Source organism: Equus quagga, chromosome 11 (assembly GCF_021613505.1).
Source record: "Equus quagga isolate Etosha38 chromosome 11, UCLA_HA_Equagga_1.0, whole genome shotgun sequence".
NCBI classification, from domain to species: Eukaryota; Metazoa; Chordata; class Mammalia; order Perissodactyla; family Equidae; genus Equus; species Equus quagga.
Genome location: NC_060277.1, coordinates 47,306,809 through 47,441,108, shown reverse-complemented (window position 1 = coordinate 47,441,108; position 134,300 = coordinate 47,306,809). Strand labels below are relative to the sequence as shown.

Sequence of the window (134,300 nt, the reverse complement as noted above, 5' to 3'; positions counted from 1 at the left end):
TCTTCACTGCCCATGGGTCCTGTCCCCATGCCTGCAGCCCTTCACTGACCCTGGGTCCTGTCCCCATGCTTGCAGCTCTTCACTGCCCATGGGTCCTGTCCCCATGCTATTCTCTGAATAAAAGAGCACTACAACCAGACCTTGAGAGTCCAAGAAATCTTTCAACTCCTCGGCTTGCCGAGCCCGCATCAGTGTCAGCCGGAGAACTTGGTCACCTACATCCATTAAGATGTTGACCCTGACTACGGTTCATTAGCAAGTATTGTCAGAACACCAAAGGGTACCTGGAACGGGGCCACATGCCTGACTGCACCTGCGCAGCTGGCTAAGATGAAGAACATTTTTTATTGGTTAAAAATAGTTTCCTTTATAAAATTGCCTCGGGATAAAAGTACAAAACTTGAAAAATTAATTAAAATGCATAAAACAGCAGTGATAATTAAGATAGCATCAAAACTTCCTAGACTAAGAGAAAAGCAAAAAGTGAGAAAAATAGAGTAAGAGAAAATATTGAAATTGTGAGTATGTTTTGTCACAGGTTTTCACTTCTTTTGTTAAGAAGATAGGGGATTTTGCCTTAGTTGTATTTTAACATCCGTTTACCTTTCAGTATTTATGGTGTTGATCAAGAAACCAAGATTGCATTCAGCATGATACTGACCTGTTCTCTGTCCACTGATTTCCTGAGCTTTTACTACCGCTAATAACAGCCCATATTCCTGGTTCCTTGTCAGGCAACCATAAGGCATTTAGAGGTGCAACCCAGTAGATACGGTGCAAAACCAAAGTGAAAGTTTGGGACTCTTAGTAGCCACATTTTGACAAGAGGTAATAGACTCCAAAGGTTTAAGGGACATACCACCTTGGCAGGAGTGAGTAAGAGAACCTTCACTGATCTGACGTCAGAACTGCGACAGGCTTCAGCCACTGCAGCTCTTTCTGGGAAGCTGTTCGCTTCTCTTTCTGCTTCTTTTCTGAACATCTGATTTAGCCACATTTGGTGTGTGGCATGGTACCTGCTAAAGAAATTCCAAATAAATTCCAGAGGAATCTGCTTGATGGTGTATGCTTTTATGTGTGTTTGTACATGTGTGCAAGGGCGCCTGCACATGTGTGCATGTAAGCTCACGTGTGTGCGTATTTTCACCGCTAACTCTCCTCGTCTGAACCACAGACAGCGCCAGGACGGTGAGATTTCCTGCCTGGCTAGTCCCTCCTGTGCTTCTAGACTCAAGCCGTGCTTTGCTGTATCCTGGATCACTCTTTCAGGAGTCACTTTAGAAGAACTGGCAAATTATAGGACTAACTTAAATTTATTTATTTATTTTTAAGATTTTATTTTTTTCCTTTTTCTCCCCAAAGCGCCCCCGTATATAGTTGTATATTCTTCGTTGTGGGTCCTTCTAGTTGTGGCATGTGGGACACTGCCTCAGCGTGGTTTGATGAGCAGTGCCATATCCGCGCCCAGGATTCGAACCAACGAAACACTGGGCTGCCTGCAGTGGAGCGCGCGAACTTAACCACTCGGCCACGGGGCCAGCCCCAAATTTATTTTAACTGGTATTTTCTCATGAAAGCAAATAAGAATGAACCTTTCCATTTTCTTTGGCTGTCAGTTGCAGTTTGAGGTGGAATGGAGTAACACAAATTAGCTTAATGGAAAAACAACGTCTGTATCTTTTAAAGCAGCTTTTCATTTAGAAGATGCCAAGTACAAACTTTAGTATATATATTTATTTTTTGCAAATGAATAAGATGCTTACACACAAGACAGCAGGAGACTTACAACATTTGTGAATTCCTCTATATCCTTGATATATTGTTACCGTTAACTTATAATCAAGGAGAAAAACATCTGGCAGGCTGGCAAATAGTTCTTTCTGAAGCCTAGTTTTATGTAGAGTGAAACTTTTTATGAGTATTTTTATGTTCCAGTGTTTCTGCAAAATAATAAAATTAATACAAATTGAATACAGCAGTTTTTTTCTAGGAGGAACATTTGTTGTGCATTTTTGTGTTACTACTTAACATTGGCATAATTGTACCTCCTGGGGATAAAGTGTTAACAGTAATGGTAAATGTCTACTTTTAGTAAAAGGAGTTCATTTACATTACACAAAAATCCTCATTTGGATGAAGCTTTTACATAAGGTAGTAGTTTCTGAATAATTTGGTTTCTTCGCTGGTGTTTAAGTGGCTCTCCATTTTATAATCCCCTAAGACTTTCAAAAGTGAGTTGAACTCACTGACACTTATTGTTTATAATATATATCATTAAGAAAAAATACACATTTCAGGAAAACACAACTGAGCTAGCCTGTTCTAGGAGGCTCGAACATTTAAATAGAATATATTTTGGGAAAAAATATTGTTTTTTCCTAGCTGAAAGCCATAGCAATTTACACCACTTATACGTTTTAAAACTTTTTTTCTATGTTCAAAAATACAAATAAACATTCTTCCTTTAAGAAATCAATATTTAAAAATGACCACTGTGTATCATTCTTCGCTATATTTAGAGTATATTTGTTTTCCTTTTTCTAAAAATTAATCTAGCATATATTTCCTTTTAAAATAACTGTTAAAGAAAATTGCCAAAGTTAAACTAGTTAGTCAGATAAACAATGTACTGAGTACCTATGAAGTCAGCGAGAAGCTTATTTATTTTACTTGTTCACCACTGCTTATTCTTAATACTTATTCATCTAATATGTCATTTTCCCAGACCATCATAACATTTTCCTATGTGGAAGAGGTTAAAAGTATCTATCATAATTCCAAAGATGAAAGAAACTTCCAAATAATGCATGGTTACATTTTTACCTTGAGGAGGCAAATGAATATTTGCTTAAATGTTCTATTTGAAGCTTTCATAAATTGCATGGAAACCATTTGATCCTCTTCAAAGAAAATGCATTTTCTTGTCAAATACATGCAATTAACAAAGCAGGAGACATAATGTTTCCATATCTCCCACCTACTAGCTCATATGGACAGATTCTCTTACATTTATTTTCATTTCAATGACAAAACGGCATGCATTTCAGTGTGAAGTTTGGAATGGGATAAGAGCTCAGAAACTGTGTACTACTGTAACTACTGTAACATTCCATTAATATTTTGAGATAGGACTTTGTGCAGTATCGCAAAGTCTTGGATTGTGTGAACAGGAACCCGAATTTAGAGGAGTCACTGAGTAGACTGATTAAGAACTGGGGCTATGTAATCTAACAGGACCAGGTTCAAATCTTGGTCTCTCTCATTTCCCATTTGGATGAATTTAGGCAAGTAGCTTCTGCAAGTCCCAATTTTCCTATTTAGAAAGTAGATCTTATAGTAGTAATTACCTCAAAGTGTCATGACAGTTAAATGAAATCGTTCATGTAAAATGCTTGGCACACAGAAGTGGACAATAAATGACACTGTTGTTGTATCAGTGTCTTCCCTTATCAACCCTAATATGCTCATATCATATGATTATATCATATCATATCATATGCTCATATGCTGATGATTTAGATCATATACTTACATTTCATCTATTTAGAAAATTATGCAACTTTTTCACTTATAGTAATTAAATATTTAAAAGAGTATTAATACCTTTACTTTATGCAATACATTTATTACATCATATTTTAAAAAATTGTGTTCAGCTTACCTTATTCCTACATAGTATAATAAGGAGGTAGGACTATATCATGATCCTCATTTTTCAGTTGGGAAACCAAAGCAAAGAAAAATGAAGTGAATTGACCAGAGTTACACAATCTACAGCAAAATAGGAAGTTAAGTATTTGTATTAAAATACCAAAGATTTAGAACTTTCATTTGAATAGGAGAAAGCAGATTTATATCATGAAGCAGTTGTATGTAATTGGTTCTATAAAGAAGACATTTCACCCGCTGATTTGGAGAGCACAGAGTTTTCCTTTGCAGTTGATTTTTATGCTAATAATAGTAGAAAAGTTTTTCATACACCTTAACTGAATTCAAATTTATCTCTAGAATGCTGGAAGAAAAAAACTTACTTTTGAGTAATGGAAAAGTCTTTCAAAATATCATGGCAAAGGAAAAAAATATTTTTTCATGACACAATGCCAAGTTAACGCTTAGCTTCGCTTCAACACATATTTGGTGTTTCTTGAGGGCTTTACTGCTGTAGTTGTCAAGCATTTTCTTATACATATATCACACTTTATATTTTGTATCAAATTCTATTCCCTGGCCATATATAATTGCTAGTTTGTTTTTCACAATTTTGTTACATACAGTTTCTCACTTTTGATTTCACCAAGATACACATTTGCTATTTCATTGAAATATCTCCTGCCAGACAAAGCTTTTTTGCTGTTAGTATCTGACAGATCAGAACAATCAATATGGTGGCCTAATTCCTTTGTCTATTATTCAAAGATCTTTTCACCTGATTAACCATCCTACATCCACAGACCTATGAGAAGGATTTCTCTAATTTTATTCCATCTTCATCTGAGACAGAGAGGTGAATGTCTGCTGATCTTGTCAAATCATTTTTAAGAGTTTAGTGATTTTTTCATAAGAGAATCATTAATCTAGCCAACTTGATTAGTCCATGTATGGCATAGCTCTATGTTTCCTATATTCACATGTGCCATTTCAGACTTCCAAGATATAGAAAGATCTCACAAAAGGACAACGTTTACAATATTTAAACAGTGTAATATCCATGAAATAAGCAATATACTCTTCTTGGTTCACCAAGCAGGCACTTCTTTGCCCTGTCTGAGTCCCCGGTGAACTGCAACTCATTAAACCCAGATACCTTTGGACACAGACCTCCTCTCTAACAAGGAAAGGGGTCACCACAAGGAGAAATGCAAAGCTGCCAGTCGGATTCACCTCTCACCAGATACCTACTTTAATGAGCATGTTCCTGCTTCTCAGGGCAATCCTCATGCTCTCGCTTTGCTCTCAGCAAGAACACCTGGGAGTCTTCAGCCTTGCCATGTGTGGAAAACAGCCCAAAAATAGGCCTGCGAAGACTTCCAAGATGGATTGCTAGACTTTGTGAGTCACCTCTGGAACCTAAATCTCTGTGCTTTGTGATTTTTGTTTGCATCATTAGGATGAGGAATTTCAGCAAAGCTAACCACAATTACTTGTAGCTAATCTTAGCAGATATAAAAGCAAGCGTTTTCTCTTTCAAATCCATACACACACACAAAGGGCAAATAAAACCCAGGATAACCCTTTCACAACCACCCTCCTCAACAAATACTCATCAACAAAAGCTTGTCAGTATAAATATGGTATTCCACTAAAAATAAGAAATATATTTCCCAGCTTGATGCAGTTTTGAACATTTACCTTTACATACAATGTTAGTTAGTAGAGAATAATTAGATCTGGGATATTAAGCATATGGATGTTACACTCGGTCTTCATAACAGGGAGATAGGTCAGACTCTGGAAGGACCCATGGGTAGGCTGGCATTCTCATGAGACTAAAGCATGAACCGAACTGGGCTCAATAGAATACATAGAACAAGTTATCATGCAAAGGCTATGCTTTACTAGTAAACTCCAGGACCCATGCCTGTGACCTTCCTCATGTGTTGTTATTAAAGAGACATCACTGTTAGGAGGGCTGTGTTTTGGTAGAGGTACCCATAGTGAAGTGGGAGACAGAACCTGGAAACAACCTAGAAACAGAAAAAGTATGATAAATATGATAAATATGGATTCAGTGATCATTGGAATCTAGGTTGCCTCCCATTTAAAGGAGAACCATATACATTGTTATGTAACTTTATGCCTCAAACTGATTCAAAGGTCACAATAGGCTGAAATGTTTGAGTATACATGTACTCTGGCAAGCAAGAAAAAAGGAAAAGAAAAAGAAAAAAGAAAATGGGAAGTATAGAGTAAGAAAGGAAGGGCAGAGAAATGAAGACTTGGAAATGGTGGTATTTGTACCATAGATTGTCTATCCCAGATCCAGGGGGTACACAAAGAAAAACAGGTCTGAATAAATTAAGCCATCACCTCTCAATTACTTATGGCAAAGGGATAGAGGGAGAACATGCTGAAGGAAATGAAGATAAGAATTAAAAAGCTAATTTCAGCTGGTAGTTTCAATTTGCCCTAACAATCTAAGCATATTTTTCAGAGCTTAAAGTGTTTGTGTCAGGTTCATGGAATTATGATCTTTAATGCCTCACATTCATGTCCAGATGATAAATGATGACCTACATTTCCAACACCCCATTAGCAGTGTTCTCAAATCACTTTAGTAGTGTTAGCCCTCACAAACTGTTAGAGTACCAAGCATTATTACCACCCTTATTTGTAGAAAAGAGAAAACTGAGACTTAAATAAATAAGTGAAATCAGTTGTCCAAAATTACATTGTATATGCTGGGGTTGAGTTAAAATACAGACCACCTGATTCTGCTCAATACACTATCTTATGTCCATCTTACTTTCTACTCAAAGTTATCGGTCCCCAAACTGGGCAATGCTGTAATTTAAGAAACTTCTAAAGAGTCTTTTAGACTAAATGTGACTCACGATACAAACACATGGGCAATTGTTTGGTTCTGTAAGTTCCAGAAGACAATGCAGGTTTGGTCAGAAATTTAATTACTTTAAGGCCAGACTGCCTAAATAATTACTGGAAGAGGAGGTGTTTTTATAGAAATTAACTTAGGAGGGAGTAGGATTCACACTCAGAAATAAGGTTTCTGACTGCTTTCAGGGGAGAACATTTTCTTGAAGTTTGAAAGGGAACAAGGAGCAGGGATTGGGTTTGTTCTCAGTTTTCCGAGGGGACCGGGAGGACGCTGGAATCTGGAACCACCAAGATGCTGGAGCTGGCCCACACATGCTTGTAAGACCCAATTGTTAAACTTCCAGGAATTGTGTGAGCCAGTTTTTAATTACAACTTTTAGTAAAAATTAAATTATATTAAAAAGAAACGTAGTAAATTACTTAATATTCATCACTTCCTAATTATTTTACTGTTATCTGTGCTCTTGAGGTTATTTGTGTCTCTTGTATCCATGTGGTGGGAATGCTGTGAATGGCATGCTTCTATGCACCCTCTCTAACTTCACTTTCAGTAGCTTCATGTTGCTAACCTGAAGTAGACAATGGTGAGAGTATTGCCACAATGGCAACTGGCAAGCAGCAGGGCTAATGATTTATTGTTTTGTTGACTGTCTAGACCAGGGTTCAGAAAACTAGGGCCTGCCCATCATCTGTTTTTATAAATAAAGCTTTATTGGAACACAGCCATGCCCATTCACTTATGTGTTGTCAGCGGTTACTTTCACAGTACAATGGCAGAGTTGAATAGTTTTGAAAAAGACAGTATAGCTCACAAAGTGTAAAATATTTACTCTCTGCACCGTTATAGAAAAAGTTGGTCCACCCTTCATCTAGACTTAAAAAAGTGATGAAGAAAATGCTAATAATGCAAATTAAACTTAAATGCATGTTGTTGTTTGTACCTGTTACATTGTGAATAGCACAAAAAACTGAGGAAGTATTCTTCCCATATTGGAAAACTATTATCTGATTCAGCAAGATAATCACTCACATTACTGATGAGTGAGTGAAATTTCAGCAAGAGTATGCTGAACCTAAAAGAGATTTTAGTTAAATGACTATAATCTGTATGGGAGCGAGAAGTAGTTTAATAGTAGACCACACATCAGACGTAACGACAGCAATTTTATTGGGAAAAGGGTTAGTTAGTGGATCACCTCATGCCCATTAAAATGGCAGCTATCAAAAAACCAGAAAATAATTGTTGGTGAGGACATGGAGAAGTTGACACTCTTTTGCACTGTTAATGGGAATTTAAAATGGTGCAGCCACTATGGAAAACAGTGTGGCAGTTCCTCAAAAAATTTAAACCAGAACTACCATATGATCCAGCAATTCAACTTCTGGATGTAAATACAAAAGAATTAAAAGCAGGATCATAAAGAGATATCTGCACACCCACGTTCATTACTAGCACTATTCACAATAGCCAAGAGGTGGAAGCAATTCAAATGTCCATCAACAGATGAATGGATAAACAAAATGTGGAATATACGTACAATGGGATATTATTTAGCTTTAAAAAGGAAGGAAATCTTGTCACATGCTACAGTACAGATGAATCTTGAGGACGTTATGCTACATGAAATAGTCACAAAATGACAAATAATGTATGATTCCACATATATGAAGTATCTAGAGTAGTCTAATTCATGGAAACAAAGTAGAATGATGGTTTACGATGGTTTACAGGAGCTGGGTTGGAGGGAGGATTGGGGAGTTGTTCAAAGGGTACAGAATTTCAGTTTTGCAAGATGAAAAAGTTCTGGAGATTGGTTGCACAGCAATATGACTATGCTTAACACTATTGATCTATACACTTAAAAATGGTTAAGATGATAAATTTTGTTATATGTATTTTTCCACAATTAAAAAAAAGTTGTGGATTGAGATACAACCTCATTAGTCATATCATGGTTGAATTGCAACCATAGGTTGGCTTCGGATATAAGAATTGAGCAAAAATCAACTAAAAGCATTCACTGAGAATCAATTGGTCATGTGGAATTTATAATAGAGTATGGTGTATTGTATTACTATTTGTAAACTTTGTGTTACATATTTTCCTTCATATAAGTAATGTATAGAATAAAATTACATATAATATATACACATACATTTTTCTACCCAGAGAGCTGGTTAACATTTACTACCATGCCACTGTAAGGACTGAGCTCAGCCCAGAACTGAGGTCCACTCTGGTGGAAGGACACTGGCCTGGCTTCAGGTGCCTGGGTTCTGTTTCTGACTCCTCGAGTAACCATAGAGACAACTCTGGGCAACTTGCTTAGGCTCTACAGTCTCAGTTTCCTCATCTGTTAAATGAGAGATGGATTATGTAATCTGGTTATTTTCTGCTGTAAAAGTCCATCTCCATTTTAGATTGTAAGCTCTGTGAAGATGAGGACTGCTTTACATCTGCGTTTCCAAAACCACTTAGCTTAGTTCTTTGCACACTCAAATAATGTCTACCAAATTAAGTTGTAAAGAATTTTTCTCAAAATGTTGATGGATTCCTAAAGATGATGATAGCTAATATTTCCTATATTACTATGCAACAGTTGCTTTATCGTTTAATCTTTTTAACTCTATGCAGTAGGTAGTTATTAACACCACTTATACAAACAAAGTAAATGAGACTCCTAAGATCTCACAGCTAGTAAATAGCACTCTTGGATTAGAATTTGAATCTGTCTCATTTCACAGAAGCCCTCTTAACCACTACTACACTGCTTCTTATCAAGAATTAAGGTCTCCCCCCAATTCTAATCATGGGGAAGCCCTCTGCAAGGCTAGAGAGTGAAATGATCTGTTCATTGCAACCCTAGAGGTGCTATCATCTATAATTTTAGTGATTTAGTCACAATCACCTGTAGTTCCTCTAAAAGGCAGCTTTCTGGGCCACAACCCAGACCTATTCAATCAGGATCTCTGGGGTGAGGTCAGGAAACCATGTTTTTATCTGAATTGTTATTACGATTTGGGGGTGTTGGACCACATTTGGGAGAAGCACTCGCCTAGAGCAGGAACTTTCAAACATTTTTAACCGCAACTCACTTAAGAAAACACTTTATATTGTGACTCAGCACTCACATAGATGTTCCCACAAAAATGTGAGCATCCTGATTTTTTAATGTGTAATTTTATTCTATAAATATTCAAAAACCAGTATGTGCAAGACCATTTAGCAAAATGCCACCATGGGGTTCATAGTTTTTGACTTTAAAAAACAACAATCAAAAGCTGCTGTACTTTATAAATTATGCAATAAGGGATTTTGATTAAGACTGAAAAATAGGAGTAAAACTACACTCAGAAGGCAAAATATTGCTTGACATTTTTTTAAAATTTTGTTCTTTTCTCCCTCCAGCTTTATTGAAGTATAATTGACAAATAAAATTCCATATATTTAAAGTGTACAACATGATGATTTGATATACATATATTTTGTCAAATAGTTACCATAATCAGATTAATAAACACATCCATCACTTCACAGTTACCTTTTTTTGTGGGGAGAATGCTTAAGATCTACTGTCTTAGAAATTTCAAGTATGCAATACAGTATTATTAACTATAGTTACTATGCTGTACATTAGATCCTCAGAACTTATTCATCTTATCAAAGAAGGCTTGTACCCTTTGACCAGGATCTGCCCATTTCCCCAACTCCCCTAACCCCTGGCAAGCACCATTCTACTCTGTTCCTATGAGTTTGACTTGTTTTTCTTTATTTCACATAGAAGTGATATCATACAGTATTTATCTTTGTCTAGCTTATTTCACTTAGCATAATAAAATGTCCTCTAGGTTCATCCATGTTGTTGCAAATGGTAGGATTTCCTTCTTTCTCATTGCTGAATAAGATTTCAATATATATATATATATCATGTCTTCTTAATCCATTCATCTGTTGGTGGACATTTATATTGTTTCCATATCTTGGCTATTGTGAATAATGCTGCAATGAACATGAGAGTGCAGATATCTCTCTGAGATGTTGATTTTGTTTCCTTCAGATATAAATTCAGAAGTAAGACTGCTGGATCTTATGGTAGTTCTATTTTTAATTTTTTGAGGAAACTCCATACTGTTTACCATATTGGCTGCACCAATTTACATGCCCATCAACAGTGTACAGGGTTCCTTTTTCCCTACCTCCTTGCCAACATTTGTTCTCTCTTATCTTTTTGATAAAAGCTATCCTAATGAGTGTGAGGTGATAGTTCATTGTAGTTTTGATTTACGTTTCCCTGAGAATTAGTGATGTTGAGTACCTTTTCATGTACCTGTTGGGCATTTATATGTCTTCTTTGTAAAAATGTGTATTCAGGTCCTTTGCCCATTTTTCAATCAGATTGTCTTTTTGCTATTGAGTTGTAGGAGTTCCCTTTATATTTTGGATATTAATCCCTTATCAGATATATGGTTTATAAATATTTTTTCCCATTCCATAGGTTGCCTTTTCATTTTCTTGATGGTATCCTTTGCCATGAAAAAGCTTTTTAGTCTGATGTCCCACTTATTTGTTTTTGCTATTACTGCATGAGCTTTTGATGTCATGTACAAAAAATCATTTGGAAGACCAATGTCATGGAGATTTTTCCCTTTTGTTTTCTTCTAGAAGTTTTACTGTTTCAGGTCTTACATTTAAGTATTCCATTTTGAATTAATTTCTGTGAGTGGGAGCCGGTTTCATTCTTTTTCAATGCTATGTATTGAAGAGACTATCCTTTCTCCCTTTTGTGTTCTTGGCACTCTTGTCAAAGATTAGTTAACCATTTATGCATGTGTTTATTTCTGGACTCTCTGTCCCATTTCATTGATTTATCTGTCAGTTTTTATGCCAGTGCTATACTGTTTTGATTACTTTAGTTTTGTAATATAGTTTGAAATTCGGAAATGTGATGCCTCTAGCTTTGTTTCTCTTTCTTCAGATTGCTTTGGCAGTACAGGTCTTTTGTGGCTCCATACGAATTTTAAGATTGTTTTTTCTATATGTGTAAAAAATGCCAAAGAAATTTTGATACAGATTACATTGAATCTATAGAAGGCTTTGGGTAGTATGGACATTTTAACAACATTAATTCTTCCAATCCATGAACATGGGATATCCTTTCATTTATTTGTGTCTTCCTCAATTTCTTTTATCAACGTCTTATAGTTTTCAGTGTATAAGTCATTCACCTCCTTGGTTAAATTTATTCCTAAGTGTTTTATTGTTTTTGATGCTATGGTAAATAGGATTATTTTCCTAATTTCTTTTTCTGATATTTTGTTGTTAGTGTATAGAAACACAATTGATTTCTGTGTATTGATTTTGTGTCTTGCAACTTTACCGAACTGATTACTTAGTTCTAACAGTTTTTTGGTAGGGTCTTTGAGGTTTTCTATGTTTAAGATTATGTCATTTGCAAACAGAGATAAATTTTACTTCTTCCTTTCTGATTTGGATACATTTTATTTCTTTTTCCTGCCTAATTTCTCTGGCTATGACTTCAAGTAATATGTTGAATAGAAGTGGTGAGAGTGGGCATTCTTGGCTTGTTTTCATCATTGAGTATGATGTTAGCTGTGGGCTTGTTATATATGGCCTTTATTATGTTGAGGTATGTCTGTCTCTTCTATGCCTAATTCATTGAGAGTTTTCATAATGAAAAGTGTTGAATTTTGTCAAATGCTTTTTCTGCATCTATTGAGATGATCATATGCTTTTATCCTTCATTCTGTTAATGTGGTGTATCACACTTATTGATTTGCATACGGTGAACCATCCTTGCATCTTAGGGATAAATCCCATTTGATCATAATGTATAATCCTTTTAATGTGCTGTTGAATTCTGTTTGCTAGTATTTTCTTGAGGATTTTTGTATCTATAGTCATGAAAGCTGTTGGCCTGGAATTTTCTTTCCTTGGCTTTGGTATCAGGGTAATACAGGCCTCATAAAATGAGTTTAGAAGTGTTCCCTCCTATTCAGTTTTTTGGAAAAGTTGAGAAGTATTGGTGTTAATTCTTTAAATGTTTGGTAGAGTTCACCAGTGAAGTCATCAGTCCTGGGCTTTTCCTTGTTTAGAGATCTTTGATTACTGATTTGCATGGAATATCTTTTTCCATCTCTCCATTTTCAGTCTATATGTGTTCTTAAAGCTGAAATGAATCTCTTGTCTCTTATAGGCAACATATAGTTGCACCTTCTTTTTGTTATCCTTTCAGCCACTCTATATCTTTTGATTGGAGAATTTAATCCGTTTACATTTAAAGTAATTATTGACAAGTAAGGACTTGCTAATGCCGTCTTATTTGTTTTCCAGCTGTTTTGCAGTTCCTCTCTTCTCTTGCTGTCTTCCTTTGTGAATTGATGATTTTCCTTTGATTCCCTACTCTTTATCTTCTGTGTATCTACTAGAGATGTTTGCTTTTTGGTTACCATGAAGCTTATATAAGACATCTTATAGTTGTAACAGTCTCTTTTAAGTTGATAGCAACTTGACTTAGATTGCATACAAAAACTCTACCCTTTTACTCCTCTGCCACATTTTATGTTTTTGATGTCACAATTTACTTCTTTTTACATTGTGCATCCACTACAAATTACTGTAACTAGTTATTTTTAATACTTTTGCGTAACCTTTATACTAGATTTAAGTGATTTACCCATCACCATAATATAGTAGTAGAGTATTCTGAATTTGACTTTATACTTACCTTTACCAGTGTGTTTTCTATTTTAATATATTTTATGTCAGTAATTAACATCCCTTCATTTCAGCTTGAAGAACTCCTTTCAGCATCTTGTAAGGCAAGTCTAGTGGTGGTGAACTCTCTCAGCTTTACTTTGTCTGGCAAAGTCATTATCTCTCCATTTCTGAAGGACAGCTTTGCTGAGTAAAGTATTCTTGGTTAACATTTTTTTTTTTTCTTTCAGCACTTTGAACATATCATCCTATTCTTTCCTGACCTGCAGGATTTCTGCTGAGAAATCTGCTCATAGCCTGATGGGGGTTCTTTTCTATGTGAGTAATTTATTTTTCTTTTGCTGCTTTTAAAATTCTCTATTTTTCTTTTATTTTAGGCAGTTTTATTATAATGTGTCTGGGAGAACATTCTTTTGTATTGAATCTATTTGGGGACCTATGAACTTCATAAATTTGGATGTCCAAATCTCTCCCCAGATTTGGGAAGTTCTCATCCATTATTTAAAGGAATAAGCTTTCTTCCTTTTTCTCCCTCTCTTCTCCTTCTGAGACTCCCGCAATGACTAAATTGTTTCTTTTGGTGTATTCCATAATTCACATAGGCTTTCTTAATTCTTTTTTCATTCTTTCATCCTTGGTCTCCTACTACTGCATAACTTCAAATGTGCTGTCTTCAAGTTCACAGATTCTTTCTTCTGCTTGGTTAAGACTGATGTTGATGCTCTGTATTGCATTTTTTATTTCATTCATTGTCTCCTTCAGCTCCAGAATTTCTGCTTGGCTCTTTTTATGATTTCTGTCTCTCTATTAAACTTCTCATTTTGATCATATATTGTTTTTCTGGTTTCATTGAATTGTCTTTTTGTGTTTTCTTTTAGTTTACTGAGCTTCCTTAAAACAACTATTTTGAATTCTTTATTGGGAAAATTCAGGTCTCCATTTCTTTGGAATTGGTTACTAGAAAATTATTGTATTCCTTTGGTGATGTCATGCTTCCTTGAATTTTCATATTTCTTGAATTCTGGCATTGCTGTCTTCCAATTTGAAGCAGCAGTCTCATCCTCCAGTGTTTGCCGACTGGCTTCAGGAGAGAAACACCTTCTGTCAGTCTTGCTAGAGATTCTGAGGCTTTCTCAGACCTTTTCTATGGGTATTCCTGCTCCACACTTCTTGTTCCCTCTTAAATTCTTAAGATTGTATGTCTTCTCTTGACCCTGCAAAGCCAGGTTTGTTGTTGACAACCTCCCGTTTGCTTTCCCTGGGGCAGTGCTGAATCCTCACGTTTTTTTGCCTTCTCCCAATATCACAGTGTCAGACTGGCTTTCTGTACATGCTCACCTGCAGAGCATATCATCAGCAGAGGCTCACACATGCCACCTTTGGAAGTGCGCTCAAGGAGCTGGCCATGAAGTGAGGGTATGTGTGAGTGAGATGCATAGAATGTTGGGGGTAAAGTGAAACTGTTCTTACCCTCTTCAATTTGTCCAATCTTGGGTTGTTTTTTTCTTCAACAGTGTGCTGGAACTTCTCTGCTAGACTCCTGGACTTGGTAATCTCATGGACAATGGCAATCTTGTCCCTGGGTGATTGTCAGAATCAGTGTTCTTTGAGAGGAAGACGGTAGAAAACTCAATTCTGCCATCCTGGTGATGTAACTCCTCTGCTATTTTTCTACTCAAATCTATTCCACTCTATTTTATCTGTAAAAAATACTGGGCAAGATCCACAAACTGATTTCATGTCCCCTTAATTGTCACAAACTGCAGTTTATAAAATATTGATTAAGAAGGTTTACACTTGGACCACATGCCTTCTTTTTCCTTATTGGAGTTTCCATATCAGTAAGGCAAAAAGTCAGCTGTCATTCTCACATACCTACTTAGCTTTCTTGATTATTCCAGGCAAAACTGAATTTCCTCCTTCTCCTCCTTTGCCCCAGAGTAAAGGGATAAAGCCTCTTTAATATTTTTGAAAGTGCCATTTAACTAGTGATTTTTGTCTGTCCCACCATACCACCAGTTATTAACCATGGCAGCCACAGCCTCCCGTTAGCAAGCCCCTTCCTTCCAGCTCTTGCTGCAGGGCCCTGGTTTGTCTGCTCATGGTGCTTGTCCTACCTGGCACAGCACAGGGGTCATTCAGCGTTGGCCTAGGGTTTGCTCCACCATTCCAGGGTTTGCTGCCACCCTTGTTATACGTATGAAAACTTTCCAAGTATAAGCTTGTGACATTTTGTGTTCTTAAGGATTATCTATCAAGGGGAATTTCCAAATGATTTCTTGTAGGATTTAGCTAAGAAGATAAATTTATTTTCCTAAAGCTTCTGGGAAAATCTCAGATACCTTCATTTTACCAAGTCCTTTACATTTCATTTAGGAATTAAGATATGTAAGCTCTTTTCAGGGCTATTTTTATGGGATAAGTATGTAAGCCAAAATGGGAAATATGGTTTGATTATGGGGAGCTACATTTTGGGATGATCAGGCACAAACTCCTAATTTATTTTATGTTAGCAAAGGAAGTCTATCTTTTTTTCTTCTTCTTCTCCCTCTTTTATCCCCTTCTATTAATTTCTTCATTCATTTCAGTCACCTACTTAACATGCCTTTATTGAGAGCCTACCATGTACCAGGTACTGGGGTGCAAAGGCAATAGGAAAGTGTCCTGATTGATACTTAGTGGGGGCTGCAATCTAATGGTGGGGGAAAGACTCTAGTTAATCAGAAATTATAATGTTGTAATAACAGAGGTATCTAAATCAGAGTGGAGTAGTCAGATAAGGCTGTTCTGGGGAGGTGATATCTGAGCTAACTCTAAAAGGGTGAATAAAAGGATAAAGAAGCCAAAGAAGGGGAAAATAAGGAATTTGTCTTAGTTTGGGTTTCCCTGAAAACAAAGTCTGCTATAAGGACTCATGTGCAGGTAGTCAATTTGCAGCATGATCCTAGGAAGTTAGAGTGAAAGAATGTAAGGCAGAGCAAGAGAAAGTCAATAAAGGTTTTATTTCTGAGCTCATTACAACTGCGGACAACTGGGCTTTATTCCATTGAGAACCTTTGCAGGAACATGTAAAATGTACTGCAGAATTTTCTCTCCCAAGGACAAGTGGTAGGGCATCTCTCCATCGACTCCTCTCCTCACTGGAATGTGGCATGTGTATATGTGTGTGCGTGCTCGTGCATGGAAGGAACATGGAAAATGGACTGCCTTATCTTCTAATGGGTGAACACCTTTATTCTTTTGTTTTTTCTCCCCAAAGCCCCAGTACATAGTTGTATATTTTAGTTGTAAGTCCTTGTACTTCTTCTATGTGAGCTACTGCGGCAGCATGGCTACTGATAGATGAGTGGTGTGGTTCTGCTCCCAGGGCCCAAGCCTGGGCCACTGAAGCGGAGTGTGCCAAACTTTAACCACTAGGCCATCAGGGCTGGCTCTGAACACCCTTATTCTTTGCAGCCAGTGACAAATGAGGTGGAGTTGAGGGATTCTAAATATCTTGTACCATTTTCCAAATGTTTTTTATTTCAGTGAGAATTGAAGCCTGCCTAAATTTTTGTTATCTACCTCAACATCCCTTACAATTTGGATAGGTTCTTTCTGGTCTCATGTAGGTAATACATTCAATTTCAGTTTTTAGTGTTGCGAATGTTCATTTATTTCTAACTGCTGTGTTTTAGCAGAAAGATAAAATGGCCTCAACAAGGATTGTTCTCCTGATGGCATTGTGAACTATGGTATGACAGTGGCACGGTAGTTTACCATACTATAGTTTAATGCCAGGAGAAGTGCTACATCATCTTCAATAGGAATATTGGTGGAAATCAACTTTTGCTTGACAAAAAGATTTTTAGGACTGCTTCTTATGCTATTATTCCTAGTTTTTATGAGTGTGAGAAACTAATCAGAAGAATTATATTAATTTATTCATGATCAGTAAGCAATAGAGACCAAATTAGAGTTAAAAAGAACACTATATACTAATACAAGAAGAAAATGTGGATAGGAAAATGATTTAATAATTTAAAAGCAAAATATAAAATTTAGGAATAAAATTTATCAATAAAATATGATTGTCTCCTAATTTCCTCTCAAATTACATAATCAGATTAGAATACCTTTCTTTATAATAAAGTAATTTGTAATAGAAACTAGTCTCTTTGATATGTAAAATGAATTTTAAGATAAGAGAGATAAAATCATTGCTGGAAATATTATTCAAATGTTAACTTGTTCTTTATTCTTTATATGTTCCTGATTTTTATTTTCCAAATGGCTAATTTACTGTATTTTCCTCAAACATTAAAATTTGTCATTTTTGTTCTTTCCAAGTTGGAAGACAGAGATTGCTTTTTTAGTAGATTCAACTTGTTACTTCAAAATGAAAAAGGGTTTAGGTGCAAACAGCTGCTTCAAAATAGAGGTTTATGGGATTTAAGAGTTCTTTTAACAGCACTAACAGGAAAAAATACTATAAATAATAACTAAAAAATATATAGAAATAACCCACCACTAGTATGTATTTAAAAGTCCATATCCAGTTTTTTCTTTTCTTGGACCTTTTGAGTAAGCCCATTTTTTTCTTTTTTATAGATACCATGGTCTCAAATAATTAAAAAATATTTTCAGAGGTAAAAACCTTTGACTTTATTTGAGCATCTATGTCTTATGGAATTAGGTTTTCAGGCTGTAGGTGGTCAGAAAGAATCATTTACAAAGTTCAGTGACCTCTTTATCAACAAGGCTCCTATAAATATGTACATCATGACACTGTAAAGAATAGATAGGCAAGTAATGTCACGTCTATTCTAAAAGTGGAGCCAATGAATTACAGATTATAATTAGAATGAGAGACTAAATGATATTTAGGGCCATTTGCAGGACTTACTTCCGGAAATACATGCCTGCCAAATGATTATGCTCATATGTTTAGCATCTGTTTGAATCCAAGGATCCAATCATTTTTCATACCCAATCTTCAGGGCCACCTCCCCGTAAGCCACAGTTAGCGAACTATTAACTGTTGATGTTTCCATGATCACTAACAATCTGTTCCTTATTATATAATGTTTTCAAACTTGAAATTATGGGAATATTAGAACTTTAAACTGAAAGGGAACTTCTAAAATTGCTTGTATGTACAGAGTGCTTTTCCATTTCAAAACTAGTTAGGTTTGTAGAGTGATGATAAATGTTTGGTAATCAGATCTCCTGGGGGAAAAAAATCCCTGATTTAAGGCATTTGACAATTTCTATGGTGTAAATATTCCCACCATGGCCAATTTCAAGCTTAGAACATGATGACTTCACTGAACGTGGTGTTATTTATATAATAGTTCCACCACACAGGTACAATCCACCTAAGTAAACTCAAGGGCATAGATAACAGTAAAATACATACAAAGTGACGAGTTTTGAATATTTATTGTCTTTGTTTTTTAATATAGTTTATTTAATTGTAAATTTATGTAATTTAATTTTTATTCTTGGCCATGATTGAAAACAAGCTTGCAAAATTTCTAAAAATTTAACAAGTGGATCTCATGAGCTGGTATGAGCCAGCTCCAGTACACCACTGGGCTAGAAAGGTGTTCTTATTGCTGATTTACAGATGAGGAAACTGGGGCTCAAAAGAGGGCAAGAAAATGAACATGTATTGATCACCTACGTGAGGTTATGCATGGTGTTGGACACTTAATAAATCATAACTCCTATAACCCTCAAAGCAACTCAGTAGGCAAGAAGTATTACTCCAGTTTTACAGACGCAAAAACAGAATTTTCAAAATGTCACAATGCTATTAGGTGACAAAATCAGAATTAGAGCTTGGGTTCTCTGACTCTCAGGATTCTCACTTTTGTTTATACCAATCTTTCTTGCCCCCTGGGTTTCCATGTAAACCATGGAAGAACACCAAAGGCTATCAGATCAGACACTGCGAGATACAGCGAGGAACTGTGTGCCTTTTAAAACACAATTTTTTAGTGGTGAATGTGGCTACAGATTTCAAAAATAACAATATAAAAGGGGTAATTATGACTGTCTGCATTGATCTGATTTCAGAAATAAAGATACTGGTTTCAAATTTTTAGTATCTAAAAACCTCAGGTAAAAATAAGACTAAAGAAGAATAGAAAGAAATGCATCGTACAGTAGTTACAATATTGAACAGTATAATGTAATGATGGGTAGAGAGTGTAACACTACAGAAATTATAAATAGTTACATTTTGAGAACTCAGTACTGTGAGGGCTGATGGCTCAATAGAAATGAGACAGAAGAGACAGATGTTCAATAAAACAGTGTCGAGGGGTCAGCCCAGTGGCACAGTGATTAAGTTTGCACGTTCCGCTTTAGCAGCCTGGGGTTCTCCCGTTTGGATCCCGGGTGTGGACCCATGCATGGCTTCTCAAGCCATGCTATGGCAGGTTTCCCACATATAAAGTAGAGGAAGATGGGCACGGATGTTAGCCCAGGGCCCATCTTCCTCAGCAAAAAGAGGAGGATTGGTGGCAGATGTTAGCTCAAGGCTAATCTTCCTGAAAAAAAACAAAAACAAAACAATGTCTAAGTTGAATCATTTACTCAGAATCAATAACTTACTAACTTTTTTATTGTATGTTCCTTTTAGTCAGACATCAACAACAACAAAAAGAAATCAGCATAAAACAAACTAACCTCCGTCACCACTGATAGATTCTTTGCAGTTGCTTTGAGGATTAATGTAATGTTATATCATCACAGAATATTACTCAAAAGTCCTAAAGCAAATGCAGTAAGAAAATAAAGGTATTAAATAACAATAAAGGGTTCTAATTATAATCAAGGTACTTTGTGAGAACAATGAAAATGGATTTAGGAGCGAAAGATCCACCTTTTTAGAAAGTCTCATTGAAAGCACACCATTGATTCCAATTAACTTTTTTAAATGTTTTGAAGCAATATAAAGTTTGTGAGAAATTTCTGCATAAATATTATGGTATTCACAAATAAATGTTGGAATGCTTTATATTTTTAAAAAAGATCAGGTACTGTGTATTTCACTTAGCATGAGTAAGATCAAAAAGTCCACAAGCACTAAGCTCCCAGTCTGTTTGGGCAATGCCCACTTCAGGGCTGAAAAGTACCTTAAACTCTGAATGTTAAAGGTGTTTGGTAATGTAAATTACTGCACTTTTGTGATCTCCTGTCTTCTCTCTAAGTTATTGAACTTCCATCATAATTAAATTTTCTCCTTTCAAAATTATATCACCAAAAGAGACAAATGGAACAAAGATGAATTTAAACAGAGATTTTCTTGTTTTCTGCCTGTGCCTTTCATGGCAGCCATGGGGAGAGGAGTGGCTTTTGGGGTGATCCACAGAGTCGCTTCTAACCAGGCAGCTCCTTGCTTTCCCCCAGGGCATCAGCAGCACTTTCACACATTGCTACCAGCATGAACAGTTCCAGGAGCTGGAAAGACTAAGCCTTATCACTTGTCTCCCCTCTCTGCCTGCTGGCTTCACGCCTGACAAACAATGATAAGTGAGAGTGACAAATGGCCATTACCTGCTATCCCGAAGATCTCCCATAAGGGCAAAGCCTGAATATGGAGGTGAACATGCCTCCATTTCACTCCAACTTGGAGAGAACAGAGGCCAATAAAACTGACATTATTGAATTAATTAAATTATTTACAGGTAAATAAACTAGGAAAAGAAGCCACTCATACCCCAAAGATTGTGAAAACATGAGAACATGGAGTTAGATTTTATCTTGATGGGTTTCTAGTATCTGTATACTTGGCATTTTTGTTTCACTAATAATTTGTGCAGTCATATCTAATACGTAAACAACTTAGATTCTTGCTCTAACGGTGGTCTAATTGTTCCATACAGTGGAATTCTTTATAAGGCAGACTCACTGTGTATCTTATCCAAGGCCAGTTATTATTGGAAGTATAGGAAAACCCAATTAGAACACTTTAACGTTTAGCGTTGTCCTGCACTGTGAATCTCCAGCAACGCATGGATGAGATATATGTCGCAGGGTTCATACCGTTGCACCTCAGTGTTACCATGACTTCTCTGTCTTTTTGGTCCAAGATTTAGGAATCTAAGCCAGGAGAGCCAAGGTCTAAGTTATTGTTTGGTGACTGAGCCAAAAGACATCAAAGAAACTTCCTCCCACGATTCCTTCCCTTACTCCATTATCTGTCCTCTGCATTATTCTTTACACTATTTAAATGTAATAGAGACCGGGGGAAATTTATCTCTCTCTTTTTAAGCACTTCTCATATATTTGTCTGAATGCAGAGGCATTACAGTGATAGGTGCTTCCAAAGAACCTAAAGATAAAAGGAGGCATCTAAATCAATGTCCACAACACCAGACTATTATTAATTGATATGAGACTGAGAAGCACATCATAGTTTCGAATATTTTTCTTAGGGTTAAAAAAAAATGGAAGGAAGAACTCTTGTGTTTTAGCAAATGAGAAGACACAGCAGCAAATTGTTTTGGGAAGGAGACTAGCATATGAGAATGTGGTAAGGGGGCCAAGACCAGGACCTCAAACCAGACCGCACGGAGTCAAGCCGCCACTCGACTTCTGCCTCTTGTGTCTGTGTCACTGTTGGTGAGTTACTTAACCCTCTTTGCCTCAGTTTCCTCAACTTCATAATGGGGATAATAGTACTCAATGGTTGAGCCTTATTAAGATTAAATGAATTGATACAAGTAAGTATTTTATTAAGTAAGCAATTAATAGCTATTAGCTATTATTATATAATATACCATGTCTAAAATACCTCTTTTTCACTAATTATATAGAATAAAAGAATATATAGTTTTTCCTGGATGATTGTAACATCACATAGTTGTGATTATTAGTGACATATTTGTTTATCAGGTGTTACGTATAATACTATGTTAGACATCTTGGAACTGGCAGACTTTTATTAATTGTATTTGTTAACTGGTTCTTGGAGATGAACTTGTCAATATTTAGTTTATTCCAGCTCAGTAAAAAAGCACAGTTGTGCGTATTGAAACATGTGAAATATACTTTCTTCTTGAAAAACTTCTATGCGGAAATGTTTTATCTGGAAGAATTTCTAGTGTAAATTGTTTAGGACTTTTTTTATGCGCCACTGGACCAAAATTTGAGAGTAATACATTTAGATTCCAGCAAAAACAAAAAAGCCACTTATTAAACTGCTTAATAAGATCTAATGATAATAACATTGTTTTCTGATTTTACACAAAAGCAACATCTCTGAGAAAGATAATTACTATCTGAACTACAATTTCACATTTTCTAGCCACAAGGTAGGCATGTGATCCATTTTAAAAAATAAATGAAAACACATACTACAAAGACATTTAATTTTATCCCCGATTCCAGAATACAATATTTATGTACTATAATTTACATTTTAAAATGCCAATTTTAATTTAAAATACAATAAGAGATGAACATACAATTTATGAAAAACAAACAATTTATAAAATAGCATTAGATCCCTTTTTAAAACCCCATGTTAGACTTCAAGCTTCATGAGAGCAGAGACCATCTCTCTTGTTCGCAGAGCTCTGCCAGGTGCCCTGAACAATGCCAGGCACATGGCATGTGCACAGTAAGTACATTTGTCTTCACACCAAAGTATAAAGTAAAAGAAAATAAGTCAGGAAGGACTAATGAGAATAATACATTTGAGATATATTTTCGCTCTCTTTTCTCATCCCTTTTTGTGGGAATATGAATTTTTGAGAAAGTACTGAATGCATCTAATTTAGATAGAACTGGCATTCTCTTGATTATCGAATGTTAGAGTTTTCAAAGTTTTTAGCCCACATGAAGGGGTGTAAGTTAGGGAGTAACATTCATAAACATACAAGGCAAATAGAAATTTTTTGGCTCAAAGATATTTTGCTGAGGAAGATTCACCCTGAACTAACGTCCATTGCCAATCTTCCTCTTTTTTTGCTTGAGGAAGATTCACCCTGAGCTAACACCTGTGTCAGCCTTCCTCTGTTTGTTTGTGTGTGGGACACTGCCACAGCATGGCTGGTGAGTGGAGTAGGTCCTCGCCCAGAATCCCAACCCACAAACCCGGGCCAGTGAAGCGGAGCACGCAGAACTTTAACCAGTCGGCCACAGGGCCAGGCCCTCAAAGATTTTTTTAAAAAGATTTTTAAGACTATTTGTATCTCAGATTTAAGATGATTTATTAGTCATTCGAATTATTTTAAGATTTTGGCTTGTTTCTTTTTGCTTTAGGAAAACTCAGCATAATAACAATAGCTGTAACAATAACAATGTGCCTACCATTTACTGAGTGATTGCAAGGGGCCAGGCACTGTCTTGAGCACTTTACATACACTGTGAGAGGCGAGCTGTCGGAGCCATCATGCGCTGGGCATGAAAGTTATCTCCACTTTATAGATGAGGAAACAGGCAGAGAGAAATTAAGTAACTTGCTCAAGTACACACAGCAGGCAAGTTTCAAAGCCAAGTTGTGAGCCCAGGCAAGTCTAACTTCAACTCTCATTATCTGATGAAATCAAAGCCTTTATAAACTTTATAAATCATATCATATAAATTATATATGAGTTACATACATGGTATAGGATTAGCACTCCGATTCAATTAAAGATTATTCAAGGACCACTTAAAAACAGTTTTTCCTTGAGGAAGCAGAATCACAAATAATAAAGTTGCTAAAAATTGGAAAGAAATTTTTTGAGTTTTTAGTAACTTTATTTTCTAAAAATTCATTTTACAAATATATTTTTTTCTATATCTTCACTTCGTTAAAAATGAGTAGAAACAGACAAAAGCTTGTCTTGATACAGGTTTAGAGTCAGCCGAATTCAGCTTTTAAAGAGAGAAAGTCAACCAGGAGAAGTCCTGCACTTGGCCACTGCAAAGCACTGGCCCTGTGGCAGCCAGTGGATGATGGATGATCTTCTCGAGTCTTTTCCTAGAGATGGAGTCAGTGAAGACAGCTGCTGAGAGAGACAAGTGAAGATTATAGGCCACTCAGTATAGACCATATACTGATGCTCCCCTGAGTAAGGCATTTCCTTGGTAGTCATTTGCCAGAGATTGATGGCAAAAGTATAGATGTCAGCTTTGGGCATTCTGTTCTCTTCTTTCAGGAGCTCTGGGGCTCAGTGGGTGTATGTGCCATCTAGCTGGTAAGGAGGAGTCTGGAAGCACAGCAGATCTTCCAGCTTCTCAGAGCCACCAAAGTCACCAATTTTGCAGGCATCTTGCTCATTGGTCAAATGTTTGCCAGCTTCAGGTCCAAGTGCACAATGCCTTGTGAGTGAAGGAAAAGCAGGCCATTCACAACATCTAGGAGTACTTCAGACACTTTTCCAAATGTAATTGCTTTCTGCCACAGCAGTGAGGCCCCTCCTCCTCCTCAGGGCAGCTGGAAGCACTGTATATGACCTGGTATAAAGTGAATTGCCACCAAGCTCCATGATTATGGTGCCTAAACTAGTAAAGCCTGCAGGCATGTGTGTGTTGACAGCCACAACCTGCATGATGTTGTCATGGCAGAACCTTGCTGTGTTACACTCAGCCCAGAAACTCTACTAGGAAGCTAGCCAGTTTGTTTTTAAACATTTTTTAAAATATATATTTATAGGAAGAAGAGTCCAGGAAGCAGATTGAGAAAGACTGGTTAGAGAGGTGAGAGGAGAAACAAGCGAGAATGTTACTCTAGAACCAGGAGAGAGCACTTGAAGAGGTGAGATTGGCCAGGAGCAGTAAATACTTCAGGGAGGTCACGAAAGAGAATGAAAAACTAGCCTTTAAATTTAGCACCATGGAAGTCATTGAAATGATCTGAGCAAGAGTAATTTTAATAATGTAGTTGAAGTAGCAGCAAATTACAAAAGGTTGAGAGATGCAAAGGAGGACGTGGAGACAGGAAGCATAAACAACTCTTATGGGAAGGGCAATGGAGAAGGGAAGAAGTGAGGATAGGACCAAGGTAGGCTCTTTATTAAGATGGGAGAAAAGTAAACATTTTTAAATGGTGCTGAAGGAAGGATCCAGTTGAGAGGAAGTTGATGATGCAGGAAAAAGAAGAGATAATTGAGAGTGTAAAGACTGAGTAATTGAGAGCAGAAAGGATCTAAAGAACAGATGGAAGGACCAGCCTTAGGTAGAAGTTTCTCCCTCTAGGATATGAGGAAAAGGTGGTGCAGTACGGATAAGTATATCCCTGTTGAGAGAGGAGGGTGAGAAAGATCTTTCCTGATAGCACCTTTTTTTCCCCCTGTGAACCATGAGGAAATATCTGCTGAGGCAGAAGAGGTTAGGGGTGGAATATGATGTCTGGCAAGACTGATGGATATCAGGGACAGCTACTGAAGGGAATGGGAGAGATGGCTAACCAAAGGGTGGCTCAGTGGTTCAGGGAGCTCAGCTGAGGTGAGAGGCAGTGTATTTTTAGCATGGTATTCTGCATTATTCTTCAGGAGTCTGGGCACAGGAGCATAGAGGGCAAATGTTAGGTTGAGAAAGAACTTCGGTTAGCAGGGCTGGGGCAGAAGGAATTGATTCTAACAAGAAGTTTGTTGAAATGGTGTGCCATAAAATCTAGGCTGGACCAGAAGGAATTTGGACAGGGAGGTGGCCAGGGCTGAGGTGGGGAAGTGGACGATGACCTGGAAAAAAATAGAAATGGTCAGAGCATTAGAAACTTCAATGAGTTGAATGATAAAATGTATCAGGAGCAATGGAGTGAGATTTTTGCAGGAACGAGGGCTGTGGTCAGCGCGGGCTATTTAAGCTGTTTCAGGTGACGGTGGCTCAGGGTGTGACCCAGGGAATGGGGTGACTGCAGAGGATCACAGGGAAAGGCTGCTGGAGATAAGAAGCTCAGAGTTGGGATGTCTCAGGACTATTTAGAGCTGTAACTTAAGAAACTAAAATTCCTTTTCAAATGAATTTTTCATTTATCCAGAGCCTTGAGGGTTTGTTTCTTCCCACAGCTCAGCTAAAGTGGTGGGGGAATTGCTTTGGTGAATATCTCCTGATAGTTAACGTTGACCTGATGGGGATTATTTAGTCAGCAATGCTGCTATGCAGAAATGTTCATGGTTGTCCTCAGTAGGGCAGACTAACTGGTGAAACAGATAAATCCAAAAATGTATTACAGCCCAACCAAGAGAGAAGACATGACAGACTATGCTTCACTGCAAGAACCAGGCAGATATTTGATTAGAGCTTTTTTTTTTTTTGCTCTTAAAAACAAGATGGAATTAAATAAAGTATGGATAAATTATACTTAGATGCTTTCTCTTGCCTTTTTTTTTTTTTTTAAATTTCAGTTCTGGCAAGGCATCTCCAAAAGATGTTCATACTTAGAAATGCAGGATCACTGAATGGTGTGCTAAATCACACACCAAAGGCAGAGATGAGGGCATTTGGCTAAGGTCAGATAAAAGAGGATGATGGGCTTAAGGAGAGGAGGGAAGAGAACTCTTATTTATTAAATGAAACAAGCATGGCTTCTGGCCTCAAGATCAACAACATCAAAGTGGAACACATTGTCTTCCTCTCAGAACAAACTCTTCCTCTTTCTGACTTCCTTACTTCTGTTAATGGATGTTTGAATCCTGTAATCTGCTGGATTTAAACACTGGAAGTAATTTCCTTTTATGCTTCTCACACTCTCATAAGTCCTGCACATATCTCATAAGTCATCAAGGCCTCTTAATTAATCCTTCATCACATCTCCAGCAGCCTGAAGAATGACCTGTCAGGCTCATGACACTCCGCTGCTGACAGTTAAAATGGGAAGAGAGAACAGGGCCATTCTGTGTTAGCAGTTCTACCTAATGGGTGGCCACGTGGGTTTCTTTGGAGATTGCTGGCATTGCCCTGGGAATGTAGGTTATGAGACTCTACTCTTGGAGAGATCTGCTCCCTTCCAACCCTGGGACAAGGTTCTGTTAAATGCAATGCAACTACATGCCATTTTAAAAAGAAAAGCAGTGCTACAGGGCTTTGTTTTATAGACTAAAAGCTTGCAGGAAGTGTAAGGGTCTTAGCTCCTAAAAAGTATTTGACACACAAACATGCGCATTCATGTACACAAAATCTTGTTGAAAATTCCTATTTAAAAATGAATAGCTTTAATTCTGCTATATAGTCAAAATACAGCACCAAAGAGGTACTCCTTAATTAGCAATTAACCATCTTTTACGCAGAGATGTTCGTGGCTGTCCTCAATGGAGTAGGCTAACTGGTGAAACATATAAACCCCAAAATGTATAGTGGGACCAACAAGAAAGAAGTTTACTTCTTGCTCTTGTAAAGTCCTAAATGGGTTTTCCTTGTTGATAGCGAGCTCTTTTTCAAGCAGTATTTCAGGAACCCAGGTTCTTTCTGTCTGTAGCTCTACCATTTTCAACATGTGGCTTCAAAGGTCTGCTTCAAGCCAGTGAAAGGAAAATGAATGTGAAGGATTGACTGCATATCCAAGACTTTTCCAGGCCTGGAAGTGGCACATAGGACTTTCACTCCCATCCCAATGGCCAGAACTTAGTCATATGGAAAATGTACTCTGTGTCCAGGAAGATGAGATATGAGGTTGACGAGCAATTAGCAGATTTTTCCACAATGGTATAGCAACTCGATCCGCGTGGGGAATTTACAGGAAGAACAACTGTTCTCCCGTACCCAGCATGGTGATATAGGTACGCAAGAGACTATTGACAGAGGAATAGGTCAGACCTTTAAATGAATAGGAAGTCAGTGGTCACATTTAAGGGGAAATATCTCCACTGGATATTCTAATAAAGTCTCCTCATTGTTTAAAAGACATCAAAGGGAAGTTTTCTTAAATAAACACAATTCAGTAATACAAAGTTGGCAAATTGACAGGTTGCGATGTGAGCCGTAGCAGTTTGAAGAACAAGGCAGGAAGCCCAGTCTAAAGAGGCAAAGCCCAGGCAAAAAGCTAAGAATGCCAGAGCAATGCCAGTGTGAGAAATCAGATAAGTGAGCAGAAATCAAGAAGCCATAGAAATCTTGGAGCAGAGTAAAATTGGAGGCACAAGTAACCCAGGTGCGAGCCCTGACCCCACCATTTACTAGCTGACACAGGAGAAGACGCTTAACCTCTCTGAGTTTGTTTTTCCATTTGTAAATTTGGGGTAATAATACCTATTTCACAATAATTGATTGGAGAATCAAAAGAAATGATGTGTGTGAAAACTCATGTAGACTGGCAAAAGGAGAAAGAGGGCTAATTTCACATCTATTTTCATAAGCTTAGGGTTTTGAAGAGTGCTGTTTAGGAAAGAGAGGATTTGGAATCCATTTTATGCTTAAGTACATCCCTAGGCATGAATCAGAAGAAGGTTGAGAAGAACCAGCTAGTGTAAAGGGCTATCCTTTGGACGTGGGAAACTGCAGATTCAGTATCCTTTACAAAAGTCCTGCCTTCCTGCATGCCTGTCTTCCTCCCTTACTCCCTTTCTGTCTGCTTTTCTTTCCTTCCTCCCTAGATCCTCCCTCCCTCCATTCCTTCCTTCCTTCTCCTTTCCCCCCCTTCCTCCCTTCCTTCCTTCCCTCTTCTATTTTTCTTACTTTTTACCCCCGCTCCGTCTAGTTTCTTTGTTAGATGAGCCTGGACATTGGAGAGGGTGTAACTAATTTCATGTAACATAAGGGTTCTAAACGGGACTTGGCTAAGTTTGGGTTTGAAGGTTAAAATCAATAACAGAAACAGAAAGGATGTATTACTCACAGATACGTTATTTAGTGCAATTCTTTGGGGAAAACGTCATAGTACATTCCCTTAAGATGATAATTCCCTTTGACCTACATTAATTCTTCAGAGTATCCATATTAAATAATCAGAAATATAAAGGTCTTATGAACAAAGATGTTCATGATAGTTTTACTTATATCAGTAAAAAATTTGAAATCGGCTAATTGCTCAACATTAGACAAATGGTAAATTAAACTACATTATATTCATACAAGAAAACATATAATTGTTAAAAATTGTGTTCATGAAGTGTTTCAGTAATATGAAATATCATGATAAAATATCAAATGAAATAAGTAGACTACAAAGTGATGACAACCACGTCAAAACGGCAGCCAGGAGAAGCCTAGAAGGAAATCCACCATGATGGCAATGGTTGTTGTCCAAGGATGAGTGACTACAAGTGCCGTTTTTCTTCTCTCTACTTTTCTGTATTGTCTATATTTTTATAATTCACCTGTATTAGCTTTATATTTGAAAATATAAAGTCAATTTTAGTTTCTAGGAAACTGAATTTGAAGATAAAGTTGTTGATGCTAACCTCCCTCATTTTAGCCTGGTGCTATTGAACAAAAGCTGGTATAATTAACAGTAAAACAAGTTCACTTTGTCTCTCATAATGTAAATAACACCTTTCAGAAGTGACTAGAAATATCTATCTATCTATCTATAGGTACCTCATATGAAAATATAATACTGGTTTTAGTGTTAGTAATTTCCTCTTTCATAAGTCATAGTTTTGCTTTACAAGATTTAATTGGTAAGAATAAAATGTAAATTGTTGGTGCAAAATTTTCAGTCTCTGTCGTTATGACAGCACAATTTCTATAGCCTGACTTATAGCATTTGCTTGTATCACAAGGACTGGGTTAGAATCAGTCAGAGTGAGAGTGAGCTTTTCTTTGAGATGATTTGATGAATCTTCTTAACTCTTGCCACTGATGCCCAGGGAACCTGTGCATTTTTTGGTAATGGCGACTAAGGTAATGGAAATATTTGAATAATCACTTAAAGACATTGACAAACATTGTCAAACATCATGACACCTCAGACATTCTGGAGAGTGGCCGGGCCTGTTGCAACCCACAGTGGGAGATGAAAGAAACTTAATGTAGCCTTATTCAAATATCCACTTAATTAGAAAATATTGATTTAGAGTGATGCTCTCAGAAATCCCGGATTTAAATGCATTGAGTAGTCACTGCTAGCTGTGAAGAGATGAACAGATTATCAGGCAAGCAGATCATCAAAAGTTGGTCTGGAAAGTCTCAAAAAGGACTCTGGAAGAATCATATGGTGTTATAAGATATTGCTAAAGGGATAGGAAAAGGTGGCCAAAGAAGATCAAAATATTATTTTATCAACCAAAAATAAAATTTTATAAACCATAAGAAGTGGATATGGAGAGTTCCTATCTTAATATTTACAGCTTTATTTGGATTCATTGAAAGGCGTACCACCTCCTACAACTTGGTAAAATTGCATTCAATATTAAAATTACAGTACAGTAAACCATAAAGTTTACCCATGAGACTGAAAGTGACAGATTAGAATGGGTAAGGAAAATGTACCACGGCTGACAGGGAAAAAAATATGACCTGAATCTGAATTTCCTGCCCATGCAAATGAAAGTACACTCTGAGTCTAGGAAGCCTCATGGTCTATTTATGATAATAGGAATTCGTAGGTGTCTGGCTTCAGGTGAACCTTGCTGATATCTGGCATCAATATTAGTACAGGCACAAAGCTGTATTTTATTCCCTTGCAGAGCTTTCATGATGAAATTGAAAATATTGATTTGTGATCACCACAGTATAGATCAATCTAAACACATGGATTTTGTGCTTTGTTTTATTTAAAGGGCCTGGACAGGAGATTTCTCTTTTGCTTTATGTTCAAAACTTCAAGTCAGTGCTTCTCAAACTTCAATGTACACAAGAATCTCTTGGGGTTTTTATTAAAATGCAGATTCAGGAATAAGCAAAATTAATCTTTCCCGAAGGAAGTCAGAATAGTGGTTATCTTTGCAGGGTTAATGACTGGGAGGGGCATGTGGAAACTTTCTGGGATATGTAAATGCAAGACTTGTGTGAAATGTACTGAACACTACACTCAGGCATTGTATGCTTTACTAAATGTGTGTTATTCTGCTGTTATCATTCTAAAAAATGAAAATTTACAATGAAGGTTCTTGGGTCATGATGCAGATAAAAGTGCCTTAAGAACTGGACCCATTGTAATAAGTCTGGGCCCATTGTTGGCTGAAATGAACTTGTCGACCAAATATCGGACATGAGTAACGGAAAAAGACAGACACGATTTAACTTTGCTTCTCACCATTTTGAGCACCCCACCCCACACCTATTTTTATAGCAAGCAAAATCTCAGCTAGCACTTTCTACAGTAATTCAGAAATTATAATTTCCTAAAGGCATCCAAATTAGTCAAATCTTGAAGGTTTTGTCTTTGTACAGCTACCAGAACAATGATTGAGTTATAATTCTTAGAATTGCATAGTTACTGTACTTGGGAACTGGCTTTTTAAGACGGCCTTTTCTCTCTTGTCCACCTACCTTTTCAAGGCCAGCTGCAAAACAGAGACAGCTCTTACTCACATTCTGACTGAAAGAATCTACTGGTTCAGACTTAACCTCAGCAGAAGGGAAGTATTTTCCCACCAACTATTATTTCACTCAACCCTCTCATGTGGTTCATGGAACCCTTCAGGAGGCCCGATCACTCCAGGATTCAATTTCCTGCAGACAAGAGCTTATGTTCCGTCCCCAGAGGATATAGTTTGGGTAATTCTTGCTGGCAACACTCTCCTCAAGTCTGTCACACATCTGATTACCCATCTGCAGAACAAACTTCCGGAGGAAAGCCCCTGAAAGTATTGCAAGTGACAAATGGATCATTCTCCTAAGCTAAATGGAAAAATGATCAATCCTCCCCCTCAGCTGCCGAGTTATACACAATGGCAATCATGTAATGTGTTGGGTCTACTTTGATGAATTCGACTTGTTAACTCACCAGAGCCCCCCAGCAATGAACAGGGAAGGTAAAGGAGAGAGAGTGACCCCAGGACTAACTTTTTATTTCCCTCAATTACGAACTCTTTTGCTTTCAGATGTTGGACAGTTGCTAATTTCTTCCAGTCTTTAACGTGGTTTGGCTCCCAGTCGTAAAACAAAAAAGAAAAGATGTCAGTTGAGATAAGATCCCTCTGCACACAATGAGAAAACACATTTTTGAGCAAACTACAACCAGACTTCGGATGCCCGAAAAATAGCACAGACTGAACTGAGTCACGAAGGCTTCAGTTTTCAGTTGTTTAGCCAAGCTCATGTTTGTCTAATAGCTTGCTTATTCCCTGCCAAAGCAGAAACATCAAAGTAACAAGAAGACACCAGAAATTAGCACTGCTTTAAATGAGACACTGTCTTTAATTTGCTCCTTTACTCAACAAACGTTTGTGGGATGCTGACCATTTGCCAGATTGTTCCAAGCACTGGGGATACAACAATGAGCAACAGACGCTCCCCCCTAAATGTTTTATGATTCATAATAATAAAATTATAGTAATGATGAGATGGGTGAGATAATTCATAAAACAAAAGACAGGTCTGAGGAAAAAAGTCATAGAAAACATACTAACAAATTTCAGAGAATCAATACAGAATAAATAGAGCAAATGATTTCCGATTTTTCTGAGACTTACTCTTCAGAATACTCACTTATGTAATTTTCATTCCGAAAAATTTGTAAAGAATTACCAGTTTGGTAAGTAGTCCTCAACACATTCGCAAGGGATTGAAATTGTTTATTGATAATGTGTACTTGTTATTGATTCGTATTCTGAGTGTTAGGATGTTGGCTTTTTTTTTTTGCTGAGGAAGATTCACCCTGAGCCAACATCTATACCAGTCTTCCTCCACTTTATATGTGGATTGCCACCACAGCATGGCTGGTAAGGAACGTAGGTCTGCACCCAGGATCCACACCCACAAACTCAGGCCACCAAAGCAGAGTGCACCAAACTTAGCCACTGTGCCACAGGGCTGGCCCCCTGTGTTGACTTTTTAACAGATGATTTGACATATAATATTTTTTTCCTTTTATAAACTTTTCAATTTATGTTAGTAACATACATATGGCTAAAAAAATCAAATAGCCTCAAAATCCTTATAATGACGAAATAGTAATCTTAGGTCCCATGCCCTTCTTCTCTCCTGGTTCAGGTGCCTAGGGACAACTATTGTACTTGTAACTCTTATTTGCTTCTTCTGGTAGTTATTCCCAAATCTCTAAGTAATATGCTATTTGGCTGCTCCTTGATCTATCAATTTTAGATTCATCTACTAACTTCCTTATTATGTCAGATGACGGTATGGTTCTCTTACACACACATGCACATCTCTCCCACTACTATCCTCCCCAAACAATCATATCAAAGCTTTTAAATTAAATTGATAATGTATGTATACTTACTGGAAGGCTAAGAAGTATACTTTGATTACATTCCCTTTTTTTCTTGAATACATTATGTTATTTTTTAATTTTATTGAAGTCACACTGGCTTATAATAGTAAATAAATGTCAGGTGTACTTCATTATATTTCAACTTCTGTATAGTGTGCATCATGTTCACCACCAAAATTCTGCACCCCTATGTTCACTGCAGTGTTATGCACAATAGCCAAGACTTGGAAACACCTAAATGACCATCAATGGATGAAGGGATAAAGAAGATGTGGTGTGTATATATATACACACGCATATATATATATATATATATATGCGTGTGTATATGTATGCAATAAAATACTACCCAGCCATAAAAAAAGATGAAATCGTGCCATTTGCAACAACATGGATGGAACTTGAGGGTGTCATGCTAAGCTAAATAAGTCAGATGGAGAAAGACAATTACTGTGCGGTTTCACTCATACATTTACTTTCTCATACAGCTTTCTCTCTTGAGTCTCTATTGTTTTCCTCTCTCCTGCAGATTTGCCTATTTTCGTGTGTTCAGATTTTCAAGTGAGGCATTATATCATGTGTGTCATCCCTATATTTTGTTGCCAGAGCCCCCTTTCCTCCTGCTCTAAATTGGACTAGTTATGTGTTGGCCTACTGCACAGCTGTATTCATGGAAGTTCACTTTTTGGATTTGCTTTTTCTTCCATTCTTTTTCTTTTTCTTAGTTTGTGTCCTGTTTTCTTGCACATCCTCCAATAACTTCCTAAGAAAGAGTATGTGGGAGTTAAGTTTTGAGTCCTTGCATGACTGTGTTAAAAAAAATTCTACGTAAGTGGCTGAGTAGAGGATTTTAAGATAAAAAATAAGTTTCTCTCAAAAACTGGAGCATCTGGTAATGCTGTTGGGAAGTTCACTGCCATTTGGACTTTCACTGCTTTGAAAGTGATCTGTTCTTTCTCTCTAGAGATGTTTGGGTTATCTCTTCATTCTAGAATTTATGAAATTTACGGTTATGTTTGCTTATTGAAAGAGCTGAAAAATCAGTGGGCCCTTGAAATCTGGACACTCATGTTGTCTTTGTCTCTGGGGAATTTTTGTCTATTTACAATGATTATTTCTTCTTCTCTGAGCCTCCTAGATTGATCTTTTAGTTTTTCTTTCTTATTCTGTCTCTTTTTCATTTTGTTCTACATTATGGGAGATTTTCTTGACATTATCTCTCAAGTTGTCTGTTGAATTTAATAGTTTGCCAATCTCATTCTTAATTCCAAAGAATTCTTTCTTGTTTGCAGCTATTCCTTTTTTATGTGTCCTGATTTTGTTTTAGGGATGCAATATATTCTCTCGTATCTCAAAGGATGCTAATTGGAGTGTTTTTTCTTTCTTTCTTTTTTAAAACGTCTTTTTTATTCTATGAACTGTCTCTATTTTCTCCTAGGTCTTTTTATTTCTATCTTTTCCCCCTTTGTTTGCTTATTTTTCCCAATGTTCACACTGGAAGCTTTTCTCAAATGTCTAAGTTTTGGTTGATTCTTCATTCCACTGAAACCTGATTTGGCTTGTTGATAACCAGGCATTGCTTTAGGTGGATCAAACAGAGATCCTTTAAATGATCCATTAAAGACGCTAGAATGTTTTGTCTCTGGAGCCATTCAGGTCCCCCAAATAAAAGACATTCAGTCTTCTGCTTGGGAGTTCAATTCCCCATTGCAGCTGATCTCCATTTCAGAACGATTTGTCCAATTGTTCCAAACACATACTTCCAATTGACTGCATTATTTCCAGTCCTAGGCATCAATTCTACTGTTCCATTCTTACTCCCACTCCACTCGTGAGCTGCTCCCAAGTTCTAGGAGGCAAGTCTGCTCCTTCCTAGTCATTTTCTTCTACATTCCATCAGGTTTCAGCTTGCTCTGCCCTGTTTCATCAGCAAACATTACTCCTCCTTTTGTTCTCCAGAAACCCATTGAAATCCCTGGTTCATGAGTGATGGTGACTCCATCATTCTCTTTATTAGTATAGCTTTCTAGAGACTTTTTCTTTACTACATTTTAATATACTCTCTGGAGAGAGAGGACACAACTGTGGTGGTCTTCTCACCATCTTTAATGGTAAATTAGTGTAATATTTTCAATGATAACTATCATACTATTTTAAGGAGTCCATTTTTAAATTTTTTCCCATATTTTAGCTAAAGGGTTTCTTTTATATGGCTAGACAATGGAAATATCATGGACTTTAAAGTCAAACAGACCAGTCAAACAGAATCTTGGTTTTGCTACATATTAGTCATATAACATTGAAAAGTCACTGAATCACTTTAAGTTTCAGCCTTATAATAAGAATAATAGTATTTATCTTGAAGACCTCTTGCAAGAATTAAATGAAATAAGGCGTATAAAGCACATAGATCATCAGTGCCTGGCATATAGTAGAAACTCACTGTCCTTGTTATGCTTGTGTGTGAGTTGTCTGTTACTGTGAGCACATTACTTGAACTCAAATCTCCAATAATCAGATTCCTCAGCTTAGATGCCGCTTTTTCAGGGAAGCCTCTCTGACTCAAGATTGGGATAGAGGTGCCTTCTTTGCATTCTTGCATCACTCTGTTCATTACCTATTAGAACTCCTGTCACACAGTAGTGGAATTGCTTATTTAATTGTCTGTCTTCCCTATTAGGCTGGAAACTCCATGAGAATGGGGACCTGGTGTGTACTGTTCACCTGTATCTCCAACATCTAGCACTATGGTTGGCACAGAGTTGGTGCTCAAGAAATACTTGTTCAATGAATGAATAATACCATTCCACTTTTAGAAAGCTGACTATATTAGAAGATTTTTTAAAGATGTAAAATGCATTCTGTGCCTGAAATTTTTTTGGTAAGGATGCAAGATTACTTTTATTTTGGTACTATTTAGAAAGGTAGTAGAACATTCATTAAACAACCAATATGCAGAAAGTTAGAGCAACACAAATATTGGATAACAAACCAGGACCATGTACAAAAATCAAATACCGTTAAAACAATCAACCGCTTCTCCCTGCGCCCCTCTCTCCACCGTGGTGGAGCACTGAAGCCTTGTAGCTAAAGGAAATGCAACAACTCACTCAGAAATTGGTATTGGTTTTAATCTTGTTACTGCTTCAAAGTCAAGCTTCTATTTAATTGCTCTGAAATCTAAATAATTCCTCAGTAAAAAACAAAACAAAACGAAAAGAAAACCAGTCTTTGGATGGTTTCAATTTGGTGGGGATGCCAGAGCCTATAAAAAGATCCAACAAATGTGTTTCCATTTCTCTTCTTGGAATGCTTTCTTCCTTAACCTCACCACTTGGATAAAGCTGCCATCACCAACTAAAGAGCTCTATCCTTAGCAAAAGTGATCTATTAGGAATATAACCTGCCTGTTTAATTTATCTGTTGGATTGTCCTGGACACTCCCTTCTCTCCCAGGAGTACTTAGGAGAAATGGTGTCTCTTTGCTGTTCCTGTCTCTGAAGAAGGATGAAGATTCTGCTGGCCCTGAGTTAACTCCTAAACTACCCAGAAGATGTAAAATCTTGGATGATCAAGCTATTTCAACCTATTAATAATCACGGAGCTGATGAATGTGGTTATAACAAGACTAGAGACCAGACTTTATGCATTCTACCACTGTGTTTAGTAGAATAACTAAGATGGGACTCAGTTGATGCTATTGTTACTACCTTTGTTATTTTAAACTGAAAATAATCTTAGTGATCATCATTCTAAACATTTCCTTTTACAGATGAAGAAACTGAGGCCCAAAGAATTTAAGACTTATCCAAAGTCAATTTCAAATCCATACAATAATGAGAACCAACAAAAAATCTCACCAGATAGAAATCCTGACTTCTTATAAACAGATAAAACTTAATTGTATTTGGGAATATTATCTTTGAATATACATGATTCAAGTACTCAAAACTTAATGCATTAGTTCAGACCACAGTGAAAATATCTGTTATCAACTGGTTTATATATTCTTATGGGAATTCGCTGCACAGAAATTCTTACCTAGGTTTGTAGTTTAAGATGTATTTTTCAGATAGAGAGACTATCAAGAGTAAAGAGTTATAGCCAAACAGCTTTTTTTCAGAGGCTGTCTCTACTCCTGTTGTCTCTGTGCTTCAAGACACAGAGGCAACAGTAGTACACAGAGCAAGTCCACTTCTAGACTGATAAGAGGGAAGAGGGTGAGATGTTGTGAATTATGTTTTTCTTATAGCTGCAGCCTTCATAGCCTGGAGAGATATTTTGGATAGAAAATGACCTAGTGACTCCCACTAATCAATCATATGACTTGTCAGGTCATTGAAGCACAATTTGTAATAATTTACCAATAGAGCCATTATTTGCAGTTCTATTAGGAGCTAAGAGATGGTTTGGGGTTAAATTTAGATTTCTTTGGCTCATTAGAATCATTTCTATGTTACCAGTATAGTGAGACTGAATATCATCTGCTTATGTGATTTGTACCTTTGTTGGATTTTTAATCAAAGGCCTATCCATGATCAAAATTTTTATGCAGTCATAGCTTTTGGAAAGTAGTAATTCTTACTTAACCTAATGAGTGACTCTCTTCATAAGAAAGCTAAACATTGTGTGCAAGGCCGTTAGTTTGTGATGAGCTATTGCAGAATATTATCCCAAAGGTGGCAGAAAATCCATCACTTCATAAGTCCACCAATTTGTGCAGTGATGAGGCTCTTGAGATGGACCTGCGTGGTCATTTTTCAGTGGGATTGATGTGCTAATGCTGAGCAGTAACGTCTCCTACTGTGTAGAATCTTATTATCTTAGAGATGATCTTTTTGCTTTTAAAGAAAGCTGAACCTAGTTAAAATCCTCATGAAATTTCCACTTCTGAAGGTCCATAAATAATTCCTATGTCCCTGTTATTTGTTTTTTTCTAAGTGAATGTACAAAAACATTTCATCTTGCCCTAGATGATTTACAATTTATAAATGATGTTCAGCTCCAACATTCTTAATTCCTAACTACATATTCTGAATGGATAGTTTCAGTGAGGATACTATTGGTTGCAAATAACAGAAGCTGATAACAGAAGTTTAAAAAATTTGAGCAATTTACTCATGTAGGAACAGAAAAGTCCAGAGGTAGTGTAGGCTTCAGGCACAGTCCAGCCAGGACTCTGGGCCTATTTTTTGCAGTTTGCTAAGATCTTCCCTGCTCCATGTTGGTGTCAAAATTAGGCTGGCTTCCTCCATGTTTTTAACATGGCTGCTAATACCAGTGTCTTTCATGCTTCCTCATTCATATTAACCATGGGTTGTAGGGTGAAAGGGCAGGGAAACTGAAGAAGTAAGAATCTTCTATCCATAATCAAATAAGAGGTGTAAGCTTTGGTTTAATTGGACCATCATTTATAAATCACACTGGTCAAGGGCATCATTCTCTGATTGGATAAAGCTCTCAGAGTCCATCTTTGCAGGGGTGGGTGGGAAGATCAATTACATCTAAACTTATCTTAGCCACAAAATGGGTGAAAGATAAAATGGACATTGTTGAGACAACCTCAATTTTCTCTACATTGACCAAGTAGGAAATGAATTAATTGTATATAATTTGCATTTTAAAACCTGAGAGCTGTAAGGATGAAATTATCAGATAATATGATGGTTACCAACATTTATTCTGCTATACTACATTGAGAACAGACATTGTCATTCATCATCCCACATGCCTGGGTAGGTTTATATGAAATTATCTTTTTTTTTGCTCCAACTCTATCTCTTTTTTCACTACAGAGAGAATGTTGAAATAATGAGAGAAAAACTAGACTGTGTTCCATTTTACTATCATTATAATTTTATTGGCTCAAATTCAACTTATTAGAGTATAACAGTGAGCCATGAAATGTGGTTGAGAACCTCTAGATTTTAGATAGAGTAGCACCTGCCAGCTTATGTGGTATGAATAACTGCTCTATTAGACGTGGTCTATACCAAAAGAGAAATATAAAGTTCTTCAAAAAAAAATAAAAAGCTTTGTTAGTGTGTTAGTCAGGTTTCTCTAGAGAGACAGAACCGATAGGACATATATAACTAGAAAGAGATTTATTATAGGATGTTGGTTCACATGATCATGGAAGCTGAGAAATCCTACAATCTGTCATCTACAAGCTGGAGACCCAGGAAAGACAATGCTGTAGGTGCTAGTCTGAGGCTGGAGGCCTGATATCCAGCAATGGTGGAGGCAGGAGAAGATCAGTGTCCCAGCTCAGTCAGGCAGAGTGATTTCAATCTTCTTCTGCCTTTTTGCTCTATTCTGGCCCTCAGTGGATTGGAGGATGCCCGCCTATACTGGGGAGGGCCATCTGCTTTACTCAGTCCACCAGTTCAAATGCTAATCTCTTCCAGAGACATTCTCATAGACACACCCAGAAATAATGTTTAACCAGATATCTGGACATCCCTTGGCCCAGTCAAGTTGACAAAAAACCACCACAGCTAGGCATAACATAGTGTAATGAAAAGAACACAGGATTTGAGCCAGCATTCTCCATCAAAGACACTGGCAAGGACTCAGCAAGTCACTTCACTTCTCTGAGATCTAGAGGCATGAAAATACCTAACCTACCTACTGTGTAAGAAGTTGTTGAAAGCTTAAAAGAGATAATTTATATGAATACATTTTGTAAATTGTGAAGTGCCGTATAGATTTTAGTATTAATTGGAAGTTAAATGCTGTTATTAGAGAGTGAAAGCTCCTCTACATAGATTGTAAGCTCCTGAGGGTAGGTACTGTTTCTTTATCTATGTTTCTTCACTGTGTTTGTCTACCAGTAACTGTTGAATAAATAAAAGATGACATGAAAAGAAGGACAATAAGGTTGGTTATGGTAATTAGGAAAAATATCTTTGGTATTGGAGAAAATAAGTTAAGCTGAAGAAAGAAATTATGATACTGGGTAAAAGTTAGGAAAATTTGAGTTCCTGAGTTGAAGCTAATAATCTATCATCAAAATATCCACACATCCATCATGCCAGTGGGCTATCTACTGTTTCACTAAGAGTCTGTAGCTAGGATTGTTAGAAGATTTTGCCCCTTTGGGAAATCATCTCTAAGTTTTAAAGGACATCCCAGGGAAATGGGATTAGCTTTAAAGCTGACTTTGCTGGAAGGCATCTATACCATTTAGCAAAAATATACCTGTACTTCTACATTCTGTATGTGGCTAGGGAATCTACACAATTGATGAAGTTCTTATAAATCTCAAAAAAAGGAAATAAAAATCTTTGCTACTTCAAGCATGCATTGTAGTCCTATAAAAATCAATGATACTCTTCACAGGAAACATGGAGCTTTAGGCACATGTGTCTTCACTCTAAAACTTCTTTCTATAACTGAATGCAATTAGTTTGTCACATGTCCCCAATTTATTGCCGTTTACTAACACTCAAAATTTTGCTAGGATGTGCAGAGAATGCACATTAGATATAATTCCTGCCAAGTCGGGTGCAGGGCAAATTTTCCCCACAAAACTCCCAGTAAAGTATCTTCTATGAACTGCAATAGACAACCCACAAATTCCAGCTACAAATCCTGCAAACTGTACCACTGGGAAGCAGCACTTTAACTGATGGTCTGGTATTTCCAAAAGATAATGTCACCATGACATTTTCAGTCTTTTAATATCCTTTTATTGAGTCCCTTTTGTATCATCCTAGAGCTGGAGCCACTTGAGCTAGAAGAGCTGAGATGCATCTTTGTTGATTGCCATGTTCTGTTTTGCATAGCCAGCTGGGCTGTCAAAATATAACCTCCCAAGTTCTTAGCAGGAGGCATCTGACTTTAGCTTTCCCCACTACTAGAATAAAGATGCCACTTGTGAAGTAAGAAAATGTTCCTTCTGCTAAGGCTCTGTTTTCAGTAAAGGAATCTCTACCTACTGGGAATCTTCCTGGGTTGAGCCGCCATGCTCATTCTACGTCACTCTCGAACCAACATAGGTCAGCAATGCCCCTCAAGTCTACAGACTCAGATGGGTGTTCTTGGCCAAGATGCTGTGTATGTGTGTGCATGTGTATTGGCAAGTTTGTGTAAAATATACATATACAATATATGAGCTAATCTAACCAGTTTATCATATAAAAACTTTGTTCAAAACTGAAAATCATCTATGTCCAGCAAAGAACATCATTAACAAAAGATAAAATTTTAATTGATCATTTTCCTCCATACATCATTACAGCAGCTATTCCCATGGCTGGTGACCCATAATCTCAAGATCACGATCATCTCTTTGTCATAGCTCTCTCAATTATTCGTTTTCTTCTCTTTCAATAGAGAGAGAGAGAGAGAGACAGAGAGAGACAGAGAGAGAGAGAGATTGCATTAGTCAGGGTTCTCCAGAGAAACAGAACCAAAGATATATACTATATACATATATAGGCAGTGACTAATTTTTTTGATTTCTTCTTTGCCAAAAAGTATTCTTCCCAATATCTAAAGTAATCACTATCATGAAAAATTTGAAAAAGACAGAAAAGTATAAGGTCAAATTTCAAAGATACACAAAAGTGAAAAGGAGAGTATAATGAACCTCCATGTCCCGTCACCCAGGTTCCTTAGCAGCACCCCTTGGCCAATCATAGGAAAGAGATTTATTTTAAAGAACTGGCTCACGTGATTATGGAGGCTGGTAAGTCAAATCTGCAGTCTAGACCAGCAGGCTCAAGACCCAGGACAGCTGATGGTGCAGATGAAGTCTGAAGGCAGTCTGCTGGAGAGTTCCCTCTTGCTCCGGGAGGGCAATCTTTTTGTTCTGTTCAGACCTTCAACTGATTGGATGAGGCCCACCTATATTATGGAGGGCAATCTGTTTACTCAGAGTTCATCAATTTGAATATTAATTTCATCCAAAAGCACCCTCTTAAGTTGACACCTAAAATTAACCATCACAGATTTATTCAGACCTGTATCTATTTCTTTTTTTGGGAGGGGAGGGGAGGAAGACTGGCCCTGAGCTACACTTGTGCCAATCCTCCTCTATTTTTTGTATGTGGGAAACTGCCACAGCATGGCTTGATGAGCAGTGTGTAGATCCACACTTGGGATCTGAATCCTTGAACCCTGGGCAACCAAAGTGGAGCATGGGAACTTAACCACTATGCCACCTGGCTGGCCCCCTGTATCTACTTCTATATTTATCTATGTTTCTATGTATAGATATACAGATATATATTTTGCTTTCCATTTTTCTCTCTTGCTCTGATCAAACAGACCTGAATCCACATCACAGCCCCAACAATTATGTGTGACTTGTGGCACGTTATTGAACCTCCATAAGGTTCGATCTCTCATTTATACAATGGAGATATCACACTTATTCCTTAGGTTCATTTTAAGGGTAAATAAGGTCCTATGTATAAAGCACCTGGTACCATGTCTGCCATACAGTAATTGCTCAACAAATGGACACTGTTATCCATTCATTCAAACAAACATTTATGGATCCTGATTCTTTCCACTTCTTCACCTCTAATGCTACCACCCCAGTTAGCTCACTCTGCTGTATCTGGTCTGGATTAGTTCAGTAGCTTCCTAAATTATCTCCTCACTTAACCCTGGGGGTGGTCAGGGAAACCCTGACTGATAGATTGGTATTTGAGTGAAGCATAGATATATGTGGAAAAAGTATTGGTGGGAGGTGAAAGGGGCAGAGAGCACAAGAGAAACCTCAAACAAGAAGAGTGTTCAGGACGGAAATCCAGTTCCCTGAGTTTTGAGAAATGCTATCCCTTTTATTCTGCTCAACAATGTGAAAGCGTTCTTGTTAAGAATTTTTGACACAATGAAAGTGAAATATGGTATTTCCTCTTCCTTGATGCCTGCCTAAAGCGGAACGTGAATTGACCTACGGAAGGAAAGTGCAACAGCCGCAGGCAGAGCACCGACCAGCCCGCACGCTGAGCTCTACGCTGCTCTTACCATCAAAATCAAATGTTGACTTTTTAGATAGTAAAGACTAATTTTGCGAGTGAATCAATATTAAAGCAGGTGGGACACCAGGATGAGGTCTCTTTCGTCAAGCACTCACATTTTGCGGCTTAGTCTAACTAGTATTTGATCCTTCCTGCGCAGACCTTTGGACTCGTTAATAAACGAAACAGGCGCACCAAGGCTTAGTAACTCCAAATCTAACATTTCAACATCTTGATGTAGAAAGACAACAGGGGCAAGTCAAATGGAGACCTTTAACTCTAATCCACAAAACCAAGAAAGCTAGCACAATGCCTGCCTCTGAGTTGTAAACGAAAATGTATCCATAACTTGCATATTTGCCTGCACAAAACCAACCAGTTTAGGTACATTTTTCAGTAATGTGTCTATTTTTTCCTAAATAATCTGTTAGTTTGGATCTTCCATTGACTTCAATTCTGACAAAACACAAAAATCAGATTTTTGTTCCTTTGGCAGGATATAAACAAGCTGCTTTGTATGGCAATTAGCTGTTCTGTTTTTCCTCCCTTTCTTGACCTCCCTTGAAGGATTTGAAGTTTAAGCTATCTTTGCCCTTATGAAAAAGAGAACTGGCTTTGATTGATTAAAGCTCTGAGCTTGATGGTAAGAAGGATTTTTTTCTAGAGGACTTAAAAGAAAATGGATTTGTATCTATAGACAAAATATTTATTAAAAGCAGACAGGGAAGAGAAGGGTTTCTCTCAGGCAAGAAAATATTCCCTTGGGTGGGTAGGAGAGGGGTGTAAGAGTGGAGAGCTGCAACACCCTGGAGTATAAGAAACTTCTAGGTAGAAGGCCTCATGGGTAACATTGCTGGGACTTCACCCCAATTATGGCATGAAGTAACAAAGGACACGATGAGGGGCAGTGTTCAAATGCTCACAAGTGGGGAGGGAGGGAGTCAACATCCTTAGCACCGATTCATTCTTGCAAGCATGGCCTGGCAATCACGGGCAATCGTTTTGGGGAGCATGGACAATCTGTGCCCAGGGACCTTGTTTGCTCTTCCTTTCGTTGGTATGTCTTCACCCAGCACCTTTACAGAGGCCATCTGCCAGAACTGAGGCTTGTCTGTGCCCCTAGATTCTATGAGACCTTGCTCCGAGGGGGCAGCTTCCCTCTTAACATCTCATGGCACCCACACAACAACAAGAGAGTTTGGATGGAGCAACTCCAGACCCTATGAGCTAGGACAGAGATTAATGATGCCTCCTGTATACGACCTATTTAGGAACTTACTTTGGTCCCATGTAAATAAGCATAAATTGTTTAATAAACCTTACTGGGCAGCACTCTTCAAAAACTAGAAACTTCTTTACTACACTCCCCACACAGGAAACATTTTAATAATTATTCTTACTGAATCCCTAAATATAATGTTGCAATATTTAATACCCAGAGTCTTGAAAAGAATGAATCACTTACTTCGCCTTTAGAAATCTTTTTTTATAGGACACATAACTTCTGCCTTCAACCCCGCTAAGTTCTCTCTGTTCAATTAGCAAGAAACCCCAGTTGTGGGAAGTGGATTTCCTGCACTGGTAAAGATTATAAATCAGTGTCACAATTTTGATGATTTCCAAGAGAGATGACAAAGGGAAACTGCATCAAGATACAGGAGAGGAGGGAGCTGCTGGCTGCCTGAGTTTATGTCAGCCATATTCCCTCACAGCCCTGACAGTTTCCTCTTCGACCAGTTCCTAATGGAAAGGCAATGCTGGGTCCTCCTCTTCACTAACACGTTACCCAGAGACAGTTACACCCACCCAATCCTCTAACTCAGGGAGAGATAATTTGGCAGATTCTGTCCCATGTTTTCATCTCCTCTGGGAATACAGTACATTTCCTGCTCCTTTGGAAATGCCGTATAATTAGTATTCTCAAAAGAGTTAGCGAGTATTTATACTTAGGCTCTCCATGTTTCCATTGCCCACCTATTCCATCCCCTGTATACATACACACATATAACCATCACTCTTTCATAAAAACCATGCAAAAGTTAGGATCTTTTCATTTCCTGATAAGTTCAGAGTAAATAGTCCCATAAAGCTTTTCTTCATTCAAATTATTTGAGTCTTGCAAATATGTAAAAAGCAAATAAACAAAAAACCTGCACTGTGTCTGCAGTAGGCTTGCTGTGCTTTAGAGTTTAATACAAATAATGCAGATATTATAAATTTCCTTCAAATCTTGAGGTATGTTTTTCCAAATATTCTAAGGCCTGCCGCCGCCACTTTTCCATTTTCTGTAAAGAGCATGATGCAGTTTTCCACCCCTGCCACTATGACTGGCTGGCACATAAAACCTACAAATAGCTGTAAGCAATTGACTATAAAGACACTTTCCTCCCCCAATTTATTGATCCCACGGCAATCTGGCTGCATCTACTCTTACTTCTCCTCGGAAATTACTCTTGCTAAGCTTACTCATGACCTTGCAGTCAACCCAATGAACATATTTTGATCCATACTTTCCTTAGCATCTGCCTTAAACTCTTCTTCTTCTTCTCATTTGACACATTCTCCCTAACAGGCTTATTGTTTCTTAATTCATATTTCTAGTTCCAACAGCCTCCTAAATATCTCTACTTGGTGGTCTCACAGGTGTCTCCAACTCAACATGGCCTAACCATGTTTGGATATTTTTCTTTCCTTATAAACCTGCTCTTCTTGAATTTCCTGCCTTGGTAACTGGTACTGTTCACAAGTCCCTTGGTGGGATGAGAATGGCTGCAAGAGGGGAGAAGGGTCCCACAGGGCCATGCATGAGCCTGGAAGACAAGTTTATCAAAGCCAAGGTAGACACCTAAATCAGGGCTGTGTGCACAGCTAATAGCCAAATGGGAATGTGGACCACAGAGAGGTTGACTGGATGCCAGAACCAAGGGGACCCAAAGCCAGGAGTCTAAGTACCAGAGAGAATGAAAGCAAGACAGGAAACCTGAGAAAACTGCTTGAAAAAGACACAGTGGACTGAGACAGGCCAATATGTACCAGACATTGTGGTACACATTTTGCAGTAGCTACATAGTGGTACACAGTGTGCAGGTAGGGAAAGGACAGTCAGTGCTTTACAAAATTCTTTCGCACTTTTATTTCTTTTGAGCAACGACTCTGTTACAGAGGTGAGGAATTGAGTAATGTGCCCCACGTCAGAGTTGGAAAGTGGGGGAGCCTAGTCTTATACCTAAGCCACTGACTTCAAGTCCTAAGTCATGTCTGCACCTGCACTCCATCCAAGTTAGGGCAGTCCAGATGAAGGTGGCAACAACGGTAACCCTAAAATGACGTTGAAGTTTCAACTGCAGTTGTACCTCCTGTTGTAATGTTCTTATTTTCCACTCTCTCCTGCCTCTACCTGTGACCCTGAGGCCAAGAGAAGACAAAGATTTTTCTTCGGTAGGCTCTTGCTATTTCCCAATAACACTTATTTGCATGAAAAGCAACCAAAAAGGGATAGAAAGGAGAGCAGACATACTACTTGTCGAGCTGAGACTGATTCATTTTGCCCCGAACTCACCACTTTTGTGACTAAAGTTTTTTTAAAATCCCTCATTGGAAACAACAAGTGTTAAGCACCAAAGTCAATCATCACAGAAAAAGAGACAGAATTTTCTTTTGCCTTTCAACATGAGCCTTAAAAATGATCAACTTTATTATGAGGTGCATTTCTTGGCAATTCATTTTAGAACATGATGGGCTGTGACTCTAGTATACAGTATTTGCAAAGTGGGAGTTTAACACAATGAAGCAAAAATAAACGTTGAATGAAGTACTAGTTTCAAAAGTCAGATTACAAATTGTGTACAAATTCATTACCAATATTTTCCCTGATGGACGCTTAGGAAGGCAAACATTCACTGTTCTACTGCGTTTCATAAATTACAATGATTTATGGTTTGCCATGTGCTTATAAAGTGATCTTTAGAAGAACTGGCCATTATGCTGCCTAGATCGTTTAAAATTGCAGGAGTGTGGAATGAGTCTATGTAATGAATAATTCTGGCCGGATTTTTTTTTCCTATTTTTGGAAGAAAATTGGGCTGCCAAACAAACATTTAAAGTTAAATTATATTTCTCCCATATGCAAAATACACTTTAAAATTATTTTTGCTTTTCTTTTTCAAAAGCGTAAACATTACAGAACCAGCGGAAAGTAGAAACAAATGTTTAGCACCAAAATGAATCACATACAATAATGCCACATCGTAATGTAACACTTGTTATCATTTTGTGTGTATTCCCTTCCAGTGTTTTTTCATATGCATATATTTTACATGGTGATAATGTACAATTCTGCTGAGTAGATATGTCATAGCTTGCTAAACTATTCTCTTGTTTCGCTTGCTTCTGATTTTCCATTATAAACATTAGGTTTTAAAAATGCTTGATGGATATAGAATATGATTGTCATTGTTTTCCCAAGGGAGGAAAGGTGTCACTCTTATAAATCCTAAACAAATATAAGCCAAAATTCACTTATGGACTGTTTTTGATGCACACATTGATCTCCTCTGGCCTCCAATGCAGTTAAATACACATTTCCACCCCTGAGTGTCATTAAGCCTGAGATGGCTCTGCTCCAAAAGACCTGGGATCCTTTGTGTTAAGTGTTGTGCACAAAAAATGACTAACACCTGCAACTGCAATATAATACATCCACCTCTGTCCCTCTAATCGCTTGATAAAAGGACAGATCATATTTCTAAACCCAAATATTTATCTCAGCGTATCTTAGTGGTGATGAGCCTGGGTTTTGAAGTCCAGCTGACCTAGGTTCAAGCTCTGATTCTGCTCCTCACTGCTGTGGACAGGGCAGCTGTCTCATTCGATTCCAGGAACACATTCACATTAGAGTCTTGATGAATGGTGCCCCTGTAGCGGGGCAGTACAGTGCCACTTACCAAGACCTCAGTGGGAATGCAGGCATGGAGCTGGACAAGGTAGCTGCCCAGGCTTTGGGTAAGTTGCTCCATCTCTGAGGCTCAGCTTCCAAATCTGTAAAACAGGGGAGTGATAACAGTACCTAACTTATTGAACTGTTGTGCAAATTACAGGGGAGAATATTGTAGTAAAGTATTTAGCACAGTGCCAGAATATAGTAAGACCTCAATACACCTATTATACTTTTTCCAAAAATGTACACTTTTCAAAAGAAGGACTTAGAAAGAGTAAGTTCTTTTGCATGCTTCCCATCACATGGTTGGTTTCTGTTCTCGGTTACTATATCAGTCTACTCAAATGGAAGAACAGCATGAAAAGAAGAGAATAGAATAACCATCTGCTCATACTCTCCATCCCTCAGCCTGAAGGCTGATCTAATTTTAACTTAAACCAGAATCACAAATTATCCCGGAACTAAACTGCTTGTAATCCACAGGCTCTTGAGAATCAGCTGTGGGAATCTCTTTTAGCTTAGATGGAATTCAGTGAGGCCACAAGCTACAGCAGGAACTCCTTAGCTACAGAAACTGGAGGAGAAGAGAGCCAGGGATTGGGTAGAGGTGGAAGACATGCAAGGATGATCAAGTTCAGAATGCTGAGAGAGGAGTGTGAAAGGTAGCCATATTCAGGAAAGGTCAGAGAAATAGAGGGTGAGCACAGTCATGAGTCCGTAGAAAAATCACTCATAAATCTAATAAACACTATTGAGTGCCATTCTGTGCTGATTCTTAGGAATTAAAGAAGGGAATGAACATATTCGATACCATCACTTATTCTCATGAGGCTTATCTACTTTTGTTTGTATCTTGGGCATGGGAGGGAGGTAGATTGAGTCAGAGCAAAGAGCATCACTAGAACAGACATAGAACTAAGGTTCCAGTCCAATCAAAGATCTTGGAGCCAACTCAGATGCTCCCTAAAGTAGTTATAGATCTTCGAGTTATCTAGCTTAATTCCTCTGGAGGCTTGTAGATCAGGAGGGAAGGAGAAGCACTGTGAGGTCAACCACATGTCTTCTCTTGCTGCCTCTTATTCCAACCCCGCAGGGACTGGGACCAGATCCAATTATTTGTGGACTGAAGTAGGGAATTGGGGGCATGTAAAAGAGCTGCCCAATTGGATACAGCCTAACCCATGCTGGACTCCCTCAAAGAACCAGTCTATAATGAATCAAATTGGACTTTCAGACTTGCAAATTGAGAGAAGAATGTTCAAGAAGAGAAAAAGGATTCTCAAAGTGGACAATATGCTGCAAATTAAGAGATATTTTGGACGTGAACTCTTTTCCACAGGATGACAGTTTAATCATGCTGATTTCTCAGCATAAAATGTAGTTTTGTCAGATAGATTTTTAACCATAATTTACTTTAACCACCCTACTGCAGTTCTGAAACAGAAGACAGCCAACTCTGTCAGAGAAAACTCAATTTGTCCTTTACATTGTCAAAATGCTCTTGTCTCAGGTGAGAAGCCCCAATCACCATGCACAGATTTCCTTATAAATTGCTTATCTTTTAGGTGCTGTATGCTTACTACTTCACTATGTTTCCTTTTTGTTTAAGTTTGTAGGACATGACTCATGTCATATTTCTAGAAGGCCAATGCTAAGTGAGTATGCTTCAATATAGTAACATCCAAGGTTGCCATTAATCTTGCAAGCTTCATTTAAGGAAGGTGTAAAGTAGGATAATAATTCACCCTAAAGTCATCGATTTAGGTCCTCGAAGTCATTTTTTAGCAATAAACAGGACTGTTCTCTGGGAAGAAATAAAAGTATACACATGATACTTATAATACTAATACAAGACGTTCAATTCTCCTATGGAGACCTTTATCCATCTGCAAAGATCTTGCCTCTGAATCAGGTAGAATGCTCTCCCAAGTGAGTCAACATTCCCACACAACGGTGGAGAGGGATGTGGTATGGAAAATACAGCTTGATACATTCCAGAAGAGGAGGAAGAGAACTAGAGGATGGCTGAAGATTTCAGGATTTTGGGGTCTATTCAGAGCCAGCTCTAGACATAGATGGTTAAGGAGGTTAAGGATTGTTTAGTCAAAGGTTGTCTGGTTACAAGAAACAGACAGTCATGCCAGTGAGCTTGAGAAAAAAGGGTGTGTGAGTGTGTGTGTGTGTGTGTGTGTGTGTGTGTGTGTGTATGTTTAAAGACTGAAGGGCAAGAAGTGCAGTCTGGTCTCACAAAAGAATGGAACCACCTCTGGAAAAGGTCTTTGTCTCTCCAGCACCACATGGTCTCTCATCTTTTTCCTCTCAAGAGTTCTACTTCATTTTATTCTCTACAGGCTGGCTTTCCATGTTTTGCGTTACACACGCCAAAAATGGCTACAGACCTCCGCTTTGCATCACTTCCCATTCTAAGGCTGCCACTGCCTCACTAGAGCCTTCAAGTCCCAAATACACATTCTTATAAGAGAGACTCTAATTGGCTCAGCTTGGGGCAGGTGTCCTTCGGGCTAGCTGCCCACTCAGCAGAGGTGAGGGGGGCAGACTCTCTGAGAAGGAGTATGAGGATGGGAGAAATGATTGGCAGAGGAAATATTTTAAGAAACACAATGGCAATTCTTTGGCAAAATTTCTTCTTCTCTGTGTGCTATTTAATTATAATCACTCTTTAAGTTCTTTGAAACAGACTAGAAAGTACTGTTAAAAGATACATGTATCATCTCACAGGGGTAAATGAATTTAGTCCTCTAGCACCATTTTTAAGACCTTGTCACAAAAAAATCAGCTTAATCAGTTAATAACCTATCCAGCCAATAACTAACAGCCTACAAAGTCCCTGAAGGGAAAGTGTCACGGACATATAAAATGTAATTGCAATAACAGAGAAAGAGAAGATGGTTAGAGTTCAGTAGTTACCTAGAGGATGTGACAGATGGAGGTTACTGGGTGCCCACAAGTCTGACCTGTTTCAGCTCATTATGGATCCAAACTCCCGCTCACCCCTAGGCCTTTGCTCATTGACACGTTCATCCTCTTCTTTACCTTGCTAACTCCTACTCTCTCTGCAGTACTGTTGTGGGTTGAATTAGATATGTTAAAGTACTAACCCCAGGTATCTGTGAATATGTTATTTGGAAATAGAGTGTTTCAGATGTAATCAAGTTAAGATGAAGTCACGTTAGATTATGGTGGGCCCTAAACCCAATGAATGGTGTATTTACAAGGAGAGGGAGGTTTACACACAAGGAAGAAGGCCATGTGACCGTGGAGGCAGAGAGTGGAGTGATGAAACTACAAGCTAAGGAATGTAAAGCATTGCCAGTAGCCATCAGAAGTGAGAAGAGCCAAGGAAGCATTTCTTTCTAGAAACTTCAATGTTAGACTGACCCTGTCAACACCTTGATTTTGGATTTCTAACTTCCAGAACTGTAAAGAATAAATTTCTGCTATTTTAAGCCGCTCAGCTTGTGGTACTTTGTTGTGGAAGTCACAAGAAACTAATACAAGTGTTATGCTCAGGTGGTGCCACCCCTGGATTTGTGGCTCAGGCAACATTTGCAATACATTGAATGTCAGTACCCCTTCCCCCCCAAATTCATATATTGAAATCCTAACCCCCAACGTGATGGCATTAGGAGGTAGGGCCTTTGGGATTTGTGCCTGTGCAAAAGTGACCCCAGGGAGATCTCTTGCCCCTTCTACCATCTGAGGACACAGTGAGAACACAGCTGTCTTTGAACCAGGCACGAGCTTCACCAGACACTGAATTTGCCAGCACCTTGATCTCGGACTTCCAGCCTCTAGAACTGTGGGAAACAGATATCTGCTGTTCATAAGCCACCCAGTCTACAGTATTTTGTTACAGCAGCCTGAATGGACTAAGGCAACAGTCGGATTGTGTTGGTGCCCTTCCTCTCTATGACCATCCTATGCTTCTCATGGCCATAGCTACCATCTTGCTACCACAGTAGAGATGACACTATTCCATAATTGTGTACTTTCCTGTCTCTGGATTGTAAAGATTTTGGGGTACCAGAAACTGTCCTTGGACTTTTATATCTCTGGTGCCTAGCAGAGAGTAGGGAATTCAATAAGTGCTTATTAAAATGAGATGACGATTATTTCCATATATATTAAATCTACAATGCTCCTATGTGAAAATATTTACATCTCAAGAATTTAAGACACACAAGTATGGGACAAATTAGATTCACATTGTTGAATTTCACCCCATACATTAAGCTATGCTACAGGAAGAAATGAGGGAGCCATATGATTGAATAACTGAGTGTACTAACTTCTACTTGGTTGCCCCCAGACCACGTAAAATAAGAAAAATATTTTTTAATTTAAAAAGTATACTTCTTTGGGGAAAAAAAGAGGCCTTGGGTGGGTTTTATGAATTTAAATCTCCATAGAGTCCCTTTCCATTCAAATAAAGTAGTTGTAATTCATGAATTCAGAAATGTGGTACAAATGCAGATGAAGATAAATAGCACATGAGCCATTGGAGACAGGCAGATTCACGGGGGAAATTAGAAGCTGTCGTCAGGAGAGTTAATGGAAAGTCCACTAATCCTAATTTTCAGACAGGATAAATGGGATTGTGTGCTTCCTATCCAATTTGTTCTTACATTAGGCCTGCCTCTCTGGAGAGGACGGGGGTGGTGTTTCCATTCACCCCCCCCCCCCAAGTACATATTAGCTGCCACAATGCCATTTTGAGATGTCTGCCATAAATTTTGGAAATGTTTCTATTTTTTTTAAGTAAAGAAATAGCTAAGAGATTCTCTGTGTTATCTAAGGATATTAGTTCTCTCTAGTGTGAATAATCACTACTTAATGTTAGACTGTTCTTCAGAAAAGTGCTACAAATTGTCTGCTGGATGGCATGTAGCTCAGGGGGTGCTGGGCAGACAGTCTCATCAACACATCAAATGGCATAATTATACATTCCATAATGTATGTCACTATGGTAAGGGTGTGGGCAGAATCTATTTTTATGTATTTATTTATTTTTTTGGTGAGGAAGATTGGCCCTGAGCTAACATCTGTTGCCAATCCTCCTCCTTTTGTTTGAGGAAGATAGTCACTGAGCCAAAATCTGTGCCAATCCTCCTCCACTTTGCATGTGGGACACTGCCATAGCATGGCTTGATGAGTGGTGTGTAGGTCTGCACCGAGGATCCAGGCCCACAAACCCTGGGCTGCCAAAGCAGAGTGCACAAACAACAACTATGCCACCCAGCTGGCCCTATCTTTTTTTATTTTTACACTCAAAAAAAGTTTCAACGTCTAGAAGATTGCAAGTGTAGTCTCTGAGAATCACTCTTCTATTGTATTTGTTATACTCAACCCAGTTTCTGAAATATTTCTCACATTCAGTTCCTTGTGTGGTAAACACTGGGGTTCCTTTGTCAATTGTCATTCCATTTTTGATGAGTATCCTAATCCAAGCCAGGGACTGGTTTAAGGATGGGTGTGTAACACAATTCTGGCTCATGAGCTGTGGGAGAAGTTTGCTGGTGCGGGGTTAGAGGTGCATATTCTAGGAAATATGTCCTTGCTCCTAACAGAGAGCCACAGGAAAAGATAGTTTCTCTTTAGCCTCTGGACATTGTCTGGTCTGGATGTAGGGCCTGAAACTACTGCAGCCATCTTGCTACTTGAGGAAAACAGCCTCACCGAGATGGCAGAGCAGAGAAATGAAAGAACTTGGGCCCTTAACGACACCTTTAAGAAGTGAATCCAAGAATTTTGAGGTCCCCTCTACTTGGAGACTTGCCAGTAATATTAAGTAATAAATTTCCTCATTATTTAAGCCAGGTTTTACATTAGTTGTACCTGAAGGTATTCAAACTGCTATACTCTACTTAGATTCCACTGTGGAAACGGCAGGCCCATGACTACACTGCAAATCAATAGCTGAGTCAGGACCTGCAGTGGACGTATCTTTTCCTGCCTAAACCCTCTGCGATAGTCTTTCCTTTCCAATTCTTATTCCATGTAGTTTCAGGGGCTGTCCCAAACTTCTGCCTCCACAGGGGTCTGTGACCCAGGATCTGGCCACTGAGATTACCCCAGCAACCTGGCTGCAGTGACCTGTTCCAGGAGGGCCTTATGACCCAAGCTAGGCCAATGGGCAGCAACATTAGCAATCTTACTCTAACTCTTGGGAGAGGGGGATCTTTTTCTGCCAGAGTTGCTAACCTGTTAGGTTATAATCTTAGAGGTGCCAATGGCCATTTTTGCCATTACATGGAAAGAGCCTGAATACAAATGGAGTCAACACAGAGGAAAGTAACAGAGAAGGATAAAGAAAGAGAGGGAGTGCATGTACCTTTATGACACTTGTCTCAGTCCGTGTGGGCTTCTATAAAAAAATGTCATAGACTGTGTGGCTTAAGCAACAGAAATTTAATTCTCACAGTTCTGGAGGCTGGGAAGTTGAAGATTAAGACACTAGCAGTTCAGTGTCCGATGAGGGCCCACTTTTTGGTTCGTAAATTGGCTGTCTTCTCGCTGTGTCTCATATGGCAGAAGAGGCAAGGAAGCTCTCTGGGGTCTATTTTATATGGGCACTAATCCCATGTATGAAGGCTCTGCCCTCATGACCTGTTCACCTCCCAATGGCCCTACCTCCTAATAATACCATCACATTGGGGGTTAGGATTTCAACATATGAATTTTGGGAGACACAAACACTTAGACCATAGCAACACTGACCCAACTCTGCCAGAAGCTCAGCTCTATATTTGGCCTTTTCAATGACGTAAACTCAGAAGGTCCCTTTCAGCTTAAATCCGTTTGAGCTGGTTTCTTTACTTACAATCAAAAGGATTTACATAAATTACATCGATAGCTACCATTTTCTGAACACCAATAATGTTCCAGGCATATTATCTCATCACCTCTAGGTTCACAGTGACTCTGGAATGTAATATGTATCACTGTACAGATGAAAAAGCTGAATGCCAGAGGGTTTGCCCTCTGTTCAGAGACATGCCCTCTTCACATACTATCAACAAGCAGAGTTGAGATACAAACCCAGGCCTGTCAGGCTCAAACGACAGTGTGCTTTCCCTCCTACCACCCCTCGTCACTGGCACTAGGAACATCCACATTGCATTGCAGAGAGCCCATACTTTTTTTTTAAATCTGGTAATTTTTCAAATGATAATTTATCTTTTTAGTAAAATATAGCAATGGATTCCAATTTCTGTTACTACTTCTCCCTCATTTCCTGGTATTTTTTGTACACACCTGGAGCTACTTGATGGAACACTTGCAATTTCTCACTTCTTTTGCTCTTGCTGTTTCTTTCTGGAATTTCCTTTTGTTTCTCCATCATCAAATCCTATGCATCCTTGATGATACAGCTCAAATGTTGCTCTTTAAAAAGCATGACTTACTGTTACTTTTCTAACATCTGCTCTTCTGTGTTTATACAATTTGAACTCATTGATATAGCTGTCCATTTTTAATGGACTCATAGATTAGCCCACTTGTACATTTTCATTCTAACTCACCGTTACACATTCATGTTAAACACATGCCCTCACCAGCTAGATTCCAAAGGGGAGGGAGCTTCATTTGTCCAAATAAAGTCTCTGGGAGACAATTTTCATACCGAATGTGTCACGTGATAAAGCAAATTTAAAATACCATGCAATGCTGTATTTAAAAATTTTATTATCAAAATCACATTATGATTAGTGTCTTGAGACTTTAAAAAATTAATGGTAAAGGCTCATATAAGCCACACGTTGCTTCTTACCTCATGTGTATTACCTCACGTGTAACGTTGCATGTTACCTCATGTGTATTATAGCTACATTTTTAGGTAACACTAATTGACTCAGTTTTTCTAAAATTTGTATATATTGGGGCTAGTTTATGGGAGGGGTACCTTACAAAATTGTGTAAAAATGGACAGAATAATTGGCATAGAAAGATATACTAATCAGGAAAAAAACATACACGAAGCCAATGTTCTAACTAGTTGAATGTAGTTTATGTACACGAGAATAAGCTTTTCCTTGACACACAGATTAACACAAGTGATGCAGTATCTCAAGGTTTTCTACCTTCATATCCTCAAAAGCAAAATCATGAAAGCAAACATGTAATTACCAGTAATGATATGAGTACAATAACTTGCTTTGCTTCCAGCCATTTGTTCCTTTCTAGTTTGGAGCAGAAAGGAATTCTTAAGCAGGTATTGTTAATCAAATTCCTCCTCTTTACTTATGTATGACCCTATTCCTAAAATGTATTTTTGATAAAAGTTTTTCAAGCGTCTCTCAAAATGATGGGCTACTTAATTTGGATATACTTCTCTTTCTTTCCTTCTCTCTCTCTCCTTTCTCTCCCATTTCTCCCCCACCCCCTCCCTTTCTTTCTCTGAGGGGTCCTTGACTTTACCAGTGTGGTGTTGACAGGAGTAAAGCTAAAGCATACACATATGTTTTGTTCTTTTCCTCTCCCTCTCTTTTACTGCCTGAACTCTAGGACTAATGTCCTTTTTAATATCTCATATCATCACAGTTTAAACTTTGGGTAAGTCAGGCTATGTAAGACTTTGCAGGATGATGATGTTCAAATATTAGGTGACTGAGGAAATCTGAACCATCCTAGAGTGTTTAAGCAATTTATTTTTCATATGCAACTTTAACAGCGAAGCTCTTCTTAAAGTAAATCCTTGCATTGGCTTCTCAGTTTAGCCCAATTTTAGATCCCTTAAGAGGAAAAAAAACTCTGGTTCCTGGAAAGGAGAAATAATATCTTAATTCATGACAGTGAGAAGTCAGAACCCAAAGCTCTGATTTCTCTTTCCCACACTTAGCTCGTTATACAGACCCAGGTTCGTTATACAGACCCAGGTTCGTTGCTCCGTGTCTCCAGGTCTCACCCACTTCCTGAAATAGACAACTCTGTGATTCCAGAGTCCAGCTCAAGACTCCCACATGTCGTTGGTGCAGTAGACTTTGAAGCTTCCTGTAAGTTTCAGCAGTGACAGATGGTTACGTTTTTGCTTCAAGGAGCTTATGTTCTTGTTGGGCACTGTCATTTCCTAAAGAGAAGTAAAATTACCCCATCTTTTAGTGTTATTTGCTGTAAAATGTTCAGTTCTTATTGTCTCTGAACAGTTGAGCATCTCTGAACATCTCTGGAGGCAGAGTGATTTTCACCTATTTCATTTTCTTTATCAACATTATTTCAGAGAATTTACCAAGAATTTAAAATTCAATATAAAAAGTTAATGTCACATTTCACTCTATGATTATTTGCACATCCAAAAATTGTGCAACCATTAGACTGTTTTATAAGTTGAATATTATGTCACTAAATATTATGATCTAATAGCCCTGAGATAAACGGTTCACAACTTGTTCTTTCCTTTATAGGTATAGTTGATGCTTCCAGTATCTGTCAATTTAGCTACAGGGCTAAAGCTTCTAGTAAATAAGAGTCTCCAGTCATTGACTGCAACCCACCTGTCTGACCCATCACATGGATCCAGATAGACAGAGACACATGTCTGCACTAATGCAGCCACATGCACCAAATGTGTGCAACAAGAGTCTCCAGGTACTGACTGCAACTCACCTGTCTAACCCACCACATGGATCCAGATAGACAGAGACACATGTCTACACCAGCACAGCCACATGCACCAAATATGTGCAAATACTGTTTAAAAATGTTTTGCATGACAGAACAGTCTCACTACCTGCAACAAATTGGGGCATCATTACCTATTAGGGAAAAGGAGAAATGCACACCCATGTTCTAAAGCAGCCACACTTAAAAAATAATACTTGAAATGCTCAAGGACAAAATGTCTCTCAGCATTTGTAGAAGATATTCCAAGGTAAGGCATTCTGATAACACTTGATCTCAGGTGATCTGCCTTTCAAAAGTGTCCAGTCCTCAGACTACTAAAGAAGCATTCTTCCCTCTGCAATGTCCCTTCCTCTTTTATTTTGTATATGATAACCATGAATATCATTGCCTTATATTGGAAAGAATTTAAAAAATCATCATGGTCACTTATATTTTCTTCCTCATATATAAGTAATATTCTAAAGCTTATTTTAGATTTATCTATGAAATGTGTGGTCCTTCTTGTTTGGAAAAGACACATATGCAATTATGATATGATATTAACGTGATGTTTCAGTAGACTCTGCAAATTTCCAAGATAATTATCTCATTATGTTTATATATAACCAAGACAAAAAGATTTACTAAGATTATTCAAAGACCTTAATCTTTAAAATTAAGTGCTTACCGTTATTTTTATTTTCTGACGTGTTACCAAAGCACTCTCATGCTTACCCTTATTATGACACTCATCAAGCAGTATTATAATTGCGTGGGGTTTTTTTATATCTTCTCACTAGACTAGAAACATTTCGTAGTCAAGGAATTTATAGTACTTATTCATTATTCTCACTCTGTGCATTATCTGAGAAAGATAAATGATAGAGAGATGATACATAGATGATAAATTTGATAGATGGATATAGATAGAAAGATAGATTGATAGATACATAGTAGGTAGGTAGGTAGGTAGGTAGATAGACATGAATATTTAGATATGGATTCTGCCCTGTGGCTTTAATCCCCCAAAGTCCAACAAATGATAATTAAGTTTAATACTTTTGATAACCACAGTTAAATAAAGTCTTAAATAGAAAAAGCAGAAACCAGAAGGTACCTAGGGATAAGGGTAACAAAATTCCTAAAATGCTAAACTAAGTGCCTCAAGGGATTGATTTAAATTTACATAATGTGTTTACAGAAAGTGTTTGTAGAGCAGCTAAATTGATGAGGTGCACAAGCAAAAGGCACAAAGGAGGGGAAAACTCTTCTCCAAGGACTGTTGAAACTCGTTAATATATATTGAAGACCATTGAGAACAAATGTGAAGATACTATCACTATTCTGAGATGGGTTCAAAAACATTGAAAGTCAGACAATGTAACCAGAAGTTACCATAAACACTATAAAATATGAAAATGTGAATGGCAAACTTGGAACACTAGAACTGAAGGACAATTTCAAAACACTAATAATCTGCGAGATTTAGAGATATTGTCACTTTCTGTGTCAATTGTGACAATATTGTCACTGCCTTGATAGCGAAGCGATGAAATTTCAGTACTCGAGGACATGGAAAGAAATGGACTCCAATCGAAGAGTTTTAGATGCCATTTCTTTTTTCCCTAGCAGATCACTGCCCATGCAATAACCAGACATTTCTAGCCCTGCTTTCAAGTCCTCTGCCTAAATGTGGGACTCTTCCTGGGGTTTGGGAGTGGACCATAAAGGGATGCCAGCACCTTACACCTGAAGCTCTGCAGACTTGACTCCTACCAACAAGAGTGGTTACACTAACACTTTTTATTCTTCTTCGCAGGTAGAAAATCGTGGGTCCAAAATGAGATGCAATTGCAAATGCCTTTTTCAATACATTCAGACCATTCAGTCACAGTCAAAGAAATTGTTAGTATTTATAGCTAGTTTTCTTCTTCTTGAGAGTCATTCTTGTGTGTTTGCTGGGTTGTGGAATGAAGGAATTCCTTGTTATCATGAGGCTCTTGCTTGTTTTTTGTGCTTCCTCCCTTTGTTCTGCATACCCACCTGGCTGGCACATGCCTGCCTCAGTATCTGGGCTCATCCCATCTTCCTGGCCCACAACTTCCACCCTGTCCTCTCCAGCTATCAAACTCCTACCAATCATCCAGGCCCAGGTAACTCATCTCTGTGAAGCTTTCTGTTCTACCCCGGCCCACCGGCATCACTCCTGCCTCTCAACTCTGAGAGCGATTATGTCAGCAAACCTGGCATTTTCAAACACTGCTTTCATTGTGAGGTAACTTTTCATGTATATCTTATTTTCCTCAGTTGGATAGTAGATTCCTTGAAGTTAAGAGCTATATTTGATTTTTTTTATTCCACAGTATATATATATATATGTGTGTGTGTGTGTGTGTGTATACACTTTCCTTACTAAATATGATCAACAAAGAATTGTCTATTAACAATAGATATTGTGGATATTGTATAGGAGAAAGAATATGAACTTGGTACAATCTCACTGTATCACATAAATTAATATTAAAACAAGATACTATATCCATCTCCACTCTCTCAACGACTATTGGGCCTTCCCCAATAGTAATTAACAGTGCTTGCCAGCCTGTAGTAAAAGGAATACTGTCATCCATTGCTTGTGGCAGTATGAATTTGTATAATTCTTTTGAAAAACAATGTTAGAATGAATCAAGAGCCTTAAAAATGCTCATATCCCATGGATCCAGTAATTTTCCTTATTATATCATTAAAAATTATCCTAGAGCCAGCCCTGATGGCCTAGTGGTTAAAGTCAGGCATGCTCCTTTTTGGCTGCTTGGGTTTGGTTCCTGGGTGTGGAACCACACCATGCATCTGTCAGTAGCCATGCTGTGGTGGTGGCTCACATAGAAGAACTAGAAGGACCTACAACTAGAATATACAACTATGTGCTGGGGCTTTGGGAAGGAAAAAAAGGGAGAGGAAGTTTGACAATAGATGTTAGCTCAGGGCAAATCTTTCCCAGCAAATAAAATAAAATAAAATAAAATCCCAAGTATGAAAATGGTTGCTGTACAAAGTTATATGTTATGGCATTATTTATAGTAGTAAAACACAAGAAATACCTAAGTGCAGGCAAATGGTTATAAACTATGCTACATTCATTGGATGAAATATTTTTTCACCGTTAATACCTTTTCTTGAAAATATATCAGTTATAAGATGGTGGGGGAAAAAGGCGTAATACAAAATTAAACATGTATACATATGTATACATTACATATATATACACACAATTCTGTGGTTATAACTGTGTTTACAAAATGGCTACATAAAGAATAAGAAGAAGATGCATAGAGAAAAATACAGAAATTGTTACAAGTGGTTTTGCTTGGGGCTATAATGGGGCTATAGGAATTGTTTTTCTATTTTATGTTTACTTTCTGAATTTTACAGATTTTATTTTAAAAAGATATACCAATTTTATAATGAAAAAATTTACTAGTTTTTTCAGCATCTACTGTTTTGTATAACTTTTGCAGTTATGTAGACAACAAGTGGAATATATTTAACTGATTTTTCAGAAAACCTTCTTTTTTTTGCTAAACAACATATGAATGCAGAAAAGCTCTTTGTTTTGGGATTTATACCAAAAATTATGATAAATAAGCCTGTCTAAGAAATTGAAGAATGTATTATTATTGGTTAAAAAAAAAGACATTTATAATTCCCATTCTAAAACTACTACATGAGAAAAAGACATTTATAATTCCCATTCTAAAACTACTACATGTAAAAAGAAATTTTTACAACCTCTGAAGTTCAAATATGTACATTTTTTATTTTCCTGTTTTGTCATCACATATAAAAATGTGCCTTTCCAGGAAATAAATTGTTAAGTCAGGAGATTTTTGTTGTTGTTTATTTTTAATTAAATGTGCAATGAGAATGAAGAAATTTTTTTTTGAGTAAGATTAGCCCTGAGCTAACATCTGCCACCAATCCTCCTCTTTTTTGCTGAGGAAGACTGGCCCTGGGCTAAGATCCGTGCCCATCTTCCTCTACTTTATATGTGGGACACCTGCCACAGCATGGCTTGATGAGTTGTGTATAGGTCCACACCTGGGATCTGAACTGGCAAATCCCAGGCCACCAAAGTGGAACATGCGAACTTAACTGCTGCACCACCGGGCTGGCCCCAAGAATAAAAAAATTTTAACTAAAAATCTGCAAATTAATACATCAGTGCTTCATATTTGCCTTCAATTAATTTCAGATTTCTTTTTTAAAAGTTGTGAAACACAGCTCTTTATTTTATAAGTAAACGTTAGAAGCATCAAGGGAAGGGAGAAGGGCTTGACTCTGGCATCTATTGCCCCAGCATCTGTGACCACGAAAGTTTTTCAAAATGTGGAAAAGATCACTTATGAGAATTGTAGAAATGAACGTGAGAGAATGTGAATTTCCAAAGACGGCTGGCGGAGACCTAGGGCCAATGTGGCAGTGCCTGGAACCAGCAAAAAACCCAGCAGCTCATGCAGGTATTCACCTAGCCTGACAGTCCCACCCAGAGCCTCCCTTTAAGGAAATAAGGTGGAAACTGAAACCAGATTATTGTCCAAACTACAGGTATTCTGTGAAGACACAAAATGTGAGGTAAAACGGGAATTTGTAGTTGCAGCAGAATCTCTATTCTCTGATGTGGAGCATTTGGCCTTTAGAGCATAATGAGGGTGAACACGTAACACGAAGATGATGGCAAAGTGTTTCTTCCCAGCTTCCTGGCTTCAAAAAATGTTTGTTTTTAATCATGCCTCCTTGACTGTAAGTATTTAAAAAAGAAAACACTTTAGATAACAAGTACTATTCCCCAAAAGGTAACCTCTATCCTGACTTCAATCACAATAGATGATTTTTGCCTGTTTTTAACTTTAAATACACATACACACATACAAACACACAAATATGGAATCATGTATTTCTTTGTGTGATTGGCGTCTCTTGTTCAACAGTTTGCCAGATCTATCCATCTGTTGAGTGTAAAAATAGCCTATTCTTTTCATTGTTGTATAATGTTTTATTACATGAATATTCCACAACATGAGTTGTTTTGTCTTGCAGTTTCTACCTATTACAAATAATTTTGTTATAAATGTTCTTGTGCATGTCTTTTGGTGAAATATGTACTCATTTCTGTTGGGTAGATAACTTGGAATGGAATAGCTGTGACACAGGGATGTTTATGTTCAGTTTTAGTAGTTATTGCCAACCAATTTTCCAAAGTAGTTGTGATAATTTGCACTCTCAAGCACCCGTTGCTCCACATTCTTGTTAACACTTGATATTGTCAGTCTCGTTAATTTTAGCCATTCTGGAGTGGAATGGTATCTCATTAAGGTATTAATTTGAATTTCTCTGATGAATGATGAAATTGGGTACATTTTAATGTCTATTGTCCATTTATATACCCTCTGTTCCAGTTGCTCTTTTTCTGTTCCAGTTGTTCGCCTACTTTTCTAGTCAATCTGTCTTTTTCTTACTGATTTATAAAAGTTCTTTATATGTTCTAAAGATGAGTCCTTTGTCAGATACATGTAGTGCAAATGTCCTGGTATATTTATGTATCACAAATTTCTTCTCCCACTATGCTACTTGCTTTCTTACCTTATTTATAGTGTCTTTTAATGAACAAAGGTTCTAAATCTTAATATAGTTCAATTCATAAATCTGTTTCTATGTATAGTTTTTCTGTGTCCTCTTTAGGAAAGGTTCAACTACTCCAAGGTCATGAAATCATTCTCCTTTATTATTATTTTTTTTGTGTGCTGAGGAAGATTTGCCCTGAGCTGACATCTGTGCCAGTCTTCCTCTATTTTGTATGTGGCTTGTTGCCACAGCATGGCTGATGTGTGGTGTAGGTCTGTGGGCAGGATCTGAACCCATGCACCCCGGGCTGCCAAAATGGAGTGTGCCGAACTTAACCACGCCACAGACCCGGCTCCATTCTCTTTTATTTTTATTTAGAGGTTTTAGTGTTTTGCTTTTGACATTTATATCTTTTATCCATCTTAAATTAATTTTTGCATATGGTTTGAGATAGGGGCTTACATTTATAAATTAATTATATCAAAATGGCCATGGTTTCATCACTGTACCTCAATGTCACTATTTTCATAAATCTAGTAATTGCATATGTGTAGTTCTCATTCTATCGGTCATTTGTTTATTTACACACCAATATCATATCACATACTTAATACAGTTTTGTAGAAAGTTTTGATATCTTGAGTGTAAGTCCTCCCGCCTTGCTCTTCATTAAGACTACCTTAGCTTTTCTTGGCTCTTTATATTTCCACATAAATTTCAGAAGTGGCATGTTAATTTCCAAAAGGAAGTATATATATATATATATATATATATATATATATATTTTGAGGAAGATTAGCCCTGAGCTAACCACTGCCAATCCTCCTCTTTTTGCTGAGGAAGCCTGGCCCTGAGCTAACATCCGTGCCCATCTTCCTCTACTTTATATGTGGGATGCCTGCCACAGCATGGCTTTTGCCAAGAGGTGCCATGTCCACACCCAGGATCCCATCTGGTGAATCCCGGGCTGCCCAGAAGCTGAACGTGCGCGCTTAACTGCTGCACCACCGGACCAGCCCCACAAAAGAAATATTCTGCTGGGATTTTAACAGGGGTTGTATTGAATCTATTGATCAGATTATGGATAATTGGCATTTTCACAAGAACACTGCTTCCTACCCGTGAACTTGTTATATCCCTCCATTTATTCAAGGCTTCTTATTTTAAGAAAGGTTTAGCAGTAGTCTACATAGAGGTGTTACGTATATTCATTTATATTTGTTTCTAGGTGTTTGATGTTTATTGATGCTATTATATATGGTATGGCTTAAAAAATTTTAATTTAGATAACATTTTTTGTATATTGACCTTGTAATTTACCGGGTAGTCAGTGACTTTGCTGAGTTGACACATATAATTCTACTAGTTTTTCTATAGATCTTTTTGGATGCTTTTATGTACACAATTGTGTTGTCTTCAAATAATTAGTTTTACTTCTTCGTTTTCAATCCTTATAACCTTTACTTCTTTTCCTTGCCATATTGCACTGATGAGGATCTTCAGAATAACATTAATTAGAAGTGATAGTCCCAAAATTAGGGAGAAAGATTTAAATATTTTATCATTGAGTATAATATTTGCTATACACATTTTGTGGGTACTCTTCATAAAAGTAGGGGAGTTTCCTCTCTTTCTAGGCTGCTATAAGAAGTTCTAATTTTCTTTTTTTTTAAAAAAACTGTGGGTATTGAATTTCATCAAATGCTTTTTCTACATCTATTAAGAAAATCCTTTTACTTTTAATTCTATAAATATGGTGAATTACATTAATTGAATTTTGGACGTTAAATGATTTTGCATTCTTGGAACAAACCTAATATTGGTGTGTTTTTCCTTTGTTGTGATATCCTTGTCAGGTTTTATTATCAAGTTGATGCTGACCTAATAGGAAAAGTTAGGAAGTGTTCATTCCTGTTCAATTTGCTGGAAGAGTTTAGTAAGACGTGTTATTTCTTCCTTAAATATTTAGGGGAACTCCCTGATGAAGCCATTTGAGCCTGGATATTTCTTTGAAAAAAGTCTTTAAATTACAGATTCAATTTTATTATTTGACATAATATTATTCAGATTTTCTACTTCTTCCTGTGTGTTTTATAGTAAGTTGTTTACAGAAACTTTTCAAAAGTTACTTGGATTAGTTTCTACCTACCTCTTGCCTTCAATGTGGTTATGTTATTTATTTGAAATAGAGCAAGATCCTTTGTTTCTGTTTCTATTCTATTTGGGGTCACTCTCATCCCTGTTTTGTTTTGTTGAGTATGTGAAATATTAATATGGTTCTAAATGTTAGATTTATGTAAAAAGGTCTTTTCAAACAATTGTTCTTCCCTCCATTGCTTATAGGCTATTCCCATCCGTTTATCCTCCTGTATCTCTTACACAAAATGTAGCATATTTTTATTATACAAAAAGTAACATATTATACTCTTTTGTACTTTGATTCTTTTCCTTAACAGTATATTCTAGAAATCACTGCATATCCGTTCAGAGATCTCCAATTTTCTTTTTTTATATAGCTGTATGGCTGCATAGTACTCTATTTTGTGGGTGTATCAGGTTTATTTAACCATTCTCCTATGTATAAGCATTTTGGTTGTTTCACATATTTTGCAATTACAAACAATGTTGCAAAGAGTTTTTGTATTGTAAGAAGTTTATCCTAAGGGTAAATTCCTAGAAATGGGATAGCTGGGTTAAAAGGTAAATTTATGTGTATTTTTGCCATATATTTCCACATTTCCCTCCAAAAGGATTGTACCCACTTGTATTCCCACCAGAAAAGTATGAGCATACCTGTTTTCTCACAGTCATGCCAACAGAATGTGCTGCCATGCTTTTTAGTTTTTGTCAATCTGATAGGCCATAGATGATATCCCTGTGTGATTTTTAATTTGCTTCTTTTTCTGAGTTAAGATTGAATATATTTTCATATGTTTAAGGGCCATGTGTATCTATACTTTGTGTTATGCTATAAATATTGTCTCCCATTTTATCAGATCTTTTGAACTTATTTGTAGGGGTTCTTTTTCTTGCTATGTAATTTTAAAAACTTTTTTGAAATAAAATTTATTAATCTTTCCTTTTGTTACAAGTGGATTTTAAGTCATAGTTAGAAAACTTTTCCTTTCTCTCTATTATAAAAGAATTCACTCATTTTATTTGTAGTGTTTGTATGGTTTTGTATTTTCTACATTTAGATCATTCCTCCATGTGGAGTTTGTTCTCGTGTATGGTGTAATACAAAGACATACTTTTTTTTTTTTAAGACTTTTTATTTTTTTCCTCTTTCTCCCCAAAGCCCCCCGGTACATAGTTGTGTATTCTTCGTTGTGGGTCCTTCTAGTTGTGGCATGTGGCACGCTGCCTCAGCGTGGTTTGATGAGCAGTGCCATGTCCACGCCCAGGATTCGAACTAACGAAACACTGGGCCGCCTGCAGCAGAGCACACAGACTTAACCACTCGGCCATGGGGCCAGCCCCCAAGACATAGTCTTATCGTTCTTCCAAAAGGCTAACCAGTTGTCCCAGCACCATTTATTAAGTCCATCTTTGCTGCAGCGATTTGCAATGCTCCCTTTACCATAGACTAAATTTCCGGATGTACCTGGGTCTATGTCTCGACTTTGTATGCTCACACGGTCTGTTGTCTGTTCATGTGCCTGAATCAGAATGTCCTAATCACAGAGGTTAACAGTATGCTTTAATCAACTGCATTTTAATATTAAAATTGATCATTGCATTCATTTGTTATCACTTTCCCTAAATTATCCAAGAACTCTGTTGTGTAGGGGGGTGGGGTCAAGTTTGTTGTTAATCAAATCTAAACATTCTGTTCATGCTTTCAAATACTACGTAAAGAGAAAGCTGGGGAATTTGATTGTGTCCCAGATTTTTGCTGCTGTCTTTTGGATAAAGATCAGATGACGCTGTTGCTGAAAACTGGCCTCCTCAGTTCCAGTGTCTGTGCCCTGCAGCAGGGATGCTGCTGCTGGTCCAGAGCTGTGTCAGCTGCAGTTTCCTTAAAAAAGTGTGGTTTTGTATTGTTGGAGGTGTCTCTTCAGGCAGAATTCACAGAAGCAAGATTTCTAACTCAAAATATAAATAAGTATGTAGTTTTGTTAGATATTGCCAAATTCTATTCTATAAGGTTATACTGGTTTGCATTCCCACTAGCAATGGGTGAGAGCATTGTTTTCCCACAGCCTTGCCAATGAATGTACTGTCATACACTTCTTAGTATTTGCCACTGCTATGGTCTGAATGTTTATGGCTTCCTAATGCCCAATGTAATGGCATTTGGAGGTGAGGGCTTTAGGAGGTGGTTAGGTCATGAGGACAAAGCTGTCATGAATGAGAAGGATACCTTCATCAAAGAGGCCTGAGGAAACTCCCTTGCCCCTTCCATCATGCCGATTACAGTGAGGAGATGGCCATCAATGGAGAAGCTGTGTCTCACCAGACACCAAATCTGCTGGCACCATGATCTTGGACTTCTCAGCCTCCAGAACTGTGAGAAATAAATTTCTATTGTTTCTAAGCCACCCAGTCTATGGCATTTTGTTATAGCAGCCCTAAGTGGACTCAGAGAGATGGTAACACTTCCCTGCAGTATTATTCCTTCTTCAGGTGGGGAACTGGATGGCAAGTTTCCACCCCAGAGCAAAGTGCAAGAACATTATGCCAGACTCCCCTCACTGCCTGAAGCATCCCCCTAAGACGCCCTTTGTGTCCTCTCTTGCTAGTGATCTTCAGGCAGGAAGACCCCAGTCCAACAGAGAGGATCTTATCATGATGAACCTCAAAGGTAAGTGGACATAATCTCCATCTCATTTCTCCCAAGGAGTTGATATCTTGGCAAAATTGCTTAACCCCTACTCACCTACCAGCTTATAAACCAAGAAGTACCAAAAGGGGGAAATTTTATAAGCCACACAAGCTCCTGATAATACCCTTGTGCCAGGGAAATGACTTGTCTTTCATTGACAGGAAGAAGAGAGGCAATCTTCCGACTTTCTTTGGAACAAAGACATCTCTGTCCACCAGAACAGAGAAACAGCAACCCATATTAAATTGATAGCTTCTTAAAGTTTCAATTTACTGATGATCCCACTGGCCCAAAAGACATCATCTCTAGGAATGCTTTCCTAAGTGCCACGGAATGTCCCAGCCTCGAGGTACCTCTAGGTTAAGCAGTACCCTCCAAGAAGCTTGATGGACAACTCCCAGGCAGTCTTGGGTATGTAGGATCTAATTATGAAATCACTGATGTCAGAGGAAATGATGCAACTTCTGAGGAATTTGGTGCCATAGTCACTGCTAATACCTGCCCTCAGAGTGCTGGACTCCTCTAACGTAGAGGTTTGCCAGTTGGCACAAACACTGAGCTTTTACCCCACCCTAAGTCAAGGCTCTAGGACTTCAGGTGTTACTCTCTTCAGTGAAGGAGCAGGACAGGTTTTTGTTCCCCACCAGGAGTGGCACCATCCTTTGGCTGTCCCCTATCCTACTCAGCCGGCTATAGACCCCTGGCAGCCCTGTGGGAGCTGACCTATTTTAACCCCTCAGGCTCTGATATAGCATTCCTAACTCTCAAAGATGCTGAGGGATTGGAACAGCACACAGTTACTTCTATAAACAGACAATCCTAGAATGGACTCCCCTACCTAGCAAGTGAGTATCTTCCCAGGAGACATTTTTGTGTGTGTGAGATTTCCTTCAGCACATTTAATCAACATTGCCTGAAGGGTGGATTTATATGCTCTTACAATATCAAGCAGGGGAAACATTCCCCAGTGAGACACAAGGTTTATCCTTATAATATAATCTATAATACAATCAGGTGAAAGAGATGCAATCATTTCACATAAAGCCCATTTAAATATACCAATTATTTTCAAAGTTTTATCTTAAAAAAATCTTTTTTAAATTTCGTTGAGGTCATAATAGTTTATAACATTGTGAAATTTCAGTTGTACGTTATTATTTGTCAGTCTCCACATAAATGTGCCCCTTCACCTCTTGTGCCCACCCTGTAACCTCCTTCCCCTCTGGTAACCACTAATCTATTCTCTTTGTCCCTGTGTTTGTTTATCTTCCAAATATGAGTGAAATCATATAGTGTTTGCCTTTCTCTGTCTGGTTTATTTCACTTAACATAATACTTACAAGGTCGATCCATGATGTTGCAAATGGGATGATTTTGTCTTTTTCATGGCTGAGTAGTATTCCATTGTGTGTGTGTATATATATATATATACATATATATATATATACCACATCTTCTTTATCCAACCATCAGTCAATGGGCACTTGGGTTGCTTCCATGTCTTGGCTATAGTGAATAGGGCTGCAACGAACATAGTAGTGCAGAAGTCTCTGAATTGTTGATTTCAAGTTCTTTGGATAAATATCCAATAGTGGGATAGCTGGGTCGTATGGTATTTCTATTTTTAACTTTTTGAGAAATCTCCATATTGTTTTCCATAGTGGCTGAACTAGTTTGCATTCTCACCAGCAGTGTATGGAGGGTTCCCTTTTCTCCACATCATCTCCAACATTTGCTATTTCTTGTCTTGGTAATTATAGCCATTCTTACAGGTGTAAGGTGATATCTTAGTGTAGTTTTGACTCGCATTTCCCTGATGATTAGTGATATTGAACATCTTTTCATGTGCCTATTGCCCATCTGTATATCTTCTTTGGAAAAATGTCTATTCATATCCTCTGTCCTTTTTTTGATCGGGTTGTTTGGTTTTTTGTTGTTAAGTTGTGTGAGTCATTTACATATTTTGGAAGTTAACCCCTTGTCAGATACATGATTTGCAAATATTTTCTCCCAGTTGGTGGACTACCTTTTAGTTTTGTTTCTGGTTTCCTTTGCCTTGTAGAAGATCTTTAGTCTGATGAAGTCTCATTTGTTTATTTTTTCTTCTGTTTCCCTTGCCCAAGTAGACATGGTATTCAAAAAGATCCTTCTAAGACCAACGTCAAAAAGCGTACTGCCTATATCTTCTTCTAAGAATTTTATTGCTTCAGGTCTTACCTTCAAGTCTTTTATCCATTTTGAGTTAATTTTTTGTATGGTGAACGATAATGGTCTACGTTCATTCTTTTGCATGTGGCTGTCCAGTTTCCCCAATACCATTTATTGAAGAGACTTTCCTTTCTCCATTGTATGTTCTTAGCTCCAGGAGATTTTCTTGATACATAAAATAGTGGAGGAAAGAGGCAGGAAGGAAGAAAAGGAGGGAAGTTTACAAAATGTTTTGTGAATATAGTGCCTTCTAAATCCACTGGTGGCCAGGCATAGTGGCCACCTGCCTAACCTATTTCAATTCTGATTAGTTATTTATTACATAGTAAGCATCCAGTTGATAGAAGAGCTGAAATCTTTAAATCGTCCAATAGTCTTGCCATCTGTAAAGTATGACACTAATCAGCTACTCTTTTTGTACACAGTTTGAATCCCACAGATTAATAGATCTTCTCAAATAATGAAAAATCAACATACATAAACTAAGTATCTTGCACATAGTAACCGCTCAAATAGTCTTTGAGGGAGGTAGAATTTTATGAAAAATTTTACGTGTAATTTCATACAAACCTATTCTGGGGAGAGAGTCCATCATCATTTTCAATGGATTACTATCCCCAAAAAGGTTAGCAACAGCCAGACTAGGGTATGGAATTTCATTTAATCCATATTAAATATTGCACATATATGAAAGCAATGGCCCTTCCATTATGCAATCTCATACTCTTCTTAAATAAATAACATGGTCTTTGCCACAATTTTAATGACTATTTAAAGCAATGAAAACAAAGATATATGCAAATGTTAATTTAGCATATTAACAATGTCCTTGAGCATTATCTATTTTACTTGAAAAAAAATCTTGTCCATATTTCTTAACAATAAACAGTTTTCTTTTCTCTTCCTAATGGTGCTTCCTTCAAAGGAAAAATATAAATTTTCACAAATATGAACTGAAAGAGATTTTTAATTTTTTAAAAGATTTCTATCCATCATCATACTGTTTGGGGAGTACTAACCCTATTTGCCAGAAAATTCAGATCTTCTTATATATCCAGTGTTTATTTATTTAAAAAGTAGGCCATTAAAGTAACAGATGAGTATGAAGGTGAATTATGAGATACCTAAAGAATTTTTTTAAGCAACTATGGTGCTTGACAAGACAAACAGAAGAAGCATGATAAAAATCTGAAGAATGAGTGAATGTTTGACATTTAAACAGCTCAAGGCCATATAAATTTCTTCCACCCAGAATTACTAATTTAAATTCTGGGCCCTCAAGCAAAATGTCATAAAGTAAGAGAAGGCATGGAGCACCTCTGGGGATTTAATTCTGACCAACAAAGGAGGACTTGGAGGCATTGTGGGAGTGACAGAAGGAACGGAAAAAGACCACATCATCTTGGAGTTCACAAAAGAACAGGAATGAAGTGCTGGACATTTCTGGACATACGTTCCAGATTGACTTAAAAAGTTAACTTCAGGGCTGGCCCCGTGGTCGAGTGGTTAAGTTCGCGCGCTCCGCTGCAGGCGGCCCAGTGTTTCGTTGGTTCGAATCCTGGGCGCGGACATGGCACTGCTCATCAAACCACACTGAGGCAGCGTCCCACGTGCCACAACTAGAAGGACCCACAACGAAGAATATACAACTATGTACCTGGGGGCTTTGGGGAGAAAAAGGAAAAAAAATTAAAATCTTTAAAAAAAAAAAGGGCAGAGGACCTGAATAGACATTTAAAAAAAAAAAAAAAAGTTAACTTCAAAAAGTTCCGGGAAGAATAAAGATATGCCAACAGCCAGAGACACACACACACAAATGACACATGAAGATCAAAGATTGTGGGCAGTGAAATTCTGCCTATACATTCAAACAATTCAAATAGATGGGGGTGTGGGGTGGACACCAGGGAACCCAGCATGGCAGCATAGGGAGTCTCTGACAAGTTCAGGCTTTTAAAGGACATGAGTCAAATATGAAAGAAAGAAAGGAAAAACACAGGCAAGTATAAACAATAGCATAAACTGTTAGGGATAACTCAGGGAAGTCAAAGATCGAAGTTGAGCAAAGAGTTGAGGACAAAAACTACGGAGAACAATACAATGTTGTCTAAAGCACTTGATTTATACCAAGTAGTACAAAGCATGGAGTATATGTTGCTATCTCCTCCATTTTGTAGAGGAGAAAACTGAGGTGCCAAGTGGTAAAGTAGCTTCTGCCGTATCATGTACCTTTCAAACAGTGGAGCAGAGATTTCAAACCAGTGAAGGACACATTGCTCACTTGCGTCTCCTTCCATGTCCAGGAACGTCCTTTAACCCTGGCCCTTCTCCTTCTCTCTCACCCTTCCACTGTGTGGTCGAGGAACAAATACCTGATTTGTGAGCTTGGACGGAAAAACTGTACCTACCAGTCTCTTCCTCCTGCTCTCTCGGGAGAGAGCTGCTTCTGCAAACCATGATCTCAGATGCTCACAGCCTTGAGGTAACTTAGAGATGAAGGCTTTGCCCCCTGGAAGAAGGTCTGCAGTGGTCCAGAAGTGGCTGTGACTAACCGGGAAGGTCTGCCACATCCTAGGATGCAACTCCAGCTCACCAGCTGCCAGATGAGTCAAATTTTCCAATATCAGCTCTCCCCATCATGCGATGATATGTTTATTTCCCATAGGCCTCATTTTTTGAGGGGGTCTATTTCTCGGTTAGTTCAGAATACGGGTTTCTCAAAGAGCTCAGCAAAGCCCTGTTTCATATGACCTCAAGCCCGAGTTCCCAACCACCTGGTAATATCATTTAGTTTACGTTTCGTCTCAGATGGAATAAGGCTTACAGATGACGGAGAAAACTGCTAGGTTATTTTGTGACTACCTTTTCCAGAAAATGGAATATGTTTCTAAATTACAAATGGTAAAACATGATTAAGAGAAAATTGGAAATCAAGACAAGAGAGGGGATAGTAAAAGACTCCATAAATTTTTTGAATAAATTCATCTTCAGACCCAGAAAAATGATCTTGCAGCCTGATTAAACAGTTTAAGGTACCACCTCAGAGTGACTGTCAGTCATAGTCGAGAAGTCACGGAGTATGGAAAAATGTCTCCAGAAGACTAGAGATGGGCAAATGTCCCCAGTTTTCAAAAGGCTGAAAAGTGGTAAAAGCTCAGAAAGTACAACCAGTAGGTTTGACATTAAACCCCAGAAACATTTAGAACAGGTTCATGAGGAAATGATGTAATGAAAAACTAGAGTCAAGGTGTGTCCACTAAAAGAGAAAGTTGCTCCAAATTCATTCCATTAACATTTTAGATAAGTTTACTGATGTGTTCATGAAGAAATGCTAAAAAATATAGCATGTCTTTATTTGAGCAAAACAGTGGACAGAGACTTTCATAACATACTTGATCTGATGGTGGAAAAGGAGATGCGCTGTTACACTCTTAAACCACTTGGCATCTGGCAGATCAACCACAGTGAATATGAATGACATTTGTGGGGTAAATGGGGTCTTGGCCTTCTCATCATCATGTTGTACATCCTCAGTATATACAATTTTTGTTTGCCAATTATGCCTCAATAAATCCAGAAAAAATAAAAAGTAGATACAATCTTTAAGTAGCATTTAAAGAAGAAAAAGTCCCTAATCATGGAAGAAACAGTCCCAATGCACCCTTCAATAGTCAAACCGTATTTTGAGTTTTGTGTGAGATTCTGAATACCACACGTTAAGAGAGAGATTTACAATCAGGCACATGTCCAGAAAGCACTGAAGAAAGGGTGGAGATCCTGGATGTCATGTCAAGTAGAAAAAATATTGAGGGAGCTTAGAAATTTAGTCTGGAGAGGAAAGGACAATGATAAACATCTGGAGGGGGTTTCCAGTCATTTAGCTGTTTGGGGCCTCAGATTTTTCTTAAATCCAATGAAAGGGCTTCAAAACAGTCTATGACTCCAAACTCTCAAATTATATTCTTCTTCTTTCCAAACATTTGTAAGGTCATAGTAAAGGGCTAAAAACTCTGATCCATCTTACAGAAAAAGACGGAATCAGAGTCAATGGGTGACTGTTAAAAAGAGGTAAATTTTTAACATGAAAGACCTTTCTAACAATTAGATGTATCCTAAAAGAATGGGGTGGTGATAGCTGGCAAGCAGACTAACGATGAAGATATTATGCAAGCAGTGAGTGGATGATGATGAGGCGGAGGATATTAACGGTGAGGTGATTATATTTATATTTAATTGTTATTATTATCATTACAATATATTAAACGTCAACTACATGCCCGCTTCTGATAGGGACATTTTACATATGTTATCACCTGTACGCGTGAGCTGTGTCAGAATTGCTATGGGAGAGAATTCTTCAGTGGCTGGAAAGGTGGTCTAGCTTAGTGCTTCTCAAACTCCAGTATGGAGGACTTGGTAAAACACAGTTGCGAGGGACTCCTCCCAGAGTTCCTGAGGCGGGAGGTCTGGAGACAGCGCCAGAATCTGCATTTGTAACAAGTTCTCAGGTAGCACTGATGCCGCTGGCTTGGGAACTCCGCTTTGAGAAGCACTGCTCTGACTTATTTCCAACTTTCATTTCAATGCTAAGACTCCAAGTTTCAACAATTACCTGAACATTTCTTCATGAGAAACAGATCACCACTCCCTCAGAGCAAGACCCTAAAACGGCAAAATAATTTTTAAAAATCAGATCACGAGAAATATCAATTAGTTTAACCACTTAGGCCGTTGTGCTCCACCTTTCCCCCACTTCTTTCTTAAAATGCTGGTTTTCACCTTCTATTTTTTTTAAGTAGAGTTAAAATGCAGTTTCTAAATGGGCAGAGGAAAAAGCAAACTTTTCTTTCTTTCTTTGCCTCGGTTCTTCATTATTATACAATTTCAGGCACTCTTATTGTCGTTAGCTCCCAGGGTCGGAGGATTAATGAAATCAAATAAAAACAAAATACCTAATGGTATAAAAGAAATCATTACCAGTATTACATAATAAGAATATTTCTAAAGTGTTTCGAAATTCTGGAAAGATAACTTTTTGGCTGAGGGTAAGCATGGCAGTATTTGAAGATGAGAGGTGTACCTATGTGTGTGTGTACATAGGTTCCATAGAAAAGTAAAATTTCCTCCCTAGTTGCTTCAGGTGACTTTTCCTTGCTATTTTTAATGCTTTCATTATTTGGATTTGCAGCTCCCCAGGGGTCTTTAGCTATTTAAAGAAGTGTCATGAAATTCTGAAAAGTTTCTCAAAATAACATTTTAAGTCACTTCAATTGAAAAACTACATATTTTCTGTACAGAAATTTTCCAGAGTGAAAGAGACAAAGAGAGATGTTTAGAATTGAAATAAACAAACAAAAAAACCCCGTGAAAGTTGCTCATATTGTATTTAAACTTCCATTCTGTGCTGGTTCCCAAAAGAATCACAAAGGGTTGCCTTCTGTGCCCACAGAGACTTGGCATCTAAATCAAAAGTAGAATGCCCCATATATTTTGAAATTTCAAAAACCCCCACATTTTCAGGCAATTCTCAATTCTCTCAACAGATTGCTTACAATGGCTGAAAACCCTAATGATCACTTCTCTTTGAGACTATTATTGTACTTAGAGGTGAAGAGCTCTTTTCCCGATGTCCTAAGAATTTCAATCGATTAATGTTAAATATGCCACTGAGAGGAGCTGGAAGGTGGCTCACATCCTTCTGCAAAAGAAAGTTTTCTTCTCACATCATGCAAAGTCTCTTTTCTCTTAAAGCTGTTTCTAGAACTGAGGAGAGGAGACAGAGAGTGCTTTGGATGGGAAAGGGCCTCTGGAGCTCTAGGTTAAAAGAGAGACCTGAGACATTAACATTATAATGACACCGATCAGGGCTAACAAAAAATTAATTGATTTTTAAAACTAATAAGCCTCTGCTAATTGTCTGCATATGCGAATGAAATGAGGGCCCACATTCTTTTTAAACACCAGCCACACTTGTTTTGTTTCCTATTAAAGAGCAGCAGTGGGCACGAGAAGATCTCCGCTATCTGAGGACTGGCTGTATGCTCGGATTAGAGCATTAGGAAAGGCCTGAACTCACGGTTTAACCTTGTTCCTGCTTTCTCTGTTCCTCAGGTCCACTTCCTGTAACTTCCACTCGCACTGGACTCACCACACATCCCCAGCTCTCCCTGCTCCAGTATTTCTCAACCCTTTAAGCTGATGCCGACTTTTCATAAATATAAACATCTCATTCACACCTCCCCCAGAAATTCTAACATGTCTCTCAGGATTAGAGGAGTGGAAACATCAGTTAGAAATCTGTATTTTCTTTGTAACCTAGCAGCAAAAAGGGTGTGGTTGTGTTTTGTTTTCTGAAGTTGGCATTATAAAAATAACAGTTTTGTTACATATATATACATATATATATATATATTTGTGTGTGTGTGTGTGTGTGTATGAGGAAGATTGTCACTGAGCTAACATCTGTGTCAATGTTCCCCTCTTTTACATGGCATGCCGCCACAGCATGGCTTGACGAGTAGTGCTAGGTCCGTGCCCGGGATCTGAACCTGCAAACCCTGGGCTGCTGAAGTGGAGTGTGTGAACTTAAACTCTACACCACCGGGCTGGCCCCTAGTTTTGTTATATTTTTATAAAATAAAAATAAATTATAATATTGATTATGTCTTCTCAAACTTTTCAGTTGCATCCTCCCACCCCAATTCCCCACCTCCCCACCTCCCCACCTCCCAGAGATTCTGGTGTTTCTCTTAGAGCCCATTCCTCCAGTTGAGAATTGTTCTTCTAATTTCTGTGTCATGACTGGGACTGGATACATAACTTCTGGGGTCCAGTGCAAAATAAATATGTGGGGTGCCTTGTTCAAAGATTATTAAGAACTTGAAGACAGCAACTGCAGAGCATTACACCAAGGGTGGGGCTTTCTAAGCCCGGGATCTCCTGTGACTACGCAGGTCGCCCTTCCTGTAGTTGGTCACGATCACGACTCGTCAGCTTCTGCTACTCCTGTGACTGACTTTTTCTCTCTGTGTTTCCTAAATTTGATTCCTAAGAGTAACAGTCTGATTGTCTGAGATAAACATTTCATTCCAGGATGTGTCACAGGCTGCGGGCAAGTCTACTCATTTAAGTACGTCAGGACTAATCAGTTGTGCGTGACGAGGGTGAGGAGTTTGGGATGGGGTAGAGAATGGATCGCCCAGCATAGCACATGGCCATCAAGGCAACAGGGACAGTGGATGGGGCAGTTTTCCTTAGGAGGGGATGTGGGTAGGCAGGCCATCATTGACATTGTTAGTGCAAAATATAACAACATGCATTTTGAATTGAGCCTGATGTCCGTGGATGTAAACTGTCGTCATAATAATTCAGAGAATAGTTTAGGGGGAACAAATGAGACAGTGGCCTAAACAAATAGCATGTAAGGCCATAACAAATAATTCTTATTGCCATCGCAACTAAGGGAGCTCATAACCTGATTTAACATCTCAAACAGCCCAACACTCAAAAATGTATGTGTGTAACATGCAGGCTGTCGGGATGTTGTTTTTGTGGTGTGTGCTCAGGATGACTATTGCTGTGAGCTAAACAACACCAATTTCATGTGCTGAGGGCAGACACACACCAGGGATTGCATCTTTGTTCAGATATACAGAGGAAATTGGTACTAGAACTGAATGGGAGCCAAGGGACAATCTATTTAATAGACTGTGGCTTGTGATATTTCTAATCTGTTGATGAAAGAACATGTTTCCTTTAGAAAAAAAAGAATTTTCTAACATTCTCCTGAGAAACGTTTCAGCTGCCCTTGATTCTGTCAGTAACTAGGAGTGATTGTCCCGCTCGGGGTTATTATCACTGTGATCAAACAAGTTTCTCTTCTAGGCTTAAAAAACTCACTCATATTTTTTTCCTGAGGATTTTTTTTCTAATTGATGATCTCCTTCCAATTTAACTACTGGATCTAGTTATGAGTTTTAACCCCAGGCCCTACCTTTTGTCATCTTCTACCCTCTACTTTCCTTTGTCCCATTTAAGTTAAATTTTATAATCTGTACAAGAATTTAAGTTGGTCACATTAAGGATTTTGAAACATTAAAGATTTTGAATCCCAACAATGATATCAGTAGCTTGTAATGTTTAGGAATTTTCCCTCTGTGTGTATGTGAGACTGAGTGTGCGTGTGTGTGTGTGTGTATTTAAATACTTGGATTTACAACAGTATAAGACAGTTTAAATTGCAAATGTCAAGATCACCAAATAGAACTTTCCACACTGTCCTATGTGATAAATGATACTCACCAAATTAGCTGTTACAAAGACTTTCACTTTATTCAGTTCTTAAAAAGAATCAGGGAAGTGAAAGTCTAAAAGACAGCACTTTGGAATGAAAAAGCAGCCCACAGCAGAGCCTCTGAGCTGTGAGGGTCATTGGTAGGGCGGGGCTGCCCGCTTCCCCTGCTCTCGCAGCCCTGGCAGAGCCCACACACAGCTCCGAACGCTATCGCACGCAGGGTGCTGCTCTTAGCCTTCCTGGTGACTTACATTTGCCAGAAACACCACACTATGGACACGTATTAGCAGTTACAACAGGTTTCCAAAGATTAGTGGCAGCCCCAGGTGAAAAAGATTCTACTAACTCCCTCCAAACACTCATTTGAAGAACATGTGTTTGTGTGTGTGCTACTCACTCTGTGTTCGTGTACTTACTCAGCCAGCATGCCATAGAAAACTGGTTTCTTGACGCTCGTTTCTAAGCAGAAGTTAATTTCAAAACCCCTCAGTCTTTTGAATGTCAGCTACTGCACAGACACAAAAATCACACACTTAGAGGAAATGGAATTATAAACAGCCTAAAGATATTACTCTTTCCCTTCTTCCCTTCAAAATCAATTTGGGTCTGTAACTTAGCATCTTGGTACAACACTCTAGGACAAGGAAAGCATGCTAAGAGGAGTGTATCAAAATGCCTCAAACAATTCTCAGTGCGGGTTCAGGAGGACTTCCAGCTCGCAGGTGTCACAGCTGAGGGGTTCAAAGGGAGAGGACATCCTCATAGATTTTAAAAACCATTAATCTCACGAAGGACGAAGTCTACATATGTATTTACCATTAAAAGAATTGATATCTTACTTTCTCATCATGTCAGTGAAAGCTCACAAAGCCCCCTTTTAACTGTTAGTTTGTCAAGGAAGAGTGAGAAACAATTTCTTGTGTATCCAGATTGGAACCAATGGAATTTTTGAGCACTTTCAAGATATTCCCATTTGAATTTTGCACAGAATTGGTAGAACCCTGATTCTTTGATGACCAGAAATTCATTTTGGACTATGCTTATCTGATCAAATATTGCATTTTCTTGGGACAGTCATGGTTTGTGCCTGTATCTCAGCATCTCATTTGATTTAGCATTACACCAGAACGCATTTAAAAAAATTTTAATGAGGCATTATTATTATTAATAGTTACATTAAAATAAGCCAGGATGAGTTTGATAGACTTCCATTTTGTACTTCTGGTTTCTGATACGGTTTTATCTAGTAGCATGTAAAATACATATATAGTGATCATAGTTCACAATTAACATGTGATTAAATCTAAAGGATGACCAGTGATAATTCATCTCTCCTTGGCTGACCCAGAATGAATGTACTTAACACCTTCCGTATCAGCTATCTATTGATACATACTAAACCACTCCAAATTTAGTGACTTAAAATAACAATGATTTATTATTTTTCACAATTCTGTGGATTAATTGGGTAGCCTTTCTGCCAATCTAATCTGTGCTTACTCATGTGGCTGCACTTAGTTTGTGACCAGACCAGGCTGGGAAGTCCAAGATGGTTCACTTATATGTCAGGAGCCTTTGTGTGGGTAGTCAGCTGGCATGCTCTGGTACTCCTCCATGGGGCCTCTGATCTGGATTTCTTCACAGGATGATGGTCTCAGGGTTCCAAGGTGGAAGCTACAAGACTTCCTTTTAAGTCTTAGGATCCAGAACTCACTCAAACATGATTTCTACCACATTCTGTTGGTCAAAGCAAAACATAAGTTCAATCCATATTAAAGAAAGTGGAAAAATAGATTTCATTTCTCGATGGAAGAGCGACAACACTCCATTGCAGAAGAGCATTTACACAGAAAGGCAGGCTTCCCTGGAGGCTAATGATCTATCACACCCTACTTTAAAGGACAGCATGCACAGCTCTTGCTGATAAATTGCAGTATGCTTAGACACAAGTAGGTGGGGACACCCATCTCATTCTATTCTCTAGTGGTGGAGGGAGAAGTAGTTGATACTGTTAACCCTACTGGCCACTTGATGTACCAGCCTGTTGTACCTTGTACTATATTGAAGCCTCGGGGATGCACAAAGCTCCTAAACCTCTATCCAGCAGAGTTGCTGAGAAACATGGGCAAAAATAGATTAGGCAAACATAAAATATGTATAAAAGATAGAGGCTGAGCAGTTCTACAAATATTTATTTAATTTTTTGGTGATGGTTTTCTCTTTTGCAATATATCATTTAAGAAGCAGAAGATTTTAAAAAGTTCATGACTATGATGAATGTGTAACTTACACAAAATACTTGTTAACATTTAACACCACTGGGGCCACAGTGCCATCACTATTTAAAAACTAAAAGATACAAATATGATGAAGAAGTTTCAATATCTACCTAAAAATTAGTAGCATTCTAGAAATACTGTGCCCAAAGATGATGATTTAACACATGAAGCTGTAGATAGTAAGTTTGCATAAGACCTCATAAAGCATGACTTTTCCTTTAGATCAAATAATTGCTTCACTCATATGTCCAAGTTTTTGTGCACATGTGGGAAGTGAAGCATTACTTGTTAATATTTGGCTCCAGTACTAGGAAAAGAAGTGCAAATAGTTAAAGGACACCAGCATGACATCACTATTATCAGATGCTTCAATAGAAAATCAATTAATTGAACGAATAATTTTATGGTTTTTAATCTAATTCATAGAATCATAGTATTTTGGAGTTTCATTCTGTCAAAAATAAAGTATATCTCATTACTGTGAATGAGAAATCCATTAAAAGTTTCATCATTGAAGATAAAAGTTATTGCTTTTGCAGTGGAAATATGATCACAAATTTTGGTGAATAAAGCATGATGGAAAAAACAATATTTTTAGTAAATTAAGAAATCTGTAGATCAGAAATATACTTGGGATTTGGGGGGTGTTCAAAGATGATATTGAAAAACATTTAGCATGGTAACATGACATTTCTCTTTTGGTTGTCCATCATAAATTGGATTTTTTTTAGATGTTCACACCTTTAAAGAACTGATTTTTAAGTCAACCTAATGTTCTACCATGATATTGTACCTTTTTGAGAGTGTCTTCTATATTAATTAGGATTGTATTATTTTGCAAATCAGTTGGATATCTTCATTTAAATAATCAACAAAAGGGGAGAAGAAAACTTCAGCTTTTGAAGCTTTTAGCAAATTTCGCTTAGGACAAACAAAATTTGTCAATAGGAAACATTTAAATATATCATGCAAAAGCAAAAAAAAAGATGAACCAATTAAACTAAGAGAGTTCTAACAGTGTACAAGATATGATTTTGAAATTATATAATTGTACTTTGGAATACCTTGACTTTTAAAAAGAAACTTTTGATGTAGTTTATGTTTTAATTATACAAAATTTTTTTGCACTGGAATAAAGTAAAACTAATAAGAGAAGATATTATAGTATCTAAATTTGGCAAAACATTCAAATGAACAATAGTTGAAGCAACTTATGAATTTTGTCTTATAAAAATATTTGTTGACTCTGAATGGAGGCAAAAAGACAGCACTTGTGGAAATATTTTGATGCTTAATATAAAGAATATATAATTGGCATTATGCTTCACTTGAGAGAATTTTGTTTGAATTTACCTGTTACATCAGCACCTGAAGAAAGCATGTTCTCTATTGAAAAGATCATGGTCTGTAAAAAAGAATCAATGGAAGATACAATTAACTATAATTTGAAACTGAAGAAGATTTCAGTTATATTTACCAAAAAAAAGTAAGACTATTTTGAAAAAAATATTTTTTCAGAAAGTACTATTAATAAAGAGAATTGGTCATTCAAAGAAGATTTAGTACCTATCCTTCTCAAACTATTCCAAAAAATTGAAGAAGACAGAACACTTCCTAACACATTTTACAAGGCTAGCATCATGCTGATCCCAAAGCCAGACAAGGACAACACAAAGAAGGAAAATTGTAGGCCAATATTGCTGATGAACATAGAAGCAAAAATCCTTAACAAACTATTGGCAATTCGGATATAGCAGTACATCGAAAGGATCATACACCATGATCAAGTGGGATTTATACCAGGGATGCAGGGATGGTTCAGTATCCACAAATCAATCAATGTCGTACACCACAATAACAAAATGAGGAATAAAAACCACATGATCATCTAGATAGATGCCGAGAAAGCATTTGACAAGATCCAACATCCATTTGTGATAAAAACTCTTAATAACATGGGTATAGAAGGTATAGAAAGAACATACCTCACCATAATAAGGGCCATATATGACAAACCCACAACCAACATCATACTCAACAGTGAAAAACTGAAAGCCACCGTTACGAGAACAGGAACAAGACAAGGGTGCCCACTCATGCCACTCTTATTCAACACAGTATGGAAGGTTTTGGCCAGAGCAATTAGGCAAGAAAAAGAAATAAAAGGTATCCAAATTGGCAAGGAAGACGTGAAATTCTCACTGTTTGCAGACAGCATGATTTTTTATATAGAAAACCCTAAAGAATCCATTGGAAAACTGTTAGAAATAGTCAACAACTACAGCAAAGTTGCAGGATACAGAATCAACTTACAAAAATCAGTTGCATTTCTATGTTCTAATAATGAACTTACAGAAAGACAACTCAAGACTACAATCCCATTTACAATCACAACAAAAAGAATAAAATATCTAGGAATAAATTTAACTAGGTGAAAGGAGGTGAAAGACCTATACAATGAAACCTATCAGACATTACTGAAAGAAATTGATGATGACATAAAGAAATAGAGAGAGATTCCATGCACATAGATTGGAAGAATAAACATAGTTAAAACGTCCATACTACCTAAAGCAATCTACATATTCAATGCGATCCCAGTCAGAATCCCAATGACATTCTTCACAGAAATAGACCAAAGAACTGTAAAATGCATGTGGAACAACAAAAAACCCTGGATAGCTAAAAAGAACAAAGACTGAGGCATCATAATCCCTGACTTCAAAATATGCTACAAAGCTACAGTAATCAAAACAGCGTGGTACTGGTACAAAAACAGACACACAGATCAATGGAACAGAATTGAAAGCCCAGAAATAAAACCACACATCTACAGACAGACAGCTAATCTTCAACAAAGGAGCTAATAACATACAATGAAGAAAAGAAAATCTTTTCATTAAATGGTGTTGGGAAAACTGGACAGCCACGTGCAAGAGAATGAAAATAGACCATTATCTTTCCCCATACACAAAAATGAACACAAAATGGATTAAAGACTTGAAGTAAGATGTGAAACCAGAAAATTCCTAGAAGAAAATATAGGCAGTACACTCTTTGACATTGGTCTTAGAAGGATCTTTTTGAATACCATATCTACTCAGGCAAGGGAAAGAAAAAATAAACAAATGGGACTTCTTCATCAGACTAAAGAGCTTCTGCAAGGCAAAGGAAACCATGAACAAAACGAAAAGATAGACCACCAACTGGGAGAAAATATTTGCAAATCATATATCTGACAAGGAGTTAATGGCCAAAATATATAAAGAACTCACACAACTCAACAACACAAAAGCAAACAACTCAACCAAAAAACAGACAGAGGATATGAACAGACATTTTTCCAAAGAAGATATATAGATGGCCAAGAGGCACATGAAAAGATGTGCAAAACACTAATCAGGGAAATGCAAACTGAAACCACAATGAAATATCATCTTATATCTGTTAGAATGGTTAAAATTACCGGAAAATACCATTAATAAAGAGAATTGGAGAAATTATATAAATGCGTGATAAGTACCATTATCTGCTTTTGTATTTTTAATGTTCACATAATTGATATAAAGAAGTTTTTTAAAATTTTTATTTAATATATAGATGTAATATATGCTGATATTTTATTTGATTTATAGATTTTTAAATTTATAATGAACAATAAAAATTAATAATAGGTATAACATCTATTATAAGAAATAATTTAATAATAAAATATTAATTTAGTGTTAAATATATTAAAATTTTATTATAAGTACAAAATATATATTTCACTTTTGTTTGTATATGTGTGAAATAAATATATATTTATTTCAAAAATGTTTTAAATATAACTATTTTATAGATACACTATATAATGAAATGAATTTTTTGTCCAATAAATAAATATTATAAAAATAATATATTTTCAATTATTTTAATTGACCACTTTTATGTAAAACACATTATAGGTTTAGATAATGAATTACTCACTTTATCTGTTTCTTGTCATTTTTGGTCCATGGTCATCTTCAAGTTCATCTCTCTCCCTTCATACTTCAAAAATCAATCCCTACTTCAGGAAACTACTAATAGATTGTTTCCTTTAGAACTCCACCAGTCTTCATATTTATAATTTGACAAACCCAAACTTCTCTTGCTTCAAGTGTTAGTGTTAGTAGCTTCAAGAGTTAGTAGGCATGAAATTGTCTCCAAGGTCAAAACGGTGTGAAGAGTTAGAGTTCCATGGTAAGGCATTAACAATTATGCTTAGCAATAACAATTATGCAAAGCAATGCTATTATTTGTAAGTCTATCTATTGTTTTTTAAAACATTCTTGGAAAAAATAAATTATATTTCTGTAATATATGCATCACTGTAACACTGCTAAAAATCTGGCAGACGGAAATATGGATCATTAATATTTACAATATATTTGATTCATATAGCAGTTTCCAAAGAGCTGAAAGTGATTTCACATACGTTAGGTTATTTATCCTCATCATTCCTAGTAAAGCAGATTTTAAAACACATTGTGCCTACTCTATTGAAATTGTCTCATGTTTCTTGTACTTCTCCAGACAGGCATGTCTACTTATTAAAACGCTTTTACATATTGTGATCAATTATCTTGAAAACCATTAATTTCTATGCCAAAATTATCCAGATAGTTCAGGCTATAAAATGGCAGATATACATATACCTTTTCTCAAGTGTCTCTAATAGCCTAGCCCACTAATAATGCCTAAAAAACACATTTATTTTTGACATCTGAGACAATCTACCCTCTAAGTGTCTTACTTAGTTTTGTTCAATGTATTCATAAAGTACTTGAAGAAATGCTTATTCAGGACTTCCATTATAAAAGCATTGGTCTTCGTACTGCAAAGATACAACATGAATCTGAAACTGAATTTAATCCAGAGGGGTTTACAATCTCAGGGGAGAGACAAGACATCTACTGATAGCTATAGTATTGGTTAGAAATGAAAAAGAGACAGATGAGAAGTATAGCTGAAATGCTGTGAAAATTTAGATGATGAAGCACTTACTCCAGCTTGAGATGTAAATCAGAAATAAAACTCATGATTTCCTCCCTCCCTAGTCATCCCTACACTTACCTCTGTGTCACTTAGGAGAATTTTGGGGATACAAGTAACAGAAGAAAAAGTTCAAAATGTTCTAAACAGTAAGAGGATTTGTCACCTCATATAACAAGAAGTCTTGAGGTAGGGACGCTCCAGAAGCAATTAATTCAGTGGCCCAATAGTATCATCAGCATCCCTTTATCTTACCACTCTGTCTTTCTCAGCACATCACTAGGCATACCCTTCTGATCCCAAGATAACTGCAGCAGCTTCAGACATCCTCCTTTTTTCATACCAATGTATGAAGGCAAGAACAGAGACGCTCTCTCCCCCTTATGTTGTATAAGAACTAATAAATATTTCCCAGACTGGTCCCTCCCATTAGACTTCCCCTCACATCTTATTGGCTAGAACTAGGTCACATGAACTTTCCCAAGCCAATCACTGGCAGTGATTAAAGGCTTACCATGATCAGCTTAGACTAATCTAGATTCCTTTTCCCTGAGAATATAGTTACGTAGCAAAAGAGGAACAACTAAACAAAGTTGGATCTCTCTTAACAAGAAGTAGGGGTGAGGAAAGCTTGAGATAGGCAACCAAAAATGTTTCTACATGACCTCTAAACTTGCTCCTTTTACTCACTTTCCTATTTTGTTTCTTGGTACCATCAATCTCCCTCTCATCTTAACGGACGCAAAATCTTTGACTCTATTCTGTTGCCCCCATATCTTACTACCAAATGTCATAAAGATTAACTCCCATGTCTTAAAACTGCTTCCCAAGTTCCAGTTCTCACTTTCACATGCCTAGAATGTTGTAATAGTCTCCTAACTAGGGGGACCATATTAATATATCATCCAAACCTGGATATTTTTGAAATTGAAATAATGTGCTATTAATGATCATATAAGAAAAGCAGTATAAACTGGTTGTAGTTATAACTACAGTTATAGAGTTGTATAAACAGATTGGTTTTATAAACTACAACCAATCCAATGCATGTTTATCCCACCCCTAACTCATCTTTTTTGAGTCCAGTTTTTACATTCTCCTATTCAAATTTACACTGTCACTAAACTCTCTCTGGAGCCCAGCCGTCATCACGCCACATGCTTCTGCAAAAGCTTGCCATAGCTTGCCTATAAATGTAGAATTAAACACAAACTACTTACCCCAGGATTTAGGGACTTCCCACAGTACGGTCTCAAATGAAACTTTCCTGGCTTGTCTCTCGCTATTTCCCAAAATACTAATAAAATCTCAGTGAAATACTATCTTAAACCAAAACAAGTTACCTGTAATTCCTTAAGCGTGTGCATGCTCTCCCAACCTCTGCATGTTTGCTAAAGTAAACATCTGACCTAGTTTCTTCCATCTGTAATGCCTTTCACTTCAATGTCAACATCATACCCATCATTTAAGGCTACAGCAAATGTCTCTTCTCTTTAACAACTCAGATGTAATTTTGTGTTCTTTTATTCTTACAACTCTTATGGTTATGGTGACCCATGTTTTCGGAACAAAGATCAGAATTTGTGATCTGTCAGGGGTTCTGACAGTGGGATGGACCCAAAAATGATCATATTGGGGCTTTTATTAACAGTTGGACTTGCTAGTTTTCCTTACTAGAAGATAGACTGCAGTGGGAGAAAATGGGTCTTATCTATCTTGGATTGGCATATTGCTTTATGTATACCAGCTTCTCCATAAATATGTTTATATAAATTTCCTAAGAAATAAATTACTGAGACCATATAGCTATCACACATCTCTTCAATTACTTAACAATCTAATGGTAGTATTTATTTGTTGGAGAGGTGAGAACTGAGTAGATAAAAGACAGGGCGAGGGGCCGGCCCGGTGGCGAAGCGGTTAAGAGCGCACGTTCTGCTTTGGCAGCCTGGGGTTTGCCAGTTTGGATCCCGGGTGCAGACATGGCACTGCTTGGCAAGCCATGCTGTGGCAGGCGTCCCACATATTAAGTAGAGGAAGATGGGCACGATGTTAGCTCAGGGCCAGTCTTCCTTAGCAAAAAGAGGAGGATTGGCAGCAGATGTTAGCTCAGGGCTAATCTTCCTCAAAAAAAGAAAAAAAAGGGAGGGCAAATGATTTCTATATACTCTTTTTGATGATTAAATTATTTACATGTATTTCTTATTAAAAATTAATTTAAAAGCTTAAAAGTCTAACTGGAAAATGTGCCTTTCAATAAAGAGTTTACATTTAATTTTTCTTTTGAAACACATAGCAGGTATGTAGGCCAGTGCCACATTTTTGTGGGAATTGTGCACATAGAGTTTATCAGAGTTGGCAGTATTACCAACAGATATAGTGGGAGAGAGAAACCAATTACTCTAATAAATATCTGTTATAGATTATTTCACTGTAGAAGGATACACTAGAAAATATAAAATCAAAGACTTGAAAGACGCAGATTTTCTTGGAAAATCTTTATCTTGCTTTGATTAGGACTACATAACCAAAAGGGGGCACCATGGATGGTGTCAAAAGACACCAACAACTTTCATCTCATTTGATTTCGTTCCGCATTATGCTTTTGAGATTTAATGATTCCCATAGATCTAATTCATTTACTTTAACTACCTTATGGTTTCCCATTAATAAATAAACTACAATCTGTCCACAACCCTACTGATGGACACCAAGTTCGTTTCCTTTGTCCCCTGTTATAACAATGTTACAATGAGCAACTTTGCACATGTCCCCTTTTGCACATGTGAACCTGCCTGTGTGATGGAAGGGCAAGCGCATGGCTAACTAATGTCAAGAAGTAGAGAATGCAAGTGTCAGTACCAACTATCTTTTCTGTTCAGGTCCTTCACTGACCTACAGAAATACACATTTTCAGTTATATTGGGTTCTCCTGGGAAGGCAGAGAGGCTCTTCCCTCCCACTGTGCCTTGAGAGATTATAGACTCCAATATAATGTCACATGAACACCCCACTGCCTTCTATTGACCTTGCAAGAGTCAGTACTGTTCACACTTAGTCTGCCATCTGCCCACATCTGGCTTCACTGCCCAACCTTAACACTTCACTGAGTGTTTTGACACCTTTTTTGAAAAAGAAAAAATTATGGGAACAAATCCCAGAGTTTGCTGTGCTTTAGCTGTTAAATGAACCATAGTCTAGCAAGAAGGGACAGATTAAACACATCGGAAATGTGCCACTGTCTTCCTTTGTGACCACAGGAAAGTCACTTGTCTTCCTATGCCTCCATTTCCTCATTCATGAAATTAAGGGACTCATCCATCATCTTATTAATTTAACAAATAAAATGCCTAAAAGTGTTGAATAAATATACTTAGTATTTTGAACCCTTATTTAGAATTGAGAGAATGGTCATGTGCATACATATTAACTTTAGCCATCAAAGGTTATTTTGCCAACCTGAAAGTCTGGAGGCAACAGCATGATTTTGTAGGAGAGTAAGCCATTGCTATCACTAACTTGAGCAGTCTTGCAAAGACTTTCTATTTTATTCACTATGCTAACCTTCAAATCTTTCTTAGGAGAATATATTTTTTTGTCATATTTGTATATACTTCACATTCTTGGTAAGGACTGAAGTCATGATAACTTTACATAACTGACTAAGATAACTCCAAAAATGTTTATTTTTAACAAAAAAAGGTAAATTATTACATATTTCTGGTTCTTAAAATCACTGAGATAGTATATTTAAACTTCATTAGATTTTTTTACGTCATTTGATTATGGCAAACAGGACATTTCTAGCCTTAGTTCTCAGAAGATTCCATGAGTGTCTAAAATACAATATTGGTCATTTAATATTATACTTTTCAAGACTCAAATAAAGCTTTAAATAGGACCAGATCAACCTACCTTTTCTAGAAGGTGAGTACTGCCAGCCTCAAGAAGTAAACAGTTTATCGGAACAATCAGCTGAGATTAGGATCCTCCTGGAAATGGGACTATCAAAGGAAGTCTAGAACCCCAGAAATTAGTTGAGTACAGCATTATAGATTGGGGTGTTATAAAAGAAGGCATCGAGCAGGTGGAGGGCAGCATGTCAGAGGCTGGGTCCAGGGAGAGGACAGATGGAGACTCTAAGGAAAGAGAGAGAGTGCTAATGACAAACTTTGCCTACTTTCAAATTTTGTCACTTCTGAGAACAGAAGAGGAGATTTCACAGCCCACACATCAGGGCATCTAAGCAAGTTAGGGGGCTTTCTTTGAAAAGCAGCTGATAAAATCTGGAAGAATGGCCCTGTCATACTTTTGAATCTGTGAAGTCCCTAGCATAAGAATAACCTGAGTAAGAGGGCAAGAGACTCCAGAAGAATAGACAATTACCACCTATGCTTTATCTTTTTTTCTTGCAAATATCTCTTCTATTTGAACCATAGTCTTTCATAAACTTGAGAAATAAATCACAACTTTTGGGGGCTATGGTGGGGCTGTTGGTCTTTGTCGACATGACTTGGGAATTGTTAATGAAAAATTGAGCTATTTTGAGGCCTGGATGTGAAGGAAGACATTTTTCCCCACTTAACTCATGGGGATTTTGTGGTCTAGATTCTTTTAAAAAGCAAATATGGCTCCAAGAATTACCAGTGACACAAAGGGTCATTGAAATGTAATAATTTCTCATTTCACTAAGATTAGAATGTGAAAACACATACCTTTAGGCTGATATGTGGATGAGATCACCACTGTCCAGATGTTGTGGTTTCCCACTCATGGTCACGTGCTCAGCTGTCAGAATATACAGCTGTTATGAATGGGCACAGCCTCAGGTACATACAAACTTAAAACATAACGTGATTGGGACCAGCCCTGATCAAAAGTCACCTCCCCCTCTTTTAAGTCCTCTCTTTTCCCCGTGCCATCCCTCCTGCTGCCTCCAAGCATAGCAGAAAGGCATCTAGTCAGGGAAATTTGACAATCAGTTAGTGATTTTAGATTTTGCCCTCCTGAGGGACATTGACACCTGAGCAAGGACAACTGAAAACAGTAATGCGTGATGGAAGATAAAGATTCCTAGTGGATTAGAATTTCAAGCCCAGTTTGACCTGTTATGGGAATTATTTCATGGCAAATGGTAACAAAAATGGTGAAAAAGTATCTCGTGGCCATATTAGCCTTACAAAGTTTGTGAAATTTGTTACATTAAATAATTACTTCTTGCTAAAAATGCAAATGTCGTTTAGGTCCACTATGCAAACACTATTTTATTTAATTATTTAACCTCCACCAAGAGGTAGGCATTCACTCTCTTTTGCCTGAAGAAAACGATGGCTCAGTGAGGCCATGTAGCTTTTCCATTTTCATATAAATAGGAAGGCCAGAGCCAATTCAAACCTGGGGCTGTTTGATTCTATGATTCATGTTCTTAACCGCTGCCCTCTCCTATCAGTTACTCATCCTTTAACTGGTCACTCATTTACTACATCTTTAATGGAACAGGCCTGGGGACATGGTACTTCTGATGGACGGAATGGAAGATGTGAGAACATGGGCCAATCCAAATGGGTGGCTCAGGGACCAGTGGCACCTCAGTGGACATGCTGAGCTAGAGCGACGGGGAAGCCATTGGACGAACTAAGCACAATTTTGGGTATTTTGCATTTCTGCCAAGATGGACCTGCTGTTTGCGTGAGTCTTAGGAAGATAAGTGACTAAAATAAAGCTAGACTTTTTGCACTGTCCTCATTCATCCTACAACCAATCTCGATATACCATCACCTGCACCCCCCACAAAGTTACAAACCTAACTCCAAAAAGCATTGAAAAGAGTATAGGCTTTTACTGAAGTTTTCAGAGGCAGAAGCAGCATGCAGCTCACATAGCACAACATAGCAAGGCTTTTATCCCTGAGAGCTCTGCCCCTGCCAAAGATCCGCTTCTCACAGAAACTGCTCAAACATTCTCTCAGCCACCAGCTGTCCAATTCCAACTCTTTTCTCCCCCTTCTTTCTCCGTGTAGCTTTAGCTTCCTTCCTGATCCTGGATGTCCCTTTCCAAGTAGCTTAACCCCATTCTTACACAGAACTTATACTCCACTTGTTTTGGCTTTAAAAGTCTTCTTCTCCCCACAGTACAGTACAGTGATCAGTCCAATAAAGGCCCAGAAGTCAAAGAGCCCAACAAAGGATTCAAGAGGAAGGAGAGAAGGAAGTTTGCACGCACTTTTTACTTTAAAGTTTCTTCTTTGCTGCCTCTCAAGTTTTCAATGTATATAATATAGGGCTTTCAGGAATGGGAGATGAACCTAGATGATATTAAGCGTGAGGTGAGAGCTAAGCTTAAATGAATCACTATGGCAAATGGCCTGCCTTATGAGAAAAGACATTTTATTTTCTCTGAAGACACTGAAAACACTTCTTGTTGGATAGGAATCCAATGTGTAGCTTAGGATAGAATTGTTCTTTGTCCTTCAAAGTCTGTGTTTGTTCCCAGCAATAACGTCCCTGTAAAACATTATTGCTAATCTAATATTGCATCGTTTCTTAAGCCCTGATCCTTTACGACCAGCTGCCGTGTAAGGTGATTCAGTATCCGTGTACGAGTAATTTCAAGAGAAGCTCCACCGATGACACAATGACTTGCAGCCATGCCGAGTTTAAGTCAACTGCCTCTCAGCAATAAATCAAAGGCTCTGATAACTGACCTGGCAGTTTTTCATCTTGGATTTCCATTTTATTCACCAGAAATATCCTTTTGGGAACGCTTAAATGCTTTTGAAATGAAAACAAACTAAATTGGTTCTTTTGCAAAAGATAATACCAGACTTTGTTTATTCGTTTAAAAGAAAATGGTTGGATTAATTTGAAAATTATTTGCCTTGGTCTTTGTGTTTTGCTCTATTTTTACCACCTATGTTTATCCCTTAAGAAGTAGATGCTTTTTAGCAGCCACAAAATGAGTTTAAAAAAAATAACAAAATCAGAGAGACTCATTTAGACAAAAATCAGCTTTTGCCCTACCCTCCAGCATACTGAGTACTCAAACTCAATTTCTACGGCTACCTGCCTCCCTTCTTCAATACCACTCACCATGGCTCACATTATTAGGAGACACACATACACATACATGCACGCACTCCTGTCTCTCCCCTCACCAGCCTCTGTACCTCTTGATGTAGGGACCAAAGGGGCAACGTCTGCTACATGGAAAATACTTAATACCATATTCATTAATTCTAAGATACATTTACTTTTTCATATTTTAATAATTCACAAATAAAGATGCTTCTTACAATAAATAGCATGCTGTATTTTAAATAGTAGCATTTTTTTCTTAGTGGCATGTAAAATAATCATGCATCTTATAATTGATAGTGTCTTACATTAATGGAATATGGTGAACTGTACCTAATAAGATATATTCATACAGGGTTTGGGGGAATCTGTTAATGTATTTTAGTTAAAAATACAAAGATAAAGTGATCAAATGATAGAAATTTAGAACATGGAGTCAGAAAGAAATTTCCCAAGAATTAAAGAAGTCAGAGTCACAATTCAAACTGTACAGCATTTACCACTTGCCAAGCACTGTCTTGGTGCTATGGACATAGCAGTAAACAAAATACCTTGTGGAGCTCACATCATAGAGGGGGAAACAGACAATAAATCAAAAAACAAATGTAGAATGTCAGTTGATGATAAGTACTATGAAGAAAACAAGAAGTGGTCAGAAATAAGGTAGGGGAGGCAAGTGGCAGGAAATTATTACTTTAGCTGAGGTGGTCAGAGTGGTCTTCTCTGAGGAAGCGACATCTGTACAGAGAAGGAAGCAAGGATGTCAGTTATGTGCCTCCCGAGAGTAGAGCATTTTGGAAAATGAAAGAGCAAAGAAGTAGGACATTCCAGAAAAAGAGGACATATGCTAGGAGTGTTTAAGAACAGACAGGAGGCTAGTGTGCTGCAGCCAGTGAGCATGCATGACAGTTCTAGGAGATGCAGCCAAAGAGGGAGTATAAGCCCCATCATGTAGGGCCTTAGAGGTGTAAGGATATGATGTAAGGATTTGGCTTTTACCTGAGCCATGTGGGAGGCTGTTAAGAGGTTTGAAAAAGAAGGGATATGGTCTGGCTCATGTGTGAGGTTGTGTGCTGCTGTGTGTGGGGGTGGAAGAGAGGAGTTGGCAAGGATGGGAAGAGAGAACAGGAAGTAGGCTACTACAATAATCCAGGTGAGAGGTGGTGTTAGCTGGGAACGGATGGTAGCAATGGAGGTGGTAGTATTCTGGATAAATTTCAAGGGTAGGGCTGTTAGGATTAGCTAATAAATTGGATACAGAGTATGGAAGAAAGAAATCAAGGGTAATGGCAAGATTTTTGACCTAAGCAACTGGTAGAATAGAGTTGCCATTTATTAAGATGGGGAGGATGGTGGGAAGAATAGTTTGGAGGAGAAAGAAACAAGAGTTTATTTTGAATGTATTAAACTAGGGATGCCTATCAACATCTAAGAGGAGATGTTGAGAAATCAGTCTATACTTCCGGGAAGAGGTAGAAGATGGAAATATAAATAGGGAAATGTTAACATATATGTGGAATTTTAGGATAAATGAAATCTCCTAGGCTCTGGAGTAAGGATATAGAGAGAGGAGGGAAGGAAGATAGAGCCCTGGGGCAATCCAGCATGAACCATCAGGGAAATGGGGAGAGGCCAGGAAAGGAGAGTGAGAGGAGCAGTCAGGGAGGTGGGACCGGGATCAAGATAAAGTGGCGTCCCAGACACAAGCAAAGGAAGTGTTTCAGAACAAGGGAGTAATAACTGTCAAATTGTACTGATGAGATGGGTAAGATATCGACTGAGATGTGACCATTGTATTTGGAAACTAGGAGGTCATTAGTGACCTTCACAAAAGATGACTCGGTGGAATGTAAGTACAAAAATCTATTCGAAGAGTTAAAATGCGAACAGGAGGAGAAATGAAGATGAAAAAGAATAAAGCAATTATAAACGACTCTTTGTAAAGGGATGCAGATATGAGATATCAGCTGGGAAAGGATATGCATAGGGTGAATGAGAGGTTTCGTTATGCTTTCTTTTTTTTTTTTTTTAATAGGAGATGTATCATGCTTGTACTTGTTAAAGTAGGTGTATTCATTCTCCTTTCCCAGGTGTCTTCTCTAGTCTAAATTAATTGCTTAATACAATTGGGGGAGAAGCATGCAATTAAGATCAAAATTGGACATCCTTTCTAAGTTAAAATCTGAAAGGAATATTATTTATACTTTTACTAATGACTGTCTTACATATCTCAAAGAGATCTAGAGAATTAGCTTTTTTAAAATATCCTGATCTGCTTTGTTTCTTGATGAGAAATGTTTGCCAGGAAAATGGTATTTTCTTACACTTTTAATTAGAAATAAAAAATAAAAGAGTGCCTTGTGCCAGCAAAACTCATTCATTTCAGTATTAAATCATATTAACAACAGAAGAATAAGATCTTATTCTAGAAAGAAATAATCCCATCACTATGCTCCTCTTTTTCAATATCAGAGCTGACAGATAGGCCAGTCCCATTAGAAACAGACATGAGTCTCCCGCCATCTGTAGGCTTGAAATTTGACCCAATCTCAAAAACAGGAAATAGCCACCTCCACTTGAAGTCATCTCCTACTGGGGAATTCTCCTCTACCTGGGGGAGCACACTCCCCTAATTTTGCTAGTGTGGCAGCTCCATGCATGGCCCAGTGAGCGGGAGAGGGGTGCCTTGGCACCTGTGAGCAGGATTTCTCTTCTCCTTCAAGTGACTGAGATGACTATTGAAGGTCTCAAAGCAGTCAGACCAAATTGGTTTTTCTTTGTTCTTTTCACTGCATTTGACACTGGGTACAAGGAAAAGCTAGACAGTCACAAGGCTTATTTTAGGTGTTTCTTGGAGGCAGAATGGGAAAGATGAAGAGGCCACTGAGAACAAAAAAACATAAGGAGAACAAGAATGAAGAAGACAAACCTCAACTGAAGCCAGCTCTCCAGTGGCAAATGCACTTTCGGTTTCAATTGCCCACAGGAGTCAGGTAACAATAGAGTTTTTGCTTGAATTCCTGGATAATTATATCTAATTTCTGTTTTGTTGATGACAGCAGCAGGAAATTTTTCTTCTCTGGAAAGAACAGAGTACCACAATGCAGATCTTGGACTACAGACAGTCCTTCATTCTTTTATTTTCCCTCAGAAATTTGATTTATAGCACAAAACAAACAAACAAACAAAAAACTCTCATCAAAACAAAAACAGAGAACAGAGTTTAAAGAAGAAAAACACACTCTCAATTTCACCACCATTACTTCTCTGTTTTTCTAGTACTCAATTCGTTGTTCAGATATATAAATGCTTGTATGGGAGCGAAAGTACAGAATCAACGCGTCTGGTCTTTCTTCTGTTTCTAGCTGCACTTCACATGCACGGAGCTCCACTGATCCAATCAGTTGTCCTCCTCAGCTGCCTCGGGGCATATTATCTTCATCAGCTCCTCCAGGGCCCTCCTTATGATGTTTAGCTTCTTGGTGCGTTCCCTTCCTTTCAGATCCCATTCCCTTCCCCCACCATAGACTCATACATTTAAGGTGTTTTCTTCCAATACATATTAGCTACCTTTCCTCATGTGTATACATACATTGCTTATTGTGAATGTGATTTAAATTTATATTAATGGTATTAAGCTATAAATCACATTCATTTTTTTAAAATCACTCAAGATTATGTTTGGAGAATTCTGCATGTGAATATATGTAGTTTTATTTCTTTTGACTGTTGAATAGTACTCCATTGTTTGCTTATATACTTTTTTTGATAATTTTCATTTTAATGACTATATTATGGTCCACCATATTGATACATCAATTTAAATTTAAGTATTTTCCTACTATTGCTGATTCAGGTTTTTTAAGTGTTTTAATTAGCCTGTATATTTATACGTGCATTAGTTTGCTAAGATTGCTATGACAAAGTACCATAGACTAAGTGGCTTAAAGAACAGAAATTTATTTTCTCATAGTTCTAGAGGCTAGAAGTCCAAGATCAAGGCGTTGGCAGGGTTGCTTTCTTCTGAGGCTTCTCTCTACAGCTTGTAGAAGGACATCTTCTCCCTCTGTCTTCATGTGGTCTTTCCTCTGTGTGTGTGCGTGATTGTGTCCAAATTTCCTCTTTGTATAAGGACACCAGTCATAGCAGACTAGGGCCCACCCTAAAGAGCTCATTTTAATTACCTCTTTAAAGACATTATTTCCAAATAAGGTTGCATTCTGAGGTAGTAAGGGTTAGGACTTCAACAAAGGAATTTTGGGGAAACACAATTCATCTCAGAACTAACCATATATAATATACATATGATATAACTATATATTAAAATGTAGTATAACTAACTATAGATTTATATATATATATCTTATATATGTATGTATGTTTTGCATAGATATAAATGTACATAAATAGTGTTTTTCTAATTTTCTAGATAAGTTTTGACGAGAAATATATAGGATGGGAATACTGAGTCAAAAGATATAAACATTTTTATATATCATGATATTTATTGCTAAATTGCTTTCTGAATATATTGTGCCAATGTATACTGCCAATTTCTCAAGGGGTGTGCCAGTTTTACCAAGTATTGCCAGCGCTGGAGACAGATTTATATTATCTTCCTTTTTCAACAAGTATAAAGTTAACTATTTTTTTTTAATTGTTCTAAGTCTCTGCAGCAGTAACTTCCCACCCCTGTCAGCAGGCACCAAGTCAAGACTCTAGACACCAAGAGGATAACAGTAGACACGTTGCAAATGGAAGTGTGTTGTCACAACTGTACGCATATGTCCTTATAAAGCACTGGGTAGCTTTGATTGTTTCTAGTTGTATTAGTCAGGGTTCTCCAGAAAGAGAGCCAAGAAGGAATACATATACCCAGGGGGGCCGGTGGAGATTTATTTTAAGGAATTGGTTCACGTAATTGTGGAGGTAAGCAAGTCCAAAATTTACTGCGTAGGCCAGCAGACTGAAGATTCCAGGCAGAGTTTGATGTTGCAGCCTGAGTCTGAAGGCAGTCTGCTGACTCTCTTCCCTGGGAGACATCCGTCTTCTTTCAATTAAGGCCTTCGACTGTTCGGATGAGGCCTACACACACCATGGAAGGTGATGTGCTTCACTCAAAGTCTACTTCCGCAAATGCCAATATCATCTAAAAAATACCTTCACAGCAACATTTAGAGTAGTGCTCGACCAAATGTCTGGGCAGCATGGTCTAGCTGAGTTGACACATAAAATTAATCATCACACTGATTTTTTTGTGTTGTTTCATTTATTTTGTAACAGCTTTATTGATATACAATTCAATATAATACAATATACCACTTAAAACACACAATTCAATGGTTTTTAGAACCATCACCACAATCAATTTTAGAAAATTTTCATCACTTGAGAAACTCTGGACACTTTAGATATCACCCTCCAATTTCCCTATTGGCCCCAGCCCTAAGCAACTGCTACTAAGCTGTCTGTCTCTACAAATTTGCCTATTATGGACGTTTCATATAAAACAACTTTTTGGTTTTCTTTTGTGACTAGCTTCTTTTACTTTGTTTTCAAGTTCCATTCATGTTGTACCATGGATTAATACTTCTTTCCATTTTAGAGTGGAATAATATTCCATTGTCTGGATATACCGCACTTTGTTCATCCGTTCACCAGTTTATGGACACTTGGGTTGGTTTTATCTTTCGGCAATTACATTATGCTGCCATGCACATTTGTGTATAAATTTTAGTGTAAACATATGTTTTTAATTCTCTGGGTTCTATACATAGCAATGGAATTGCTGGGTCAAATGGTAACTCAATGTTTAACTTTTGGAAGAATTGCCAGACTGTTTTCCAAAGTAGCTACACCATTTTACATTGTATGAGGGTTTTGATTTCTCTACATCCTTGACAACACATTTTCTAGCTTTTAAATTATAGCTATCCCAGTGACTGTGAAGTTGAATCTCATTTGGGTTTTAATTTGCATTTCCCTGTTAACAAAGATGTTGAGTATCTTTCCTTGTGCTTATTGGCCATTTGTATGTCTACATTGGAGAAATGTTTCTCAGGTCATCTGACCATTTTTAAACTAGGTTATTTGTTTTTTAACTATTGAGTTGTAAGAGTCCTTTATATATTCTAGACACAAATCATCAGATATTTTATTTGTAAATATTTTCTCCTATTGTGCAGGTTGTCTTTTCATTTCCTTGATAGTGTCATTTGAAGCACGAAAGTTTTTAACTTTGATGAAGTTCAGTTCACCTATTTTTTCTTTTGTTGTTTGTGCTTTTGATGTCACAAATAAGAGTCCACTGATAAACCTAAGGTCACGAAGATTTACTCCTGTGTTTTCTTTTAAGGGATTTATAGTTTTTGCTCTTACATTTAAGTCTTTGATGCATTTTGAGTTAATTTTTGTATATGATGTGATGTTGGGGTCTAACTCTTTTCTTTTTCATGTGGCTATCTACTTGTCCTGGCATCATTTGTTCAAAAGACTATTCTTTCCCTATTTAATGGCTTTTTTCCCCCAAATGACCAGAAAGCTTTATGTTAACAGAGTGCCCTGGAAAGTTTATATTTACTTCCATATATTTTGTAAGGAAAATTTCTACTTCTGTTTATATATAGGAGATCTAAAGAAAACTGTTACAATTTTGTTAGGTAAGGATGTTTTTGGGGCTGGCCCCGTGGCCGACTGGTTAAGTTCGCGTGCTCCGCTTCAGTGGCCCAGGGTTTCACCAGTTCGGATCCTGGGTGCAGACATGGCATGGCTCGTCAGGCCACGTTGAGGTGGCATCCCACATGCCACAACTAGAGAGACCCACAACTAAAATGTACAACTATGTATTGGGGGTATTTGGGGAGAAAAAAGCAGGGGAAAAAATTTTTAAAAAAAGATGTTTTTAACTTCAAGTAGTATGACGGTTTTAGATAGTTAGAGAGAAATGATCTTTGTGCAAGTCATGGACTCATTGCTTCAACTTTAAACCTTCTTCCACTGTTATTCACACACTACTTACAGAAATAAGTCAAAAATTCAAACCACCTTAATTCCGTTCCCCCACCCCCAGTCACAACTTTAGAAATCTTATGGAAATGTAACCTTTAAAATGTAATAAATAAACCTCAACAGCACTTTTCCTCCTCCTCTTCTCTTTGAAGTTGTCAAGAAACATCATACCATTATAGGCCAAACTCTACTGCCAGCACTGGAGACCAGAGGAGTCACTGAAACAACAATGCAAAGATTGAAGATATTCTTGGGGAAAGCGATGACTTCTTTCCTTTCAGGTCTTCCTTTACCTTCCAGAGGACCAGTTCCATGCAGGTGGTTGCACTTCAAGTTCCACCACAAGTTGAATTTTGGTTTTTGGTTCTGGTGGAACTTGAACAATAGATCTAAACAGTTCTTCTTTATGGAAGAACAAAATCCCACAAATACCCAACATCCCTCCCCCGAACAAAATAAAAGGGAAGACTTAGCCTACCAAATACTTATTATTCATCTGTATCAATTAAAATATGAGTAGGCAAATAGAACAATGAAACAGAGTAGAGAGCCCAGCAGATGCACACTTGACATACGACGTGCTGGAGCCAGCTCCCACCAGGTCCTGAGAGATCGTTGTTAAATCACTGGAAGCTTGAAACCGACATTTGGTTCCAAGAGGCCTGCTATGTAGATTCAATCCAAAGCTAATGCTTGTCCTCCTATCTAAAATCCGTAATCATTCCATAACTTTTGAGAAGGCAGAAGGCTTACTTCATATTTACTCTATGTCGTGTAACACGTAATTAAAAGATTAAAGAATGAATACATTGACTGCCTTTAAACTTACAGGACTTAGAAATAATTTTTGCCTTCTTCAATTTTATTTGCTTGGATTTGGGCTTCAAAATGTTTCACAACATAAAACTTTTGCTTTAAAACCTCAGCCTGAAGCAAACTTTTAAAGTATCTGGATCAGGAGATATGAGATAAGACTAACAATGAAATACAGTAAGTTTATTTTCTGCTGACATTCTCTGCTCAATCTGCCGTAGCCAACTGAGCACGATGAGGTTGTAGGGGGCCATCCCTTGATGCTTCAGCTTGTGGTAGGGGGAGGGGGCAGGAGGTGTCATGGCTTCCATGTTTCTACCCTTTATGAGGCAAGGGATCTGCTTTTAACTCAAATCTCAACTGCAAAGACATTCTTTCCACCAAAAGTTGTTTCAAAACTTCTTCCAACCCCCCAAGGACAGCAAAGAGTACAGAACAAAGAGTGATGAAATATACTTGATTCAGAGATAGGTTGTAAACTGCAGCTTCCTGCGAACAGAGAAAAGTCCTTCGGGAACTTATTGGTAACAGGCATTTTTAAGACAGAGAAAGAACTCCTTAGCAATACAGTTGAGAGAGTTTGTACTTAAAAAGAAATTTGCACAAGTGCATAAGTAAAGAATGAAATTTAGATCCTGAATATGAAAATGTATATCCCAGGGTAGCTCCTGTGTAATACACTGAGGAAGAGCAGCAGATCCTGTTACAGCTTGAGGGACTGTGGGATCTGGGCTACCCCAGGGCAGGCAGAGACTATTCCTAGACTCACGAGGTGTTAGTAAGAGGAAATGAGAAGTTTGTAGCAATCACCACTGCCATTCATTTGAAGTTCATTGTTAGGTGAATAATTTAGTGAAATATATAGTACTTTTCACAATATAAGTGGGTTCAGCCATTCTCTTTTTTTTGTTTTTTGTTTTTTTTGTTTGGTTGTTTTCTGAGGAAGATTAGCCCTGAGCTAACATCTGCTGCCAATCCTCCTCTTTTTGCTGAGGAAGACTGGCCCTAAGCTAACATCCATGCCCATCTTCCTCTATTTTCTATGTGGGATGCCTACCACAGCATGGCATGCCACGTGGTACCATGTCTGCACCCGAGATCCAAACCAGCAAACCCAGGCCGCCGAAGTGGAATGTGAACACTTAACCACTGCGCCACCGGGCCGGCCCCTAGCCATTTCTCGACGAATCTTTTATAAATTCTGGAGTAAGCAAAATCCCATGCCATAGATCGAGGACTCTTAACTGAAGTCCCAAGGATAGACTAGCAAGCTATCTTTGGATCAAGGCTAAAGATCTCTGCAAAATTTCATAGCCATATGTGAATTTTCCGAGGTAAAGTGTCCATAGCTTTTTCTTTGAAACTCAAAGAGATCTGCAATCATAAAAAAGGTAAAGAAACAGTATTTTGGATAAAAATCAGAACTGGTCAGGTCATACCTCATTCATCTAGTCAAGATTCTGTTGTTCAGAGCAAGAAAACTAGGTAAACAGCCCATATATAAAAATGTGTATTTACAGGCTTATTTCTGCCTGAGTTTCCTACAAATTACACTGTTTTCATGGAGAAGAAAATACATAACAGACTGCAGTATAAACTTTTTTCCCAAAATCATTAGACTTAAAAAAAGTATCCATTAATTATGAATCTTCTCTTTGCAAACATTTCCATCCATTTTCTGTTCAAAAACAAAATCGCCCGGTCTGCACGTGCAGACTCCATCTGTAAATACTGATCTGAGAAAAATTAGCCGAAAAGGAAGGAAGCAGTAGGGACAAGCAACCTTAAGTGACTTCTGGGTGTCCTGCCTCATTTCATTTAGGTTCTGGGCACCCACCGCAGTGTTCATCTGCACAGCCACACAAGCATCCCACTACCATCCTGATGACCACAAGCCGGAATGTGATGCTGAAGCCAGGAGTGTGAACTGTGCAGTGAGTTACACGTGGGGAAGAAGTACAAGGGACGGTAAGATGCAAAAAGAACAACTGACAGTCCTGGCTAGACAGCCTCACAAAAAGCTGTTTGAATCCTAAAACTAACATTATTCCCATTCTACATTTGCGTAAAAATACTGGGGGTAGAGAAAAGTTTGGCAAAACAGGAGAATAGAGAGGAAGGGGGATGTGTGTGTGTGTGTGTGTATGTGTGTGTTTGTGTGTGAATGTGCGTAAAGGACAAGTGACAAGGGAGAGGAGCAAGAAGAAAAAAAGTATCAAAAAGCTTAAGTGGGCTTAGGGAAGCAGAGGCCCCTTATCAAATAACAAACACAGTCCCTGCCTCTGACAGCGTGGGGTAATATTATTTGGCCAATGTCATGATTAGAAATCAGTTTATTTACATATTGCTTATTTAGGATGATCCCTTTTCAATATACGCCCCTATGACCCCCAGGTGAAGTGATGTGTGCATACGGTGGGCGTAGACAAAGAGGCACTGAGGGCTACTGTCAAGTCAGATGCTGCCCCAAATGCCACTGGGAGTGGAAGAAAGGAAAGAGGAGCTCTCTTAGTAGTGTACAGTCATGCATCTATTGAGCTGGGTATTGTGGATACAGGGATGAATAAGCTGCAGACGGTGCCTGCCCTCAGGCAGGTGAAGTTCACATTGAGCCAAAGGAGTGTTGGGGCATCTATCATTAAAATAAAATAATAAACTAAATCTAAATTTTATGTGTCAACTTGGCTGGGCCACGGTGCCCAATTATTTGGTCAAACATTATTCTGGATGCTTCTGAGAGAGTGTTTTTGGATGAGATTTACATTTAAATTGGTGAATTTTGAATAAAGCAGATTGTCCTACATAATGGGTGGGCCTCATCTAATCAGTTGAAGGCCTGACTAGAACAAAAGAGTGACTTCCTCTGAGCAAGAGGAAATTCTGCAGCAGACAGTGGATTTGAACTGCAGCATAGGCTCTTCTCTGGGTCCCCAGGCCCCGCCAGGCCATCCTGCAGATTTTGGTCTTGCTAGCCTCCGTGACTGTGTGAGCCAGTTCCTTAAAATCTCTTCTATATATATATATATATATATATATACACACACACACACACACACACACACACACACATCCTATTGGTTCTGTTTCTCCAGAGAACTCTGTCCAATAAACTAAACTAAATGAAAATAAAGCAGGTATGAAGTTATACTTCTGATGTTATGCAGGAGACTTTACAGATTTTCAATTAAAGCTTCTAACAGAAGCCAGATTGTCCTGTCGTTGTCACTCTTAGGGTCCAACAGGGAGACTTCCAAAAAGCCACTTTCTGCTGAGGCTGCTGAGACAGCACCGGTGGATGGCCCATCTGCTGGGGAACTGGTGAGTTATTTTCGGCGGTGGGGCGTTTCTTAGGGGAGCTGCTGTGGCAAATCCAGCAGACAGCCTTGAAAACAAGGACTTTGCCAACTGACGTAGATTGTTTTCTTATTTTTTAAAAGATCATTATATATTTCATTAGAGGAAAAATAACACTTTTCAGATTTGGGAGCCTAGTAATTCTGGAAGCCCAGAAATTCTGATAAGAGAGAGGGTTCTAGCTAGAACTTCAGTGAATTAGCACGGTCAGTCTTCTCCTTGATTAATGAGGGACAACTCTGTGCCAGACACTGTGCAAGGGGTCGAGGAGAATATAAAGGATGCGGTGGTCAGTGACCATCACACCTTCTGAGAAGAAAATGTGTGGCTACCCAAATGTTAAGATCCAGTTCAAGGGTTCAAAATTATCCAAGACTGCAATATAAGTCAATGTACTTAGCAGCATATGATTCAGGTGAGTCATTTAGAAAAGATGGTCGGCAGAAGGTCAGGAAAATCTCCCTTTGGGCTGTAGTGCTCTGGAGAAGGTGGACCTTGACCAGAGCCTTAAATGAAACCTGTAGAATCATGGGCGACCTCTAATGGAAGCGGACACATAGGATAGCCTTTTAATTTAATATGACTTGAAAAAGTACATACATACACACGTAAATTTGTTTTTTTTAATGTGGCTATCAAAAATGTGGTAGAAGTTGAACCAAAAACTACACCAATAAAGGTTATCTTAGTTCCTAGTTTGAATGAAAACAATATTGTAAAATAAAAGAATATTTTGACTTATTCTTTGGTTTTCAGAATTTTATTGCTTTGCTTTCTCTGCCACCCTTAGGTGTCAGATTGAGGATTGAGGATGAATGGATGACTAGGGACATTTCCCTTTTTGTAAATTGCCATGGAGTCTTAACCAAGTTTTGTCTGAGGCCATAAATTATTACTTTACCTAGCAATATTCTCAAGTTATTATTGTACAGTCCAAATATTACAAAACAATGATGACTACTAATCTTCAATTACCTTTCTTTAAATCCTGCTGGCCCTAGCTACAAGGAAAACCCTTGTTTATAAATAAATCTTCCCATTTTAAATATCCACCCCCATATTGGAAATGAAGAGACTGGGTAGACTTCTTGGTTGACGCCAGCTGATAAATATTTCATGATGTTACTACAAGTGCCATATTGCTACTCCATGATGGGACCCCTTATGATTTGGGCTCTAAGCTGATCCTGGGCCTGGTTTCCCTCAGTCATTCCTTCTCCGTCCCTCACTCTGCTCTGTGTCAGGGAGGTGAGGGTATGGTGCTGACCCCTGTAGGTTGCATTTCTGCACCATGAGGTTTCTGGCTAGGTTTGGTCAATGAGGGCACTGGTGGGCAGGGGGAGGAAGAAGTAGGGGCTTTTGCTCCTCCTCCCTCTGTGCTTCAAGTCACTAAAGCATGAACCTCAGCATTATAAATATCCCCATTTTTCATACACCTTCTAATTTTTCCATTTGTGCCTTATGGCCAATGCTCTCTGGCACACGCACTACTAGAAGAGAAGGTAAGACAACATCTTCTTAACATGAAAAAACATAAATGAATAAAACAAAATAAATTAAACAAAGAGAACCAAAACACAAGTCAGAAAGAGAACATAGTCTGCAAACAAAATTTTTACATTTAATGCATTTTGTTAGGAAACCACCAAGTGCTCTTGAGAAGCTTGGAGAGTGTTGGAGGTAGCAATCACAATTATTTCTAAATCTTCTTAACCACAGCATTTCTATTGGGAGTTACTCTAAAGCTAACAGAGTTTAATCTCTATTTTCAAAAGACCTTCCAATAATGAAATTGCCTTCTCTTGTGAGAGACTAAGAAAAACTGTTTGCATAAGTTTATGATATTTCCATAAATTCCAAAGAAAGCATTGGCCATATTCAATAAACAAATTATCTTCTGAAAGAATAGCATGATTCTCTGTTTCACAGTCCATGTAACCAATCACAGATCATGCTCTTGTATCAACCAAAAACTTCACCCTTTTCCTTCCTAAAGACGTGCATACCTCCCAAATTTTCTGTTTTCTCTTATATGTTAGGTGGTCTAGTGGTTAAGATTTGTTGCTCTCACCATCACGGCCTGGGTTTGTTTCCCAATCAGGAAAGCACACCACCCATCTGTTGGTTATCATACTGCAGTAGCTGTGTGTCGCTGTGATGCTGAAAGATATGCCACTGGTATTTCAAACACCAGCAGGGTCACCCATGGTAGACAGGCTTCAGTGGAACTTCCAGACTAAGACAGACTAGGAAGAAGGACCTGGCCACCCACTTCTGGAAAAAGTGGCCATTAAAACCCTGTGAAGAGCAGCAGAGCACTGTCCGATAGAGCGCCGGAAGGGCAGAGGATGGTGCAAAAAGATCAGGCAGAGTTTCACTCTGCTGTATATAAGGTCACTAAGAGTCAGAATAGACTTGATGGCACCAACCACATGCACATTAGGCTTACTCAACAGGGTATTTATCATTGGTACACTGTTGTGATTTTTTTCATTCCTTGGCTATTTCTAATTGAATTATTTAAGGTTTTTGGAACTGTAAAGTTCCCTTAGGAAATAACTATCGATCTCCTGTTAGAGCATGAAGGTGACTCTCAAGCACCTTTTCCTAGAACTTTTGAGAAACACTACACAAGAAAGCAGGGTTACAAGCCCCAGCTCACGTTGAAAACCAAGGAAGCAGTGGACCTTATCCCAGCATTCGTTATACCATGGAAGAATAGGTCAACTTCCATGAGTTCTAATTTCAGTTTTTACATGCCCAAAGCATGAATTTTCAGTCACTGAGCCTGTGAGTCAGTATTAAAGGGTTTGAGGCCTATTCTTAATTAACATATTTTTCCTGTGATATCCTACAGATCTGGAAGGATTCACATGTGTTCCAAAACGCCCCTGATCCTTCAGACCTGCCCTGCCTCAGACAAACTAGGTTGAGGTGTTATTGTTTTATCAAAAGATGACAACATCACTAACCACAACTTGTTTTCCATTATTCAAAGATGGTCTGATTTTTCCCTGGGTTGTGAGGTCTAAGTTTGATATTTTAAAAAAAAGACTCCAAATGTAGAAATCAGGAAATGATACATGCCTCCTGGGAATTTTGATTACAAGGAATAAAAAAGGAAGGACCAACCTTCATTGTACGTCTGATGAAGAAATGCTGATGCTTAGTCACAGGCTTCCAAAGTCATTGGGAAAGTCAAAAGAAACTTTCAGTCTATCACGTGAACCCAAATAAGTATCGATGTCTATAAAATAAGGAGTGTGGACTTTAGACGACCTAAGGTTTTCTACTAGCTCTGAAATGCTGTGATTGTAATAGTGTGGTATCTTTATACCCTCTGATCTTGTGATGTGGAGTCCTTAATGATCCTATGCTTATTCATCCTCTTTCTCTGTATTTCTTTCTGTCATCTCATTTGGAAAATATAATTATAAATGATATTTTCTTAGGAAATTTCATTATCCATCTGTTTTTCTCTTATAAAAGAAACCATTGATGCCACAGAAATTCTCTGGGGACTTTATGAATATTCCTCAGTGTCCTGTGTCCTTTTCCAGGGCAGATAAATGTTGAATTAAAGAACTAGGTTAGACTTCTGCTTCCAGTTAGGATGGAGAAGGATGGGAAAGACCTTTGCTCTCATGGTAACTACAAGAAAAGATCCAATAAAATGAAAACCATATTTTTCTCTGAGGCTAGTGAAGAACAGTGGCAGCAAGGAAGCCTTGATAAACTGTATTCCAGAGAGAAATGAGCCCATCACAGTTGAGCAGAGACTGGCAGAGTCTCCCATACCTGGGTCCTGGGCACAGGTGAGCTGCCAGAGATAGGGAGATTTTGTGATTCGAGGAGAAATAGCCAGGGCTTCCTTGGACAACTGGGCTGGTGGGCTGAAATGGGAGTCTAAGTACTGCTAGTTTCTTTGCCTAGTCTTTCCCCCATTGAGAAAGAAGCAGTGGGGAAGGGGTTGTAAGCAAGGGGCAAGGACGTGGTCTTGGGCATTTCCACAGTGATTGAACTCTGAAGCCAAAGTGAATCCAATGTATCTGAAATGCAGTCAACTCCTCCCAGCTCAAACACCAACAAGATCAATAGACTTCAATGTCCTTTCATCCACAATGTTTGGAATTCTCTCTTTCTCTTTCTCTCCCTATATATGAAAAATGTGAGGAGGCAGGAAAATATGATAATCAAAAATATGATAATACGACATTGAAACAGACCCAGAGATAACCTAGTTATTGAAATTAATAGACAGAAACTTTAGTACAATTATAAATTTGTCAAAGAATTTACAAGACAATGCACATTATGGGTGAACAAATGGAATTTTTCTCTTGATTTTCTATGAAAAATGGAAACAGTATAAAATCACCACATGGAAGTTCTAAAACTTAAAAATGCAATATCAGAAGGCAAAGTTTGTTGGATGGACTTAATAGCAGATTTGATATTGCTGAAAAAAGGGTGAGTGAACTTCCAACAATTATCCAAAATTATTATTTATCCATATAATTTATAAATTATCCAAAAATTATGCAATCTGAAATAAAAAAATGTTTTCAAATCAACAGATCATCTATAACTGTGAGATAATATCAAACACTCAAATATAATTAGAGTCTCAGTCAGAAAGAAAATAGGTCAGGACAAAATTTGTAAGCAGTTTTTTTCATAACCACAAAGTGTTGATTTCACGCCGGTGTCTCTCTCCTCCTGCCTTCGAACTTCTCTCTCTCCCTTCCACCTCCCCCTGGGCCAGCACCGGCATGGGTATGTGGGTAGTGCTATGAGTTTGAAGCTCAGTTGGTCCTGAATTACAATAATTAACTCAGAGTAAGCTTTCTCCAAGACTCAAGGTATAGAAACTTCCAAATCCATGGAAGACAATGAACCATTAAGTCCCACACATTATAACTATTGCAAAGTTCTATTTTTAGTCCAAACACAATAAAAGCCAAATTCTGAATCTCTGGAGAAGTAGAAGGATGCAATGTTAAACATAAACATTTCATATAATCAGTTTGTAAATAAGCCTTCTCTTTCCTCTATATGGCATTTTTAAAATAAAAAACTGAAAACACATAAGGGAAAGAAGCAGTGATGCAGCAAGTAAATTTGGAAATGCTCCTTTTAATAACTGATTCTGCCAAATTCTAATATGTAATGACATGAAAACGATGAGGTATGGAGAGACTGTTAAGCAGCAGAAATTCATCTATGAAGGCCACTGATGGATGTGGTTGCATGGGATGAGGCTTAAACACTACCATCAGGTCAGTCAAGAGGCCCAGGAATGGTGATGAGAAGCTCCTCTCCTCCTTGCTAGAAGATTCATGTAGGGGTGGGGGTGGGGAATGTTCCACTCTGGCAGCAGTGGAAGGGGAGCTGTCGCTATTGGGAAGATACTGTGGCATGCAACACTCTGATGAAATAAGGCTACAGAAAGGAGAAAAGATCAAAAATGTTTTCATCCTTTATAATTATAATAAGACTAAATGGGAAAATTCATATTTCACATTTCCCAGCTTGTCATTCAGTATTTAATGATCCTTTGGCACAGTAGCCTCACTTTCCTATTTTTGAAATTTCCTGATTATAAATTGTGTCACTATATAACTGTTAGTCATTATTTTGGAATAAATACTCTTGTTTGATGGACGAATAAATGGAGGAAAACTGGTGATATTAATGGATTTGGCCAGTGATTTTCGGTGATCTTTGCATATAACATGTTCTTGGGTGAATGGGGATAAGAATGACAAAGAACAGCTCTGAAGGTGGTTGAGGATGGTGATAAACCACAAAGCCTTGGGGACTATGTAGTTGTCCGGTAGCACCGCTTTAGAATGAAAATAAGAGGAAACGTGTGAGTCAAGGTGGAGCCAGGGGTTGGAGACTTGCAGGGGGAGGGTATGGAGGATAGGGAATGAACGGATTTAACTGAACGACTGCAGTGTTGAGCAGAAAAGAAGAGGGAAAACATTTTTTAAAAAAGGAAGATAAGAGAACACACTCGTGAAATTCTAGGAGTTGCTCTCGAGCAAGTTCCATGTACGTTACTTTCAACTTATATGTGAATAATAGTTGCCTGCTTCTCATTCGGAACGGCTTCTAAGACTACATTCCATCACTTTCCCTCTTGGATTCTGAGCCTCCCTGAAGAAAGTCTTTGTTTTTTGAAAAGCGATAGTGAACGTATCTCCTTTCACTTTCAAGCTGAGATGAGAAAGGAATCAAAAAGACTAGGATTCCTTCCCTTCTCCCACCCCATCTCGTTTCCCTAGAGCCAGCGATCACTCCCTCTAATTCTGCAGTTGGAAGCATACATCCACAACGGTGTCCTATCATTATCTTACTTCCATTTTGAAACCTAGAATTCTTTCCTAACAAGACAATGAGAGACTGGGAATTTGTTTTGTTTTTTTTTTTTTTTTTTTTTTTTGAGGAAGGAAGATTAGCCCCGAGCTAATATCTGCCACCAATCCTCCTCTTTTTGCTGAGGAAGACTGGCCCTGAGCTAATATGTGTGCCCATCTTCCTCTACTTTATATGTGGGACGCCTGCCACAGCACGGCTTGACAAGTGGTGCTAGGTCCACACCCTGGACCCGAACTGGAGAACCCCCGGCCGCCAAAGCAGAACGTGAGAATTTAATTGCTTCACCACATGGGCTGGCCCTGAGACTGGGAATTTTATACTAGATATTTGGTCAGAGAATAGATCAGAAGATAAATTGTTTCTTTTTCTAGGAACATTGACAGTCCTGAAAGGGTTAATTAATTTCCCACAAGATCACACTTGACCCAAGATCCTGCTTGACTCTCCATGGGGGTCAAAATAAGATTGAATTAAGCTTGAAAGAGTCACCGAAAAAACTTTTTAAGCGATTATGAACTCAGCTTAGGCAGCAACTGTATTTTGTTAAAAAGCATATAAGCAGGATACCCATAATCGCCATTACCCTCCAAAAGCTCTAGCTACATGTTAAATTGCAAGAACTGGTAGAAAAATTGGGGAAGAGTAATAAAAGTCTTTAAGGATTTGTTTCTTTTTTAGGCAAATTATTAATGGTCATGGGAAAGTAAAGTGATTTGAGAAGAGAAAGTTTGCTGCATACTAGCTTCTGCTGAAGTCAACTAATGAGAACTTTCCACTCGATACACATACATGAACAAGAACTGCTCCAACTCTTTACAATTAGACTTTTAAATTACATATCTTCTAAGATGCAATTGTAGGCAAAAGCTATTGAATGCACAAATGACATCAAGAAACAAACTTCCAGCTAGGTTTCATATGATCAATTTCAACATACTCCTTGGTGTCTCCCAGACACAGAATCTAGTTCTCCTCCTCAGTAAAAAGACTGGGCTGTCCTTAGGAAAGGAGTAATTGCTACTGTCAACTTAATAACCTGTGTCCGTACTATATTGTGAGTGCCTCCTGGGCAGGAACCAGGAGTTTTACTCTTGTATCCACAGGACCTAGCGTAGACTCTCCCATCTGGTAGGTAAACCCTCAGTAAATATTAGCTGAATGGATAATAAGGAAGACGCAATCACCAACACGTCGCTTTTGATGGTTGTACCCGCTGACTCCTGAGTCCTGACCCTTTCATTATTAATCTCTTCTTTTGATTAAAAGATGAATGGCTCTCTCCTGATAGATGCAAAAGTAGACTTGAACAAATGCAGAGACTTACCCTGTTCTTGAGATGAATGACTCAACATTATAAAGATGTCGGCCCTCCCCAAGTTAACTGATAAATTTACAAACCCAACAAGTAGCAAAAAACACCAACGAGCTTTCTTATGGAGTTAGACAACTTGATACTAAAGTTCATATGGAAAACAAACATGCAAGAATAATCAGGAAAACACTGAAAAAGAAAAACTGTGAGGGCAATCTAGCCTTACCTAAAGCAGACTATGCGGTAACGCCTCTATGATTCAAACGTTGGGGCACATGAACAGACAAAGAGACCAAAGGAAAGAATGCAAATAGATCCAAAAATGTATGGAAATCGAGTGTATGATAAAGGTGCATCTTAGATCACTGGGACAAATATGGACTTTTTAATAAATAGCAGTCAGTTGGCAAAAGATAAAGTAAGTCCATACCTCACTCTATGCACAAGAATAAACTCCAAATAGAACAAGAATGTTAATATAATATACCAAACCATGTAAGTATTAGGGGAAAAAAGAGTGAATTCCTCCACCCTCAGTGTAGGAAAAGGCTTTCTAACTATGACTCAAAATCCAGGAGCAATATAAGAAAACATTGAAAAATTTGACTGCATGAAATATTCTTTTAAATTGCCTGGCAAGCATCACAAAGTTAAAAGGCAACTAACAGATTGGGAAAAAATATTTGCAACATATATTCCAAACAAAAAGCTAAAATCCTAAATCACAAGAACTCTTAAAAACTGAGGAGCAAAGGATCAAAACTCAATGAAAAAATGGTTAAAAAAAAAGATATGAATAGACAATTCACAAAAAAAATATACAAATGACCCTTAGATATATGGCAGTTAAACATATGTAAAGATGCTTAAACTCACTTGTAATTAAATAAATGCAAATTAAAGCAACACTGAGTTACCATTGCTCACTTATCAGATTGGGGAACACCTAAAAGTATGACAACACATTCTACTGGACAGGCTGTGAAGAAATAGGCATTCTCTTTTGCTGCTAGGAATGCAAACTAGAACAAATCTTCTGGATGAGGAATTTGGCAATATAACAAAGCTATAATGCACTCACCCATACATAAGAGAGGGTTTGAATAAACTATGGCATATCCACCCAATGGATAAAGAAAAATAAGGACAATCACTATGAACTAATATGGAAAGATTTCTAGGATATACTGGAAAGTACAAGAAGCAAAGTACAAAAGATTATCTACAGTGTGTTATCTTCATTAAGAAATAAGGAAAAAGAAGAAAGTATACAAAAAGTAATATAGCAAGAACAAACCAGAAAAATTAATGGGGATATTTATCCACAGTGGCTAGGTGGGAACGAGGCAGAAAGAATGAGGGACAGTGTAATTGTTTTGTCTATTTCTGATTTTTAGAACTATGATAATGTTCTATATAACTAAAAATAAATAAATAATTAAAATCAACCAGGAAATTGGGGGAACCCAAAATGGAATTCAGAGTTATCCTAACTGTATTACTGATAAATAACATAACCACACTGAAGAAGTTGGTGAAGAAAATGAGTAGCCTTACTGACTTTGGAAAATAACACTTTATTATGTATGTATGGCTAAGAAAAAAATGACACAAATATTGTACTCTCTATGCTAAATTTGGTTTTCACAGGAGCATAGGTTAGTAAATCTGAAACTATATTTATGCATTCTATGAGAAAATAAGAAATATATTTTGGATAATGAAATCCAGCTTTCTCTCAGAGATAGGAGTTATGTATGATGTTGGACAGGAATTAAAGGCATGAAAGAAATGATTTTAAATAACATATATATATATATATAAGATTTACCCTAAGAAGTAACAGTACCTAGGCCTTGTTTTCTAAACATCATCCAATAAAAGGAATCAGGACTCTTTGGAAAAATTGCAAAGCTAGGGCAGAGATATTATAAGATGAGCCCCAAAAAGTAAGAAAGTATGTATAAAAAAAAAAGTGGAAGCATATAAAAAGGACAAAGCCACCTCCTTAAGGGAGCTCAATTATTTATTGAAAAATAAATAATAATAGTAATGCATTATAGGCTATAAAAGAAAGCAAACATTCATTAGTCCATATTCATATAAGCAAATAATTTAATATATAAATAAATGGGGGAGAAGAAACAACTCTTCTTTACAGTAGAATTCCAATTAATAAATGTGGAAGGATTAATGGAATGGAAATCCCCAGCAATAATTGGCAAGCACCACAGTAATAATTGTTGTAAGCAAAATCATTGCTGGATGCTGAAATTAGTGGACAAAAGTAAGATATGCAGCAGAATATTTGCATAGTCTCCAAGTTCCTCCCTACAAGATACTTATTAATTACAAAGGGAAAAATAGTAACTTTGCAGTGAGGAAACTCTGCAGACACCACCTTAAGCAAGTAATGAAGATTAAAGTCACCACTAGTTATTTTGTGTTGCACAATAACCTCCCAATATGATGTGCTGAGAATGACAAAGCATCATTTCTGTGGTTTCCTTAAGAAAAATGTATACCCTGAGTTAATCATGAGGAAATATCAGAAAAACCCAAACTGAGAGACAGGAAGACTCTTCAAAGTGTCAAGATTACGAGCCACCAAGGAGCTGTCCCAGTTTGGAAGGGACTACAGATGTCTAACTGAATGCAGCGCGGGAACGGGATTGGATACCGGACTAGACAAGGACGTAAGTGGAACAACTGCTGAAATCTGAACAGGTCTTTAGATTAATTAACAGTATCATATCAGTATTAATTTGATGGTTTTGATAATTGTTCTACAGAGTTATGTGAGATGTTAAAATTTGGGTAAGCTCACCAAAGGGTATATGGAAACTTTGTGTACTACTTTTGCAATTATTTTTTTGTAAATCTAATATTATTTCAAAATAAAATTTTTAAAAGGAATAAAAGATTACTAAAATAATAAAATTTCATAAATACACTAATGATAGCTCTACATATGCAAATAGTATCTGTGAGACATAATATGCAAAATTATTGTGGGCTACTTCACATTGTAGTTTAAATCAGTCTATCAAAGGAGCTCTGAAGAAGTTGGACACTGGATGAGTATATTTTGACTTGGATGAGGAGCAAAAGGATCAAAAGTTTCAGTCTGTGATCATCCCATTAGATCTATAAAACGGGAGCCTTTGTGGCTCCAGGGTAACAGGAGGGCCCAAAGGCAGAAGGCGCAAAGTAGAAGAAATAGAATGGGTGGGAGTGGCCTGAATACACACTTGGCGAGTTACCTGCTTAGGGTACAGTTAACCCAGCAAACACTGAGTCTTATCCTATACAATAGTCCAACTCTGCAGTTTTTAAATATCATTAAAAAATTTTTTAAGTAGCCAATTAGTCAAAAATTATAGAATAACAAACACCTTCACATCCAAAGGGTACTAGTTACAAGTGGCGATCACCTAATAATTACAAGACTTGGAGCATCTTTCCCCAAGTATTTATGTATTTTAATTCAACAAATATCTATAAGTATCCACTGTGGGTGCAACTAGTGCCCCATCTTCCTTGCTTTCAATATATTCTACAGTTCTGAATTGTTAATCATTAAGATTGACCTTCTAGCAAATCATTCTAAATTAGTAAAACTACATATGAATGAATGGCACCTTCCCTTGAAGGAAGTGAAAATCATAACTACTGGCATAATTATTTCCAAGATAGGTTTGAAATTCAGGCACAGAAAAAGTAGGTTTAACAATTATAAGTAATAATAATAGTCATCATTTACTGAGCATTATTATGTGCCAGGCACTCGGTATTTCACGTGCTATTTCATTTAACCTTATTTAAATGGCACTGTTATGCTGTTTCCAGATTAGGACATGTTTACATAGTAGGAAACGGAAATAAAGGTGAAGTAACTGCCCGATATAACCTCCAATCTGTCTTACTTCAAACATGTCATCTTGTCATGTCATGTCAACATCTTCAAACCCACCAGCAGGGTTCCCTGATTCATGTGCCATTGGTTTATTTCCCTACACTCTGCTGTCTTATGACCACCACTCAGCATCTTGTCCGGAAAAGAGCAGGATACAGTTATTCATTTTTTCTTATCTGGATGGAGCCTTGGGTTACTTCTCTGTGATCTTATTTGGCACCTTATATTTTCCAGAACTCAGTTCATTTAATGTCTTCTTTAAAGGAAAAGACAGAACGTAATGGGAAAAAGTACTTCTAAGATTCTACCAAAAGATTTCAGAAACTGGAAAAGATTATGTCTTTTAGCAAAAGGCTTATTTTTAAAGTTTAAGCAGTCTCCAAACTTGTAATTGCTTTAACTATAATCTGAGGAATCCCGAAAGTGCTGGATTCTCAAGAAGGAAAACTTCTATCAGCCTGGGGCCTCGGATAACTGCAAGGAACTCAGTTTCTTTGCTTATTTCAACCTCTTGGGAAATTCCCCTCATCTCTCTACACTCCCTTTTGCTTGTGACTTTCTGGGATACCGTGAGAGCTGTCAAAGAAAAGTCAAGAGACTATATCTGGAGTCATTTCCTTAATTCACAGATTATAGATGAGAAATTCAAATTTGAAAATCGTTTAGGTTAAAAAATACATAAATAAGCAGCCAAGTGTAGACATCAGAAAAAAGTGCTATGCTTGGAAGAACTTCTGGATACCCCATTCAGTAAAAGTCCCTTCTCCTCCCAAATTATTCCTTTACAACAAATATGTCCACTTGTTCCTAACCTGTGGTGTCCCTGTACCACAGCTTTCAAGATACAGCTGTGTAGCTCTCTACTCAATCACTAGACTGTGTGTTCCCCAGGGGATTGTCCAGTTTTCCAGAAAAACAGCAGTGGCTCTAGAAACTGGAGACCTCTACCAGAAATGACAAGGAGGAAACTTAAGTGCTGCCAAAAAACATTCACCAAGATTCATGGGGAAATATTTAAGACCCAGTATGTGGCATATGACTTCCATATTTTATAGACCATTCAGATGTAAAATCCTAAGAAATGGGAAAACATGAGGTTTTTATTGCAGTTTCTGCATAAATACATATAAATAATGTTCTGCCAAATATATCTGTAGGTGTGACATAAATCTGGACTTGGGAAAATAGTTTTCAAGAGCCTGTCATTGTTGTGGGTTTAATTGTAGGGAGCTATGCAGAAACTTTAGGTTGGTCCAACTAACTTTGAATCCGACAGAGCAGACAAACTCTTTTTGAGACGGAAGTTGTTGTCAACTCACCCATTCTCCAAAGGTGTTGATTTCTTCCTAAGTCTGATGTTTCAAGATTACACCATTAGAAAATTATCTGTGTTATTTATGTAACGCCCTTCCTCAGTACAAAACAGATCTGAGGTAGTTTATGGACTCACAGGTAGCACAATGAGATTTTTTTTCTCTAAAGAAATGAGAACAAAGTGAAAGGAAGGGAGAAAAAGCCCAGGAGAGTTAGTTCGCAGAAATGCACACCTCAAGCTTCTGCATGGGAATAGGGAAACCACATAGTCAGTTCTGGACTCCCTGGTAGCCCACACTAGGAGGCGGATATAATCAGCTGTGGAGTCACGTTGTCCATGACCAGGGTGATATGGAAGATACTCAATAACTGGGATAGCTCAAGCCCTAATCGACTGGATGCTCACCTTAAAAATGTAGTACCATTGTTAAGTCATGAATGTTAACTAGACTTAGTCGATGATCACAATATACACAAATATCAAATCATTATGTTGAACAACCGAAACTAGTACTATTTCATATGTCAATTATAGCTCAATTAGAAAATGAAATAAAATAAATAGAGTACGGCATCTCAGTGGTGCAGAATTTTGCCAATAAGAAATGCCATCCGCTTGACTTTGCTACCATTACATTAAAATATCTGAGTACACGTTCAGAGAAAGATTCCTCTGTAAATCAAACTCTTTTCCTAAAAGAAAAGCATAGTTTATTTGTTCTTTGTTTCTCTTGGTTTATAACAGAAACTTGGTCAAGATATCAAGTTAAAATTTAAATTTTTGACTTCTTACTGGTGATGTTTTTAAGTTAAAAGTAAGATAAAACCTTCCAAATATGTGCATTGGTCCTATTTTCTCCTATATAGCTCATGAATAAATACTCAGACTTTCAGAGAGTTTATTATATGGCAAGGTTTTCTTTAAACTGTATCCCAGGGAGGACATCTTTTGCCTGGAAATACTAGAATGCTACAAAAGTGGGAAGGATGAGTTCCATAAACAGACTTCTGATTAAGACTTAAATGAATGTGTTGCCCTTGATTCCCTGGGAAACGGCTTCCATAACAGCTCCTCAAAGAGAAACTAGCAAAAGACAAAGGGCTGCATATAAGTAGAAATTCTGCGAAGTAACATGAGGGGACACATTTATTCCTCATATAATTTCATTCTCAGGAAAGGGCAGGAGAAAAGTCTTGGGGATAAAGTCAGAGTCTCCTTTAATCTTGCCTTGACTTCTCAAGGAAATCTGTTTTAAGGGAAATTGATTCCAATCATGCAGAGAGGTTTGAGAAATGTGCTTTCCCTAATTACCTCTGACCTCCACCGAAAGACGGGACTTCCCAGATTTCTCTAAATGAAGAATCCCAGGAACACAACAATCCTTTCCAGATTCTACAGTCTCTGCTTACAATTAGCTCTTCCTTTACAAGCAACTATAAAGTATGAGTGACATTAAGGACTTTGACCAATTAATGCAAATGGACTTAAGTGATCTTTGTCTAACACGTACATTAATTTTAATTAGATTCTGGGCTTTAATAGGCAATCTTTTTAAGTTGTTACCTTATGTCCTGGGGGCCACTAACAGACCATGCAGAAAGGAAGGAACAAAGAAGAAGACCCAGAAAGGATCTGAGACTGTCAAAGCAAGGGAAAAATTAGAAGGGAGAACAAAAGAGAAGAAAATGAGAAAGAAGAGTATGCAAGTCATACATTTCCTGTGGTGTGAAGGTAATAATGATACCAAGAAGATTCCGGAACATATTTTCTATAAAGATAAAAATGAGATTGAACATTTCTGGAATAAGAATAAATTTCCTCTAGAAAGAGGTTTGTTATGTTGGTCCCTAGACCCTGAAAGGGCTCCCTGTGTAGGTTGTGGGGAGTCCATGAATCCCTGGAAATTGTATACAAAGTGTGACATGAGCGCACATATGTGTGTGTGATGGTCTATTGTCATATTAGTATGTCAAAGAGTTCTTTGCTAAAAAGAAGTTAAAACTAGTGCACAAAAAAGGAATTTCTTTGTATTTTAGCTTGGATCACCATCTGAAGCTCTTGGTTCACTTAACTGTGGGAGGATTCATTACCCTATTCCTGAGAAAGTTAATCTATGAATCTCAGATCTGAAAAAAAATTGAAATGTTATGTGGCCCATTTCTCTGACTCCAGAAAGAACTGTAGTCTACAATAAATGAAAATACATTCATTTTTTCAAACTCTGCAGAAGAAATGTCCAATGCTTTGTTGGTAGCATATTCATCATTCACATTTCTCACCATAAGGAAGTTCTTCTTTCTGTCAAGGTTAACTCCCTCATGTTGCAAAATAATTTGGTCTCTTATGCTTAACAATCCACTATTTTGAGATACTATTATGAAATCCACCTTCAGCTTTAATCATCTTTGTGGCTTTCCTTTGAGCCCCTTCCAATTCTTCATGCTCATCTATAACTTCAGAAGTGAATGCACTCAAGAGAGATTGATAAAACTCTCAGTTGACTGATGAACTTCCTTTTGGTTGGTATTTAGTAATAGTTATTATGTAATAATAAATTGCTAGAAAATAGTAATTATAGGATTGCTCTCTAAGGGTAAAACTATAAAGTCAATACAAAATGGCCCAGATTCAGACAATTTTTAGTGGCGGAAAAGCTCCAGAATCAACAAGATAGTTACTTGATTAAAGACTGAATATTAAAGGAAAGACAGTGTCACTCAGAAGAGGTATTGGTTAGCCATGAAAACTTGAAAAACGAGAATCAGAGAGTCAGTTCTTGGCAGTGCCCACCCTGATAGTACCCGGGGAGGAGGATGTGGGCCAAATTATGCTGATAACCTGGTCATGCTCGCTTCCTGTTGAGGAGACAGCTGCAGTGGCTCTGAGTCCTTCTGTCCTTATACATTTGGATCAGTTGCCAAAGAACCCAGTGTTGATTTGGCTGCCCATGTCACTGGCCTACAAGGAGGAGAACAGTATGACCAGGTGACCAGAAGCACCTGCCCACCTCTCCTCATATTCCTGGAAGCCCTAATTCCTATATTAAACCTCTTTATTCCCATCAAACTTGCCAAACTCTGATTCAGACAACAGATAATGATGCGCCTACATCTTTCCAGTTTCTTGAAAAAGTGGTATGTGACAAGTTCATTCTTATTAACCTTGATTTATTCCACAATAAAATATGAGAACTTTTACCTGGAAGTTTAAACCCTGAAGGCAAGGTAAATATGAAGTCTATTAATTACTATGCCAATGTTTACTTGGGTAAAGGAAAACTTTTTTCTTTATTATACTTCACTATTTTCTTCCTACCATTGGAAAGTCTAGATAATTGACAAGAATATTTTTAGCTTTTAACAGGTGTCCAACTCAAAAATCTGCGTTGATGGCCCACCCCGAGCAAATGTCCTTAACTCAATGGCTCTGAAGAATGAAAAGGAATATAATACTAACACACATTTTATCCATTTGAACAAAGTCACACTGAATGAAATGCTATAAATCATACAGGAAACCTAAAAGGATTCACCAAAATGTCAAAAGTGGATAGATAATTAAGAAATTCATGAGGCATGGAGGAAGGTCCAAGAAATAGGTCAACACTCTTCTTCCTTCTCTATCAAGAGGGTCAGTTAACAAGCAGTGAACATAACTGATAGCATTTCTCTTACCCAGTCTCATGGGCTTCACTTGCAATAACAATGTGAGAGACTTGCCACACGTTCACAGCAATCCATATACTCCCAACCAGTGACATCCCTAGCATATTTGACACTGAGAGAAGAACATTTTTCCTCTATATGACAAAATTGCTCTCAGTAATAACTATGACATGAAAAGAATAATGTCCAGAAAAGAAATGAAGACTGTGAAAATTTTTCTTTGTTAACCTTCATAGACATAATCATACCAAAAATGAATGAATGAATGAATAAATGAATAAATATTACAGTATTAAAAAGGAAGAAATTAATGGATCACTTTCTCAATATCCTCAAGATATTTTTTGGAAAAAAAAGGGAAAGATACCTATGTTGGCTAGTCACAGTCATGAATAGTTAATATTACAGTTTCTGTTTTTGAGCTTTAACATCTGCAAATTTTAAAATTTTAAATGCAAATAAAAACTCCAAGTGGTCTCATAAAATGACGGAAGTAACTCAAGTTCTGTTTCATCGTATTTACAACCATTATTTAAAACCTACAGATCAAACACAGTAATATGTGAAGATTTAAATTATGGCAGAAAGGAGCTTCATACAAACTTTCTTGAAACAAATTCATGTGGCTGAGTCACATGTGTCAGGGGGCAACTTGACATCTCGCAGTTCTCTAAGGTAACTTCCATGTGGAATACAATGTTCATTGAAGCATAAGTTTTTAAAAGGAGCTAATTTGAAGCACATATATATATTTGAAACATATACATAGGCTTCAAATTAGCTTCAAAAATACATATATATGTATACATATATATATATACATATATATATATATATATATACATATTAGGCTTGCAGTGATAATAAATAGACCAACTTTTAATAGGTTTTATTACTATTTTACTCACCCTGTACACAATGCCTTCCTTTTTTGCCTATGTCTGGGGTACGATATGCTGCTTCTTCCAATTTTATGAAGTCCTTTGCAATCTTGATAGATTCTTGTTCATCTTACAGTAATCTTAAAGAGTCCCTCCCCTTCAGCCACAGAGCAAATAATATTATCCACTTTTTTCACAGAAGGCTACTGCACAAACTTTCCTCACTCAGGACCTGCAAATGTCCCTTTATTGTCAAAGTCCTCAGAACAGAGCCTGAATCCTTGGCCTTGGATGGCCAGCTTGACAGGACATCCTGTTTAGAGTCCTGCCTCTCTCTCATTCATCTCTTTTTCTCTTCCAAGGTTGTGTCAGTGCCTGACTCCCCAGAGGTATCTCACTTCTTCTTTCATGAGATTGCTGAACCTAACATGCAAAGCCTTCATTGTAACTGCTTGCTCTTAATGTTGTACACTTTCCTTCCAAAAGAAATAGAGGGGACCAAGTTTGCTCTTTATTGCCTCTTCTATCCAAGGATCTGCCATATATCTGTTACATCTTAGTATTATTTCATCTCCTTAATTTATCTATGCACCTCCGATGGACTTAAGAGAAATCATTAAGTATAGTCCTTAATCATAACACAATTTTCTACTTTTCATAACTGGTGTTCTTGGTCCATATTTTTGCCTTTATGAAAATGTACTCTCCTGAGTTTTGATCGTATTGTGTTCTGGCTGAGAAAAAGAACTTAAAGCCTTCTTTGCCTACCTGTTGCCTAGATGTGTTTTCAAGTGGAAGTATTTAGCAATAGAGAGAGTTATCTGGCAGTGGAATGTTAACCCTATCCAAGCCCATGCTGGCTTTGATTCATTGATTTACTGTATATTGCATGTACAATTTGTTTTATATATATGATTTATTGTTTATTATATAAACATTTATTGTATAAAGATACTATATTTATTGTATAAACATTATTAGAGCTTCAGATGTGACACAAACTATGCTAGGTGCTGGGGATACAGAGATGAAGAAGGCAGGAAATCGTTGCTGGCCTCATGAAGGTTACAACCTACAAGTGCCTAGAGTTAACATTCTTTACATTACTTCTAGAATTATCCAACTCCTGAAGTGACCTCAGGGAGCACATCTACGAAACCTTTCATAAAAGACCATAGTTCAACCCAAGACTTTCTGGTCTACAATATAAAAGTGTGTTCAGTTAGAGCACAGAGTGGCCAGGGCAGAGGCAACATTCTATAATGATCGACAGCTCAGGCTACAGAGTCAGGATGTCCTAGGTCAAATCCTGGCTCCCCCCACAGGGTGATGGTGGACACTGGCAATCCACTTGACCTCTCTGTGCCTCATTTTCCTGAGTCAAAGGGGATAAGAATACTGTGTAAGACATAAGAGTTATTGTGAGGATTAAAAAAGACGTGAAGGGCTGAGATGAGCACATGGCACGTGGTAAATTATAATAAAGTTAGCCATTTTTATCATTTACTATTATTATTATTACTATTTTCTCCTACAAATGTTTAAATAAAAGTCCCATTAGGTGATGATTAACAACAAAATGTAAGACCACTGAATCTTGAAAGTTCAAAATCAATGTACTGATATTTCAGTGTTGAAGTGGTTTGTTCATAAATGTATCATTCAGAATCCAGTCAGGAAAACAGAAACCACACGCTGTATTTCAAATAGAATGAATTGACTACAAAGGTGTTGGCAGGATTAGAGGAGGGAAAAAAGAAGAAGTGGGATATCTGGAGACCAGGAAGCTGCTGACGTGCTCTGGCTTGGTGCCCACCGCCTTGTACCTGCTTCCTTGCTGCTAGAGACACTGCCACCGCTGCCAGTATTAAAACCACTATGACCGGGGCTGGAACTGCCAAAAAGTCACAACTGTTGCCAAGACTGGACAACCTGTGAAGATGTGCTGCCAGGGAACCCAAAATCATCCTTCTCCCACCCCCAGAAACTGCCAGCAGCTGCCAGTCCCTGCCATGGAGTTGGGGCCAGAGGCAGAAATCTCTCTTCCTCCCGACTGCTGGTCTCCCACCAGTGCCTCCCATTGGAAGAGCCTGACGGGAAGGCAATTAGCAAGGGAGCCTGGGAAATGTAGTTTGCAGACTACCAAGCCCAGCAGTAGAGAGCAGAGTAGAGAAGTGCAGATATGGAGCTGAGAGCCAATAAGAAAATAACACAGAAAATAAAACATACTCAGATCTATTATCAAATCATAACTGAAGGGTCATCGAGATCATGTAATTCAACTTCAAGTTGGAGGATAAAAATGTAAATGTTCTCTTTCCTGCCCATTTTTTGTTGTTTTGAGAATGGTTTTGTTTCAGCTAAGTGTCATGTTTATCCTGGCATGAAGTCCACCATAGAGTCTATTAGAAGTTTCTACAGATGATTTTTTTTTCAAAGGTTTAAAAAGTGTTTTAAAATTAAGGGACTCTAACATTTGGAATAGAATTTAAAATTGCCACTCTATCTGTCCTACTAATCAATGCGGCGAGATTGCTGTCTTGGTAACGAGCCTGCAGAGATGTCGATATCTCATACCTATCTGGGTCACTGAGCTGGGTGTGGAAGCCTTTGAATAGCTTCCCCAGCAAATAAAAGCCATGCCAAGAAAATGATAATGAGTAATGATTACTGCCCAAAAGACATGGAAAGCAGCCTTTGGAAAGCATGGCTAGGCAGCAAGGCACCACGGCCTCATTATGCAGTCAGGAAAGAAAAACACAGCCTTGGACGTTTCCTACCTAGTTCTTAAATAATTTTTGTACTAAAAGGCACTGAGAAGTAGTGTGAGGAGAGCATTCACTCAGATGGTTAACAGCTATTAGACACACATTACCAAAAGTGTGTCCTGATATTAGGTCTGAAGCAGCTAGTTCTACTAGTTAGAATCTGTGTTAGTAAAAGTAAGATAGTTAATCTCTAATTGGGCTGGTTACTTTCAAATGGGAAATACTGTTCCAGGATCAGGTGCAGCTGGATGTAATTGGATTCAGACAAGGATGTGCGTCTATCAGCTTGAAAGGAGTTAGCACATAAGTAGAAGTAAGTGACCATTGATGTGGTGGGGACGCATAAATTGATTTGAGAGACTTTGTGGTGATACCCTCATAAAATCTCCTCTACCCTCTTGTCAAAGCCCCTCCTCTGTATGACTAAGTTTCATTTTCCTAATAAAATAAAAATCTGCCACTTTCCTCCTCACACCTAGTACTTTAGAATGGGCCATATCAAATCATACATTTGTGAGGTTTTTATATTGACTAGCTAAGAAACAGGTAGAAGGCTTGGGAATGGTTATGTCAAGGATGCTAAGATTGAGGAAAGCACTGGAACAGAGAGATGGAAAGCATTAATTGCAAATTATACCTAAAGGGCAGCTCATGCAAATACACATATCATTTTAGAGGTAACATGAAGTTCTAGAAAGAACACAGGCTCTGGATCACTCAAGGGGGAACTTAAATATGTTTTTCATTTCTCTGAACCTTAGGGATAAGATATGTAAAATCACCCAGCACAGAGCAGACCTTCAGTAAGAGGCAGCGTTCATTTTTGATTATGTCCACAGGAACAGAAAGTGCATGACTAGTCATCGTGATCTCACAGTTGACTTTGTGACAATAAAAATGCAGATACATCAGTGGAGCATGAAGCTTCTCCTCCACACAGCACTGGGGACAGTATTTACATGTGTTTGTACAGCTGGGCCCAGAGCTGCCTGTCAGTGGAGTGGGGAGCCAGCTGAGAGTAGGCCTGACCTCCAGGGAGCCATCAACAGCATGGGACACAATAACAAGAAGTCCCAGAAGGAAATTCTGTCCGTGTGTTACCAGAATTTTATAATTCCTGATCCAAGTGATAATTTGAAAGCTTTGGACCAGGTTGTCTATGATTCCAAAAAAATGAAAAAGGTTTGGAGATAGCACAAGGTAATGGGAAGAACACAGGAAGAGAAATTGGAAAAACTTATCTGGCCTCATCTCAGCCACTAGCTTTCTCTGCCACCTTGGGGAATTCTTTGTCCTCTTTACTATGTGACAAGCCCCTTAAACTGAGCAGCTGGGGAAGGCTTCTCAGAGGAGGTGAGAGTTGAGTTGAAGCTTGAGCGACAAGAAGGAGCCAGGTATGAGATGGTCTGGCAAATGAGCCTGTCAGGTAGAGGAAACAGCAATTGCAAAGTCCCAGAGGCAGGCATACACTCCATGTTTTCAGGGCACAAAGAAAAGGCAAGAAGAGCTAGGGCATAATGAGCAAGAGGGAGCATGATTTGAGCTGAGGTCAAAAAGCACACAGGGCCTTGATCATGCTGGGCCTTGGGTTTTATTTAATAATCAACGGCAAACTACTGGAGGCCTTGAGGCATATGGAGGACACAATCTGAATACTATTTTAAAAGATTTTTCTGTGCTGTTCAGGGAATAGTGTAGGGAGCAATAGCAGAAGCAGAGAGTTTACTTAAAGGCTACTGCAGCAATTTAGGCAAGAGATGATGGCGGCTTAGTCTCAGGTGGAGTAGAATCAATATATATAAGACCTGGAAGTGTAGGATGATGGACAGCTGCTCAAATAGCCTTGGCGCAGGCAGAAGGTTGTACTTAACTAGGGTTGCAGTTTCCCCAGGTGAATACATTAGAAGAGAGGGGGCAAGAGCAAGGGCTTTTGTGAGAGAGTGATTTTTTAAAAAGTAGCTTAGAATGTTAGGAGACAAGTGAGGATACAGGTAGGTGGGTGATGGAGAGTGAAAAAGCAGCAGAATTGATGGATTGAAGGTCACTATTATCAGTCATTAAAGTGAAGGTGGTAGAGTAATTACCAGCTTTATAACCTTCGGTAGATTATTAAACAGTTTTTCAAAACCTCAATTTCCTCATCTGGAAAATAGGAGTAATAATTCCAACATGACAGAGCAGTGGTCAGAATTCAATCAGTTCACGGTTATAAAGCATTCAGGACAGTGCCTGGTACCCAGTAAGAGTTCAGGAAATGGTAGCTATAATTATACAACCCCCTTCCCCTTTCAAGGTCTCTGGGCCTCAGTTTCCTTGCTTTATGCTTAACTGCAATACCTATGGAAATTAGAGTGTGATTGTGCTTTTGAGTCAATTCTGCTCTGTCTGGGGATGGGGTGAAGGTAAAGAATTTCAAACACACAAAACTATCATCACATTTATTGTTCAGAACACCTGTGACCCCAGTAAGTTCCATTTAGCAGTCTCAGTTGGTTAAAAGTTTTACTTTTAGGAAAATAAGTCAACTCCCTCAGATCCCAAAGTTGCCATACACCAGGAAAGCCCACGTGTCTGCCTCCCAACTTTGCGTTGCTCTCTCTGACTGGTTCTCTAGGGCTGTGCCCCATGTCTGACTTGGAGAACTCTGTTCTACCAGGACAGGCCTCTGGGAGCGGGTCAGTCATTTCCAGAGGCTGCATTAACCTTTCGGGCGCCATTTAGTGGATTAATGTTTTGATGCACTAAATGGTACCCTAGTGGTCCATTCTAATAGGATGTAGCCTTTAAGGAGAAATTGGGCAAAAACTTTGTTGTTTCCTAGAAGAAAAAAAGAGAGTTAATATTTGCATTTATCTTTACAACACTTCTCTAAGGACCTCATGATGCAGTAGAACCCATTAGGATTCTGGTATCAAGAGGCTGGAATAAAACCTGCATAATGGTATCAAGAGCTATAAGGGGATGTGATGTACTGTGTGGTCTAACAGGATAATTTATAATGATGTTTTTCTAAACTGGCAAGAATGGCCCTATTTTACAAATATATATATGAAAAGATAGACACGTTCAATGATCTAAAGATATAATTCCTCCAAGTAATCGATGATGTACTTTCAATAGCTAACTCTCATTTGAGCACTTTCTTTGTGCCAGACATATTCTAAGCACTTTCTATGGTTTAATTATTTCCTCCTTACAACAACCTTATGGTTCTACTATTATCATTCCTATGTTACAGATAAGCAAATGGACGCAAGAGAAGTAACTTGCTTACATAGCTAGCCAGTAGTAAAATCAGGATTCAAATCCAGACAGTCTAGCTTCATAGCCTGAACTCTTAATTATGCACTATAACCATGCTTTCCAAGCTTTTTTGGTCATAATTCACAATAGGAAATGACTTTACACTGTAAGCCAGCAGAAAGAGTTTTGGAAAGAATACCTATCCTAACAATGGGGAACATGTTTAAGTATTTTCCTTTTTATTCTATTACATCCTGTTTTTAATAAATGCTGGTTGAGACTCAGTGAACTTAATTTTATGACTCAATAATGGGTTGTAGTCCGCAGTTTTCTGAACAGTACATTAATTATGCTGCCTCCTAAACAGAGGAGCCTGGGATTCGGAAAGAATCTGCACTAGAATTGAATGGAGCCTGAAACTGGCTTCTCCCTCATTTCCTGCCCATCCTCCAACTCCCACCTGTGCCCAGTTAAACAATCAGCCAGTCGGAGAAAGTCAAGAAGAGGAAGAATTGACTTGCCAAAATGTCCTAATTCCTCCTCAGTTGTTTTCTTTCTTTTGTTATACCATCCAAATTATGCCTGGACCGTTTTAGTAGAGAATAAAAAACATCACTCAGAAATCCGATTCCTTTGGGCCCTAGAATAATGGCATTTTTTACTAATGAAACATGCAAACTACTGTTGAATCCGTTAATAGTCTCAATTTTTAATCTCTCAGATGATGGAACATTAAGGTTTCCATGGCAGCAGATTCCAGCTGTTGGGGGATCCCAGGCTTTCAGTCTTGTGACAATTAGGGTGAAGCACTGCTGAGACTTTCCAGTATTTCGGTGTCTTCATTATGCAGCATGCAGAATTCTAAAAAGCACTGATTATCAAGATGTATTAGTTTGAGGAACTTGACGTGTTGGTACCCATCCTGGGAGAAGATAGTAATTTCTTATAGCCTATCACCAGGAGCTGCCTGACATATCTGGAGTGATGATCTGGGTATGATCATTATCTTCAGTGTTTGGCTTATAAATTAGTAAAAGTCTTGGTGAATTCAATCATAGATAGTTTATGTTCCAGGACTCTCATGATTTTTGATGAGGACAAAGTGGAAGGCTCTAAGAACAAGACCAGGAAAGCCTTCTTCATCTCTAGTGTCCATACATCAGAAGGCTGCAATGAGCATGTGTAGCCTAGTTAGTTTGATGGAAATTAACAAGATTTTTGCATTAAGTATAGCTAACGAAAGAGAGACAGACACCAAGAGAGTGGCAAAACCAAATTTGAATATTGAGTTATAATCAGCTACCATCTAATGCTACTGATCACATGACACACAGTAAAAGATCATCAAATTCTAACTTCACTAATTTGAAGGGAACAGCTGAAGTTACTTTTTTATAGAGAAAGGTGGGGATAGGGAAGAAGGAAGAGAGAGAGAGAGAGAAGGCAGGGGACAGGTAGCATTATCCCCATTTTTCAAATATGGGAAAATGCACCAGGAACTCAAAAGTTGCTTACATAAATTACAGCGTCCATACACAATGCCTCATGAGGTAGGTTATCAATGGACCCATTTTATTGATGAGGTGACAGAAACTCAATGATATTGTTACAGAGTCAATGCCCTATGTTAATCAAACCTAATTCTATTTCCTCTTGGGCATAAACAACCAGAGCTAGATCACGTTTCTTCCCCTGCCTTGCCATTAAGTAAGATCACATGATTGAGTTCTGGCCAGTGGAATGTAGCAGAAGCAATGGGGTCTCTCCTCCCACCTGTTTCTTGATGTTGATGCTGAAGATGACCTTGTGAGCCACGTGTTGGAGATGCATCTGTCAATCTGGTTCTCTAAATAGTTATGTGGACTAGATCTCCCTGAAGACCCACATTGGAATGTGACAAGAGCAATTAATATACTTTTAATGGGTTAAGTCACTGAGATTTTTATGTTGGGATTCTTGTTGAAAGTCAACAGCAGTATTGATTACCCTGCCTATAATACAAATTGATACCTTTGATGCAAGATGCTGCTGTAACAAAACTAAAATATATTACATTAGCAAAGAAGCTAATATCAGATTCCAGAAGGATAGCAATCAATGTTATACTGTGGCAAAACATTTGGGAAAACTATAGTAACATGGAAGACAGGCTATGTGCCTTCTCAAGTGGCCATTCTGGAGGGTTGGTTGGAAAGAATAAATGGATTAGTGTGTGTTGGTGACCTTGGCTGAGTTTGGCATACCAGTAAAAGAAAAAGATTTACATAGGAGAGAACTAGGCAGTTTCTAGAAATTTGGCCAGGGTCGGAAAAGCCAACTGCTTCTATATCCCAATTAAGATTTGAGGATTTAAGATGAAAATAGCACTTGAGCCAAAGAAACCATTAAAACTCAGTTGTACAACAACATCAAATTAAAAATGTGGTCTTCCCTCTCAAGATTAATAACCTCAAAATATCCACCTTTTAGGTGGGAGGGATAAGACTGGGGAAAGAGACAAGAAGCCAAGAAATAAAATAAATTTGAGAATCATATCTAGTAAAGAATTTGTTGTGAGGTTATTGGCATATGGAATGACTGGAAGATTATGGGTCAGAACCTTATTAAATTTTTAAGGGAGCTTTATTATCAAAGAAACCATGAGCATGAACTTAGAAAGTCTTTGACTTTTTCTCACTTAAAATAAATCTTGAACCTTCAATCTTCCACATGCACAGAGCTCAATAGCTTCCAATAAGGGCATACAAATGTCCCTTTCAAATGTGGCGAAGGGAGAGGAATAAAAAGGAAGAATCCCCTAGAAAACAAATCCAGGGGCCATGGAGTTCCCACCAGAGAGAAAAATAAAGTTTAATCAGGGGATAATGAGGGACCTCTTCCATTGCCAGGGCAGAGAAACTTCCTGATGCCAGTCCCATGGGATTCCCACATTGTTCTGCACCAGTGGCTGCCAAGTCTTCCATTCGTCCCTTTTCAGAATCGGAGTGTTTATTGTGGCTATCCTTCCCCTCTTCCATCATTTAACCGTGTCTTTAGAGTAAAAAGTCACCATGAAGTGCCATATCGAGACCACCATACCAGGCAAAAGTCTTAGACTTTGAATGGATGCAGGGGCTAGATGGGACTTTGGATTGTGTGGCTTGGGAAGGGTTTAAGTGTGTTCTAGGCATAGAAGGAAGAGTAAACAGATATTTGGTGACCAAACAGAGGTACTAAGGCAAAGACAATGCTATGTGTTCACCAAAGCTATTTGCTTTTCTTCCTGGGCATATACAGTCCGGCCTCCCTCAGTTAACAGGGTCATTCGACTGAGCTCCAACCAAAGGAATATGGGCAGAATTGACGTATAGACCACATCCAGGCCTTGCCCATAAAATCTTTGGCACAATCTTCTACTTTTTCTCTTTCCCCTATTGCCACTTGAATGTCAACAACCAGGGAAAACTTGAGTGCTACACATTGAAGATAACAATTTATCAACCTGTGTCCTTAAAAGATTGTATGGAGAAGAGTTCCACCCCACCCCCCACACACACATTTCCTCTAACACACAGTGGACTACACAAGAAATTTTTTAGTAGTCTTATTTATAATCCCCTGAAACTGGAAGCAACCGAGATGTTCTTTAATACATGAATGGGCAAACAAACTGTGCTACATCCACAGCAGAATATCATTCAGCAATAAAAAGGAATGAGCTTTCAAATCACGCAAAGACATGGATAAATGGTAAATGTATATTGCTAAGTGAAAGAAGCCAGTTTGAAAAGGCCAGTCCATTTTATGCCATTTATATGACATTCTGGAAAAGGCTAGACTATAGAGATCACTGGTTTTCAGGGGTTCAGGAAGAGGTAGGTTGGGGGAGGTTGAATAGATGAAGCACAGGAGATTTTTTAGGGCAGTGAAACTATTCTGTATGCTGCTTTAATGGTGGATACATGACACAGTGTATTTGTGAAAACCCATAAAATTTTACAGTACAAAGAGTGAATATTATTATTTGAAAACTAAAAAGAAATTGTTTAAGAAGTCAGAGGATCACAGGATGGAATACAGACTATGACAAAAGAATCTAACTGTATTACAAACATTAGAAATTACCTCACTGAAGGGAGAAGAGGTGCTCACTTATGTAATTTTGGAAATAAGGGGAGTCACAAGACTAAAGGCAGAATCAGTACCTAAGGACTATTCTATGATTGATAAAGTTGTTTCCCATAGGGATACAGGTAAATAATTCTAAAATCAGTATATGTGAAATTGAATAATTAAGTAAATGGATGGCAGATTGTGGAAGCCAGGTATCTCACTGTTGGAGTGGGAAGTTACAGACAAGCAAGAGGAGAAATCTAGAATGACCCACGAGGTAATGGACTAGAGTTGGAGATATCAATATGAACTCATGCTTATATTATACAGTTAAGATACATTTGGTCACATATAGAAATATCTATAGCTATATGAATATACGTGGATTAGTATACACACATATATTTTCTTGATATGCTAGCTTAAAGTGCCTAGAAGCAGCAATACTCCCCCAGCAACAAGCAAAACTGGCAACTAGATCTTGGTTTCTAATACCATTCTCCAATACAAGGAACCAAGATTACTTGGAGAAATGGCTGATTTTAGGACTGGGGCAGGCAGGAAATATGCAAGATGAGCCTGAAACATCTTGTCGTGTCGGAAAGTTAGGAATGTTTAAAAACTAAACAAAACAAAAAAACCTCACAATGATTGAATGATATCAAAAGAACACAAATAATCTACATAGACAACCCATCCTCAAAGATGGGCAGCACAGGTCCCCACTTCGTAAGTGTGGGCTGCACATAGTGACTTCCCCACAAAGAGCACAGTATGGAATGGGGAAATAAGTATAGTTATAGCGAAGAAACCTTACGCACGTTCCCTGAACCAGGTGATCAAGGTCAACATCAACAGTGTTGTCATGTTGATAGCACATATTCTTGACATGATGTAATGAAAATGGCAATTTACTTCTGCGTCTTTCTCAAAACTCATAACCCCAGCCTAATCATAAGGAAAACATCAGGAAAATCGCAACTGAGGGGCATTCTACAAAATACCTGAACAGTACTCCCCAAAACCATCAAGGTCATCAAAAACAAGGAAAGTCTGAGAAACTGGCACAGTCAAAAGGAGCCTAAGGAGACATGACAACTAAATGTAATGTGATATCCTGGATGGGATCTTGGAACAGGAAAAGGACATTCATGAAATAAAACTAAGGAAATCTGGGAGTTGGCCCCGTGGCACAGCAGTTAAGTTCATGGTCTCCACATCAGCTGCCAGAGGTTCACCAGTTCGGATCCTGGGTGTGGACCTCGCTCCTCAAGCCATGCTGTGGCAAGCATCCTACTTATAAAAAGTAGAGGAAGATGGGCACGGACATTAGCTCAGGGCCAATCTTCCTCAGCAAAAAGAGGAGGATTGGTGGCAAATGTTAGCTCAGGGTTAATCTTCTTAAAAAAAACAAACCCACAAAACTAAGGAAATCTGAATAAAGTATTGACTTTAGTAAATAATTATATATCAATATTTGTTCATTAATTGTGCTAAACGTACCATAATAATTTAAGATGTTAATAATAGAGGAAACTGTATTTGGGTATATAGGGACTGTAATATTTTGCAACTTTTTGTAAATCTGCATTCTAAATTATAAGCTTATGTAATATTTTTAATTTTAAAAAATAAAGGAAGAATAATATACTATTAAGATCATTTATTCTTTTAACTCTCAAGCTAAAACTGAAGGGATTGGACAAGAGAGTTTACAAGGTTATTTCTATTTCTAAGATTCTGTGATTCCATGACATAAATCTATCAAGAAATTTATTTCAAGCAAAAAATCCTAAGAATATTGGCATTAACAAAGGTCCAGTTTCTCAACAAACAGCCCAGTAATCTTACTATTAATTTATTTTTCAATTCAATGCCTATCTGGTAACTAGATAAGAAAAAACTTCAATTAATTTTCATATTTTTTCTCAACAATAATCAATATGCAATATTGCCAAATCTTTTATCATACAATCACCACAAAACCAAAAAATCTTTTCTAATGTAGTGTTTACTGAGGTTGAACTAGCACAGCATGGGAAAAGGGTGGTTATTTTTAAGCAGACCTGTTATACTCCTCTCGAGAGCAATGGTGTACATATTCAAGTAAATCCATTAGGACGCAGGGCTGATGATGAAGGAACATAACTGAAAGGTACT

At 37.9% G+C, this 134,300-nt stretch overlaps 1 pseudogene; it reads right to left on the bottom strand.

Annotated features, from left to right (window-relative positions):
- Window positions 1-24,128: 24,128 nt before the first annotated feature.
- LOC124247174 (proto-oncogene serine/threonine-protein kinase mos-like) lies at window positions 24,129-127,522 on the bottom strand (annotated as a pseudogene).
- Window positions 127,523-134,300: the final 6,778 nt, after the last annotated feature.